Source organism: Lissotriton vulgaris, chromosome 8 (assembly GCF_964263255.1).
Source record: "Lissotriton vulgaris chromosome 8, aLisVul1.2, whole genome shotgun sequence".
In the NCBI taxonomy this organism is placed as follows: Eukaryota; Metazoa; Chordata; class Amphibia; order Caudata; family Salamandridae; genus Lissotriton; species Lissotriton vulgaris.
The window spans coordinates 1,419,404,343-1,419,548,521 of NC_141696.1; the positions used below are offsets into that span (position 1 = coordinate 1,419,404,343).

General features: G+C 45.7%; 1 protein-coding gene across 1 annotated transcript; it reads right to left on the reverse strand.

The window, feature by feature from the left end:
• Positions 1 to 8,507: 8,507 nt before the first annotated feature.
• RIPK4 (receptor interacting serine/threonine kinase 4) lies at positions 8,508 to 80,708 on the reverse strand. The gene is made up of 8 exons (XM_086935440.1): positions 80,365 to 80,708; positions 35,769 to 36,066; positions 29,196 to 29,344; positions 24,872 to 24,921; positions 22,709 to 22,867; positions 14,960 to 15,066; positions 12,403 to 12,664; positions 8,508 to 11,624 (listed from the first exon to the last, which is right to left on the reverse strand). The coding sequence occupies exons 1-8, from the start codon at positions 80,544 to 80,546 to the stop codon at positions 10,573 to 10,575; spliced, it is 2,259 nt and encodes a 752-aa protein (XP_086791566.1). The 5' UTR covers positions 80,547 to 80,708; the 3' UTR covers positions 8,508 to 10,572.
• Positions 80,709 to 144,179: the final 63,471 nt, after the last annotated feature.

Below are 144,179 nucleotides of genomic sequence, written 5' to 3' on the forward strand. Positions count from 1 at the left end.
ACTTCCAAAGCAATCACCCACGCAATCTAAAAGAAAATTTGCCATTTGAGCAATACCTGCGGATCAAAAGAAATTGCCATTTTAAGGATGAATATATTTTTCATGCTAACAATCTAACAGATAATCTAATAGCTCGAGGCTATCCAAAAAAATTACTACGGAGAACTATGAAGAGAGTATGGTGGATCCCCCGTGACACCCTTCTAGAGAAGAAAGATAAACCTATCCTCAACAGAATGGTTTGTGTGTCAACCTTTTGTCCCAATTCCAATCTATTTAAAAAGACCATCTTACAGAATTGGCATCTAGTGGAAAACATCGAAGAATCTTTGAAAGAGAAACCACTGTTTGCTTTTAAAAAAGATCAAAGTGTGTCGAATCATCTAGTACGAGCAGCAATAACAAAGAAACAAACAACAGTGGGCACACTGTTTGGACTGCCACCTGTCCAAGGCCATCATAAATGTGGCTCTTGCATCTGTTGCGCCAGTACAGAGGAAGGAACTCTCTTCAAGCATAAACAAACATTTTGGAAACATGAAAAATTTTCCAACTGTAAATCCCGGTATGTCATATATGGCATAAAATGCCCCTGTGACAAATTATATATCGGCAAAACGAGCCAAGAAATAAGATGCAGAATCTCTCAACACAAATCGCGGATTAAGAAGAATGTTACGACTGCTCCGCTAGTGAACCATTGGCGAAACAACAATCATACCTTAGATGAGCTGAAATGGTCAGTGATTGCAAAAATTGAAAAGGACCCGAGAGGAGGAGATATAGAAGAAAAATTGTCACGGAATGAGGCCATGCTAATAGTTAAATTTAATACAGCAGTGGATGGCCTCAACGAAATTTCTGAAATCTACCGACTCTAAATATGCCATTCTGCAAAGTTTATATACCATGATTTCCTTTTAAATGTAAAAGTCCCGACAGCTTTGGAAGACGTAGCTATCTACACTCTACTCATCCCAACTAATGCTTTCACACAAGCGGGACACACCACTTTGAATGCGAAGAAACTACGAGTCCCAGAATCCCTAGAACCAGGAAGTTAGATAGACGCTGAGTCGGGTGAACAGCAGCACTGCACGGACGGCATTCAGTCCTGTGGAAAACTACACGGAGGCCAGATGGCGTGGAACCCCCTGTCTTTGAAACATCGATCGAACTGAAAAGGTTTGCCGAGTTCATAACTGTGCGCCCCCAATTACAAGAGGCACCTCGTGAGCCGATAGGAGACCTAATGTTCTATCCGCTTCAAAATTTCAGGCGGAATGATACACCCCTGATCGCGAGTCTACACTAAACGTTGGACCGCCGCCACGCTGCAATTCAAGTAAGATTCCCCGAGCCTCCCCTCCCATTTAGAGAACCCCTGACAAGCAATGTAGGCTCTTACTGGTTCTTTCATTTCCACAGATTCACACTCCCTTTGACATACAAGCGGCTTTAAGAAATATCTGTAAGTACCCTGGTTTGTGTTGTTGTACTTAGTTTGCAATACGATTGGACCGTGTTACTTAGTCGAGTCTGTTTTTATTACAGAGTCCGTTCCAGAAAAATCGAGCACCTTTGAGGTAGGATTAGGTTCCCTGCCATTTCTGTCGTGTTTCATGGTGGGCCCCCTAGCACATTGATTTATGTCTGTTCTTTTCCATTCACAGGCACACGGTCCTGATGAGATTTCCCCGTACCTAGGGGTTATCGAAACGCGTAGACCCCCTCCAATTAGCATTAGGAATGTGTTGCTGAAACGTATAACAGTGCATTAACACTGAATTCATTCTTTCCAATGCTTGGCTTTTTGTAAAAGAAATGTATATATTTGCTGTGAATTATTGTACAAATGTATATAGATATTGACCTTTGTTTGTTGTCTGCATGAATGTAGTAATACGAGTGGTTGTGATCGAGAGAATTGTTAATGTTTGTCTAATGTGTAGTGAAATAAGCAATGTTTTTCAAATAATGCTAAGTTTATTTCATTTGTCTGTTTTTCACAAAATTGATTAAAACGATTGGATTTATTCCGGACAAATAAGTGTCCTGAGAGTTACTGTTTAATTCAGTAGGTCGAGTGGTCTGTCGAAACCCCCACACAAGTAGTTGGCAATAGTGGTGCTAGTTTTGGTTTTTCACGGACCATAATAGAAATGGGTGTGGTCTCGTCATGACCACACGAGCACTGTGCTTCACGACGAGCTCAGCTCGTCATGAGCACCAAAGAGGTTAACATGCCTTGTTGGGTCTTTCTTCATAGTGCAGCTTTCGTTGACCTTATGTGGTCAACAAAAAAAGTGCTTTAACACCTTGGCTGCGGCGCGAATTCCGCTGCGGTGCTGGACATTCCAATTGTGGGCATGGCTCCCGGCCGTCGTGCACGCAAACACCCACCATGACTCATGACAACCGGGGCCGCCATGAGCACGGCAGGGGTTAAGAAGCACTTCTGAGAGAGGGGCTTTGGCTCCTCTCAAATGTGGATATTCTTGAGTACCTATTTTGATTTGACAGAAGTTGTGTGCCTGGAAGAAGATAGATCACAGAAATAGAGAAGTCACAGGCACATGACTAAGTGAAATTTACGCACATACAAATACTCTTGTTGCACCTGGAGAAAGAAAATTAGCGAGAAAATTGGCGACAAGCTATTATTGGACGCTATAAGCCTGATCTATTAATTATGACAAAGGCAGTATATGCCTAACTTGCTTATTGTGAAAAGTATATGTTTAAGTCAATAAGCCTTTAGAAGTGATTTTTAATACTGTGCTAGTGATTAAAGGCATGTATTTCGTTATAAAGTGTGTTGTGTATTGGCAGAGTGTGCTGCGGTTTTGCTGTTGGTTACACCCTCTGACAAATATTATGGGCAGAATATTTGCATTTTGAGAACCCATGTTGTGCCATTTAGGAGGATTGAATACTGTTTTACCAACTTTAATTTTACGTACATTTATTACTTTATACCCGAGGGCTGACTTGTGGGAACGCTAATGCAGAATTCAGTAGACCAAGTCCGCATCAGTGCACCACCCCCAGCGTAGCTCCACCTCAGCAGCAATTCAGCACTAATGCAGCAGCACTTCAGCAACAGCGCAGTATCATTTCAACACAGCATCCTCTCAGCATCACCTCCGCACCAGTGCACCACCACCTCAGTCTGTCCTTTAAATGTGGCATCTGTCGATTCTCCCCTAGTGTCAGTACGCAGCATGTGCTGTAATTTAGGGACTATTTCCCAACTTACACTCTCCTGTTCTTTATGTCCCCACATAACAAAACAAAAAAGCTATAACAAACAAACATTAGAACAGGCAGGAGGAAGTTGACAGCATTGCAAGCACTAAAAAAATTAGAAGACATTTTTAATCTGGTTGTTCAGTTCTACAACATGTCTTCTTCGTTATATACAAGGTTACAACAATGCTTAGAACACTTTATTATAACTTTTCAACATGCTACACAGCAGCCATGATAATCTAGAACACAGCTTAAAGATATTGACAAAGTGAATAGCTCTGGCTAAACACGTATAAGGTCCTAAAGGCGAGATCTATTGGCTATGCCAATGCTTCTTTCGGCCTGCTACAGCATACGCCAAATGACATGGGTCAGCCCACATCAGCCATTAGCTGACTTCACTGTGAGTGACAGCATTCTGCTCTTTCACAAGGATCGCATGATCGCCAGGGACTACGATGCCAATGTGTCCTTTTTTAGACTCATTTTTTTTTTTTTTTTACCTTTGGCCAATATTTTTTTTTATAATGCAGAGGGTCCAGAAGCTCCCTCAACAATAAATTTTTACAAAAACATGACAAAACAAAACAAGAATTGACAAAGCTAAAAGGATGGTAGCCAACACCAGATTTGTGTTTTTTTCCACTCTTCCTGTTTTTACATCCTAATTAGTATGCAACAGGCGATAGTCTGTAACAAAAAGGAGCAGTCACAGTAGTGAGGGAGTGGCGGGAATTTCAGCTGAATGCGTGCAACAATAAGGTGAAGAGCTTGCCAAGTGCAAGACACATGATCTGTCTTCTTGACAATGATTCAACTGTGGCAAGGCTGCGGTTTAGAAAACATTTTAATAAATTTGGCAGGAGTCCCCGAGCACTGATGTGAGATAACCGCATCCAGATAGATATTAAATTCTTATTTTTCATCTGTTTCTGACCTCGTTGAGAGTTGTGCCCCTGAAGCAAAAGAGCTGACCTCATGCTTCAGCAAAGGCATTGTGTGACATTGTGCAGCTGGAACTATACAACAACTGCATTTGTGCTTTAAAATGTACCTACCTCAACCTTCTTATACAAGAGTAAACCTGGGCGTAGTAGTATGCTACGTTCGCATAGCGTGCGTAGTTTGTGCTACTACGAGAACTGCAAGTAGCACAGTTGGCCACCGCGAGCGAGCACAATCAACATCCCCGCGAGACTTTGTCCTCGTTCGCAATCAGCAACATCAAGTTGCCGATGGAGAGCGTGGAAAATAAACCTCCCGGCGAGATTCTCAAAGCGGGGATGTCAGGTTTCTGATTGCGAGTGGTTGCGTAGGCTCGCGACCGCTCGCGATGAGAAACTACCAGTCCGCGTTGGGAAAGTTGCCGCTCGAGTACAAATCTACTTGAAAACAACCCCTTGTACTGTGCAATATGCCGTATGCAATGATTGCATAATGCGGACAAGCATCCGGCACTGTGCAATCCGTGTGAACAGCATTTTCCCTACCGCACTACACAGTTCGCATAGCGTGCGTAGTGCGCAACGCGCAGCGCAACTACGCAAACTATGCCCAGGGTTATACAAGAGGTTGGTTCCTCTGCACGCTGTACACTTTCAACTGCATTTATGTCTCAATGCGAATCTTACAACAAACTACTTCAAGGTTTTTCTGCCTTCGTATACCTTCCATCCCTCATTTTAACGCGCGTTGCCCTACACCTCGGCTCTCCACTGTGTTTGCCTATAGTTTGAAACACACTCCAGGGACTATGCCCAGCAACCCTGTCATAAATGTCAGTAAACAAGAAGAGTGCTCTCTCACTTTTCACGCCTTAACCATAGACCTTCTTTCTTACTGGCCTACCCACAGTACCATTTCTATTAGCTTCCCTGAAGCTCCAAGGTCACCGAACAACCCTCCTCCCAATAACCACTTCTCACACATTCCCCCCCACTTTGCATTACCCAAACATGGTACCAATGTAAACTTGCTGCAGGCTCCCAAAGTTCTTCACTCTCTCTTTGGCATGACAGATCAGTATGTAATAAGAGATGAATGTGCTTAACTGACTTGTATAAAAACAAAAAAAATAATAATGGAGCCCACATCTGGTGCTGTGGATTGCTGGGATGTCAAATACCAAGGAGGCTAAGGGGGTCATTACAACGTCAGGCAGAATAACTTCCACCCGACACAGACTTGGTTATGGGACTGACCGACAACTAATAGATCAGTTGCATTCCTATATTTCACTATAGGAGCATGCATTGCGGATATAAAACTAAGTAATGCATGCTCCCATAGTGAAATGGGTGGTGTGGTTCATCCCTGCACCCTTTGGCAGGCACCTCAAGATGCCTGCCACAAGCAGCAGGGATCAACAGGGGCACCATAGGTGGCCCCTTGGCCTCCAACCGGATGCCGTGCACCCAAGGGGGCCCTGCTGTGGGGTCCCAAACACGCCTTCCAACAGTTTCCATGTCGGACAGACTGGCATGGAAACCATGATGGAAACAGGCATCGTAATTTCAAGGGCAAAAAGGCCCGCTCGAGATTACTACCAGTCTTCTGACTGGCCGACAGGCTCTCCAAGCCCATTGGAAGCCATCCGGAATCAGCGGTCTGTTTCCTTTCAGACTGCCTCCATCATAATGAGGTGGTCAAAAAGGAACCAGAGCAGCCAATTACGATGCAGCCGTAAAGGCTCCGACGATAGGTCTAAGCTTATACGAGCCACATCAGTCGGAGCCTTTACGAGCCACATCGTAATCGGCCCCTTAGTCTTGGTTTCACCTCAAACTCTGACACCACTCTAAATTTCCTCTGTCTTTATGTCGCACTTAAGGATTCTGTTCCATCCCCGCTTTCTCCCATTATTATTGTCTTCACTTTTCTTTTTTCTCCCTTTTCAGTCTTTTTTTCTCTGATGCTAAAAAGTAATTCCCAGTCCCCAAAAATGTGTGCCACTACCTTCTGCAACCATCGATACAAACTAAGCACGGTTTAGGTAAGTTCAATGGTTTGCTTTTTTAAGAGATTTACTACAATATGTCACTCCCAGTGGTCGGGTCAGACTAAAACCGAAAATAGTCCCAGGCACCGAAATGGCTCCATTAGTAAATCAGATAGCTAAAAAACGGCCCAAAATTTTCAGATTAGGGCAGTAGTGTTCTTTTTTTTTTTTTTAAGTGTTAAAGGATAAAGTTTATTTTTTTTCAAAAAGTAGCAAGCCTATAATATAGCAAGGCAGTACACATAGCAGAGAAAACAGCACAATCATTAGTATGATATATTAAATATCGGAAAAGGCTAAAAGCAGAGAGGAAATTAAGATAGAGAGTAGGAAATAAAGAAAAATGAAAAGGCAGATATAAACAGGGAGAAAATGGCACTTTAGTGAATCCTGAAACAAACCCTTGATGCACAGGGGTAATAAAAGCCTAAAGTTGGGCCACAAAATGCTAACCAACATATTAATAAAACAATGCAAATAATGTTTGACACAGTCAAATGTAAATGGAAATGTACAGGAATTTATATAGCGCAAATCACCGAGCGGTTTCTAAGCGCTTGCTTAGGGAACCCGTCCTGGTATTCCCCTGCGAGATAACCCCGGCAGGGTATCCGCAAGGTGAAAGCCAGGCATCCCGCCGCGAGGGGCCATTGTGGATTAAGCAAGCTATTGCCCAGAGTCGCAGAGTGTGAACCTGTGAATCGAGTAGACACCGGAGCGAGAATTGTCGAGTCCATGGACTTTTTAGGACTCAAGACCCCGCCGAGCCGGGAATTGAACCCTGGTCCCGGGCTGACCTCTGCTTCCAGGTCTGCCTTCTCTAACCAGTGAGCCACACTTCTCCACCAAGGAGAAGGAGAGTCAAGGAGAGTTAGGAACATTTTCAACTAATGGTTAGTGGAAATTGACAGCTAAAGCGGAGAAATCCAGAGAAAATGTTACTAGTAAACAAATGAGGTCTAGATTGATAGCAGGAGCAAGTGATTTAACATATGCTCTATTAAGTCTATGGTATAACAGATGCCACACCACCAGCAATTAAATGGAATTCTCAACCGAGTTTCCAATTTTTAGTTATTTGTTGAAAGGCAACTGCAAGTAATAAATCTAAGATATCAACATTTAACAAACCTTAATTCTAGTCATTCAAAAGACTTCCTAAATTAAAAAGTATAAAAGTAAATGCTACATGAGAATTAAATATTGCATTTATATGCTTCCAAACTTGCAGCCAACACGGATATATGCATGGACATGGAAATAAAAAGATTTTTAGGGCAAGGTAAATTGGATGGATTAAATTCATGTAAAGGAGTTGGTTTAACCAGAAGTCAATTGTAAATGGAAAACAACGTTTGGGCTGCATTAGCTGCCTGGGAAGATTTACGCATCTTACGCCAGATTTAATTCAATAAAGGAACTGAAATAGAAGTATTCAAGTCTTGTTCGCTTGTGTAATTTTACCTCTGTCTTTCCAAGAGTGTCAGAAGCATGAATGGTACTATAAATGCAGGATGCCATAGGGACAGACAAGTAAATTTGCTACTTGGGGTAGTAGTATTGGGCGAGTTGTTAAGATTGCAGTATGTAGTGGTATTTGAAAAAACCTGAAATAAATTAATCTAATGATTTACTATAAGGGAATGGGAGATCAAAAAGTGACTGAGGAAGGGAGAAGGAAAGAAAGGAGTTATTGTGGATAAGTTGATGCACATTGATCAAGATGATGGACGTGCATGGCCAAAGCAGTAAGTGACCAACACAGGCAGCAGGAGCTGTGAAAGGAGGGAGAAGTATGTGCATACCAGTTTTTCATCTCATCAGCAGTCTATGCCTCTCTCGCCCCCTCCACCCTTCAAACACCTATATCCTAGGGAGAGGCATTGGAGGGAGTGTGGGGGGCTGTACATGCCTGCCCTATAAACTTGACAGCAGTGAGTGTTTATAGTCTTCTGCCGCTATATGGTCTACAATGCACGGGTCAATATTACACTTTTCTAAAGCAATTTAAACCAATGAGGAAACACCATTGTTGGACTAACACAAGGTTTCCGGGAAGAAGAACCCTGCCTCAAGTGCCACACTAAAAATCAAATTTATAAATCAGGACTTCACAGCAGAAGGAGACAAAGAAAAGGGTTTTTAATAGTTGGGTTTGCGTGCTTAGTTGATACTCAATGAATTGCGAGTTGCAATAGAGGAGTTGCTAATCGCTTCCAATTCTGGTCTTGAAAATGTTAAATAAATGACACTCTAATCAAGGTGTGCACCTTTTATTAAAGGATTCATGCAATACATTACATATCAAGAGAACATGATATAGTTTATGGCAGAAAATCATTACAAGTGAACTTGAACTGGTGCATTAAAACATACACAGTAAAAGCAATAATTCACAGCATTATCTGTAATAAAATACATAAATAGATATGTACATATAAATACAGAAGTAAGTATTCATGCAACTTGCACAAGTACACAGATGTACGGTATACATGCAACTAGCGGAGATATTATATACACAGTATATTTGTATTAATCTTGTATCACAATTCAGCTTATTTTATGTCATTGCGCACTTTGACGTGAACGCAGTTGAAATATAATATTATATACTTTTGATATTGGATATAGAAGGAACCTTGCTGCTCATCGCCCAGCATTACTTATTCCATGTGGTCTTCAATGGGGACCAAGAGCAGGAGTGTCAGCAACCTGGGGGAATATATATTTATATATAGAAAAGATATACTGCATTACTCACCATAGTCCTTGGTGAAAAACAGTAGGGTGCTGCCAGAATACCACCTGCGAATAGATCCCATTCTTTTCTACTTTCGATTAAATGAACTGATTTAAGGACAGCTCAGATTTTTCTTTGAAAAAGGCCAGTCTAATTTTTTTTATAGTAAAAGTTTCCCAATACAAATGGACTTCATCAATGCCCAAAAGCGACACTGTCAAAGTATCAAGGTATACTTGACAAATATAAATATTGAGAATGATACTTAACGTATAAATGTTATTTATGTTTTTTTTTAAAGTCGCTGTGGCAATATTTATTCGTGGCACAGCACATATTACATTGAGAAACTGCTCATTCGAATTAAGTGAACATGCACATCTCTGTCACAAGTTTTAGAAGAATACTATTTGGTGGCTTTTTATTCATATCTACCTTTGTGAAAGAAAAATATGTAGTTATATTTTCTTGACTTGGTTCAGGTTTGTCAGCTAGCCACAAAGTGCATCAAAGGCATGAATACAAAGGACAACTTCATTATCCCCTTGTGAAGGCAAAAAGCCCAATGCATCCACTGCGAAAAAGGGTCTTGACAGCATAGGTATGGCCAACGGCAAATCTGGATTAAAAATGTACTGTGAACGAATGGGTGTATGTGGTTCGGTTCACAGTGTTCAAACTAAAAACAAAGCAAGGACTGATTGAGAGGACGTCCTGCATCAGCTCAAGTTTTTTATTCAGTGGTTTTATGGTTGATTCATAAAGCTGAATAAGTCCTAGAATGTCCAAAAACAGATCAGGTCACTGCTGGTGTGCAGGAGAACTAGGGGAGAATCTTCAGGTTCAAGCTATCAGTACAAAACTTGCCACTCAAAACCTCCAACAAAGATACAAGCTTGATCTCCTAGCCCACAACAGATTTTGTTTGAGAAATCCTTCCTGGATAAGCTTCCTGGTTTGGGACATTACCCTATTGGCTAGAATAGGAGTTCTGCATAAGAAAGTCTGCTCTGTGTCAAAGGGCACCGGTGGCAAAGCCAATAACACTTTCCACTTTGTCCAAGAGCGATAAAAATAGGCACTCTGGGATAAGTTAGTACACATTTCACTTTCCTTCTGTGGAGTCAACCATGGTTACATTAAAAAGTAATGTGAGTTTATAAATGTAGACATTGTTTAATAACTACAGAAGGGGACTGAATGCGCAATGTCCATTGGAAATGTTGCATAGACTGACATTATCTTACATGATTCTCTCGGATACCCAGACATATGTTGCATTACATCCAATTTACCACGGAACGTTATCTGACCTGCTCAGGTAACATCTATAATGAAAGAGAAAATAATGAACAAAGTTTCTTTTGAAATTCCAGTGTCTCTCATGTGAAGATGTTTACCAACGAGCAAAAGGCATCTCCTTCTACCGACAAGTGGATTCAACCACAATCCTTCCATAAAAAGTCCATGTAATGTCCTTCATGGGAACATCAGAAGTATTGAGTAACTGGAAATAGAGTGAGAGGCTGTATCATAATGCGGAGACGTCCCTGCTCCACATTCTAGTACAAAACGAGGCTTAAAGTACACTGCTTTTGAGTGAGGACAAAGAACCTGTACTACTGCAAAGCGGCAGCTGATATTGGGATTCAGCCTCGGACTCAGAAAGATGAACACTTTCTGAGCTCCCAAGATCATCTTCAGAGAAGACCCTCTCGGAGGGCAAGCACGTATTAGTCATCTCTTCAAGCAGTAGCTTAACAGTGGCTTTGTGTCCATTTAGAGTGGCCAGTAGTAAAGAAGTGTGCCCTTCTGCTGTAGTCGCTTCAATATCGGCACCATGGTGAAGGAGAAGTCTGGCCGTGCTGGTGTGACCCGTTTCAGCAGCCACATGAAGAGGAGTCTTGAAATGAGAGCTCCGCAAGTTCACATCGGACTGGTGTTGAACCAGTATGCGGGCAACTCGGTAGTGTCCTCTTTGTGCTGCCAAATGAAGAGGGGATTTCCCATTCACAGTCTGCACATCCAGGCTTAATTGGCTTACAATGTGCTGTTTCGCAAGGAGTTTTACGATGGGTAGGTGACCCTGCCAGGCCGCATAATGCAGAGGTACCCAACCATCTTTTGCTTTTACGGAAATGTCAACGCCCCTTCTTAAGAGAACACGCACTACATTCTCCTGCCCATGCTGGCATGCGACATGCATGGGTGTCCGTCCATCAAAGTCCACTTCATCCACAGACGCATTTTTCTCAAGTAGCAATCGGGTACTGGATTCGTCTCCATTTTGAGCTGCAAAGTGGAGAGCGGTCCACTGATCTTCATCCTTGACATTCACATTAATCTTCCTTCCCAAAAGGATCTCTACGATGCTTTTGAACTTCTTCTCCACAGCCACGTGGAGAGGCGTTGATCCTCTCCGGTTTGTCAGGTTAGGGTTTGCATTGTACAAGAGAAGCCACTTGACACATTCTTCTTGGCCAGCCTCCACAGCCAAGTGCAAAAGGCCTGAGCTACCGTCAAGGACCAGATCGACATCCTGAGGCTGAAGAATTTTCATCAGTTTGCCGGTATCCCCAGCCAGAATGGCCTCCGAGAGTTTTTTCTTTTGGAGCTCAGTTGCACCAGTATCTGAAAGAGATTAAAAAGGCATTAAGATCAGCGTTGTTCAATGGAGGAGCTGAAAATGCAATACTCAGCCATACTAGATCAAAATATTGGTATTTCAATGCTTAAAACTGGAAGGGGTTTCTTGGCCTGAAACCAATATAAACACTTAAGTCAAAACTATTACCAACTCAAACAGCATAGTACGCAAATTCCTTACAAACAAGAAGCATGAAGATACTAAGTGGTTGAAAGGAGCCAGACAATATACAATTTACCAAGAAGCATCTTCTGTCCATACAGCAATACTATGCTTATGGAGAATAGGTGGCAACTCTATTCAAGCAGGACACTTGTATGTGTGAGGAGACACATGAGCAATGGCTAAAATGATGTAGGTCCAGAAAAAGGCTTCTCTTGGACATTAGCAGGGACGCAGGATGGTATTAGTGCTCCAGGCACTTCCACTTAAAAAGTCAGTCACACACGTTCGAACAACTCATCTCTGTAACTTAATTCACATGAATAAGACATACCCAAGCATATTATATTACAGCCATCACTAGAACTTTTGAGTTCCTACTGTCTCAATGCACACCGTAACATTTGCGTTTGCTTGCTAACCACAGCATGATCTCCTTATGGAGTAAAAGTAAATTCAGTTTGGATCACTTTACGACTACGTATGGCTGTAAATATTTTGGCGTCTTACCAATAAACAGCAAGCATCACTACAAAAATGAACTATATTTTTTCCATTTTATCATGCATCGCTTTATTAAAGATAATCGCCACAGCTTACCAAGGCCATACGGGTCCTTCTCAAAAGACAGAGATAGTGAACCTCTGGAGGAGAAGGCAGAATCCACAGATGAGATCCCAGAAAGCCTTTTGTCGCTGGATCCAATATTGGAGTGAGACACCGAGTGACTGAGTCCTTCTGGACCCTCCATGGTCTGTGAAATTCCTGAATCTAGCCGAGACAACAATTCAGAGAGGCTGTAGTCCTTGTCAAAAGGCGGTGTGGACTGTCGTCTCAGCTGGGGGGACATCATCGGCATTTCCTACAAAGGAAGAACACGGACCTATGAATTACCTTGATTCATGAAGTTTTTTGTCATTTCATAAAGTCACCCTTGAAATGGCCAACCAAATTATAGCACATGACACAAGAACATCCATCTTCCCAGTGCATCAGTGTAGTCGATGTCGCAGTAAAACTGGGAGCAGGAGATGGGGCAAAAATCACCACCTCAGTGAGGACGGTTAAGAAACAGCCTCCAATTTCAGGGTCTGAAGTGCAACAAAAGGCGATATCCAAAATTTTAAATAAACCTCGAAAGGAATTTTTGTTTGGGGGTCTATTTTTAACTCAAACATGCAAAGCACCTATTATTATTTGCGTGTATCCAGTAGTTGAAAAACGAATCCAAGGATTCAAACATTGTTGCAAGTGTATGATATTTCAGGCCTAAGTTTCGAAAAAACTATTTTTCCTGATTCAGAATTCACTATTTTCCCTCTGTCTACTTGCAAGTCCACTTAGCTAGCTAGTTTGCATGTATGTGCATTTGTGCTAGGGCCCAGCAGGGAGGATCATGACAGGAAAAAGTCCCTTCCCGAGAAACAAGGAGGTAAAAAAAAATTGAAGACTGTGGCCAGCCAGAGGTATGATGAATACGGTAGGGTATGACCCGAGTAAGGGTCACAAGATCTGTGGATTGTTCAGTTCTGCTGGTGCCCTTACCACGATTTGAGATGCGGAGACAGAAGCTAGTCCATCTGTGGTTATGGAGCTGTGATGACCCATGTTTTGCTGCTGGAGGCACAAGATTGCTTAATCCCTGAACTTTTAAGGTTGAAAGAAGATCTGAAAAGTTTGCAGATCATAAAACTGGTGTAGTTTGTCTATGCTTAAGTAACACATGATGGATGGAATGCTAAACAATGCAAACATTCACCCCCAGTCACAAAGCTCTGGGTTTAATCCATCGTTCTTTTGCTCACCACGCCCAGCCTTCTATCAATCAATTGTTCTTTTTGCGTTTGACAATGTTTGAACAAAGCAGTTACATGGAGTTCGCGATGCTCAGAGAAGAACAATCCTGGAACTGATGTACAAATTCGGCCCATTCCTTTCCAGAACAACTATCAGCAGCTTGGCTCTGTTCAAATCATCAAAAACTATTTAAATATTGCATGACACCCTTGGCTGGTATCTTAAACTCCTACAAGACAAAATATCACATGCTTGCTGATTGTGCACTGTGGCAAAAGTTTGGAAATGAACCTTGCAGCCGACCTCCCTACCTCTCTCAGATTCAGAGTTGTATGCAAATTAATTGACTATGCCTAAAAGCTGAAAAAACATAAAATTGTGCTTCTGGGCCCTCTCAATCCAGACCGCTCATCAGAGGAGCAGTGTAACGCCCACAAACCAATTCCCAGTGGGAAAAGCATGCAATTTGGGTGCGATAGTAAAATGGCATCTTTCATTTAGTCCCATAAAATACATTATCTGAAACTGCAGCATGTAGGACTGTGGAGAGGGATCCTACCACTGCACTCTCTCTCACAGGACATCACTTGAATCCTCACCATGGTTAGATCACATCTGGATTATTAAAAGAGCAGGTACACTGGTGACCTCAGCACCTCTCTCTCAAAACTCTACAGGGTTTAAAACGAGGCAGCTCGCCTGTGGTTTAGCCTGAAATTAAACAGAGGCATCTCAATGGTTTGTAAATCCCTTCCTTGGCCACCAGTAAAAGAAAGGTTGTGTCCTTTGAAATACATGCCTCATGGTTGAGGATTACCTTGAGACATCTCCTCTCCAAAAGGGACTTGGCCCTGCAGGTGAAAAATTGTTTGAAAGGCAAATCTAGGTGTTCATCGATTGAGATTATAGTAGTTATATATAAAGTATCAATTCTTATATTAGTTGCCTTTCAAAACCTCAAGATTCTTATATCATTCAAACTACTTGTGATTCTTATATCATTTCAGTCAACAGATTTGGCAGATGGAAAAAGTTCAAAAACCTCACCTTTCCTACTTTTTTTTTTAATTTTGTTGTTGAATGGGATTTGGAGATGAAATTTTTCTCTCTGCCCCTAAAACTCCCAGAAAAAGAGGGGGGGACGGGCGAGCTTGCTTGGTATTTTATTTCAGAATGGTTATTATTTGCAATCGAGCACTGTATCTAGCGACCAGAATTACTGATCAACTCACACGTTTGCCATTCACACCAATTGTGGACTCCCAGCAACATATCTATGAAAAGATAATCATCAGGGGGATGTGAAGAGTCAGCAGCAGTTACCTCCGATTTTATAATTTCATTAAACGGGATAAGTTACCTCTGAATTGGAGTCCTGGTAATTCTGAACGCCGAGGTCCTGCTGCATGGTTTCTCTGTGCTCCTCTTCCAGTCTTCCACACAGATCCTCAGTCTCAGACGTGATTTCTACACAAACGAAAAAGGAATTGGTTTGAGTGACTAAGAAATTCTCACCCTTCTCTAAGAACACACTCATCGGCAGAGTTACTCATTGCAAACCACTGGAGCCAACAGATTGAAATAAGATACTGTTTTACTATTATTTCAGATACATTAATTCGGAGTTAGATTAATTTCTGATTATCATAACTTCAGATTAATCGGACAGGCTTTTTTTGTCTGTAGGTCTACTTTATTTAAAAATAAAAAAAGGCTTGAGAAGTCCCTTAAAATAAAATGTTTAAAGTAAATATGCATACATTGAGGAGAACTACTTTGAACTCCTTATGACCGAAGGGAATTGCAGTAGTAGGTTTATTGTATAGTTAATAAAATCATTACATAAAAACACCAAAAGTACTGATAAATCATTCCATTAGAACTTACAAACATTCTAATAGTGATAATGTAAAACAGGATTACTACATTTATAATCCGTACACAAAAGAGGGAAAGCCTCACAACTGATTAACTGCTATCATTTTAAGAGGTCAAATTAATTGGTCTCAATATATATCAAAGTGGAAAGGGATCTGCACCCAGGTGAATCGGTGCAACCCTTGCATCACATGGATATGTTAGTAGGATCCTCACCCATCTTCACCTAGTGGAATTTGGTGGACTCCATGCGGTTTGTAAGCGGAGCTCTTACTAAAACCTAAGTGTAGGTTAATGAAGCCTTCTGGGTTCCTAATTCTGGTTTATTGATAAGGTCCTTCAGCTGGGATAAAAGCAGTGTGATGTTCTATGAGTGCAATGACCCCTAACATCTATAGCTCAGTAAGGTCGACATGTTTCAGCCTGTTACCAGTGCCACTCAGGGTCAGCAGGCTTTCTTCAGGACCAACTAAATCTGATGATTTTCTACAGATTGTGTTGCATACCAACTCCTAATGCTGGCTTACACAATACGCTAAACATGAAGAATGCAGTCATACAGACCACATAGGACCTTTGCCTTCTAATGCAGTGGCGTAGCGAAAGCGGAGGGGGCTGCAAGGTACACAGAGGGGCCCGCTCCGTAGTTAATCCGGAGCTCTCAGGCCCGAGTACTGTGCTGAGGGGCCCCCTGTGTTACGCCCCTGCTCTAATGGCCTGACATGAATATTCAGGCTCCATAAGGTAGTGGGAGTGGGACGATCCCAGGTGTCACACTTACACCAGGGGACATCGTCCTCTCTTGCATCTATTCCGCTCCCCGGACTCCTCCAACGATTACTACATTTAGACAATTCAAAAGTAATCATTTGCCCAATTTCCCCTTTCTGCGAGTCTCTATTGATGTCAAATGGAATCTGCCCAGTTTTATAGTTACTGTCAAAGTCCGTGTGGCCAGAAGATTCCACGATGTTGTGCTGTATGTGCTGGGACCATAAATTGTTTAACATTTATTTAGTCCTCATAGTAGAACTAAAGGGGTTTGAGAGTAAAGCATAAAACATCCAATTTTACTTAAAGTGCATTGTCTATCAGTCCCTGATACAATGATTTCTTTATTTATTCTCCACGAGCGTGCAGTAAAAGTGCAGGTGCGGTTAAATGTTGTGATTTTACTTTAAAGTGCGTTTTTGATCTTTGTTTTGACATTATGCTCCGTCCAATACATGCTGGCACCCACTTCGTCCTAGTTTTTGAAAGTTCCTTAAAGTGCGTTATAAGTTTAAAATGATCCCGTGTTACTGAAGTAAAAGACCCTTAACCAAAATGTCTCCTTTTTTTCTTTTTTTTAATATTTTTATTTATCATTGCAAGAGAAACATACATAAGGAAAGAAAAAAAAAGACATAAGACATTCATAAAGCATTAGTACCTTATATAGTAATTATTAGTACAGAGGGACACTTAAAAAGCAATCCATTTTACCAATATTCAAAAATAACTAAATAATGAATGTAGCCAGCAGAACACAAACGATAATTTTTAACTTGAAAGGTCTCCAGATTTTCTCTCTTTTCATCAAAGATTGAGGTCCCCTTAATTTTGCTAATGAAAGCTCCATCAGTTGTATCTCCTTGCTTAAAGCCCACCATTCCGAGATGTGCGGGGGATTAGGAGATATCCATGTCCTAGCTATGACCAATCATGCACAAGCCATTAAGATGGTAATGAGGTCTTTAAATGTATTACTTATGTCCTGCAAGTCTAGTAAAATCAGCGGTGCAGTAGGTTTTGGGCAAGTTATTTGTTTATGGGAAAGAATGTCTTCTATTTTTTTCCAAAATTCGGCCAGGGAGGGGCATGAGAAAAACATGTGCACAAACCAAAATGTCTCCAAGCTGATTCTTCACCAGACTCGGATATTTTGCTCCCCGACAGGCTGGAGGTATTGAGGCTCCACTCAGCCAGGAAACGACAGCATGCCTGCAGGTACGAACACGCAATTGTCAAAAAACAGTGGTTTGAGTAGCTTCCTTCTTTGTCCCGTAACTGCTGGACAGGTGCAAAAAGTGTGGGCGATTGTCTCGGATTTATAACCGCATAAACCACAACTTGATTGTGACTAACAGCTCTTCCATGTCAGTAGGAGGCCTTTTGTGTCAGATCGCCCGAAGCGAAACAGCATAAACAAGAGTTTCAGAGCCGGAGAAGAATGGGCTATCAAGGAACTTCGGGCTTCAAACTCTGATATGTGTTGACAAGTGTCCAAGCGTGTCGTCTCTATGCAAAGGAGTTCTCTGCAGTGGAGACAAGGACTTTGCGGAGGCATTGCTTATTCCAAAGAAGACTGCTCTTTCCATGGGACTTGTCCAAGATGCTTTAAAGTCAGGAGCTTCTATTGCAACCCTTGGTAGGGTCTCCAAGGTTTTTCTTTTTTACCATCTGCGCCTCTATTTCCAACCAGCACAGATTACTCAGGGAGCCACTCGCTGAAGCACGGAATGGCCAGCAGAAAGAGGGGCTGCCGTCACTCACAGCAGGGGCGGCTCTAGGCTCATGGTGGCCCTGGCAGGGAGTGTAGGTAGGGGGCCCCGGAAGAGGGGGTCCGGGCAGGGCGGAGTGCGGAGGCCAGTGAAGAAGGGGGGGGGGGGTCAGGGTGTTTTGAAGAGGAACAGAGCAGGAGGCCGCCAAATCCCTGCCAGGGGCCAGCACGCAAATATGTATCCATCCTCAGAGGATTATTATATTAAGGATATATATTGGCGTGGTGGCCCCTGGGGTTTGGTGGCCCTGTGCAGGTGCACAGCTTGCACATGCCTAAGGCCGCCCCTGCTCACAGTGATGTTAGCCAACGGCTGAAGTGGGCGGACCGGTTTCCCCTAGTTTGATGCTGCAATGGGCTTAAGAAAAACGTTCATGACAATATTAAAATAATGGAGGTAGAGGGCTGGCTGAAATAGGTACACTTCACATATAACTTTAGTGAAATTGAAAAGGTCTTATCTGACGCTAGACCTACAAACATTTTTTAAAACATACACGGACATATGAGTTGGAAATGGTTGTGTGGGTTTGTCACTGCATGCAAAGAGCTCGCGCAATACAACAATAGAAACCACTGGTGTCAATTGGGGTAAAAAAAACAAGTTGCTGTGTTTCGCCAAGGAGAAGGGCGGGAGGCCGAATGCAGGTGGAAGACTGCGGCATTAAAGTTAACTCACAGTCAGCTCTTTTGTCGGTGATTTAGTGACGTGGGAGGGGCGAGTTCTGCAAAGGTACAGGGCTGCTAAAAATGCGCGTGCATCGCCACACGCCCAACCAAATGTGCCGAGCTCGCTTAACGCGTTATTCCCCCTTTGTCAACTCATGTTAGAAGAGACTTGGTGAAAAGATGAGCTGCCCGAATGTAAACAATGCCTGCGGCCTCTTCTGCAGACCTCTCCCGGGACGATCAGCGCTTTAGAAGCCAAGTAGATGTCACCTTTTACAAATTTTTAAAAACTGCACGCTTTATTAAAGCGCTCTAGTTACCTTCTCAAACCAGTTCTGTATTTATGCAATTGCGCTGGGCAAGCTGGGACTTGTTGGTCCTTCCGACTGAGGAGTAAAGCAAAAGGTAAAGTTCCATAATTCAGACTGCTCCGGTCACAAAGCTGAAGGCAGCGGCGGGCCTGGGCTACCACGGGTGGGCACATTGCAGGTGATAGCACATGGTATCGCCCCCACATCCCCCCCAGCCATTATTACGAGTACAGGTGCTATTTATCCCATCTGATATCTATACCACTGACATGTTATTTATCGGGTGCAATAAGTAGCACCTATTATGAGTTTCTGGGGAATAACTTTGGAAGGAGGTGTTTAACGCACCAAAATCATGATACACGCATGATGCACCAAATAGCATTTGGTTTTCCACTGTTACATTTTGGCTAGTTTGGCCTGCCAATATGAAACGAAGGTTGAGGTATTTAACAATAGTTATCAAATGTATTAAATACAACCAAAGCCGTACTCAGGACCCTTCCCAAACAGGGGTTTGCGGAAAAACAATGACCTACTCGAAATCAGGCCCTTTGTGTTCTACGAGTAAACGCCCCACAGCCTGCTACTCTTTCTCAGTCACTTAATGATGAAAGGCTGGATCGGCCCTGTTGTCAGGCTAAAAGATGAATGGCAAGCCCTTAATCCATGGGCCATCCCACTGGCTTTTAAACAAAAGTGCGGATTCAGCAGTTGACTTGTGGGAGCTACATGCATCCATCACATCTAAACCCCTGCAGTAAGAAACGTGGATACTACACAAAACCACTATTAGCCCGTGCCTCAGAGTGAAAACTATGGCATCACCGGCAGACAGGGACATATCTTGCAAGTATAGAAGTAATCAGTGCTATTGCATTTAAAATTATTATTATTATTATTTTTAAATAATTTCTGTATTGCTCCTCCCAATTGAAACTATTTAAGAAAGGCACATGTCCTGTGTCTATAGTACGAATGATGGACCAATGACCACTGCTTTACAGAGCGCAGTGTACACAGAGTTCTTGAATTTTGCTAGAAAAGGAAGGCTTGGCTCGTTCACCTAATTCTCTGCCCGTGCGACTAGTCCATGCTGAGCCAGGGTCCCCCTGGGGAGTCATACGCTTTATAATTATACATAACATTTACGAACTCAAACCATTCACAGCTTTATAAACTTTTAAAAACGCAATGAGACTACAATTTGAGAAGTTTGTCTCCTTCAAATAAAGATGCTCCGATTTAGCACTGCGGTGCGACAGCTAAAACGACAGGTGTATGGATCAGCGTGGCAGCCAGTGCTTAATTTGAGCCGGGGGGTGCCCAAAGCCATTCATTTTTGGGGATTGGCACTTATTTTAACTCATCGGACATTTCCCACAAGAAAGAGGGAAACAAGCACACAAAGAGGAAGAAGGATAAAGAAAAAGAGGAAAAACCTTCACAAAAGGGAGAAGGTGGGTTCAAACCGAAGCAGCCTCGGTATTCGGCGCGCCGACATTTAATAGCATCGGCCAGAGGCTTCTGGGCAGAGTTTCGAGCTCTCATTCTTTCTCAAATTAAGCACAATTGGCAGCATTCCTGTTTGGAGCATGCAGCATGTGGATGTCTACAAGACTCCCCTGTCTCTCTTCCTGCCAATATCAGGTGTCCTTGAGCCAACATAGACATAGAAATGCTAAAGCGACGATACAGCTCGACTAGCCACCTCTTCTTCCCTTCCTTTCCCTTTTCTCCCCCTTCGCTTTTCTCTCTTGCCTGTCCTTTCTTCTCCTATCATTGATCGCTTGCGTTAGTCTCATGTTATCCATGAAGGCGCATTACCCTCACTTCAGGAATACATATGTAAAACTTTGCCTTTGGATACCTTATGCTTGCCCCGTTTTAAGCTTTCTGTATTCCTTGTGTAAATCAATAAAGTATTTTGAAATATAAAAAAAAAAAAAAAACTCCCTTGCCTCCCACTGTTCCCTTCCAAGCATTACCCTTCCCCCCTCGGGCATCAAAGCAGACTCATGTCATCCGGTCTCCTTACAAACATCACTCTTCTCCACCCACCCCGACTAGAGCTGTATCCACTGTGCTGAATGTCACCGGAGGTCTTCCGTCTGTCAATTGCAATTATCGCCCATCCACCTGATGTCTCTGGGCAGTGCTACAGTGTGGCTCCTCCAAGCCCTCAGTCCAAGGGCTATTTGCTCCCGCCACCACAACCCACATCTCATATCTGCTCTGCGGGGACAGATGCAGGACCCAGTCATCCAAGCATCTTTCCTGCCACAGATGTTGTACCTACGAGATGTCCTAGGCAGGATGTTCAGCCTGCAAGGACCGTGGGCCAGCTTGACTTTACTTCGGATGAAGTTGGGAAACATTCCTCAACTTCGCAAACCCAAATTAAGAGCAGCCGCTCAGATGAGGCATCACCCAGGATCTGCATAGTGGCATCAAAACTTCCATATTTGCTTTTTTATAGCACCCATCAGACCCCTGATCTCACTATGTGGCCACCAAGAAGACAGCCGGCATTACCATCTTGAACCCAATAATTAAATTAATGTCGGCTCCTTTGCCCGGCATTTTGTCCAACTCTACAGAATCAAGAGGCTCCCCGAATCAAGTGCCAGCCTGCTACAGCTAAACAAAAAAAATGACAGCTGCGATATATGGTGTGCGAACAGATGCATACTCAAGACCAGCACAGTCACTCATTTACATATAGAAATCGGGATGCTCGAAGTGCCCTCGGTGACTGCTGAAGAACTCTCCCAGACAAACGACTAGTAGAGAAAAAAAAAACAGGTCGCAGAATTTTCACAATCATACAATAATGGTATTATTAACCTTGGCATCAGACTCTAACGCTTGTCATAAGGCAGGTGACGGTCAATGACTTGTTTTTTTTACTCGCTCTGCCATCAGTATATGAATTTTGACTTTGGAATGTAAAAACACAACAGCCAGTTTGATTCCCCAAAATGCAATGCATACTTGCAGGTTTTGGAAGGGTGGGAATGTCTTTTAGAACAGAGTAAGCTATCTATGAACATATTTGCACATCTTTGTGCAAGGAGGCAGGGCACAAAGCTTGTATGAGTTGCACAACTGTACTTATTGCTTTAAGGAGTATAGCCGGTCTACACCACTAGTTACTGTCCCTTACACACCATGGAGGACCCTAGCCTACAGCTGAGCACTGGGTCAATTGAAAGCCAATACCTATTGTTATTGGCCACAGAGCCAGTCAATAATGCTAGATCATGCAAACATCCCTACTAAAAAACACAAACTTAAAGCACTGATCACTGCCTCCCCTTCTGCCTAAGAAATTAAGCCGTTGCTTGTTCCTCGAAGCTTGTTGGCGAGTAGGTACTTATATTTTATAATCAAACATTTGGAAAGGCTGTAAAAATAAAAATATAAAACAGAAAAGGACAGCCTTTGCATGTTGATTAGTCCTTTTCTATATGGTAAAAATAACCTGGCTTCCCAGCGATTTACATCATTCCATTTAAATAAAATGCAAGGAATTTATTGGCAAATACCACCCGGATTCCTAAGTATTTCGAAACATAAGTGCACCTCAGAGCAGTACATGCATGCCTCATTCGGTCAGCCCTTTGCAGATTTTGAAATACATATTTCTCCAGGACAAGTAGGTTCAAGTGGTTCTTTGAGGGAGCGAACTCCAAGCAGGAGGACGTACCCTGAAATGTTGGCCGGTTCCGGGGTTCGCCCTGCCAGCAGCTCTCCATCAGCCTGATCAGCCGACTGCAGGCCTCGGGCCGGGACTTGGAAACTGGTGGGATCTCTGGCCGCAGCCCCGCTACCACCTTTGTCATGATGTGGTAAATATTGCCCTCCTCTGCAAAGGAAGAAAAGACATTGAAGCACACCAGATATCAAGACAATGCCAACTTGAAGTGCCATCAAGTGCCTAGAAGGTTCTCAATTTGAGCAGAAAAGTGCTTGTGAAAAAGGGATAACATTTTGAAAATATCTTCAGTTCGACGATCACCACCCGATTCCCCACCCAAAGAAGCATTGGCTTAAACAGAGGACAAAATACACATGCAAGTTCTATCAAAGACCAATCAATGGAAAAGCACTTCTCTATCCCTGGTACATACACAGCACTTACCTACGCTCTGGTTCCAGCATGCCGGGGCACGTCAAGTATACCCAGACGTGGGTCCCGAGCACGCTGCACCTTAGTACTCCAGCTACACTTTACTGATAAGGATCAATGAGGGTCAAATTGCTCCGGTGTTACTTGCATTTCCGTGCATAGGGGACATCATCTAACTGTTCGGGTTGGACTGTCCCGTATGGGTACGGGCCAGGATTGATTTGCATATGATTGACCCCCCTCGCCACCTTCAGATAAGCTAAAAAAAAAATAATGGAATGCGGACCACCATAATTGGCAGTGGCAGAGTTTCCATTGGTACTTTCCATCATAGCCCTGCGGTCCAGGGTCTTGAAGTCAGTTGCAGTAACAGAAAGAAAACCGGGCTCTAAAGAATGCGTATGTTTCTGTAGATTGTACTCTAATAGCGTGTCCTTCCTCTAACCGCTTAGCAACCAATCTGTCGCTAATGAAGGAAAATTTAGGATGACCATTAAGCTTGAACGAGACAGCTGCGTCCATTCAAGTTTGGATCAGGGATAAAGTGTGCATCAAGGTTGGATGATTGAAAAACGTGCTCAAGTGGTTTTAAAGGACTCACAGTACCAGCAACCCCTTTTCCACGATTAGTTCTTTCAAGTCTTGTGGACATTTGAGACCAGATAGAATGTGATGAACTCTGAAGCAATGCTGTGGTTCAACATCCACAAGGCCTAGTTTGGGGTAATTTCGGAGCTACATTCATCCCCGCTTTGTTATCAAAGCACTGCAAGTACCTGCAACTCATGGGCTTTGAAATTAAGCAGGTGCCCCTGTCCACAAGGGTCCATCTAAATTGTTGTGCATCTACGGATTAATGAGTAAAGAGAAGCTTGCGTAGTGCTAGAGAAGAGGCTCAAAGAAGGATTAAAGGTTTCCCAGTGTACATCCATAGTTGTGACCATTGTACTTAACTAAACATATTCAGTCAGTCAAAATACTTTATTTCGATAAATGAATATCATAAAAAGACAATAGTACTATACAAAATTTACCTATACTATAATACATAAATTATACAAGGTAAAATCAGAATTAATTATACACAGTAAAAAATGTCAATTTTTTTAAAATTCCCTTTAAAAATTCATTAAACATATGTTTTTTAGAGGGTTTAAGGCTGTTTAAGTTGCTTTTAAGTATTCACCATGGTGATAGGCAGGTGACGGGCGAGCATAAGCTGTGTGACTAGGCCTCAAGGCTTCTCGTTCTACATTCAACAACTTGTAGATCAAAAAACACTGACAGGAGAGCTCTCCAGCTTATGGATTGGCACAGAAGTAGCTCATCCAATGCTCATTGTATGTTTTCATTCAGATACTGCAGCCAGAATTTATATCAGAATGAACGGAAATGCAGGTACCACAATGCAAAAAAAAAACAGATACTACACAATGGGATCAATTTGGATTATTCTCTGCAATGAACACGAGAATGACGAGGTAAATTTACAGATCACAAGCCAAATAATGGTGAATTAGCAACACCAAATACAATGTGCCAAAATGGGGAATAACCAAGAACAGTGCACTTTGCTTCCATTTGTACTAATGTGTATTGTGTTGCGTACATTCTTAGATAAAGTCGATAATAGCTTGTTGAACCATCCTCTACTGCCGCCCATGCCAAATAGCCCCAACTTAGAACAAACTAATATTGCCCAACATAGGTGCAAAAGAAAATTAAACAAGCTTTGCATACCTGCAAATGGCTTCTTCTGTGTTAGAATGCCCCAGATGACAATGGAGAAACTGAAAGAAAACAAAAACTTATTATTGAAAATTCTTAGAAAAATATATTTTGCCACAAGCCATTTAATGTTTTGTAGTGTCTTGCCGACCTAAAAGTGTCGGCCTACTCACTGTCACACCGCAAAATCCACGAACTTATAAATCACAATATGAAGAAGGCAAACTGAAAAACGTACTTATAAGTTTTTAAAGGAGGTGTATACTGGAACCCTATTTGATCCTCTTGATATGGGCACAATGGGCAAACAACCGTTAATATTAAATGCAGAGCATATAGTGTGAAAAATCACTGGAGGAGGGTGGGGGGAGGGGAGTAATGTTGAGCACAACTAAACCAAAAATTCGAACTAGTTTTGAACCACTCTGCCAAAACTGACATCGCTCTATTACATGGAGCTGCCTCACTGCGGGTTTTTTTTCAGTCGGTAAAAAAAAGTGATTAAGCAGAAATGTCAAAATAAAGTGTTTTTGGTCCGAGAAAATGGCTCCGTTTCGATAAAGGGCCTCTAATACTTAAGGTATCAATACACGTGAATGAAAGGAATGTTAAAGCCTCCTCCCCATCGTTTCACATCTTTGCTCATAAAACAAACTAGGGAGGGGAGAGAGGGAAAAGAGGGCGAGAGAGGGAAAAGAGGGCGAGAGAGGAATAAAGGGCGAGAGGGGAATAAAGGGCGAGAGAGGGAAAAGAGGGCGAGAGAGGGAAAAGAGGGCGAGAGAGGGAAAAGAGGGCGAGAAGGAAAAGAGGGCGAGAAGGAAAAGAGGGCGAGAAGGAAAAGAGGGCGAGAAGGAAAAGAGGGCGAGAAGGAAAAGAGGGCGAGAAGGAAAAGAGGGCGAGAAGGAAAAGAGGGCGAGAAGGAAAAGAGGGCGAGAAGGCAAAGAAGGCGAGAAGGCAAAGAAGGCGAGAAGGCAAAGAGGGCGAGAAGGAAAAGAGGGCGAGAAGGAAAAGAGGGCGAGAAGGAAAAGAGGGCGAGAAGGAAAAGAGGAAGAGAGGAAGAGAGGAAGAGAGGAAAAGAGTAACAGAGAGACGGAAAGAGAGAGGTAAAGAGGGAGAGAGAGCGAGAGACTCTAAAATGTATCAACGGGACTGATGTTTTGGGATTGGGAAACCTTGAACTTGTAAGCCTATGTCCTACAATATGCCTATTATTACTAGAATTGTTTCAATCATAAAGTGACAAGCATCTGTGTGTGTGAAAGCGAAGCCTTTGTTTCCCAGAAGTTTAGGTGAATTTGTCACAGTGGTGAGCACACCCTGTTCCCTGTAGGAAAGGAGGACTGTGAAAATCCACATTTATCTCACAACATGAACACACATGTTCCACTTGGATAAATTGCTCCCTCTAAGTAACCACACAGGTGGGGGTGCAAGAGGCAATTTCTGAGGCTTCCTGCGTACTATGGGACAATGGCAGGAAATGTCCAAAATTGCAAAAAAATGTAAGACTTTGTGTGGTCCTTTTGGGAGCTCATTTTACCTGCACTAACAAGTTACTGTCTGCAGCGGAGATTCACATACACACTAAATATAAATAAACCACGCTTTGTTGTTAAATGGTATAGGCGACTTCCAATCGATGCAAGATTTCAGAGTTAATTATGTCCAATTAAAGTGTTAAAATGTGCCAAATGCACAAAGTGTCAAAAGTGCTGATTTTCCTCATTTTGTCATAATCCACCAGTCCAGCAACGTATCACCTGCACCCATGTATTTTGGTAAGGCCCAACATCAGTGCCGGACAGGCCTTTTTTTTCCCCCACTGGGCATTTTCCCGGTGGGCTGCAGCCTTGAAGGCCTGTTTGGCAAGCCCGGGGCTCGCACTGGTGCCTCTGCAACTTTCCCAGCTCCGCAGGGTTAACTGGATCAGACAGAGAGGCTTAAAGATAGAGAGAACGAGGGAAGGTAGAGAGAAAGCGATCACAGATTGTTAAGAGACTACTGTGATACCTCATTTCCCTGTTTGTATTAATCCACTGTGCCATAAGAGCGTGGCAGGATAACCTCCAGATGTTTTAGCAAAATCTTTTCATATTCAGATACCGGCTTGGAACTTTCAGATTCTGTAATATGTGATGAGCATGTTTGATAAAAAGACATTATAAAAAATAAAAAAGAGAGAGAGAATGGACGGAGAGGGAGCGAGAGCGAGAGCTTGCCTAGACGAAGGTAGCGGCTTGTTTGAGTGTTTTTTAGCCAGCGATGCTTCCGGTTCCCTGTTCGGCTCTTACACTCCCACAGGAAGGCCCGAGTTTGCACCCCTGGGAGTCACCAACAGTGGAAAATCTGTCCAACTGGCAGATTCTCCACTGTAGCAACGCCAATGTTTACTCTTAAAAACATTTAGCTGAAGATTCTGTGAATCACAACCGGTCGGGGCGAGCGACACTTTATTGTGCAGCTAAATTTTACTTCGTTGAGCAAAACCTTTTAAGACAGCCACGTGAGGGTAGGATTCTGTGTTACAATATATGCCCCAAAGCACCTTTGTCAACAAGGAATATATTTTATAAAACTGCATTCGAAATACCAAAATATCTCCAGAAATCAAGTGATTCTGGGCCAAAAAAATGGCATATGCATTCACCGGCGGAGAAGGGAGGACTGGAATCGGTCCAGCACGCTACCTCCCAAATATCATAAAAACACCTCCTGGAGGGCAGCTCCGAGAAAGGTGCCAAGTATCTATTGTGATAAGGGGGCCAGATAGGGGTCAAACACAGCATCCATGTTTAGGAGCAAGAGTCCTCACCTGACTCGTATGCTGAAGAGCTCCCTCAGGCCTCCAGACCCAGAGATTTTTGGGCCTGTATGTTGGCTAAGAGCAGAGACTGAGTCAATGTATGAAATAAAGAGGACAGAGATACATTGTGGGCGGCCCGGGTGGGTGGTAGGATCACCATAATGTGCATTGTATGGAGCTGGGATGGGTTGCCATGCTGGAGTTTCAGTTGTATGATTCCTTCTTATGTTGGTGTGTGTCAACGTGCCAACTAAAATTGTATTGTGTACTGAAGTATAATCAATAAAAAAAATAAAAAAATGTAAAAAGTCCTCATCCACCAATTGGTGGCATGCTTCAACAGTGGGCTCTTGCTCCTCGTTGGGCGCATGCCCGACTGGCCCCTCTGAAGAGGAGTGGGGGGTAGGTGATTCTTTGCCAGAGGTCTAGCTTCAAAAGTGTGCTAGAATGTCCAGATTTATGGACTAAAAAATGGAGGCAGAGTAGATTGGACGAAAAGGTGGGGGCATCCCCAACTCTGGCCCTTCCTCACATCAGATAACTGGGACCTTTTTTTGGAACTGCACACAGGGAGATGTATTTCAAAGAAAATGTCATGCCCATCAATTAAAAAAAACTACATTTATTGATGTGATGTATTAGTAAGAATACAGCAACATTCACTGCAAGCAGATATCAATAACTTCTTGGGCATGAAATAGAGGCACATCAAGGGGCTTTCATGAGATGCAGCCAAGGTTGGGCAAAAGTAAAGAGATGGCCATTTGCTACTTCATGGCTTGGCAGTTCGGGCTGGACTGTTCCCATGAGGCACAGGGTCAGACTGATTTGCATATAGCCATGTCTGAACTGCGGTGGCAGAGTGGGCTAAAGAACGGTGATGGATTAAACCCAGATCTTTTGACTGGGTGTGAGTGATTGATTGATTCAGATGCTCCGTCCATCACCACCCCCTTTTGTACCGCTTTTGGCCGCCATAAGTGTGTCAGGGTATACTCAGACGTGAGTCCCTTGCTCACTTTGCCACTAGATTCAAGCAAGCCGGGCTGAAGACGGCTGGAATGCCAGAAACCGGTCCTCTGAAGCTTGTTTCCGGTCCAGGGAAGACATGGCTTGGCAGTTCGGGCTGGACTGTTCCCATGAGGCCCAGGGTCAGACTGATTTGCATATAGCCATGTCTGAACTGGGGTGGCAGAGTGGGCTAAAGAACGGTGATGGATTAAACCCAGATCTTTTGACTGGGTGTGAGTGTTTGATTGATTCAGATGCTCCGTCCATCACCACCCCCTTTTGTACCGCATTTGCTACTTCCTGGCACAAGTTATTCAAGGGGTGAGGTATGGGATGTTTGGTAAGCTGAAAAGTGTGTGACTCATTGGAGCTACCGTATTACTTATTTCTGAGCCAGCACACCAGGCACATGTATATTTGAGAAAGCAAGAGGGTACCACTGGTACGTAGGAAGCCCTCATACGCCACAAATCATCTTCAAGGGATGCAGAATTAACAGAAGACTAGAAGCTTGGTTCAGACCTGTAGACATCATGCTTGGTGTCAAAGTTCCTGTTCTTCTCCTTCATCCGCTCCGGGGGCAAATAGGCAATGGTGCCACAGAGTCCATCCATGCTGATGTCATGAGAGTTCGATAGGCCATTCCACTTGGCCAATCCAAAGTCTGAAATCTGCAGGGAGGAAATAAAAACGTCCGGAGTGAAAAGGCATAGTGTTCCAACTGGTATTGCGCAATAATCATATAAAAAAATAAGTAATAAATACAAACAAAAAGCATTATAATATGAGCCAGTTTGATTCCCAGGCGATCAAATCGCTTGCACATGAATTATTAACATTAATGGTTTGTCTGTAGGACTGAACGATTCTCCATCCCTGAGCTCTGTACAGCCGCACTCAACAGTCCAGTATTAAGAGTGACATAAGTAATACCAATCTGCCAACATCTGTAAGCCCAACAATCATCAAGGCTGAAGGTGAAGTACAATTCCACACCCGTTGCTCAGATCCATACGGGACGCCAGTAACTGCTAATCCGCCCAGAGGGCCTGATTCATAAAGCTATTTGTACTTTTAAGTTTAGCTAACATGTGCTAACCGCTTTTTCCGTAAATGTGAAATCGCCTTTACCATTAACAAAAAATGGTTTTACAATCTTAAAGTTTACACACACAAAGATTTTATAAATTGGTAAATCTACTCCCAGGAGCAAAGAGGAAACGTCGCAAAGTGGGAATGTTCAGAAAATGCTTGAGCACACCAACAAACAAACTTGCTTTAGTTAGTGGCAAACTTTTCCAGATCCTTTCCAGAAAGGGAGAAATACCTGTACTGGGGCGAAAAAAAGCGCAATTGCACTTCTGCAAGGCCATTTATATTTTCGCGTGGTAGGACCGCTCCTAATTTCATTGGTACACTCTGTGAAACTCTCTTTGAGCCACACTGATGGAAAAGGACGCAGACTACTTGCCAACTCAAATATTCTCATCTATGAACTATTCATCTCCGAGAGGTGATCTAGAAAGAAACAAAATAAATGTGTCGGCAGCTGTGCCATACTTCCCGGGTCAATGCATGACAACCTACAAACAGTACAGGAGTTCTTTTTTAATTCTGGGACTGTGTCTTTTATATTCCATTATAAAACAAAAAACGAAATGTCCCAGAATTCAAAGGAAAAAACCCTGGCCTAGGGTAGTTCATTTGCATGGACGTGGGAAACCTGGCATCTATGGGTAAGCAAGGAATTGAACCAACTCAAAAAGTCTTTTCATACGACGTATTCTACAGAAGAAGGAAACATTACTGGTTTATACTAGAGACAGAAGAGAAGGAAGGGCATGAATTGCCCCTGCACCAAGGGCAGCATACTACGGCAAAGGTGACGCGCGTTGTTCTTTCATTCCAGAAGAGGTACTGCTAGGCCTCCGGCATGTAAACAAGCCCGGCCCAAGATGGCTCCCGACCCATCTGTTATTGAGGCCGCGTGTTTGAACAAGATGTTCACGGCAATGGATGGGCCTCCAGCAGTCTTTACAAGCTAGCCAGGGTTGACGTTCAGTTCAAGACGCAACAGGTAGCCTTAAATGTGGCCAAGGTACAAGAATAAGCCCTTAATAGCAACTCTTTCAGAAGCAGGTAAATATTGCAAAAGATGTGGTTTTTACAAGTCTTCTGAAGCACAATCTGTATCAAAGCCTGTGTTGACACACCCCCTCTTACCCTCAGGCAGCACACCGGCCTCGCTGAAAACCGAGGCGCACAATTTACAATTTGCTCGTATACACTAGGTAGATACAAACACTTTGAAGATGTTCTTCTTTTATCTTTTCCGGTCCTGAAATTATGGCCTAGCATGCACTATGGCTGGTTGTTAAACGTGCTCCTGACTCACGGCGTTTTTGCGCATCTACTATTCTGCTATGAGGTTGGCACAGGATATATCGAGCACTCCTAAATATATCATGGTCATCGATCAGGGAGAACAGTAACAGAAACGACAAACATTTCAAAAAGCGACTGCGAAATAAGCATCATTCATATTAATAAAATGGAGAGCAAAATGTAAAAACTACAGTAATCGAAACACCAAAAAAAGGGAGCACCCGCTTAGTGCCCCGTAAGGTTTTTTTTTTTTGCAGGGAATAGAAAAGATAACATCTGGGAGGAAAAACAAGAAATCTACTTAAACGACTGGAAATCTAGATTTATGTTTCTCAATTTAATTCTAAAATTGTTGAATATCATCTTGCACCCAATGCATTTCGTTTTATTTGAACATCACTGAATGAATGGAAAACAAGTCAAATGAAATGCAGTGGGCTCTCGCTTGTTCAAATGTCTCCTCATACCCTCTGTCCGAATTTGTGTGCCCTTACACCAAATCTTTCTTCCGCTCACCCAAATAGCCCTGATGCCAGGCCACCTGCGCCCACTGGGCGTCAGACCCCTCTTTGGTATGTGTGCCCCTGAGAGAGCCCAAATGCTTGCACTTTAGTCACTGGTGATAGGAGAGAGCAAGAAAACGGAACACAAAATGGCGTTCATGTTAAGATTTACAATGCAGGCGCACATGCTCAGCAATACAGCCAAAGCGGCCATCATATAGCATTACAGCCCATTTCTGAGAGCTAAAGAGCTTTGTATTAATTTATTTGCACGATTAATAAAAATCATTGCAATCAACTACTAAAGAGAAGTAAAAAAAAAAAAGATAACCAGCTCATTAGTTACATCATGAACTGAGAAAATAGAAAGAAAGAAGTTACAAGAGTTTAAGAACGTCCTAGTGGGCTAAAAAGGACTGTCTAAAAATATCAGAAGTAAAGAGATACAGTGGCGTGCTTCCGCTTAAGAGGATATATGACAGAGGGGTGTTTGCTATGAAGTGTAATCAGTATGCATCCTAAAAATGTCCATTTGTTTAGTTGCAATGGTCAAAGTGCATTTTCTTTGACGTACTTAATGTACGGCGAGGGGCTAAAGTGCAGTACATTTGGCGTAGGTCAAGTTTTGATCCAGTAATACTGGGGAGAGAGGCCAATCATGGGAGTGGGTTGTGTGCACGCTCCGATCTGAATCCAGATCTATACCACTTGTTTAAGTCCTTGAACCCAAGAACCTATAACGAGGGAGATGGCCGTAAACCGAGGCAGAAGGGCTGCAAGGCAATTAGAACATTTAACCCACTGAGGCTGTAATGTTGTAAATTGAAAAGGGAAAAGCAGAAAGACCAGCATTGCGGTGTTGGAGCAGAAGGCCTGTAGCAGCCGCTATTGGCCCGAGCTACTCCACTGTCTCCTCAAGGCACTCTCAGCCTTCTACTGTTCCAAAATCAAGCAGTACCTCAGCAGGTGCTAAACCCTTGCTAGCCTACATGGATAACCGGTGCTACGGCCCTTCTTTTGTGACACCAGTCAGTCCACCTTCCTTTTTGAGGATTTAGCTGGCTTTTGTGCCAGAGGGGAGTCTAGCAAACTTCCCACAAATCTGTGGGACATTTTCCTTAATAAGTAGTTTGTTCAGTGTCATGCTTGGCCAGATTTCCTGTTGTTGCTAAGGTTGCCCGTGTAGCTGGCTGTGCAGATGTGTGTGCCCAGGTCTCCTTTTTATATGGGTTCAAACCAGGGCACAGGAACAAGCAGACAGCCCTGATTGCATTTCACCAGCAGTGCTAATTTCCTAAGCCTTGAAGGTGCCATGAAGGGACACCCACCTTTTCCCTGAACCATTCCTAACAAAAGTGTCTGTCTTTTATGACAACTTCATACATGTTGTAAAAACATTCCTCATCTGTGCCACAATGTTGTACAACAAAAGCTCAAAACTAACAGATCATCTGAACACAAGGCCAGGCGCTTTGTCGAGACATGAATGGACTACTGTAGGACAATAAGGCGCCTTGTTCGACGATTCCTTCAAATACAAGGTTGCTCTTAGAGCAGTTTGCAGCAGGCACATGGTTAATTATTGACTAGAATAATTATACGCAGGTTGCATAAAACAGACATACCTTACCGCTGACTAATTTGTCTGGGAAGTTGTGCAAGGGCGGCCTGGTTATCATTTGCAATCTTGTGATCCCAGGATAAATGTGGCTTATTGGCTAACCAAGGCTATGACATGGAAGCATTGTTGTGACTCTTACTAAATAGAGCCAGCCAAAATGACAGCAAATCCCTGAATACACACTGATCTTTCAAGGCCAAGTAGGTTTGGGAGACATACACTTTGGTTAAGATTGTTTACCATCAAGAGAATCACCACATGTCAGGGATTACTGTGAGGTTATAGGATTATAAAAGCGGTGTTAGCAAATAGTTTGGCTAGTGGGTTACAGTTTGGGTGTTTTGGGTACTAGGTGAGATGAGAGATGCATTAAATCCCTGCTTGCGATTGAGGACATGGCTAGAACGCAATAAGTGATGGGGCGATGAACCAGGCAGTGCCACCGAAACAAGCAGAGATTGTTTTAGTCAAAAAGAACTTGTGCAGCCTGTTATTTAACAGGCCAGCTGCTTATGGTGGATTACACCTGCCTTCCAATTCCTTTTTAAACCACATCTTGTCTGTCCCATTATATCCTAATGGTTGTTTGCCATTTAAAAATAAACAAAAATGAAGAAAGCACAAAGCTTCAACTCCAAGATGTAAATGGGTCCCACAGAGGCAATATATGCAAAAACTAAAAATACAGTGATTACAAATAAAGGAATCGCATGAAGGGAATACAACGCAAATCAGTTAAAAAACAATTATGAAGAGGAAATAAATAATAAAACAAACTCACATAACACATGCTGTGAAAAGTAGAAATAAAGAAAAACAGCCGCCACAATACAAGGTAAGAAAAAGTCCCCCAAACAACCAGTCAGTTCATGAAAGAAGCTCCATGCTGATTTCACTCTTATGACAATGAGATGCTCTGATGGCTGGACTCAAGGTCCCAGCTAACAAGCAATACCAGCAAGAGGACGGGTATGCCAGTGGTATGAGTGTTTCGCTGATCATCCTAAAGCTAAAAGTCAGGAAAGAAGACATATGTGGGGAAATACCGTTCCACATCCAAACTCCTGATCAACAGAGGAATTAATCCGGGATTGCAAGAATCTAAATGTCCTTGGTGCTGGTCACCAAGCATCGATCAGAACGCTGTAAGTTGAATTGCTTAGTTTTAAAATCAATATGCAAGTGCCCAGGGAGCCAGTGCGAATAAAAAACATGAGAAAAGTGTTTTTTAATTTCTGAGATCCCTAGATCACATGGGCCACCCATTGAAAACCATCTTCAACAGGGTAAGTAAAGGGGTGGATAGTCTAGAAACAATAGCAGTACAACCCTTCAGGCTAGGCAGACCCTCTGCTCCGACTCTGGACAGGACATCTGAAGCTGCAAGAGGCGCTTTGAGTTTTTTTCAGCAGAAATAACCGGACGATGCACATAGGCACCGTTTAGTGACATGAGGCTGGAAGTTGAGAGTAACCTGAAATAACACTTTCAGGCTTCGCCAACAGGCATGCAATGGAGTGATAATACACAAGGCAACCAGGAGTGCAGAGCAGACAGACGAGAAGCATGGTTGAGGTAGAGAAGGAAGCCATTGATTTAATGACAACCAAATTATGAGGAAGGGGGTACTTTATAATATAGTCCTGGATAGCAACCAGAGGGGTTGCTGCGTTGAAGGGGAGAGGATGTCCATCTTCACACCCATGTCAGACAGGGTTGGGTGTTGGCATAATAATGGATATATAAAACCACGCCACAGCAGCTCCTTACCGATGCTTCGATCACACGGGAGTGAACATAAACGCCAGGGCTGCTACAAATCGCATTGAAAAGGGACTAGATCTACAGGTACCTATCAGGACGCGAACCACACACAAGTGTAAATACCACTCCAGAGCCACGACACTCGAAAAAATGGGATCCACCGACTGAACAGGAATGCTGTATGGTCGAGCACGCCAAAGGGCAGTGGAAGGTAAGCACAACCAGCACCCTCCTTATTCAGACCCATGTGATAAGTCTCCAACAAACTCAAGGGTAGAAGTCTCCGTGCCACCCCAAGGATGAAACCTGGATTCATCAGTGCACTGCAAATGGTGGTGGTGTTGAAGCTACTCAACGTTCAATTCGTTTCTATGGGAAAAGCCAGGAATAAACACTAAGACAGACAGGTCCCTTGAATCCAGGGTATTTTATTTTTATTTTTAAAAGAGAAACGAGGACAAGATTTAAACTATTAAACAAGATGCCAAGGCAAAATGAGATGCATGCATAGAAATATAAGCAGAAAAGTGTGAATCTGTTTAAATACTGAGGTGGAGAGAGGCAGGTTTTGCAATGGGTAGATTGTTATGAAAACTAGAGACAAAGTGCAACGATTTTGTAATGAAGGAGCTACACCAGAATAATAGGGGAAAGTAAAATGAGTTGGCTTGGGTATCACGAATCCAGACAGGCCCTCCAGTCCCATGTAATGCAGCATCAATGATATACACACTCTCATATCCATCTCTACTTCCGACCTTATCCTCCCCTTAAAATCACTACCCACGGTTATCTGCACTCTACAGCCTACGGCGGTCATACCTTGACGTGATAGTGCTCGTCCAGCAGGATGTTGGCAGGCTTGAGGTCCAGGTGGAGCAGAGGTGGGGACATGCAGTGCAGGAAGTTCATGCCCACCGCAGTTTCGTGAATGATCCGGAAGCGCAGGTTCCAAGGCAGCGGCAGTGGCTCGGAGGCCAAGAGTTTTTCCAGGGATCCAGTCTCCATATACTCCATAACCAGGCCCACAGGATCCTGAGAGATCCCATACACCGGGAGGATGTACCGAAACTTGGCCACCTCCATCTTCCTGGCTTCTTCCAGCAGCTCCATTTGCTCCCTTGGAAAAAAAGAAAAGCAAAACGTAATTAAACAACAACAGAAGAAGGATAGACCACATCTGTATGGGTCTCCCTTATCGTCACTCCATAAACAGTTCTGGTTCGAAATACTTTTAAATAATCAGGCATGACAGAATACACAAACTGCTTCACACAGTAGCATAATCCTAGCTGCAGGTTTGTTGTGGGTCAGATGCAATCCATCCGTACCTGGAAGGACAAAGCAAATACTTAACATACCAGGAAAGCTCCCTAGGTGATCTCATAAGTATTTGTCTTGCTCAGGGTGACATCATTTTGGAAAGCCACACACTGCTTCTATTTGGGCTAATTGCCTTCAGCCCTTCAACTAAAAGCAGCTTGCCATCTCTGCATGCACATTAACTTTAGCAAAGACGACAATTCAGCCACAGGAGTACTTTTCACTGAGGAGTATCGCTTAGAATAACAGGCATGCCCGGTCAGGGATTGGTCACCTGGCGGAAGCAGAACAAAACAATGTCTTTGGAGAAAGGAGGACGCTGGGCTGTAGGAGGTCCATGCAGCCTGGACTAAGCACAGGAGACACAGGCAAGGCGTGCTGGGGAAAATCCTTTTCGATCCAACGACGACAGACCTAGACTAAGCCGGGAAATCCCAACCTAACACAAGCGGAATATTTTTTTATGGGTTTAAACCGCAATTGTCGCTATTCACGCTCAAGTAAAGTTTGCAAGTGTTTTTCATCATTCTTTTTTCAAAATGTTCCAAGACAGTGAAGTCAATTTAAGTAGGTTCTGCAGCTCTAATGTTAATGACTGCAGAACCCTATCAACAGGCAGAGTAAAAACGAGCTAACGCTGATGAAATACCCAACAAGGTTTTAAAAAAATTACTGATTTACAGCAAACGGGAAAGCAGTTTGTCCTGCAACTTCTGTTCATTGACCCTGTAGATATGACTGCACAACCCCAGCCCCAAATTCACTACATTGATGGACAATTGCAAAGAAGGTGCTGCATTTATGCTCATCACTGCTGAGAACTCTACTTAGGTTAAGAGTTGAACTTAGTGATACAGTAATAACTAAGATCACCATTCTAGTTGAAGATACCTCAATGTAGTGATATGTTGAGGAGTAGCAAACTTTGCAATTGTCCAGTTGCACAGCACAGGCATTGTGTTTCCCATCAGTTCTACTTAGGACGGCACATACATACGGCTACTATGGAATCAATGCGCTCCTACGCTACCATCTGCTGCCTTTTTCAATCCAGGGCTCAACACTAGCAATGGATAATGTATATCGCACACAAAGCAAACTGTATAGAAGCGGCCTTTGATTTTCAATCAGACCTGGGGAAACATCACAAGTCTACCACATCACTAGACTTACCATACAAAACCTCACTGCAAGCACACATTTTTTTTCCAGACTTGCACTTTTGTTTTGGAATTGTTGTTTCCAGATGTGATAACCCAATTGGCTCAGCTGCACGAAACCAAGACATTTTCCAAAATAAACTAATGTGGCAAGAGGAAGCCACAAACCAGAAACAAAGGAGTTGATCCACAAACCACCAAATTTGAAACCTGTGTGCATTGATTTACAAGGACAAAAATCGTATTTCAGACTGGCACAACCAACAGCGGTGAGAATTTTCCCTCCTTAAATAAATTAACTCAACGTGTGGAAATGTACGTGTTATCAGATCTTACGGTACCAGGTCTGCAGGCGTTCCTTGACTAGAACACCGTCTATAGTTGAGTTAACACCCACAAACTCACACGTTTGTGGGTATTTACCAAACATGCTAATGTGGTTTGCTAGGAGTGAATGAATTTTCAGAGTGATAATGTGGTGCGAATCACCCCAAAGTTGATGGAGATCTTGTGGAACAGAGCAAATGATAGCTCTAATGTTCAACAGCCATTCACAGAGAGGAGGCTAGATACAGCAGTCTGGAAGTATCCCAAGGATTATCTTTGAAGCCCCAGACTCCAGGAAAATAAATATGGAAAAACAGCAACCCTGAAGCATTTTGTTCCAGAGATAATGACGTTTACCACAATTTTAAAACACAATCAACACCAAGACCGTGTCTTGATGTGCCCCCTGAAGGCACAGTGGAGTTAAAATGCGACGACACAATGAGAGGAAAATGTTTAGAACAAAGAAAACAAGCTGCCCCTGGGGACATATAGGATTATTCTTCCAATAACTCCCATGTTATATGAACACCTCCCTGAAGTTTTCCACAGGATGGGAATTACTTTTCGAAAATCTTTTTTCCATTCGCTGCCTAAGAGAAAGGGGCTGGTGTAAATAAACACAAAGAACTTAATCAAAATAAAAATAAATAAAAGGTGGTTTATATTCATCACCTATAGCTATTTGTGATATTTTTGTGTGCGATATACTCTTGCAATTCTTTAATGCTCACTGGCCCATTGGGATGGTCATGATAGCCTTTTTTTTGGGTGTACACAAAATATTTGTCTGCAAAGTCCTTTTAATTAATGGGCATGTGCGCATGTGACGACGTGTCAGAATCATTATGCATTTGTGCGCACAAAATTATATGGCACCACTTCAGTTTCTGAAATGAAACTAAACAGTAAAAAAAAAAAAAAAAAAACATTAAAAAAGCACAAAAGCTTTTTTTTTAAGGCAGTTGGGCTGATAGAAGTTTACTGCCTAATCTTCGCCAAAAAAAAACCTTTTTAAAAATGATTATATATTTTTTTAAAGACTATGGGCATTCGTGGGGGGATTGCGGACAACTGGGAGTGAAAAGGGAATTGCAGAGCAGAAGGCAGAGCAACATGGGAGTGGCAAGTGCTTAAGCAAAAAAGAAAGAAAATAAAAGTTGTTTCCTAGTGGTGGCTAGTGGAAGGAAGAAGCTAGACGTTCAGTGGAGAAGTGTGGCTCAAATGGTTAGAGCGGCAAACCTTGATGTAGAGCTCTGGCCCGGGACCAGGGTTCGATTCCTGCCTCAGCGGGTCTCGGGCTCATAAATTCCTCTGACCTGATATTCTCGCCTCAGTGCCTATTCTAATTATGGGCCCCACGCTGCAACTCTGGGCAATAGCTTGCTTAATCTCCACAACGGCCCCCAACAGCGCTGGGGATTCCTGGTTTCACCATGGGGGTGTCCAGGAGTGGACACCTCACAAGGAAAGCCAGGAAGGGTTCCTCAGCTGTATGAGTACAAGCGCCGGGAGACCCTTCTTGGGTAGCTGTGCGCTATACAAGTACAAACACATTTACATAGAGATGGTAAAGAGGCTGGGCTCCAGAGGAGGGACAAACAAGAGATGGGCAAGCTGGGACAAGGGCGGCTATTGACTAAGAAGCAAGCAGACGACAACAAAGCCAAAAAATAGTGATCAATGAGTGGGTTGTAAAACCCTGTAAGTTCTTGGTGAGCTCACAATATGCCTTTTGCTACTAAGCAGCCTGTGCTGTCTGGTAGACTTGATCTAAAAATAAAGCAACAGGCCTTCCCAATCTATACAACTAGGATCTGAACTGACAGCTCTGTATCCATCGGAAACCCCCAACCCTGCTCCAATTTAGGAAAGATCGAAATACGCAATTTTTCAAAGAATGCTACATAATGAATCAGGATGTACTAGTTAATATCAGTCCACTGTCACTCTTCACAACCAGATGCCCCTTCATCCACACACTGCCTTTGCTTTGGTCCATGTACAGTGCCTCGCAGCCTCTCGGCTAAGCTCATGCTATATAAATAGTACCACATACATACATTCATACTTTGAAGACTCATTCCTGTGTGCAGCAATTCAAACAGGTTGTGTATGTGGAAATGGTTGTGCATCCAAGTACTCTTATGGGGCACAGGAGCTCTTTCAAATTTCAGATGTCAGAATTTTCCAACAATGTAAGAGGAACATTTCCTACTTTTACTCCTAAGTTTTGTTAAGCGCGTGCCCAAAGAGCGGGCTAAAGCCCCAAGGCTGGCAGAGTGACTGGGCTGCCCAGCCTGATGACCCTCCAAAGATGGCACCGTGGCTATGTGGTTCTGTTGCACGCGGAGCCACCATGGCATACCATTCGTTGCCCATCTCGGTATCTGTAGGAGAGAGGCCTCTTTGTTTGGCTGAAGGACACTGGCACGAAATCAGCCAGAGGTATCTTTGCGACACGTAGCCATATGATAACCATACTCAGCAAATTTCTCGCTGTGGGATATACATTAAGAGTGCAAATGCAGTCGTTTGTTTTCAGATTTAATAGAGCGCTCGCTACCTGCCTCCTCTATTACTTCAGAGCGCTATACGAAACACCACATGGGAGTTTTTAGTTGAGTTTTGGAAGGGAGGGTCTGATATTCCTCAGTAACTACCCCCGAAGGCGACGGGCTTGCCCTTCGGTACACACCGCGTAAATAAGAGCCAGGATTAGAACTCAAATATGAGCACTGGAGATGTAAGCGGCGGCTGAAACTCACAGTGAGGTACGTGCCCCCTGCCCGCCTCCACCCCAAGGACTGTCTTGCGTGTCCGAATGACCACTTCAACCCGGGCACAAGTAGAGGGTACTCGCAGGTACACAGAATCCACCCACTCTTTTCACAGGGTGGATGCCGCCCCCCCGGCCAAGAAATTGGGCCCCACAGAAATATGCTGAACTTGTACCGGTGTAAAACAGAACACGTGGTCTGCTTTCCATTCCAAGCAGCAACGTGCAGGCAGTGAGGGAGCTTTTATTTCACCTCCAGCTGGCTGAAGTCAAGGGGCCATCAGGCCTTCTTTTGTTTGAATATTCTGACAGGAGGATGCCAGGATCTTCACACTTAAATGTAAATGCCACAGAGGGAAACAAAGGCACACAGCTGGTTATCTCTTCACAGGTACTTGACAGGCAGTTTTCGCCTTTGTTCAGTTCCTGTATATAATAGACGCATACACTGTAAGAGTGTCAGATGTGTTGGTCTGTCCCAGTATTTACACAAATAATTTCAAAAGCACTAATTTATTTCATTTATACTGCTATGCAACTCAATGCAGGGTGTCAGAGCTCTTTACATAACATACACATTATACACAGACAATAAATCATGTACATGTGTAAATCTATGTACAAGATGAGTAACATGAGACAGGGTTACCAGTTGCAGGAATCACAAGAGCACATCTCACTGTGCTACATTAGAAGGGCTACAATTTATGAATTGCGGGTAAAAGGGTCTCTGTGTTAAAAGCAGTACCCCACTTTACTATCTACATAAAATACAAATCTGTCCTCTACATGTTACATGATGTGCTTTGCAGGAGACACATTTAAATTCTCTACTATTTTGATTCAAATCTTGGTCTTCACAAAACACAGATTTCTCCAGCAAGTGCAATAACCACCATATATATCTCACCATTATTACTATTCCCTGAGATTTACTGGGCACCTTCATAGCAGGTGCATTAACCCAATCAAATATTTTAAAATGTAGACTTTGCAACCAATTTAGCATAGCAACTTTACTACCATGCTTCTCCTTGTTGCCAATTTCTTTGTGGCAGGGTTTAAAAATACATGTATTCGTTGAAGCTCAGATTTTGCGTCGGGATTGCGCCGCTTTTTTGGCACAACCCCAACGCCAAATTTCATTTGTTAAATTTCAATGCGCTTAAATGTACTCATGATATACTCGATAACCATGTGTGTGAGGTCTTAATACCTGGTCACTTCCAGTAATGTCACTTCCAGCGACGTCACTTCCTGTGATGTCACGTGCCGTGATATCATGTGCTGTGATCATGATTTCACTTGCATACTGCCTAACCGGGTTAGACCCCCCCACTTCTTTTTTTAGGACTTGTGCCCAGACCTCAACTCTACCTGCGGTGACAGGAATCCCCTTCATTTAAGGCGCCGACGCCCGCCCCTTGTTCGAGTCGTTCTTTCAGACAATGAAGCGGTGTCCTTTGAAAGCCCTGCTTGAGTGCGGCTCCCGCCTCTCTTCCCAGCGGACATTTACCGCAATGGCGTCCCTGGGACAATTAGACTTGCTCATTTGTTTGTCAAACAGAGTGCTTCGGTGAATAAAGGATGCTACCAGGTGAATCTGGTCAGAGGTGGGCAGCTCTACTCGGAGCCGCGTAAACCTGTAATACCTGAGTGGGACTTTCAAACACAAACCTGGAAGCAAAATCATGGCCCAGTTCTAGTGTTGGCAAGGGGAAAAAAATGCTCCTGTATCTCAAACCTGGAGCCAAGGTTGGGCAGCATAAAACGGGTGGAGTCACGAGGGGCAGTGCTACGAAAGCAGAGTCTGACAGAATATATATCTCTCTGCTGGAAAGACCTTGGCAACAAGGACGAATGTGCCAGATAACATTTTCTGCTTTACTTAATTAGCTCATTTAAAACTGAGCGGGGCACGTGCTGTAGGGATTTTGTGTGCCAAGCAATCTTCAGGGGAGCAGAATAATGGTAAGATAACTCTGGAGGTTAATGCACTTGCTAGGAGATATCTCGGTTTTGCCTAATCTGTTTTGAAAGTAGCATAGAGGGCCAACGTGCCCGCTACGAAGCTCAACATGTAACATGAAGGTCATTAATTTCTGTTGCATGTAGATACTGCAGAGTTACTGCTTTTGTCCCAGAGATCCTTTTGTTAGTTGTGGTTTTAAAGTTTCAATCCTTCTAATGTAGCATAGTGAGACGAGCTGCATGCAAACTGCAAGGCATAGGTTTTAAACTCTATTGTAAAGCGCTCAGATATCCTCGTGTTTGTTTGTGCTGTATAAGACTCTATAAATAAAAAGTAATACTGCTTCTTCTCAGTCTTGAGTTGCTCTATTCTCACCCAAAGGCCCTTATGATCAGCCTTAAGGTCCTATAAGAAAAGACAGCCCCTAGCCACAGCTTAGGGTTTAAATCCGGACAGTGTTGCTCAGACCAATCACTGTTAATATACAATGATTACCACTATGGATGATGTGACTCCTAGACCTTGTAACCCTCATCGTCTCGGTTAACCTGCTCTGTACATGGATTTTCACATTTGCATGATTCATGGGTTCTGTAGTAAGAGTGAGCGATTTATAGCTCTCCGACACCTTACACGGGGAGGCGTATGCTACACGGGGAGGAGTATGCTATAGAAAAATAAAATTGAAAGTATTACTCAAGTCAGCGTAACTCCTACCGATACACATCAGTGCATGCGCATCTCTTACATACAGAGGCTGAACAAAGTCAAATATTTGCCTCCAATTCATAGACTCTCATATCCACTTCGATGCTCATGACGGAACGGTTCAGTCACGAGCGTCGGTTGGGCTGTGCTGGTGGCGGAACCGTTCAGTCACGACCACGCCAGTTTTAGAATCTTCAGCACAGCGCGAAAATTCACGCTGAAGCGGTTAAGCACTTATGAAGTGATAACAAGCTGGCTGCCTTTATTTTCCAAGAACAAAAAATGGAGGGAGAGGGAGGTTAAACCAGACCAGGTCGGCCTCCAGTCAGTATACGCAATACAGGAACCCAATGTGAAGGGTTCAGAGACCTGGTTGGTGTTTTCTGGTTACTGCTTACTAAGTCAGTGTGTACCAAAAGTGTGAGAAAGAAAAATTTCTTTCTAGAGTCCCCTCACTCACCGGGGTTGCCCCACGGTGACATGCTTCATCATTGGGGCCATCCCAGTTCTCTACGAAAATGGGCGTGCTGCGACAAGGCGACTACGCTGGAGCACTTGTTTTGTGAGATGATGTCATCTCACAAAACAAGTGCTCCAGCGTAGTCGCACTTGTTTTGTGAGATGATGTCATCTCACAAAACAAGTGCTCCAGCGTAGTCGCCTTGTCGCAGCACGCCCCTTTTCGTAGAGAACTGGGATGGCCCCAATGATGAAGCATGTCACCGTGGGGCAACCCCGGTGAGTGAGGGGACTCTAGAAAGAAATTTTTCTCTCTCACACTTTTGGTACACACTGACTTAGTAAGCAGTAACCAGAAAACACCAACCAGGTCTCTGAACCCTTCACATTGGGTTCCTGTATTGCGTATGCCTTTATTTTCCTCCACTGCATTAGCATCTAGGTGCTGGGCTTGAGACAGCTCCGAGGCAAAATGAGACTCCAACAAAAGGATGGACGATGGCCCTTGAAGCACGGTCTCTGCTTTGGACCAAGTTGGAAGGAAAAATAAAGAAGCATCCCGCACCGCCTGAAGGTTGCTGCCAGGGGCGGCCTTAGGCATGTGTAAGCTGTGCACCTGCACAGGGCCACCAAACCCCAGGGGCCACCACACCAATTTATATCCTTAATATAATAATCCTCTGAGGATGGATACATATTTACGTGGCTGCCCCTAGCAGGGATTTGGCAGCCTCCGGCCCTTTTCCACTTCCAAACACCCTGACCCATCCCCACTTCACAGGCCTCCGGGCTCCGCCCCACCCGGACCCCCTCTTCCGGGGCCCCATACCTACGCTCCCTGCCCAGGGCCGCCATGAGCCTAGAGCCGCCCCTGTTGCTGCTCTGAATGTAGAGTAGACAACCTGGATGCTACTGAATGTGACAAATTACACGGGGACAAATTCAGCATATTTTGTGTGTTATCAATTTATTTTTCCTCTTTTGCACTGCTGAAAAGCAGTGGGGTGACGCTCTTCCGCCTGAATAGAGGAGCCCGGCTGTATCTACGTCCCATCGATGTACACAATCACACAGTTTGACGCCGGGCGCAGGAGGGAATTTAAATAAAAGAGAATTGGAGCGCCCGAGCTGAGCCCCAAGCATGCCCTCTCTGTGCACAAAAGGAAGGATGTGGCGTTACAGCCAGACTTGCCGACATTGGACCAGAGGAACCAAGTTAGAATTTCGGCGTCGCTCAACTTCTTGTGATTCTGGGCAAACCACTTCATCTCGCCGTGCCTTAAAAAAGAAATATGGGACTTGTGTAAAATATCTGGCGCTCGTGTAAAGCGCTCAAATACCTCAGGGTGAAGTGCGTGCTATGTAAAACTGCAAAAATTTAAAGAAAAAATACCAGTTATGCCACATCCTCCCTTACCGCGACCGCTGAGCCATGCCTACAGCAATCAATGGTCTTGACTGGTTTTCCCCCTTTGTCCACAAACGATTTGCAGATATTTGGCAGATTTCTTAAAATTCTTCCTGCAGAAATAGGTAGACTATTTGGAATACCTTTACATTTGTGAATCCGGCTATAAATGCTGTACTCTTTAATTAACGGTCTCAAAGGGGGGAAGATCCCTGCAAGGACAGCGGGAGAGGGAGGTGTGAGGTGGTAGAAAATCCGGGAAGCTTGCAGTCTGAAAGGAGTAAAGGCAGCCTCAATACTCATATGGAAAGTTAGCGCCTTCAAGGCCTTTCAAAAACAGGTTGTTCAGGTAAAGCTAGACGCCCTGAGGACCTGCCCGGAAGTGCAGGGTGACAGAGGTTCTCATTCTGAACACCCTCCATGAGGCGGAAGGGATTTCCCCCAGAGTCAGCACAATTAGAACATGGCTGCCCTGGGAGTCGAAAAAAGCTTGTACAAGACAGGTGACCTCCATGAGCTTTGTAATCTGAAATGTTTGCAAAGGTTTTTTACGCACCTCCATTCAATTTAGGAGTGAGTGTGTGTGAAAAATCTGAGGAAAAATTAAATGTTCTTAAATCCTGTTTTGAAGAGGGTGCAAGAGAAAGGTAAAGGGGCCTTACCTTGAGGGGAATAACGAAAACGCTTCTGCATTCAGGCTTTAGCGTCACATTTCGTAGTGCGGAAATGCACGTGTTAGGTAATGCTTACTGTGTACAAAACGTATGGGAATACTCATGGAAAGTCGCTACAGTTGGTAATGCAAAGCAAAACTCCTAGACATCCAAAAAAGCTGGAAGCTTGCTGCCAATGTAGCCAGCAATTGGAAAGAAACGTTCTGCTTTCGAAAGTCGTTCCGGGCCAAACGTCCTCCTCTGAAATCCAGACCCCTGTGAGACTTCCTAGAGCTTCACCGTTATCCCTACACCTGTTTTAGTTGGTTCGAGGGTGGGTTATAGTTGTACAGATGGCATTCTATGTGATGTCAAAGAAAAAAAAGACAGCAGTTGAGAACTGTGCTTTGCCAGGATTCGATCAAGGATACATCTGAACCGATTGACTTCAAAAGCCTGAGTACCGAGACTTTGAGACTGTGGATAAGAAATACCTGCCCTCCTGTATAAGATAAACAAGCCTTTGCAATGCAATAGGTCAGCATTTGTAAGAGTTTAACCTATTGGCATTGGAAATGACAATGCCTTTCTTTTATCTGGGTTGAAAATGAACACATAAATACCTAAAAAGCATGGTAATTTACAAAGTGCGCATTGTCCATTGCCGGACCAAGATTGTGGAACAGCCTTCCTCTCTCTTTGAGACTCTGTCAGGAGTATCTCCTATTTAGGAAACAGTTAAAAACCTTTTTATTTCCTAATTAATTACTACCATCTGCCTACCTATTGTTACAAGCTGAAAGGTTTCTCAAAGGCGCGGAGATACTCCTCCGGGAGATGATCCTAGCGCGATACAAACCCGCTAATAATAATGTTGCATGAAAGCATGCCGTGCCTGCGGTAGGAGAAACTAGTTAACAGAATTCGTGCTAACAGACTAAAACAAGCACTTGCAATGCAATAGGTCTCGCATTAGGAAAGTTTGAGCTATTGGTATTGTAATTGACAAATTTTTTATTTATGTTTTGTTTTTGAAAATAGCAAAATTAATAGTTTTGTCATTTACAATACCAATAGTTATAACTTTTGCAAATGTGACACCTATAGCATTTGTAATGCAATATGTGTTGTATTTATGTGACTTACCTGTATTAGTATTACAAATAACAATGTCTTTTACTTTTTTTAAAATAATTAATACTTAAATAAAAGTTATTGCAATTTATAATGGCAATAGCTTAAACGTTTGTAAATAACTTTTGTGAAGATTATGTTCAGTGTATTTTATTATGTCAAAAATCCAAGAACAGAAGTGAAATATTACCATCTTTTTGTTACATTTGTAATAAAGCTTGAAACATTGAGAGAACATATTTGAACCAGTTTTTGTTGAATGATTGCACAGATTAATGCTTTGGTGGCGCTGAGTGATGTTGTGATGTCGAACGAGTGATGCTGTGGCGTTCAGTGATGCTGTGGTAGCGCATAGTGATGCTGTAGTGTGCTGAGTGATGCTGTATGCTATGTTTTGTTTTGTTTTGCTATCCTATGTTTTGTTTTGCTATCCTATGTTTTGTTTTGCTATCCTATGTTTTGTTATGCTATGCTATGTTTTGTTATGCTGTGTGAGGGTGAGAGGGTTGTGAGGGGTGAGAGGGGTGAGAGGGGTGAGAGGGGTGAGAGGGGTGAGAGGGGTGAGAGGGGTGAGAGGGGTGAGAGGGGTGAGAGGGGTGAGAGGGGTGAGAGGGGTGAGAGGGGTGAGAGGGGTGAGAGGGGTGAGAGGGGTGAGAGGGGTGAGAGGGGTGAGAGGGGTGAGAGGGGTGAGGGGGGTGAGGGGGGTGAGGGGGGTGAGGGGGGTGAGGGGGTGAGGGGGTGTGAGGGTGAGGGGGTGTGATGGTGAGGGGGTGTGATGGTGAGGGGGTGTGATGGTGAGGGGGTGTGATGGTGAGGGGTGTGAGGGTGAGGGGTGTGAGGGTGAGGGGTGTGAGGGTGAGGGGTGTGATGGTGAGGGGTGTGATGGTGAGGGGTGTGATGGTGAGGGGTGTGATGGTGAGGGGTGTGATGGTGTGAGGGTGAGGGTGGGTGAGGGAGGGTGTGTGAACATAGGTGAGGGCGAGGGGGGTGAGGGGGGTGAGGGTGAGGGTGGGTGAGGGTGAGTTAGGGTGTGTGAGTGAGGGTGACAGGGTTGAGGGCAACAGGGGTGAGGGTGAGGGGATGTGAGGGTGAGGGTGAGAGGTTGTGAGGGTGAAAGGGTGTGAACGTGAGAGGGTGAGAGTGTGTGAGGGTGAGGGTGTGTGAGTGTGAGGGGCTGTGTGAGGGTGAGGTGTGCGAGGGCGAGAGGGTGTGTTAGAGCGAGGGTGAGAGCGAGGGTATGTGTGAGGGTGAGGGTATGTGTGAGGGTGAGGGTGTGTGTGTGGGTGTGTGTGAGGGTGAGGGGGTGTGTGAGGGGATGGGTGAGGGGGTGTGAGGGTGAGGGTGTGGGGTTGTGAGGGTGAGGGGGTGTGAGGGTGAGGGGGTGTGAGGGTGAGGGGGTGTGAGGGTGAGGGGGTGTGAGGGTGAGGGGGTGTGAGGGTGAGGGGGTGTGAGGGTGAGGGGGTGTGATGGTGAGGGGGTGTGATGGTGAGGGGGTGTGATGGTGAGGGGGTGTGATGGTGAGGGGGTGTGATGGTGAGGGGTGTGATGGTGAGGGGTGTGATGGTGAGGGGTGTGATGGTGAGGGTGGGTGAGGGAGGGTGTGTGAACATAGGTGAGGGCGAGGGGGGTGAGGGGTGTGAGGGTGAGGGTGGGTGAGGGTGGGTGAGGGTGAGTTAGGGTGTGTGAGTGAGGGTGACAGGGTTGAGGGCAACAGGGGTGAGGGTGAGGGAGGGTGAGGGTGAGAGGTTGTGAGGGTGAGAGGGTGTGAACGTGAGAGGGTGAGAGTGTGTGAGGGTGAGGGTGTGTGAGGTTGAGGGGCTGTGTGAGGGTGAGGTGTGCGAGGGCGAGAGGGTGTGTTAGAGCGAGGGTGAGAGCGAGGGTATGTGTGAGGGTGAGGGTGTGTGTGGGTGAGGGTGTGTGTGTGGGTGTGTGTGAGGGTGAGGGGGTGTGTGAGGGGATGGGTGAGGGGGTGTGAGGGTGAGGGTGTGGGGTTGTGAGGGTGAGGGTGTGAGGTTGAGGCTGTGTGAGGTTGAGGGGGTGTGAGGGGGACAGGGTGAGGGTGTGAGGGAGTGAGAGGGTGTGTGAGGGGGTAAGGGGGTGTCCTTCATAAGACATAGAAACAAAGAGGTCTGCAGTGAAGCAAGGGAGCCTTCAGTATACACAGCCTTGTATTTGTAAGTCGAAAAAGTATATACCATGGCTCAGAGGCACTAATGAGAAGCTCGTGGGAGAGAAGGGAGATAGAATAAGGAGGAAACAAGGGGAAATAAGGAGTGATGGAGGGAAGGAATAAGGGCTGTGACTGGCTGGAGAAAGAGCAAGGTACATGGGAAAAAGCGCCAGGGAAGGAGGAATGAGGGGCTTTTGCAGGTCTGGTAGCGAAAACCACAGAGGGGAAGAGACGACGGCATTAGGGAGGGAATAGAGGGGGCATAAGAAAAACTAGTTTCTTATGCATCCTTCTATGTCTGGGAATGTGTGTGATCTTGCCAAAAGCACTATGGGATTCAAAGGGGCTACTTGCAAGCTTGCTCTGACCTCCCTCTCTTTCTCTTAACAATCAGCAGTTGGCTTTCAGTGTCAGGAAAGAGTCGGGCATTAAGACTCCTCAGGTTGTGACGGAGACAAAGGGCACCAGAGAAAAAGCAAGGCTCTACACGTTGAAGAGGCTTGTGACACTGTCCATCAACTTATGCATTGGGAGGGTGGCTGCTCAAGCTCTGAGTGCAATGATCAGCGACACCTGTCACAGAAGGAGCGACTGTCTTAATCACACACTGGACATCTCAAGGAAGGCAATCTGTCAGACTCGATTAGATGGCGGCCTGGAACAAGGCAAATATATCAGCTGACAACGGGTCAGGCATTCTGCTCAAAGGTGCGTTAGCCAGGCACCTTAAGCTTCTTCAAGAAACCTGCCAAGGGCAGTGATGTTAACCTACATATGGGAGGTTGCCAGCATGTGGACTGGACGCTTCGCTGCTCACTCACAGAAATGGTACTCAGTACCGTATATACTTAACTTCTCTCTCAAAGAATGAAACCCAAAGACATCTGACGGATAGGGTCTAATTACAGTCGTATTAGGAATCCTTCACTCTCATTCCAAGTGCCCCCATTTTTTAAAAGTACATTTAATATCGCACTCTGGCTAGTAGTTACACACTAAGTTCATTTATGCTTCTAAGAGACAACTTGGGGTTTAGTCTCGGGCTTAATCTTTAGGCAACATAGAGTTGAACTATGTAATGCCAAGGAGACTGACAAGCTTCACTTGTTTCTTTACAGCGAGAAAGGCGACATGTGGACGAATTTGGATATTGGCCAGAAAATTATCATTTTTCTTAGTGGGAGATAAACCACTCTGGCTTTTTCGCCTCAATGAATACTAGGACTGCTATGGTCATGAAACCCACATCTCAGTGTCGTTATATCTACTAAAATACCTTTCACATTACATCAGCAATGGCGCCCTCTACCGACAGTTGCTATAATGAATACTCCAGGCACCCCGGCGGATACGCTCACTTAAAGGACGGGGAAACTCCTTCCGCATCATTCTTTCAGTCAGCCAGCCAGTCAGCACTAATATGGAAACGTGGCATATAACTCCGGCAACTCTAATCGGGGTAATGTTCTTCTGAACTGGAAGAGCCATTTCAAGGGAATGTAGGATATTAAAACGTTTCACAGGCGCCAATAAAATTAATTCTTATAAAAGGACAATTGGGGTGTTTATCGCTCGTAAAATAAAATAAAGAAAAGTCTTACGAAATAGCAAACACCAATATCTTCCGATAAACATTTTGCTCACACTGGTGCGATAAAAATAAAGAACAAGTTCATATTATACGGTGCCGCCAAACTGCCCGCGGCGACCCGGAAGCTCTTGGCCGGCCGGCCAATCCGGTCGCGGCCGACCGGAAGTCCCGCCTCCCGAGGTCCGCGAGCTGCCGGCGCATGGAGCGCCGTGCCGGTCCGAGGTAGCCCGGGTCCCCAGGAGGGGGCCGGGGAGAAGGAGGAGTGTGGTGCCTGTTGCGGGGCTCCTCGGACCTGAGGGAGCCCCGATTGAGAAGAGGAGACGAGACGCGCCATGAGGAGCGGAGCGCGAGAGGAGCCCCGCCGGAAGAGCGCAGTCGGTGAGTGGGGCCCAGGGCTGATGTGAAATGCGTGCGTGCCTGTGTGTATGCCTGGGTGGGGGTGGGGGTGGGGGAGGGGGGGGGGGGGGGGGGAGTGTGTGCGCGCGCGCGTGTGTGCGTGAGGGAATGTGTGTGCGCATGCGTGACTATGTGTGATTGAGAGAGAATGCGAGGTAGGGGATAGTGTGCCTGTATGTGTGCCTGTATGTGTGCCGTATGCCTGCGTGTGCATGCGCGCGCCTGTGTGTGCGTGCGTGCATGCATGCATGCAGAGGGGTGGGGGCTGCCTGTGTCTGTGTGTAAGCAAGGGCTTTGCACCGCGCATGCGCAGCTACCAGACGCTCGCTCCCGAGGTGAAATCTGACCTCGTCAAAGCGCGCGTCTGGTAGCTGTCCATATTCCTAAATACGGGCCACAAAAGGTCTGAAGCAGACACTCTCAATGCTCACGCATTGAGAGTAGGTCTGCTCGACCTAAAAAGACGTGTAACAAACTAAGAAAAAGGGCCAATCCTCATGTAAGGTTAAAAATAAGGCTCCCCGTTTTTACTGATTTTTACAGATAAATACAGACAAAAACATGTATTTGATTGTCTTTTTTTAAATGTCGATAAAAAACGGAAATTTGGTTACTTTTTTAGTAATTCTAAATACTGTCTGCCATGACTACCAGCCCAATAGCTGTGTGGATTAATAGGCAAGGGGCTAAAAAAGAAAGGAATTTTAGTAAAAAGGCTTTAACAGCTGTAGAAATGCACATGTTTGATACTGAAATGTGCACATTTTCTTAAAAGTGCATTAATTTATCTTCTGCAGGTGTTTACAGCATTGAAACCTAGTAGGCATTCAAGCACGAGTGCATATTTACCGAATAAATAAATGTGGAAATATACTAATTTCATCTTCATTTTTCCACAAAACCCAAAATAAATATGGATAAATACAGACGGAAATGTCAAAAAAATAAATACCGTAAAACCGGGAGCCCTAGTTACAAATAAAGACAAGGCGTTACCAAGGAGGGACTAACAAGCCTAATAACGAATCTGAAGCCAGCATTTAGGAAAGACAATGACAAGCTAATGACATATGGGCAGAGAGTGGGCAGGCCTTCAAGTCCATACTCTAATACAGCATGCAGAGCAGCGCATGCACTGGCCAGGCTCGGCCTAAAAAAGAGGGAGAACTTCCTGGGTCTACCTGCCCCCACCGACTCTGCCATATTCGAATCGCATACAGTACACATCATTCAAGCCAGTTACACAAGACATGTCCCTTCTTCTGTAATCCCACAGTGCTACCATTAGTTAAGGTATTCTGGGTTTTAACAAGGACTACTTCCATGATTTCCTGATCAGCATCACCAAATCTAAATAGATAGATAAAAAAATAAAAGCAATAGTCAATACCTGTGATTACTGCAGACCTCAGCTGTCCGGGGTGCCGCACTGATACCCATATTTGAACAATTTACCTTCAGTACTTTAAAGTCAGCAACTCATTTTAAGGCTTTGACTATAGTTAAAAAAAAAACAACAACAAAACAATACAACTAAGCCTCTAACTAAATAAGGAGGTTGTTCAGACTTGAGAATACTAAACGCAATCTCCTATCGGGTGGCAAATGTCGAGATCATCCTAGGAACACAAAGCTGATGGTATATCAACTGCACTCTAGGTAGACAACCTGTGCACCTCTTCTACCCAGAGACCAACAACCCTTGGATCTAGAAAAGAATGTAAACTCCTTCTTCTGATTAATTGTATGCCTGGGTAAACGATCTACGCGCTCAGACGTCCACTTAGCAAAGGCCATACGCTTAATATTTGTATGGCATAAGCCATGTACAGATCAGGGACATGCACATTGCAAAGGTAAGACCTATTGTACTACAGCACAGACAAGTCAACTGAAAAATGTATGTTTCAAATAAAGAGTTTCTCTATATTCTGCAGCACCCATTATTCACACGCGAGTTTAAATGGTCTCTCCCCATAGCAAACGGGCGAATCGCCAACAGATTTCAGATGTGCAATAGTCCCTATGCACTACAGGGTAGGTGGAAGGACACAACCAAACAACTAATAGAAAAGCAGAGGGACCAAAATAATGTGACTGACAATGTCTCAAGCTAATGGCGAAATGTTATGGAGCCAATGGCTGCAGAAGGTGGACTAAGAAAGCCCAGTAGAGCACCACAAATATACTCGTCTTTTAAGGGTAGTGAGAAAACCGAGGGAAAATGGCAAGAGAAGAAGATTAAGATGGTTCGGATGGGAGGGACCCGAGGGGGAATAAAGAGAAGCAATGTGACTGGGAGATAGCAAGGCTGGGAAAGGTGAGGGACAGGTGGACAGCCACACACCAGGTGTGAAAGGGCAGGATTAGTTCAAAACAGGCAGAGAGCAGAGTGCTAAAAACAGTAGGAAGACGGGGAAGGGCAGAGGTTAGTAAGAGAAACAGATATGGGGAAAACGGAAGAGATGCAAAAATAGAAATGGAGATAGTGGAGGAGATAAAGGGAGACATCAGAACATGCATCAAAAGTTAACAGATAAGGATGAAAGGGTTACGGAGGCGGAGAATATAAGGCAAAGTATAAAAGAGACCAGGAGAATAAAAAAGGTAAAATATTATAAACTTAAATATGCAGTTAAGTGGCAGAAAAAAACAGGAATGTCAGTCAAGGATAAGTAACTGCTAACAGGTGAAGAAAGACAGGCGAGGGAGAGAGCAACATTGAGTAATCCGGAGACAGGCGAAAAAGTCGTAAACAGGCAAATGGAAAACTGGGAATGAGAACATTTAGATGGTGGCTGAAGTGGAAAAACAGTAAGTGTTTGTTCTTAGCAGAAAACACAATAGAGAGCTCAATTTTTGCGGGCGTTTCCAGGTGCTCGGCAATTTTTATTTATTTACTTAAGCCCCAGCACTCGTCTATGAGAGGACACCATACGGTGGTGCCCTCTGGCTATTTTTTTTGTTTTTTAAATGCAAGATGTCTAAAATGTCACTTGTTTAAATGTGATAGTTATCCTGTAATGCTGGCACAGCCATTTTGCAGTAGACTAAGGATCTGGTGGTAGTCCCAGTATGGGGTAGAGAGAGTGAAGGTGACAGAGGCAGCGACTGACAGGACAGGTACAGAAGGGAGCGGGCAGCTAAGAGGAGGGTGAGAGGGAAAAGAGGAGACACAAGAGAGAAGGGTGGGCGCCTACCCAACAGACTTGATACTTCAGAATACAGTCCAGCCATGTCTGACGTCTTGAGGAGGGGGGGGGAGGGGGGGGGGGTGAACAGCATAAAAATATAGAACGGGAAGCTGATGAAGGAAGGGCTTTAGATTCGGCAGCCCTTGTGTCTAGTTGAGAAAAGTGATTAATTTGGACTGAACTGGAAATTCACAAACAAATCAGTATTGGAACTTATCTGAAGTTGAAGTCAATGAGATAATTCCCTTCATATATATCCATAAAAATACATTATGTACTTGCTGAAATGAAGTTATTCCTTTCTACAGTTTTAGACCCTCAGATTGTATGATTGCTTATCAATCTTTTGCATGACATACACAGGCCCCAATGACGATCACTACTGGTTCCTATTAATCTAATCACAAAGAAACTGGAGTAAACGTTTGGAATGGGTTCCTGAGAGAACAAGACTACTTACAACAACTAATGGATTCTGAAGTAACGTTCTAGTCAACGTAAAGTGCTTCTACGCCTCGGCTGGGGCGGTAAATACTATATATCATAACAGTACATTATTTTTCATGAAGGGCCCAAATGTAGTTCACCTCAAGCCCAAAAATACATTGGATGATCGACACCTGCAGCCCACCCATAGTCAAATACGGAGTATCAATGCTGAAGCTGGTTTGAGACCCTCAACACAAATAATACCAAGAGGAAAGACAACTGCATCATCTCGGATGCTCAGGAGACACATTCATTGACGCCAAATGCTAACTGTATTCACAATACTAGGATGCACAGACTAATTTTTCATAAAACAAATATGGTTGCCTGTATTTTTCTTTCATATGGATTTATTCCTGAAAAAGAACCACTAGTTCTGTGAGAACGTGTGTCTGAGTGAGCATAAGCAGCTTCTAAGAACTGGCCTGGAGAGCAGTGGGACTGTGTGCACAATTTTTGTGTCATGGGGGATGCCGGACCATTTGATGGCCTATGACCAACTAGAGGTGAACTGCAAGACAGTAGGTGTCTATAGTAATATGAAGTGCAACAAGTTTAAACCCTACAGAAGAAAGATTTCATATAATAAACATATGGGCAATAACATTATGAGCCTATGCTTTATGTCAATCAGCATTTCCCCAACAGTTAACCTATGCAAGACTCGAAAAAAACATAAAAATGTTACCAGACCTGCAGGCCTAGTAACTTAAATAATATACTCAATCTAACTGTAATGCTCTTGACTCATACACTGGTTTTAAATTATATGATCCTGGGCAAATATTTTAATTCACTGAGTTGCAATGGTCTTCATTGTCACATATGAGAGCACCTTCGAATATGAGAGTTTAGAATGTCTGCTGTACAAAAAAACTCTTCTGTTTGATTTAATAGACTAAACATTTGCTCAATGTATTGTACAAAACTAGCCTCATAAGATACACATGACCCCTGATTTACCCTTTAGTTCATGAACCTCATTAACATCAAAGGGCGGGGGGGATGTTTCTCAAATCGCGTTTAAAAACTATCACTTTTAATAAATTTTTAACTAAAGCATGAAGTGGCACCACACTCATTTGCAATCAGCACATTTTCCATTGATATAGCCACAATATTTCCCACTGAAATGCAGATTTACTGATAAAACTGCAGTGTCCAAACAAGATTGGGAAATTTACTTTCTTCAAATATATAGTCATTTGCACATCACCAAATAAAGTGCTCAGAGTTGTTTTGCTCCTATTTAAATCTTTGTTTGCAGCACACTTCTGAATTGCCCCCCAAAAATGTGCTTTCCTAATTCCCGATATATTTTGAAATATTTGTACTCTATTTAAATGTGGTGTGTTAGAAAACAAATTGACATTCTACAGCCTTTTGCTTCACGATGATTTTCAGACAGTGCACTTCTCTTTCTTTTACTACAGTTAAAGCATTTTGTTAACACCATTTTCTGGGATAAGATGAACAGCAATTAGTAAAAAGACAAACTGACATTTCCTCTGTTCTTGAGCAGATATAAAATGTGTCAAGATAAAAAGAAGATTTAAATGCATCTTTATTGCTCATTCGCTTCTTGAATGAACAGTGCACCTGTTCCTTTCCAGCTCAACTCAGAACAGACCAGTAGGTCCTAAAAATTGCTGGAACTGATCAAATCTGACTCACCATAGCAAGTGGGTGAGTAGATCTGATCCCTGCTATGCAATGGTACATGCCTCAAAAGGACCATCTAATGGGTCTCAAAGCGATTTTTAAATCCTGAATACATTAGTGTCTTGGCAAGTAATCACCTTGCTGATCTCCACAAGGTATCACATGCAACTGGTATATGAAAAAGATGCTATGCCTTCTCCACGAATTAGCGACAGAGCTTTTGTGCAAAGTCAAGCCACTGGCCACACAGCCATAAAGAAACAGGCCTTCAATTAACCTCAAAGGCCAGTCTCTCCCAGCTGATGCAGCAAACTGACGTCTGTAGGTGTAGAAAACAGGGATGAATTATTGGATTGAGTAATTTGAAGTACAGGTATACTACATCTGTGTGCAGCACAGGTGCAAGGTTATAAGAGGATACCTTTTGGAGCTGTATCCTGAACTTATAGGACATCCCGTCTCCTGGATGCTTGCCAAGGAAGGTGAGGTAATTAGACAGACTCTCCCTTTGGGAAATGGTTGCACGAGTGTTGGGAGGCACGAGGGTGAACACAGGGTGTGTGGCCCTTTATTAGACACCACGCCTTTTATTGTGCAGAACGGCTATCAAAATAACCAGCACAAGCAGAGTTAACTCTTCTCTAATACAACAGGAAGCAAACCAGACAGCATCAGAATAAGCATTGGCAAAGCAAATACACTTTGCCTTGTTGACTTTGCCAAAGATTCTTGACGATGCTCTGTAGAATTAGCAAAACATAAATAAAAAGAAAACGGAAAAAGAGACTGTTACTCACTAAGTTTTTAGGTCTCACCTACCTTACAGTTGTTTGCTAGTTGTAGCCAAAAGCCTCTTGCGGGCCACACCAAAAACGTTTGGTGAACTTAAAACTCTCCACTGCAACCATTGGATGACGGTCAATCATTTTCTTAATTCTTTTTCAATGGCTTGCCTTACTCTTCTTGTTTTTGTCCCTCCCCTTGAGCACATTCTTTTGACTACTTCCTTGTATCCGTCCACTGCTCACATTTAGGTGACTGCTTTTTCTTTAGCACTGCATGAGAGTGCAGGTGTTTTTTAGCCCTCTCCCTCATGTGCTGGTTCTCTCTCTAAATGCACACTCCTTGTTACTGCCGCTTTCTTTATGGCCTCGCTCTCCGATGCCGCTATTCCATTCAATTCCCACCCACCTCCCCACACTTTGGTTGCATCTTTGTCTCTTAAGGCTAAAGTGTGCCCAATGTTTCACCCAGCCCACCCCCCATTGCTTCTTTGCACCCCTTGCAGTCTAATAAAAATAATACTCATAAAAGATTTAGGTGGGCCCAAGCAACTCTTTCCTACTGAGTCAATCTGCTTTTGCACTAGTGAAAATACGGGTTCTTATTTACCACTACAAGAGGCGCTCGCAATCTTGGCTCTAAACAAAATGTAAATGGACCACTGTATCATTCATTAGAAGCACATGAGTTGTGATGCACATGTGCACAATTGTAATCGCATACATTTTCTGTGTTTTTTGTGTAGGCTGTAACAGGTCAGCAAAAAAAATGCATTGGCATACCAACAGATCTTAAATGTGAGACGATTACCTTTGCCAATGGTTGTTAGTATGGTCCACAAGAGGTTCTCGCCTACAGACAGCTAAAAGCGGTCTGCTGGAGAGATGTAGAAAGGGGTGTTCGAGCTATGAAATCAAAATACTTAAGTCCCATCCGTGGACTTAGCAGTGATGGCACTGCTTGGCTTTAAGAGCCATAACACAAGCAAACATGAAAATCATGCAGCAAACGCCATGTAAAAATATGACCATGACTCTTCAAAATAATAAAACATGTATATTGTTATCTTGCAGGAGCATTTCACTTCAGTACAGTAGATAGTAGTACTGCATTGAGTGGCATTTATTAGAAGTGATAGTTTGCAAACATGAACCTAGTAACATTCATGCAACTACGCTGCTGCCCGCCGACAAAACAATTAGTTAGCTTACAGGCAAGGCCATTGTCATGTCTACCTTATCTGTGGCCTACATTGTTATTATAAATGGACACTCAAAGTCTAGAAAAAACATATACAGGGGTCTTTGAAGTGCTGTCAAATGTGACGAAGTGGGGAAGCCGGGATTGATCCCAGGTTTCCTGGATCCACTGTATGCACCGAAGCCACTAGGTTGATGTCTTTTGCCCTCCCATTTGATTGGGGTGGTGGGAAGAAACTACATGAAGACTCGTTATTGGCTCGGGATCCAAGAGGACCGCGAATTGAGCCAGAGGCAGGCACCTGGCTCAAGCCCTCGGTGGATCGCCCACCTCTAGATCTCAGACTCCATGAAGGCAGCCGCTGGCACAAACTGTAAACAGGACTCCAAGTGCTAGAAGTTCTTTCTGTGGTTCCCTCAAGATTCCTGTCCTCCTGCCTTAGACACAAATAGATTCTTCTGATCTACCACCAAAATGGCTCCTAAGTGGATCGGAGAATCGTAGCTGCCTAAGATTTCAGGTATCCCCTGATGGAGTGGAGAGGAAGCCTCTTCTAAAGCCTTTACAACAGTTGGGGTAATCACTGACATTACAGTACTGCTCACACATTGGGACTGTCCCTCCAACTTTGAAGATAAAATGTGAGCAGCCAAAAGGTCTGAACAAACCAGCAGTGACCCCTGTGTGCCTGACCTTCCGCACAGATGGAGGAAGGCAACCAATAACCATAAAGGCCATCTGGTGGGTACTTCAACAAGTCATCCATGGGTCTAGCCAGATCATGGTGTTTGCAAGTGTCCCCAGAACTACTGTATCCTTTGAAGTCATGTACAGGCCAGAGAAAAGTGGTCAACCGATGCATGAACAGTACAGGCCCATGGTCTCCAGAGAACTGCTCGACGTGGGCATTTTGTGGAGTCCGCATGCAGAACTGCTGCACCATACTTCAACTACAAACCACACAGTTGACCGAGTAACAGCATTCACTTTATTTTGTCAGCTTGACAAAGCTCTTTTTCACCTAACATTACACTTGAGATAACTTTAATGTTTCATAAAAGAAAAGATATTTCCTAACAGATAAGCTACAGTGGACGTTAATGACAATGTTAGGCAGACAAAATAAGAATCGCCCATATTGGTTTAAGATATGCTGTTCTTTTGGGTGCAGTTAATTGCCTTCATGAGACACAAACATGAAGTTTAAATCAAGCATTGGCAAAGTCAATAGTTCTTGGTTTTGCGAGATCTGTCAATTTTTTTAGCCATGTTGTACAGACATGTGGCTGCTATGCAGCATGGCTAGAGGTAAAAAAAAAAGCAATAGGACTGTCAACACTGCCCGTTTGATAGCGCTTTTTATTTTCAACCATGCTGCTGTACAACATGGCCAAAAATAACACATTTAATAAAGTCAAATGGCTATCATGTACGCGAAAGCCCTTTGGCTTTATTAATGCTTTTTGTGGCAGGAGGGGTGTAGGTGGGACAGTGCAAGTAACAACAGGTAGTAAGGGGGAGGGTGGGACACAGTAAGCGACAAAGGGCCAAGTGACGACACAAAAAGGGAGCAAGAAGCATGGGAAAGCAATGCCAGGAAAGGGGGAAGCAATAACGTCAAGACAACCAATGATCCCCAAAGTGGGACAAGCAAAACCAATGGGAAGAAGAAAAAACAATGTAGCTCACTCCCAGCACGAGCAGTGGAAGGACACCAATAAAGACATTGATCATTACTTGGTCCATGCTCCATTGAAGAGAAAAATATATGAAAAGTGAAAGTGAAACCAGTTTGTGCTGACCAATGCGAAGCAAGGAAATGAGTGACAATGGTAAGTAATGGCCGGCTCTTGGCTCCCTTTAAAGATGAAGTTTACAAGAGAACTCACAAGTGGCCATGCCTGCACTGTCTTAGGCGAGACCCTAAAATCGAGCACGAGAACATGAGACCCATATTGTGTAAAGACTGTAGAATCCCCCAGAAGGCCATTAGTATCGGCATCCAAGCACATCTGGCTAAAAAAAATGACCAACCTCAGACAGGCAGTGCCACACTACATGGCAGGATATGAGCAGACTGGAGACGAAGAGGTGCATGACAGAAAATATTAGAAAAACGAACTTCTCAAGCTACGCCCCTAGTCTATGGCAAGCACTAACCCACATGGATATAAACATTGCACCAACTGCCTTGCAAGTCAGAAAGAAAACACAATGCTTCAAGGAGCTTTCATCCCAACACACTGCAAATTCTGTGGCAGATGACTGTTATTCTAATAGTCATGCCCTTGTTCAGTGCTGTATGAAACACTATGTATTAAAAAAAAACATTTTGTAATGTAACCAGAACATTTAGATTTGTATGAAGATCAATTACCACGAATATCATTAACTGAAAACTGTTCCGTTACGGTAAGAAAATTCTTTTAAAATGTGCACTGCCATTGGTGATCAAAATACACGGATATTCTTTCATATTTTTAAATCTGGAAATTGTGACTTGGCTGCGTTACTCTAACTCATTACCAAAGAAGAAACATTAAAAATATATATATCACAGCAGCTCAGAATTTGCAATGGTGCATTTGAAAATGCATGTTGGCCAACAAATCCAAATGTACAGCAATTCAAAGGCTGCACATTTGCAATGGTTGCCTAACTGACAACAGTTGCACAATTGTGGGCTACCTGAATAATAATAATACAATATTAAACATTCCAAAAAGAAAAATGCAGCGAAAAAATACAGTAAAAACAGTTTGGCATTTGTAGTGGCCGTACAACTGCAATGGTCACATTTTGCAGTGCATGCGTTTACAAAATCATGCACACTGTAAAGTTTCCAGTGCGCAAACTTTTGGCTACCTAGCTAAAAATCTCGCCACCATATGAATTCTACCCAGAATCAGTATTTTGCAAATGGAATCCAGAACTAGTAGAGGATGAGGATACCATTGAGGTCATTCAAAGGTTCACCCTCAAGGAACAGTTTGTAAAAATAATAGTACTTGCTTGTCAACTGTTCAAACATAAGCAAGTTAAACTGCCAATCATAGGGGCGGCAGGCGGCAGCACCAGCTGGATGGGGCCACGGTGGCGCCGGTCGCTTCCTCCACCCATATCCCACACACAATCAGATTCTGTGTCTCGGATTCAACAGTGTCTCCCCTGGAGGTATATGCCTCTCAGAGAGAAACTGGTTTTTCAACACAAAAGTAAATTTTACTGTATTTGACGATATTATCTGGAAAAAATGCCTCTGCTTGAGGCCAGAGCTGGAAAGCTCCCAGAAGGGCCTACTGCACAGACAATACCTTCACTGTCTCTCCTATACACAACTGACGTGACATGCCCAAGCGTGTTATTACTAACACCGCTATATCATACTTCAAAAGCAGATAAATGACACTAAATTTACAAGCATGTTTCGACAACGAGGTACTACCATGGTTGATTGGTCTTTGCGTAGCTTGCGGCAAGCAAGAGCTATATGGGTAATCCCAGTTGGATTTGAAGATATTTTCTTTTTATAAATAAAAGTAGAGTTGTAATCTGGAATCTAGATCTTCCTCATTTTGTACCTTGGAACCGTAAGGACAGAGTTGTAATCCAAACTTCCTCAGGTAACTAAACTATGGGATACTGATGCAAATGATGCCCCTCCTGCCGTGGTTCCACCTGTTAAACTAAGCCTTAACAGATTTACCGCAGGAAGGCGGCAGACGCTTGTTTTGTGTTTTTGAAGAAGGTTTGAGCTGAGATTACCCCAGTTTACAGTTCTTTGAATATTCAAAAGCTGAAGCAGTACACATTATATAAAGCATGGAAGTGTCTGACAACTAAAAGCACGTCCAAAATGCCACCTTCAGACTGGTCCCCGGCATTCCCCACTGCAGCCAGATCACACAACACCTCCGACAACTCCACTGGCTCCCAGTCAACAAGAGTCACCTTCAAGTTCCTCACTCATGCCTACAAAGCCCTACACAACGAAGGACCAGCGTACCTGAACCAACACCTCACAATCCATGTACCCACCAGACAACTCCGATCCGCTCACTTCACCCTTGCTCCATTCCCAGGATCCACAAGACCGGAACTGGAGGAAGATCATTGTCCTACCTTGCTGCCAAGACCTGGACTCCCTGCTCCTGCACCTCAGACCATCAGCGTCACTGACCCAATTCAGGAAGGACCTCAAGACCTGGCTCTTTGAATGATCCTGCACCAAGTTTGACCAGCAGCCCCCCTCCCCCAGCGCCTTGAGACACACACACACACACACACACACACACACACACACACACACACACACACACACACGAGTGAGTAGCCACACTTTACAAGTCCCCGATTGATTCAAGCCCTGGCAAAGACAAAAAATAGCCTGGACTTCGACAGAACGCAATTATTTTATCAACTATTTTTTCAAACATACACAATATGGATAATCGTAAAAATACATAAAAATAAAGGAGAAGCCTAGCAGCCCTGACATGGAAGTTACTCTCTTTTCAGGCAGCCTTGTGCACAGAGCAGCCTACTAAATGACAGCCTTTTGCTTGGTTGAATTTATGTACGCCGAAACTATATTCAAGACAAAAATGTGTATATTTTCATAACTCATAAGCTGATTTTGGGGGAAAAAAATATTTTGTAAATATATTTCAAGCCGATTTTCGTGATAAATGATGCAGAGAGACTTATGACGATTACTTTCATGCCAGTGGCATTGCAGCGTTGGCTATTATAGATTGTCCACGTAGAGGCATTTTAAATTGACAATGCCTATTTCACATTACACTGAAACCTGGTCTGATGCACTGAGGGGATCACTGCTAGTAATCTGGCATACACTGGCACTAATGTAAAATTGTCTTATGCGGTCACTAGTACAATATTAGTAGCTCGCAGTGATTTTCATTGAACATAAGTTGCTCTTATTACAGAAAATGTTGGACACCAATGATCTATACCAATGCACAAGTAACGACTGCCAGGGAACCTACACCAGTGTACTGCTCCCGACTGCAAAGCCATCGCCTGGTCTTCAAAGGCTCTCCGAAGCAAGCTTGGGAAGAGCAGCAACCATGCCTCAAGAAACCAAGCCTTAGGACTGGAAAGAAATATTTAAAGAACCACAATTCCAACACACCATCTGCACTAGAGAGAACCCAGAGTGCTTTCACAAATGGGAAATTAACAAGAACAGGTTGTGCATGTTAAGGAGCACGCTTTCCAATGCAACGAGACCGGAAATATGGGCTGAAAATAGCTCTTCAAAGCCAGCAATATAAATCAGAGGTCCTCTGAGGCAAGCAGGAAGGGTGTGGAAGCACACGACAAAATTGAAGAAGAGGGCACGTGCCAGGCACTTGTCCACCTTGGGCCGAGCCCTCTACCTTTTGGAAGGACTGCCTGGGAAAGTTTACCAGTGTACCCATTTGAACTCCAATGATTTGTCATAGTTAAGCTGTCCACAGCCCTACTCCCCCGCTTCCTTTAACTTTTGGTCGTTCTGTAATTGCAGCTCAGGAGACAGCAAAAGTGAGCTGGGCATCTAGATGGGACAGACCAGTAGAAATGTAAGAAGTTGCAATGGTTATATTAGTCCAGAGCAGGGAAGGCTTCAACTAGGATGGAGGATTTGAATGAGTTCCATGAGTATCTTTTGTCGTCGGATGACCACAAAACTTTAGGGCAATAAAAAAAATTGTACTGGCTGATGCATAGGTGACTCGCTCCTCGCCTCAGGCAGAGAGGTCGCTCCCAGTGTCTCCTGCAGGCATCTGGTACTAATCGCGCTGCACTGTTTAACTTTAAAACTGCTCAGCCTTTAAAAAACGCTCTCTCATTGACTGCTAATCGCGCTGCACTGCTTAACTTTAAAAGTGCTTAGCCTTTAAAAAACGCTCTCTCATTGACTGCTGGGTTTACTATATCGTAGCGCTGCTGTGTTTATCTGCCATTTCCTTGTGTGCTTCATTTCCTAGCGCCGCTCCGCTTGAACTGGTCAAACTGCGCATTCAGATTTTATTTTTTGCCACATAGCGCCAACTGTGTAGCTTACTCTGCTCTCTGCCTCGCTAGCGCTTGATTGGGTAATTGACCTCTGCTGTTGTAGCCCTGTTAGCGCTCCGCTCTGCTCCCCCCTCCGCCTCCATTTTGTTTGTTGTTGTCCTCGTGTGCCCGCCCCGCCTCCCAGCTGAGACGCCCTCGCCCCTCCCCCTCCACTATCCATTTATGACAGCTCCTCCCGCGCGCAGCGTCTACGCGCAGCGTCCGCGCCCAATCCGCGCCGAAGGTGCGCCAAAGGTAAGCCCGTCTATGCCCGTCCGCGCCTGGACCGCGCCAAGCGCCAGACCCCCTGCCCCTCGCGCTGCCCAGCCCCCCCGCGTTACCTACGATGCTGCCACCCTCCTAGCCCTCAACCCCGGTCGCGCCCCCAACTGCGTCCAAGCCGCTCCTGGACACACCCATGGACCGTTCTCCTGCCTCTCCTGCAAATTTAGCGGCACCGACAACTTCCCCGCTACGACCACAGCACTGACTCCCGACCCCAACCACCTAGAATGCATCCTCCTCAACACCCGCTCGGTCCACAGGCACGCCATTGACCTTTGGAACCTACTAGACACCACCTCTCCTGACGTCGCCTTCCTAACGGAAACATGGATGAACGCTTCCTCCGCCCCTGACATCGCCATCGCTATCCCTGATGACTACAAGATCACACGCAAGGACCGCACCGACCATACAGGAGGTGGAATCGCTATCGTCCATAAGAAAACTATCCGCATCTCAACCACCTCTGATGCCAACCTCGCCAACTCCGAACACCTACACTTCCAGATCCACATCGACCCCAAGACCACACTCAGAGGCACCCTCCTCTACAGACCACCAGGACCCCGCGCAAAATTCAGTGAAGACATCACGGACTTCATCACCCCACATGCACTCCCCTCCAAAGAATACATCCTTCTGGGAGACCTCAACTTTCACCTTGAAAAGATCAACGACCGCAACACCGCCACCCTCTCGGACAACCTCGCCAACCTCGGACTTAAACAACTGGTCTCTTCCCCCACCCACATCGCAGGTCACACTCTCGACCCCATCTTCACCTCCAGCAACCATGTCTCCTTCAGCCACACCACGGATCTCCTCTGGACCGACCACAGCTGCGTTCACTTCACCTACAACAAGCCGAAACCCATCATCCACCTCCAACCAACTCTACAAAGAAACTGGAACAAAATCACCACAGAACAGATCTCCACATCGCTCCTTCAAACCTCCCCAGCCCTCTCTTCTAACGCCAACGAAGCCGCATCCAACCTCACCCTTTGGTTATCCAACACCGCCGACAAATTAGCACCACTGAAAAAACGTCAACACAAACTTGGCATCAAGAAGGCCTCATGGTTCAACGACGACCTCAAGAAGTCCAAGAAACTGTGCCGCTCCCTTGAAAAGGCCTGGAAAAAAGACCCATCCACCAACAACAAGGACGCCTTCAAAAGCGCCATCCGTACTCACCACCAACTGATCCGAAAAGCCAAGAAAACAGCATTCCAAGATCGACTTGACAACAACGCCCACAACAGCAAGGAACTTTTCAACATCGTCAAGGAATTCTCCAACCCCTCGGCCAACTCCAACGACATCACCCCCTCCCAAACCCTCTGCGATTCCCTAGCCTCATTTTTTCACAACAAGATTGCTGACATCCACAACAGCTTTGACAACCAACCCAGAAGCCAACCCACCCTACCATCAGCTGACCATCTTCCCCCCGTTAACACCCTTAACGCCTGGAACCCAATCTCCACTGAGGACACCATCCGCCTGATGAATTCCATCCACTCTGGATCCCCCACAGACCCATGCCCTCACCACATCTTCAACAAAGCAGACTCCGTCATAGCTCCGCACCTCCGAGACGTCATCAACTGCTCCTTCAACTCCGCTACCTTCCCAGAAGACTGGAAACACGCTGAACTCACCGCCCTTCTGAAAAAACCAACAGCAGACCCCACCGAACTCAAAAACTACCGCCCCATCTCGCTTCTTCCATTCCCTGCCAAAGTCATCGAGAAAGCTGTCAACAACCAGCTCGCCGCCTTCCTCGAAACCAACAAATCACTCGACCCCTCACAATCTGGCTTCAGAGCCAAACACAGCACAGAGACCGCCCTCATCGCAGCAACAGACGACATTCGATCCCTACTGGACAATGGAGACACAGTCGCCCTCATCCTCCTCGACCTCTCTGCAGCCTTCGACACAGTCTGCCACAGCACCCTTCTACAACGCCTCAGAAACATCGGAATCCAAGGAAAGGCACTGGACTGGATCACCTCGTTCCTCACCGGAAGAACCCAGAGAGTCCGCCTCCCACCATTCAAGTCCGAGGCCTCTGAAATCATCAGCGGCGTACCACAAGGATCCTCACTCAGTCCCACCCTCTTCAACGTATACATGAGCCCCCTCGCGACCATCGCCCGCCAACACAACCTCAACATCATCTCTTACGCGGATGACACTCAACTGATCCTATCCCTCACCAAGGACCCCAGCACCGCCAAAACTAACCTACACGAGGGAATGAAAGAAGTCGCCGAATGGATGAAACAAAGCCGTCTGAAACTGAACTCAGACAAAACAGAAGTCCTCATCTTAGGTAAATCCCCCTCTGCATGGGACGACTCTTGGTGGCCGGAAGCCCTCGGAAAAGCACCCATCCCGACAGACCACGCACGGAACCTAGGCATCATCCTGGATTCTTCACTCTCAATGAACAGACAGGTCAACGCCGTATCCTCTTCCTGCTTCAACATTCTTCGCATGCTCAGAAAAACATTTCGCTGGATCCCCTCCGAAACAAGGAAAACAGTCACCCACGCTCTGGTCACGAGCCGACTGGACTACGGAAACACCCTCTACGCAGGCACTACCGCTAAACTCCAGAAGAAACTACAACGAATCCAAAACGCCTCAGCCAGGCTCATATTAGACATCCCACGCAACGAACACATCTCTGGTCACCTTAAAGACCTCCACTGGCTACCCGTCAATAAGAGGATTACTTTCCGTCTGCTTACCCACGCACACAAATCACTCTACGACATCGGACCAGAGTGCCTCAACTCTCGACTGTCCTTTTACAACCCCTCCCGCCAACTTCGCTCTTCCAGCCAAGCCTTCGCCACTGTACCTCGCATCAACAAGACCACCATGGGAGGCAGATCCTTCTCATACCTGGCTGCCAAAACATGGAACTCACTCCCCGCTTACCTTCGCCTCACCCAGAATCACCTAGCGTTCAGAAAGCAGCTTAAAACGTGGATATTTGACAAATAATCCTCCTCCCCTCCTAAGCGCCTTGAAACCCTCTGGGTATGTAGCGCGCTATATAAATGTTATGACTTGACTTGACTATAGGTTAGTCTTTGTGCACCGGGTACAATCTGAAAAACCACTATACAGAGGGTTACTTTAAAACCAGAGGAAACATTTGTGTATAGGCCCAGCCATAGCACCATAATCTTCAGATTCCTACCCAGTTACCTATCCACCGGTAATGCATGCGGCTATGCACCCAACAGTTTTCATCGCTTTCCAATGTGAGTCTGCCTGCAATTCTGAACGGGTGCCTAAGGTTTGTGCCCAACACCAGCCTCTGTGCCCTTTGCAGTTGTCACTCCAAGGTACAAGCTACACTAGCCTTCAGAAAAATCACTAAATACCATTGACAAATATGCACCACAGCTCTCACAGCACAAGCCTGAAATCAAAAAGAATGCCATGGCTCATAGATGTGGTTTGCAACACTCGCAAATGCTGCACTTTCCCAAGTCACTCCATATTTTGAAGGAAATTGATGTACGCTCAAGAAGATTTTTCAATCCAAGTCTCCCCTGTGGCTGTTCTCAAATGTCTGTGGATTCAAATGTATTTGAACTCGGCACTCGTACCAAGACCCAGAGTGGTTCCCATCGCCATATGTTGATTTCTGAACTCTTGACTAAGCTGTGACTGCATCAGGGGCAGGGCAGCAAACAGATGTGCCTTTGGAAGGGAGTACCCAGGCAATCCAGCAACACCACCCAACTTCCTCCCACAGGTCCCTGGGCGGCGGGCATAAATCAGGGCACGTTTCCAGAGACATGCCTAAACACAACCGTAAATGGATCCAGGAAAGCCGGTATTGAATCAGAATGTCAATAACCCAAAGAAATGACAAGCACAGCCCTACAAAAACGCCTAGTTCTCCACTACCATCGTTCATTTCTACTGAGCAACAAGACTCACATGACCAATTTCAATAAAATATCAACCAAATATAACATTCAGATGACACGCAATACCCATCTTAGGTCTGTTGGTGCTGGCTTTGCTTATCATACAAAGACAGATCGGATATGTATTGGTAGAGCAATAGTGGAGATATAATCCTAATTCTCACTATGGGCACATTTAAAAGGGACAGGTCTGTATTGCACGGTGTTTGTGATTGATCGTCACAACTATGGATACATCCTCGGCCAGGTAAGCTACTTCACAGCACAAGTTGTAAGCACTTGCCCTACACATTAGCAAGTTTCTCTTTATTAGCAGTCAATGGGGTGGAAATCCAAGAAACAAGGAAATGAAGGGGTTCCAACTAACCAGTCAAATGCAACAAGTTTTCATCACTAGATATACAAGATCTATGTCCAGCTTAAGCCAGTGGCTCTCACTCCAACTTCCGGAGATTGATACATGCTAGGGATTTAAACCACATGCTCACATCATCACTGGTAACTCACCACATTCTAATCACCTAAGACGCAGGCTCTAACAGACGCTGAAGGGTCCTCAGAGAGAGTAATGAATACTTTCAGACAAACTAAAATACTCTACCAGACACAGGAGCGGATCCATTCTCGATACTCAATCAGGGATGGATGGGTAAATGCTAATGGTTGATACCGGTACGGTGGAAAATCATGTCCGTGCAATACAATGAGATGAATTGGTTTCCCAACAGGCCTCTTCAGCTCCTATTAGGATCTAAGATCAAGTCTCCCACATTAATCTATTGAGACCGGTCATTAGAATAACTGCTGCGTTGTCCTTTTTTGGTGTGGTTTCGGAACTCTGGTGTAGAAGACTCATTGGTGCAGAAACTCAATTTCGTCATTAGAAGCATTAAACTAATGCCGTCACTTCTGACAGCTGATGTGGTTTAATGAGCATTTGAGAGGATTGCCGCACTCTGGACCTCTTACTGGTTCACTCTACCAATGATGGTCTGTTCACACATGCAGTACTGGTGAGCCATCTAATCACAAAAACAGCATTACTTTTTTATTCTTGTTCAATAGGATATATACCATACAGCATGGATATTATAACAGTATGGAGAATTCAGTATGCCCAATACAACAACATGGACTAACCAACAACATGAAGAACTCAACAACACGGCCGAATAATTTACTAACTATGCAAAAGTAAAGATAACCCAACAAGTTGGCCCATCTAGTCTGGAATGTACAAGGGTATGGACCATCAAACAACATACATCAGCAGACCAGGACAATAGAACACCACAGACCATTCAGTTTGGACAATACAACAACATGAACCATAAAACAACAGACCATCCAGTATGACAAATAAAAATATATGGACATCTAACATGCAACCCTAGTATGGACAACACATTTTTTTTATATACCAGTCTTGAAGAGGCAACAGCCAACATCTGAAGCTAGAATTATTTGGGAAGCGATCAACTGCTCACTTCTGTTTCTGCAGCTCACTTATCTGACGGAAAAAGCGAAATCCTCACACGAAGTACAACCAGAAAAAACAGACTCAAATGTTGCAGAAAGCACCGGACTCCTCAAGCTGTCAAAGGGTCATGAAGAAGTACTCTCAAATTCTTGGAGAAGAGGAATATTTGCAGAGTGTATATTACCGATCTCTTAGAAACCGGTTTTGGGCCAGCAACAGCTGAGACAAGGCAGGACATTTCCTAGAAGTTTAAACGTCAAACAAAAGCGGTCGACATTGATTGACATGGAAAACAAGTACAGAAACCCAGTCATGTCATTATCTAGCGAAAATGACAGACTCAGCAAAAAAAAAAAAAGTGTTTATGACACACTGACTTGGGTAGTTCAAGCTGGGATAAACAAGCATTGGTAAATGCATTAGGCTTCCCCCGTGTGATTAACAATGAGCTATTTTTTGTTGCAAGTTGTAGCATGCTAAGTAGTTGTACAATGTAAGTTACAGAGAGTCTGATAAAGTGTTATGACTTGTTTATGTACACAAATGCAATATATTATGCTGTTACTAGTGCTATAGCACAGGTAGGTAAAAGCAAATTATGAAAAATAAAATGGAAGAGGGAAATAGAATTCACTGATGTAAAAGGAATATTATGGGTTTAGAAGAGTTCTGACAACTGTTGGGCCCGGTGCCAATGCACCTGCTGCACCATTCAAACCAGGCCCCTGGTTTCTGCAAGCTAATTGCATTTGTTACTGCCTGTTTAGTAGCAAAATTTAGCAATTATCAGCATTTAGTGCAGTGCCTAGAAGAGCTTTTAGCCTCAGTGCCAGTGCTCACAGGCCACCATTCAAATCAAGCCCCTTTTAACTGCAAGATAACTGCTATTGTGTCTGCCTGTATAGTAGTAAAATAGAACTCATCTAGACCCCTAGTATTGCTATGACAACTTGTGGGCCAAGGGCTACTGCACCTGCTGCAACATTTAAATCACAACCCTGTTGTCTGAAAGGTAACTGCACTTGTGACTGCCTGTTTAGTAGTGAAATATATAGCATTTTAGGTGTTTAGTGGGGTCCCTAGAGCTTTTGGCCCCAGTGCCACTGCACCTGCTGTACCATTCAAATCAAGTCCCTTTTGACTGCAAGGTAACTGCACTTGTGGCTGGTTGCATTCCAGCATGCAATCTGCCTTCTCAGTGGGAAGAGATCTGATCTTGAAAATGAACGGGGATTACACAGAGTGAACAGCTTTAGGAGTATCAAATGTGTGAAGTTAACAAAAGTTCCAAAAAAATGCAAATGAACACAGTAATTCGGCCATGGGAATTGATAAGAGCCCCTTTTTAAGATACAGTAAATATAAGAGATTTCACAGGTGAAACCTAAAAAAGGAGGGCAGCATGACCTCAAATAAACTATGGCATCGGCATCTCTAGCGGTTAGTCGTTACGAATGACTAACTGAGTCAGTCTGTACAAGCTTAGGGGGCACGCTTTTCTCCTGCTTCCCAGTTTATACTGCACTTTCTCTACACAGAGAAACTGAGCAATAACCCCCAGGATTGTGTATATCACGTCAGAGTGCCATTATACAAAGCTACCACTAATAGAAGCCACTACATGGAGGTATGCCTGTAAAGACCACCTGACTTAAACAGCCAGGGCACTGCATCATACAGTAGCATTAAGATGATGCTTGACCCTAGTTCTCAATCATAGCCTAGAGCCGCCCATGACTCTTAACCCTCACTTTATGCCCATCCCTATAGTTACACCAATCCTAACAAAGTGCAACTTTAAATCTATACCTTGAAACTTAATCGAACTCTAGTTCCAATTGTTTCCTTTACCCAAATACTAAGCTTAGCCCTGAAGCTAACCCTATACCCAAACTGAGCTTTGCCCTTCTCCCAACTCTAATCGCAGACTAACACTGCTCCTCAGCCTAACCCTTAGCCAGCACATTCACAAACCCATTAAAACCATCACCTAAACTGATGCAGTCAGGGCACATAGTTTCAATAGTCTCCCCTACTTAACGGGCCTCCAATTGTACAGAGCACATAGTCAAAGGAGTTCTCTGCAGATCAGGAGCGTTGCCAAAGATGCAAAAAAATTTACCATACCCAACACTGGGAGGGAACCATCTATTGTATAGTGCTTATACAGCGTGGACACATTAAGTGTGGAATCACATTACGGGAAATCGTAGAACTGCGTACAGTAGAACACCAAGACATTATTACACCACAAAGAGTACAACTGTGCAGGTCGCATGTCCAGAAATCAAGGCCCAAGCCTAGGGACGCACTCTTGGGGGATCTTGACAATGCGAAGACTTGAGAATAAAGAAGCCAGTCTAAGCAGGGTACAGCACAAACAAAAGGTCTTGCTTAGAGCTCAGTATTAACCGCAGCGGGGACAGTCGCAGTGATGCTTAGAGCTCAGTATTAACCGCAGCGGGGACAGTCGCAGTGATGCTCGTATGTCGTCGGGGACATTTGCTTAAGTGTTTGGCGGTGTTCTAGGACTGTACTAAGTGCACTGTGCCAAACTCTTTCCAACACAATAACATAAGCTGACTCACTGACCCAGAGTACCGCAGATGAGACTAATCCCTGGATCAAGCACTCTTGTACCATCTAACTTTACTAATCAGATGACTAAATCAGGCCAAAGTTTTGGCGTGTGGCTGGGCAGCGAGTGTAGCTATCCAATAACTGACGTGCCCGAATATTAAAATAGTCAGTGAAAAAAATGAAATATACAGCTGTTTTGGGATCAGCCATCAGGGAGACTGCTTGCTTTTCTGTATGTTCTGGAACTTTGGAAGCGCGCTTCGACAGAATGAGAGCAAATGTCAGACAACTGAAGAAAAGATTAAAAATGTGCGAGCACACACTCAGTCACCTTCATCGTAATCTGGGGGCTTTTAATTAACTTCATCAGAAGCACAATGTCACGATTAAGCCCCTCTCATGCGCTGCCCCTGTAGGAACCCCTCTTCTCTGTTGTCCCCCGTGTTAATCATACAGCAAAACAAATAACCACCCACCAAGGCACTCACGCGCACTCTGAAGAATATTCTTATAGCACAATCTACACAAAAGAAAAAACACCACCCTATCACTTTAACCAATGGAGAGTGTGGGATCATTTCCTGTATGATGATCCCTTACTTGAATTCCCCTAATTAAATAATATTATTTCACCTTTTGAAACCATTTCTACGATTCTTCACAGAATATCATCTACCAATTTCAAAATGTATGCCTTGCTAACAATTTTTTTCTTTAGTTCTTTACAGGAAATTGATCCAGCATAAAAGTGTAATATGTAAATGACAAATTAATCAAATTATTGATAGATAAGCAGGTGCAAAGAGGATTCAACAACAAAATTCGAGTGAGAAAAGTGGAGCCAAATGTATAAATAAAAGGCAGGTGTGTTAAGGAGAGCCATTTAAAGACAGTGAAAAATTATCATGAAAAAGGCAACAAGCAAACAGGCGCTTGGAGAGGATTCCTGGTGGATTAGCATGAGGCAAGGAGGATTTACAGAATCAATGCATTTAAAACAAATACAATTGAAACTGAAGAAACCACTGAAACCAACAAAATATCCTTAGATACTAAGAAGCGTAACAGAAGGCCAAAGAAAGATACCAGTAGAAGAGTTAAAAACACATTTTAGTGGTATAACAGCAACATTAGATAGATTGGCAGAAAGACGCAAACTATAATCTATGCATAAGTCTACCAGAGTTTAAATAATAAATTTTATGACAAATTATGTAGTGAATTTTTCTAATTTTATTGAATAAGTGCAAGCAACGAGACCAGGTAGCTTAAATTAGTTCAACAAAGGTGAAAGGGGAGCAGAAAACAAGGAATGTGAGCGACTAGATTTGACCGGTGGGATTGATTTGCCTAAGGAGAAGACATAATAGACAATGAAGGAAAAATAATTTTATTTTATAATGGGCAGCTGTCTGGTTTGCTAAATACACCTTGGGGACATTTGGAAAACCTCCCTGGGAATACATTCCTCATGTTCCTTACCATTGGCTTTGTAGCTCACATTTTCAGGCTTTCTATTTGCCTGCTTTATTTATTTTAGGTTGTCCAGGGCGAGTTCATCCCTGCCAAGGAGGAAAACCTTATTGCGCCTACTTCCCTTGTATTCTTCCACCAGTGTTCCTTAAACAGGCCTTCAAGTCTTGTTATTATCGTGTCACATTTGATGTGCAATCAAAGAAAGGTCAAATGTCAGGCTCCCTCTTGAGAGGAAACTTGGTGTTTCCTTTCCTTTCAAAACAGTAGAGGAAGTGAAGAGGTATTGACAGAATCACCCTCCAATCTGATATACGTAAACAAAAAGATTCTATCAATGTGTAGTGGTTTAATTTTTATTTTATTTATATTTTTATGGGTGGTGACAATCTAGTAAATAGACTCTCTCTTTGGGTTGCAAAGATGAGAGCACAATGTGCTTTTTAAAATACCCCTCACACACTAAAAAAAATCAAAAAAAATCCAGTAGTGTCATGCTTCATCATTGGGGTCTTCCCGTCCCTCTACGGGGCGGGGCGTGCTACGACCTGACCGACTACGCGGGAGCACTAGTATGGTGACAGGACTATGTGACAGTGCAATGTGGGTGATGTCAGTGAAGTGTAGGGACCTAACGATGTGTGGGAATAAAAAAATTAAAAATCCTCTGGCTAGTAGAAAAAAACAATTTATTCACTTCCCTAGCTGGGGATGTTAAGAAGGGGGTTTTGAGGTGGAGCAATTCGCTACAACCAGGTTGTAGCGAATTGCTCCACCTCAAAACCCCCTTCTTAACATCCCCAGCTAGGGAAGTGAATAAATTGTTTTTTTCTACTAGCCAGAGGATTTTTAATTTTTTTATTCCCACACATCGTTAGGTCCCTACACTTCACTGACATCACCCACATTGCACTGTCACATAGTCCTGTCACCATACTAGTGCTCCCGCGTAGTCGGTCAGGTCGTAGCACGCCCCGCCCCGTAGAGGGACGGGAAGACCCCAATGATGAAGCATGACACTACTGGATTTTTTTAGTGTGTGAGGGGTATTTTAAAAAGCACATTGTGCTCTCATCTTTGCAACCCAAAGAGAGAGTCTATTTACTAGATTGTCACCACCCATAAAAATATAAATAAAATAAAAATTAAACCACTACACATTGATAGAATATTTTTGTTTACGTATGTTTCCTTTCCTTTCCCTGACTTCAAAGTGAGAGAATGTATGTGACAATCTTGCTGGATACTGGTGGGGATAGTAAAGTTTTTTTCCTAGCACACAACAGCATGTAAATGAACTGTACAAGTATGTCAGAATAGGTCATAAACAGGAACACAAATGAAGCACTTGTTTTATTCTGAAATTTGTTCTAAAAAAATCTTATATGATCGAAACAAATCATCACACTAGGCAAGGCCATTTCCACACATCATTTGTATACTGTATGGTTTTATTAATAAAACTAAGTCTGTGCAAATGGAATGTCATTTAAAAAAAAACACTCTGGAATGATAGTGTGCTACAGCCCCATGCATACTCCACTCCATGCCAATACACTTTATTCTACCCCAATACACTGAGCCACTCTAATCTTCTCTTCACCACTCCATGAGACTGCACTCTACTCTAAAAACTGCACTGTCACTGCACTCTATACCATTTTACTCTGCACTACTGCACTCTACGTCACTAAACTATGCAACACTACATCACTCAATGTCGCAATACACTGCGTCACTATGCCACTGCACTCTACGCCACTCCAATACACGACACTCTACACTTTGTTATTCTACCTTAGGGCACTCCATGCCACTAACTTTTAGCCATGCTGACAGCAGCCAAGCAGGAGTACCACATGGCTAAAACACATTTGCAGAGGAAATAGCACTTGAATAGGCTTTGCCAATGCTTGTTTATTCTCTCCACATTCTATTTTTGTTATCACGAGCCCGGCTGAGAGCTAAAGCGGTCTCTATCCAGGCTTAAAAAAAAAATCTGTGGCTCTTTCATTGAACTTCCTGAAGTTCATCATCGTGCATATGGGTAAATAAAGCGGGCTGACGCCATAACAAAATTTTTTGCAAACAGTGCATGGATTTTAGGAGCTTCTGGCAAAACCGTATTTTGCAGCAAATGCGCAGTGCATCCACTAAACAAAACTGCTATGTCCAGGGCCTTTTATTATAAGCTGGCATCGCCTAGCAGAGGTGCCCAAAGGCTGCTGCCTTCCTTTGCCTTATGGGAGTTTGGGCCCTCTAGACGGGGCAGCCTATCATTCTTCAACTACGATTGACTTTTATGTGCCTACGGTTCAATAGGTACAAGTGCGAAATAATAGACAGCATAATCGTAAAAAAATTATTTCGTGAAATAGAACCAAACTGACGAAATAAGGAACGATATACATTTCAAAGCAGATTTCATTTATATGCTCGAAGAACCTGCTTCACAATAGGCTGGAGGGAATAAGTCTGAATTCTGTTCTGATACTGCAGAATTATCCATCAATTTAAAACAAATCTGTTTCTAATGAGATTCTAAAAATGATAGATATAGATATACACATACAGTCTCCTGGAAGACTACTGAGAGTCAAACTTTTCTCGAACTTTTCAAATGTGTTAAATATAAACATGCCACATTTCCACAAAAGGAAAGTCTGCATAAGGACGAAAATAAATCACGAAAGTCAATTTACAAATGTCTTTTTCTTTTAAGGTTTTTTCCACAGGAAGACGATTTTCACAGCGGTGAAACCCCTTACCACTTGTATGCTCCTTAGATCTGGGGATATACTGCCCAAAGTCCCACTAAGGAAACAGAGTTTCTTCCTTGGAGTCCACTTAAAAGCAATTCCAAAGCTGAAAACTGCCTAAAAATAAAATTGGAGTTATAAATAACTGTTGTTCACTACCTCGTGCAGGCAGGGCTACCGTAGAATGACCACAGCCCAACCCCAACACAAGGCCTGCAGCTCCTGGATCACAGCAGGCACTGCAAGGCCTGCAGCCTCAGGAGCACAAGGGACACTGCAAGGCCTGCAGCCTCGGGAGCACAAGGGACACTGCAAGGCCTGCAGCCTCGGGAGCACAAGGGACACTGCAAGGCCTGCAGCCTCGGGAGCACAAGGGACACTGCAAGGCCTGCAGCCTCGGGAGCACAAGGGACACTGCAAGGCCTGCAGCCTCGGGAGCACAAGGGACACTGCAAGGCCTGCAGCCTCGGGAGCACAAGGGACACTGCAAGGCCTGCAGCCTCGGGAGCACAAGGGTCACTGCAAGGCCTGCAGCCTCAGGAGCACAAGGGTCACTGCAAGGCCTGCAGCCTCGGGAGCACAAGGGTCACTGCAAGGCCTGCAGCCTCAGGAGCACAAGGGTCACTGCAAGGCCTGCAACCTCAGGAGCACAAGGGACACTGCAAGGCCTGCAGCCTCAGGAGCACAGCAGACACTGCAAGGCCTGAAGCCTCAGGAGCACAGCAGACACTGCAAGGCCTGCAGCCTCAGGAGCACAGCAGACACTGCAAGGCCTGCAGCCTCAGGAGCACAAGGGTCACTGCAAGGCCTGCAGCCTCAGGAGCACAAGGGTCACTGCAAGGCCTGCAGCCTCAGGAGCACAGCAGACACTGCAAGGCCTGCAGCCTCAGGAGCACAAGGGACACTGCAAGGCCTGCAGCCTCAGGAGCACAAGGGACACTGCAAGGCCTGCAGCCTCAGGAGCACAAGGGACACTGCAAGGCCTGCAGCCTCAGGAGCACAAGGGACACTGCAAGGCCTGCAGCCTCGGGAGCACAGCAGACACTGCAAGGCCTGCAGCCTCAGGAGCACAGCAGACACTGCAAGGCCAGCAGCCTCAGGAGCACAGCAGACACTGCAAGGCCTGCAGCCTCAGGAGCACAGCAGGCACTGCAAGGCCTGCAGCCTCAGGAGCACAGCAGACACTGCAAGGCCTGCAGCCTCAGGAGCACAGCAGACACTGCAAGGCCTGCAGCCTCAGGAGCACAAGGGACACTGCAAGGCCTGCAGCCTCGGGAGCACAGCAGACACTGCAAGGCCTGCAGCCTCGGGAGCACAGCAGACACTGCAAGGCCTGCAGCCTCGGGAGCACAGCAGACACTGCAAGGCCTGCAGCCTCAGGAGCACAGCAGACACTGCAAGGCCAGCAGCCTCAGGAGCACAGCAGACACTGCAAGGCCTGCAGCCTCAGTAGCACAGCAGACACTGCAAGGCCTGCAGCCTCAGGAGCACAGCAGACACTGCAAGGCCTGCAGCCTCGGGAGCACAGCAGACACTGCAAGGCCTGCAGCCTCAGGAGCACAGCAGACACTGCAAGGCCTGCAGCCTCAGGAGCACAAGGGACACTGCAAGGCCTGCAGCCTCAGGAGCACAGCAGGCACTGCAAGACCTGCAGCCTCAGGAGCACAAGGGTCACTGCAAGGCACGCAGGAGGCACTCGCCAGCAACGACTTGCAAGTGGCCGGATTAGGCATGCAGGCTCCAGCTTGCAACTGGTAAAACAGGGCGGGGGTCAGACAGTTGCAGCTACTTGTTTGCATAAGCCATGCACAAGCTGTCTTGCAAACGACTGGAAAAGCCATGCTGGCTCTGGCCTGCAAACCCTGAACTCTGCAAACAGACAGCAGCGGTAGAAACGTCCTATACAAATGGGAAGTAACTCAAGACAACGAAAAACCGTAGAATCCGGATAGGAAACAACAAAGCAACCCCATGCAGGAACGTCTGTCACTGCTCCAATGCAGAGCAGCAGCATCGGAAATAAGCGCGGTACTTTTATAGCGCAACACAACCCTAGACATAGAGCAAAGGAACACTGTGTATAATATATATCACATCTGTATAGGGTGCATATAGAAGGGGGGGTTGGTGGACTGTGTTTGTGACACCATGCCGCCACAGTGCAGGGCCTGAATAAAGTGTTACTGCTGCAGCTCAAACGGGCAGCCATCCCCGAGGAACAATTATAAAAAGTAACTGTATGGGCTATGCAAATTGTTCATTTGCCTTTGTGTTCATTCTCACTGAGCTATCCAAGTGTCACAATAACAGATTCTACCATCGCCAAGTGCATGATAACAGGTTATCGATCTCGGGAACCCGAGACAGAGTCACGATTCGAACCTGTCGCCCACAGAAACATTTCTGCATTACATTCCTTTGTAAGAGTGCACACCTGATATCATTCTTTCGCTGCGCGCCAACAGCACACGAGGTTAAAAATGACAATGTAGCAGCATGACAACTATGACAAGGCATGACGCAACCTTTTGCACGGGGGGGGGGGGGGTTATCAACCCTTTAGGTGCCCCCCCTATTGAGCCAGTGCAGATGGGGAGGAGTGAGGCTTGGGGGGTGCATTGTCACATTCTGCACGGGGAGGGGCAGCAGTGCGGAACCACAGTAGATGCATTCAGCCATGGATGGCAAGCACGCGACTAGCCTGGGCGCAGACAGCGGGTTACAAATGCACACCTCAAACAAGTTACACGATGCGCACTACAGATTCAGAGCAACACAGTGCAAAGAAAACCTTGTTGCACTAACAGCAAGGGCTAAATGCGACAATCTCATTTGCCCAAGAATATGCCATTCGTGTACTGGATTAATATACAAAGCCAGAAGAGTAAAAAAGCATTTAAAGAAACAACGATCCCGTGAGAAAATGCAGGAAAACTGACTGCGAGGATTGCAAGTATACTGTGCGTTTGACCGGGTGCGGATCTTACAGAACTACAAACTCGTTATCCTTGTAACCACGCGGTACTTTTGCCATATTGCAATGGCCAGGGGAAACATCAAACTCCGTGATTGAATATTTGGGCAGAGAAAACAATTCAGGGACTAAATGCAGATAAATAAAATGTTAATATGGAAAAGTTAAAGAACATAAAAGGAAATATTAATAAATAATACAAAAAAAAAGCACAAAGTGGCAGCTCAGGTGTGCAGCAACACTAGCAACGGGGGTTTCCAGCCGTCCCTGGGGATTGCCAGGAACACAACAAACACCACAGCCGCTTCCTAACCTCAGGGGTGCGCGCTCCTCCAGCTGACAGCGCAGACTGCACGCACATACACACGCCTTCTTAAAAACACTGAGTGCAACGGGGGTAAGAAGCACGTAACCCATGGTGGGGGCTTTATGCTTACTTCTCGTCCACATGAATGCTGGGCGGACACTTGATGGCCAGGTCGGTCTTCCAATGGACGTGCCGAACTTTATACACCTGCCCGAAGCCGCCCGAGCCGATCTTTTCCCAGTTGGAGAACTCGGCGCAGTCGAAGGTCTTGAGCAGCCCCATCTCCCAGGAGGACGCGCCCTCTCCCGCCATGGTGCCTGCTCCAGTGCCCGGCCGCTGGGCGCCCGCCTGCCTGCTCCTTGCGCCTCTGTTGTCTTCCCCGCAGCCCTGCCCTGCCCAGGTGACTGGGGTGTGTTCATTAACCAGCCGCTGACGTCACTTCCTGCCCTGCCATTGCAAACGCACCTTTGCACCTGAGAGAGTCCGTGGGAGGCACAACAAGTTCAAACTTCTCTCCGCCTGCCAGGTACTGCCGGGAACCCGAGGCTCGCGACTGCCACCTGTAGTTCAAAAGCGAGCAACTACAGTAGATGATTCACCCTCATCATGACATACTATACATTGCAAAAAAAACATTTCGGACTAGCCATTCATCAGCGTAAATTCAGGGTGAACCTTTAACTTTGCTGGTAGGTTTCCATCATAACTTTAACATGTGCTGTTTCCAGGCAAACTTAAGCCCTTTGAATAAGTGAATGGATGTATAGATTTTTATTGCGTGATTGCTTAAAATTATTGCAATTCCTTCTCAATACGCATACTTATGCACAAACCGGCGATTTTGATGTAAATCTTTTATGTATGATTTTGATGTAATTTTGATTAGAAATCGCTATTTCAGAATCGCAAATTGGGATGCATGTAGAAAATCGCAGTTTTTTTGCGAATCCTTAGTATTCCTTAATTGCGATTCGCAATTAAGGAATAATTTCCCATTCATTTCTATGGGCCAGGAGGCCCATAGGAATGAATGTTAAGTTATTCTCAATTTGCGATTCGCAATTTGAGAATCGCAAATTGAGAATAATTTCAAGGGTGCAGGGGTTTCCAAAGGACACCCTGTTGTACCCGTGAAATAAGCATGGGTGCACATGTGGCGCACATACATGCCCTAAAGGCATGTATGTGCGTCACATTGCACTTTGAAAAATGTGTATTTTTCAAGGAATTTGCAAATTACCACCAACTTGAAGTTGGTGGTAATTTGCGATTCTTTAAGGACAATTTGCATTTTTTTGGGGCTTCATACATTGCATTTAAGGAATCGCAAAATTTGCGATTCCTTAAATGCAATTGCAAAATAAGGAATTGCAAATTTTGCGATTCCTTGTTTTGCAGCAGCTTTTCTTTGATATATTCCATTTAGCAAATTTGCATTCGCAAACGCCGAAATTCTGTGAATTTCCGCGTTTGCGAATGCGAATTTGCTTGATACATATGACCCCAAATGTTTTACTTTAATGAACAAGTTACTTACCTTCGGTAAGGCTATTTCTCTTAGAGACTTCATCTAACCACAGACTCCTCACCTTAGAATATTTCCCAGGCATCAAACTGGATTCAGAAAATCTCAAGCAGTACTTCTGCACGTCACTAGGTGGCATCGCATGATCGGTTCCGCGTCAGCCTCTTCTGAGTCAGAAATGACTTGTGAGGTGCCTATAGAGGTGCCACCCCAGCACGGTAACAACAGTTGCTTTTGAGACTATTCCAGCACTGAAAATACGGAATCATATTAGAAAGAGTTTGACCAGGTGCTGAATCAAACAGGATGTTAGGGGGAAGAACAGTGCTTAATTTGAGCCAATGATTTCTGGTGCTCGGCAACTGCACTTAATTGTCAGCTCCAGTTCTAGTGACAGTCCACCAAATGGTGGCACTGTCTGTCAAAGTTTGAGATAAGCACAACGGTGTTTAATAAGTTAATATACTTTAAAAATGAATGACACCATTCGCTCACATCATTATTATAGCTTTCAGTGACCTGGACTAGTATGAATTGTCACACTTGTAGGCAGCGACGGCTCGTGGAGGGGGTTACGGTGGGGCAGGAGGGTGGGGAGGGGGAGGGGCAGGGTGGAGGTTGCTAAAAACCGGCATATGGATAATTGCAGGTAAGTAAACAATTTAATTAATAAAACGAATTTCGTAGCTCGCACTGCATTGCATTTTGCGATGCGAGGCGCACTACGAAATTCGTTTTATTAATTAAATTGTTTACTTACCTGCAATTATCCATATGCCGGTTTTTAGCAACCTCCACCCTGCCCCTCCCCCTCCCCACCCTCCTGCCCCACCGTAACTCCCTCCACGAGCCGTCGCTGCTTGTAGGAGTGTAATGGGTAGTACTTGTGTTGGTTCTGTCATTGGCAGCGATGGCAGGGGCAATGGGTGGTGCAGTATCATCCAAGGAAGGCCCTGGCACTTATGTTTTTTACAAATTAAACACTGGGAAATAGTCATGTCGCAGATCTCGGAGGTTGTTGACGAATCTGAGGTTAGAGTCTCTACCACAAAAAACATTAACAAAGGTAAGTAACTTGTTCTGACAGAGACTTCTAGCCTCAGATTCCTCACCTTAGAATAGGCAACCAAAAAATACCTCCTCAGAGGTGGGTCTGCGAACGTCTCAGACAAGGAAGTTCTGGAAGACTGATTGGGCAAAATACCCATTCCGATGGACCCGACCATCCCAGCAGTAGTGCTTCATGAACGTGTGACGGGACGCTCACATAGCAGCTTGAAGATGCTCATGCTCAGAAGTTTAGGATACCAGACTCTTCTTACCCAGTCTGGAACTACTAGAATGACTTGAGCCAGGTTGGTCCTGATCGTCTTGAGAACCTAGGACAAGAGAGGTATCGGCAGAAAGGTGTACAGGAGTCCCCAGTTCCATTATAATAGGAACACGTTTCCCAGGAAGAGCTGCTTTGGAAACTCCAACATGCAGAAGAGCTGATGAGTTGCACGTTCTTGGCGGTGGTGAAAAGATTGAGCCTCCGGGTCTAGATGCCATTTGTGGTCCACAAGGCATCGGCGGCTGGGTTCGTCCGCCCTGGCATTCAGAGATCTCACCTGGTGCTGTATGACTAGGAAGATGTTCTGTCACACCTGCCAGGTCCAGAGAAGAAAGGCCTCTTGGAGCAAAGTCGACAACCCAATTTCGCCCAGTTTGGTGCAATACCACATGGCAGTAGTGTTGTCTGTGAATACCTGAACCAGCCTTCCCTTGATGGATGGGAGGAAGGCTTTCAATGCCAAGCCAATCACCCACAGCCCCAGAAGATTGATGTGGAGCTGGGACTCTGCTGGAGACTACAGCCCTCTAATCTCTACCTCTCCCAGGTGCCCACCCCAAACCAGGACCCAAGTCAGTCTCACTGTCAGGTCTGGGTGGAGAAGGGAGAGGGGTCTGCTGCTGGTCCAATCGTAGTTTGGTAGCCACCACTGCTGATCTTTTGCAGTCTCCTTCGAAATCTGGACCAGGTTGGAGGGATTTCCCCAACGCTTTGCCAACTGCGACTTCAGGTCCCACTGCAGAGCCTGCATGGACCATCAGGATGCAGAAAGCCATCATATCCAGCAGTCTGAGAATACGTCTTGCCAAAATCCAGTATAGTGTTTGAAACATAAGCATCACAGCACAAATGTCATGAGCTCTCAACTCCGGAGGGTAGGTGTGAAACTGCACCATGTCCAGAATAACTCTGATGAAAGGGAGAGTCTGAGAAGGAGTCGGTCTGAGTTTGGCATGTTGATAGTGAATCCCAGCAAATGCAGGAGGTATCATAGTCTGGAGGTGGACGACGACTGCCTGGGGTGAGTCTGCCTTCAGCAAACAGTCGTCAAGGTAGGGGAAGAATGGGACCACTGATCTCCCAAGGTAAGCTGCAACGACTGCTATCACTTTTGTTAATACTCAGGGGGCACTGTTGAGGCAGAAAGGGATCACAGTGAACAGTAAATCTCGTGGCGTTACGGGAACCGCAGGTAACTCGTGGGCTTGCAGGACGGGGATGGGGAAAATAGCATCCTGCAAATCTACAGCTACCAACCAGTCTTTATGGCAAACAAGACTGAGCCAATGTGCCCATCTTGAATTTCTTTTTCTTCAGGAAGGCATTGAGGGGAACAGTTCCAGAATGAGGCAAAGCCCTCTGTTCTTTTTCAGCACAAGAAAGTAGCAGGAATAGCAACTGACCACAGATGGCACCCTCTCAATGGCTCATTTGGCCAACCGAGCCTGCACTTCCTGATGGAGCAAGAAGAGATGGTCATTGTCAGCCAATCTGGGGATGGTAGCATACGGAAGTGCATGACCCCGCTGTTTGTAGCATCCACTTGTCAGAAGTATATAGGTCCATTAGGACAGGTGGTGCCCGATTCTGCCATCAATGAGATTTCTGCGCTGGGTGGAGGGCTCAATAAAGCTGCATGGAGGCTGCAGAAGCTGGAGGGGCAGGCACAGGGGACTGGACAGCATGCTGGGTCTGACTCCCATGTCCTTTGTGGGATCCGCGACACTGGCCTTGAAAGGGCTGGGAAGTCTGCTATTGGTATTGCTGGCACCCATAAGGGCCACAGCTTTCACCTCGGAAGGGACAAAAGGACTGTTGCTGTGGTCAGGAAGCACAGAGATTGGCCCAGTTGATCAAGGATGTTTGGACATCCCCTGAAAACCCAGTGGACCGCAACCAGGCATGTCAGTGAAGTGCCATCATAAAGTTATTGTCGAACCTGCAAACAGACATAGGACGCCACCCGAGTGATCGCACAAAAAACAACTTGGTTACGCTGTTCAATTAATTGTTTCCCAAAATTTGGCCAACTGATGTGGCCCTACTAATCTACATTTAAGATTCCTTTTCTGTTGACACTGAGCTCCACATCCATTGCCGTTCACTGCCATCTCAATACAGCTCTTTTTCGGAAGTTCCAGGGAGTTTTTTCAGCATTGAAATATTCTGTCCTGATGATGGTCTACATGACGACTGCCCTCTAGACCGAAACGTCGACACTTCCATCATCTCCGGAAACGTTGCATTGGCACAAACTCACGACCATTCTCTATTAATTAATTTTAGTTGTTTGCTATATCCACTAGGAGTTGATGTTTTTAGTTGTGAACTGTAGAGAAACTATTGCTTATCTCTGTTCATTACTATTGCTTGAATTCATTTTTTTGTATTTGTCTCCCCAACTTTATGTTCCTTTAGTAAATATAAATTCTCTGAATATATTTCCTTTCTCTGTGTGTTCTCTTTGTACCTTCCACCGATTTACTTCGATTATGTACTGAGATTGATATCCTGTGGATACATTTGAGTGTGTTACATATGTACAAGTCACAATTTAGACCGACTGTTTTCTTAAATATGTCCCTTGTAGCATACTCTGACCTAAACTATACAGTGCCCAAGCCTACAAGGGTTGATTGGGTTTTCCCCTGCCTATAACATTATAAAGGCCATGGCACTGCCTAGAGAGTCTGTGGTGGTCAGTCCACACCTGATGACAAACTTGGCTGCACCCGGACCGTCCAGAAGTGCTTGGCTCAGTTCTCTTGAGGGAGCACGGGCAGCAGTTGTGCAACTGAGTACCACAGGGCTTGGGAATATCCACCCGAAAGGCATGTGTTGTTCACTGACCGCAAGGTCAAGCTGGTGGAGGAGGAGAGTATTTTCTCACAGGCTTCCATACTCTTGGATTCCCTATCCAGTTGTATGGAAGGGAATGCACTTGGGTTGACCTTGGCTGTTGAGGCCTGCACAGCCTGGCTTTCAGGGGAAGGATGCAGGGAGAGGAAGGCTGGGGTGGGACAATAGTGATGGGCAGTTATGCAGTGCCCAGGAGCCTCTGTGCAAGGCTTTTCACAGGTCCCAGTAAGGACGTTTGTGAGGGCCTCATTAAAGGGGAGCTCAGCAGAGCTTGCCCCCAGGTGAAGTACCTCCATCAAGAAATTGGTTGTGACCTCAACGGCTAGCAATGGCACGTCAAGGACCTTCTCTATCCTACACATCACTGTTGCAAAAGATGCACCTTACTTCAAAACAGTCTAAAGTATACAAAAAGTGATAGATGGAATGCATGAATTTATCTCAGCCACTGGTTCCTAATCGGGCCACATCCCAGTCCATCGTTATTATGCCGATCATGCCACCTCAGTTTTGACCCAGCTATTGCAAATCAGTCTTGACCCCACTCCAATAAGAACAGTCCAGCTCAAACTGCCAAGCCAGGTCCTCCCTGAGCCGAAGCACAAGCAACGCAGGACCAGTTTCACCCTTGTTATGGGCTCATCACCCAGATAAAGCTTAGTTCCAGTGACACAGTGTGCACAGGACCCCCATCTGGGCATACCCATCCCATTTATGGCAACATACGAAAGTGCACAAAAAGCAATGGATAGGATGCTTGAATTAATCTCAGCCACTGGTCATTACTCGGGGCTGCATCCCAGCCCATTGTTATTTTTCGCACCATGCCACCTCAGTTGGAACCCAGCTATATGCAAATCAGTCTTGACCCTGCTCCCGTGGCAACAGTCGAGCCCGAACTGCCAAGCCAGGTCCTCCCTGAACTGGAACACAAGCAACCCAGGACCAATTTTGCCCTTTTTATGGACTCATCAGCTGGGTATAGTTGGTTCCAGTGACATCGTGCTCGGGACTCATGTCTGGATTGGGTTGGGGCCCTTACTGATTACCAGTGGCTGAAATTCATTCAAGCTTTCCATCCATCACTTTTTGCATGCTTTCCTCCATAACAGGGCCCAGAGGAGAAAGCATATTAGAGTCAAGGGAAGTATCCAGACCACTGGCAACTCCCAGCTCCTCATATCAGTTGTCAGCTTGGCCGGGGTCCTCCTCAAATGGTCCATAGTCCTCTTCATCATCTTCATCCCCCACTTCAGTATCTAAAGGCAGCAAGTCCAAAGGTAGATAAAGCTTGGACGGTTCTGGATTCTACGTTGTGTGGTGCCAGTGGTGTGGGAGTTGGAGGGGGTGTTGGGGTAGGCATCAGGAGGACCAGGTCTGGAGTGGGTGGAAGAACCCATGGCGACATCAGACCAGATACAAAGGCCCCGGCTGGCGTCAGAGGTGAGCCAATCAGCATTGTGTCATACATTTCTTTTAATTGGGCAGGATCACTCAGTCGAACTCGGGGAAGAGGGGCCCTCCACAGGTGGAGTGTGGGAGCGGGGCCTCAAAACACATTGTTTGGATGGAAAATTCGAAGAACGCTTCAACTTCTTTTTCTTGTTTTTCTTAGATTTACCCAACTTTGAGGAGGGCGTTTTGGAGTGGAATGATGGCAGTCTGTGGGACCAACTCTGGGAGCCATCCAAGAACTCCCTTGAGAGTGGGACCAAGAACGATGAAAAGCTTTCTTGTGCGATACCAAAGGGGATGATGGACGGAGCGTTTGAGCCAATCAAACACTCATCCCTAGTCAACTGATCAGGGTTTAATTCATCATCATTCTTTAGCTCACTCCACCACCCCCGTTCAGACATGGCCATATGCAAATCAGTCTGACCCTGTGCCTTATGGAAACAGTCCAGCCCGAACTGCCAAGCCATGTTTTCCCTGGACCGGAAACAAGCATCCTGGGACCGGTTTCTGGCTATTCAGCCGCCATCAGCCAGGCTAGCTTGAATCCAGTGGCAAAGTGAGCAAGAGATCCACGTCTGGGCATACCCTGCCAACTTAGGGCAAACTAAGAGATACCATAGGGGATGATGGACGGAGAGTTTTAGCCAATCAAACACTCACCCCCAGTCAACTGATCTGGGTTTAATCCATCATCATTCTTTAGCTCACTCCACCACCCCAGTTCAGACATTCTTTAGATCACTCCACCTCCCCAGTTCATCTTTCTTGTGCAGCACCACCAGGAGCTTAATGACCCCCTTGCAGATTGCCTTGGGGAGCATCAATTTGCAGTCAACGCAGGCAATGGGTCAAGGCCAAACCCCAGGCACAAGAGACAGAGCAAATCGGGATCAGACACAGACATCTGTCTATGACATTCCCTGCAAGAGTTAAATCCTGTAAGTTTGTTAGAGGAAATAACCGTCACACAGTGGGAGTTAATTGCTCAAAAAAGAGTCAAGAAAAAGTAAAAAAATAAATAAAAAAAGATGGTCAAAAACTGGCCGATGTAGAGGCACCTATATATAGGCACCACACACCTCACTTCTGATGCTGAACCAATCGACTCCACCTACCAGCATTCAGAAGTACTGCTCAAGATTTTACGGATCAAGTCTGACACCTGGGGAATATTCTATGGCAAGGAATCTGCGGTTATTAGTTTCTATCAGAAATTAGACATTAACATATGCACATGCAAATGAATTTACTGTGTGTATCTCACATTTGAGTTAACCTATAGCTAAAGCAGGACTCATTTTAAAATGGCCGTTTGGTTGCCATTTCTTCCTTGTGTATATTTCATTATTTCAGAAGAAGCTGAAACAGCAATTTCAAGCAATGAATCTAATCTGCCCTCATGTAAAAAGTTTATTTTACTCAATTCTTGCTGATTGTGTTAATGAGCTGTTGCGATGCCCCAGCAAAGAACAGCCTTGGAGAATGTATCTCGTTATGAGGTTCCGTGACGATTTGAACCCGTGTTTTCAACATTGTCGTAAATACATAATTTTGGTATCAGCGAACCGCAAATGGTCCATTTAGTATATCCTGGTGTTTTCGCTATGCTACGAGCAAGAGTACTCCTGTTACGAACACATTTCTGATCTACCCATGGCATCCATCTTAGATTATGGCAGCCATTTTGTGTTTCTTGCCCTCACATAGACAATGGACACGCAATGACCTCTGATTACTTCATTTCGATTAAGGACACGTAGGCTTGGCCGGCAATTCACCTTGCCAGTGACACGTACACCTTAGGACAGAATACACCATGGCTGCATGACTCGACAGAAGCTGCCTCCTCTGCCTGAGGCCAGTCCTGCTATACTGGTTCTCGTGTTCACTGGCCTGATCATGATTAGGCGGCCGAAGCTGGTAGCCTTGCCCATTTACGACCCACAAACATCTCTTATCCTGCTTTTCTATCTCCTGCACCTGGCTCTGCTCCTTTCCTTCTGGCCCTTTATTAGGGGGAGGTAACGAAATTTACGATGAGGCGGTCCGGCTCTTGAATGAAAAGTTGACATGGGATTATGATGGAACAGTGGGAACCCCTCGTTCGTAATGTTTTGACATCAGATATTGTTGACGATTCCTGTGCAACTCCAAATATTTATTGTTTAGGACACAAAGGTTTGGGAATGTACTAACATGTAAAGAATTTGCCTGAAGCCCAATTTTTAGTATATAAGGAGCAACCCTCTTTGTACAAATCGAACAGGCTCCTAGATACTGCCCGTGTGTAGTTTCTGTGACTTCTGTGTCCCTGCAGTAATAAACCTTTGGTCTTTGACGCCACCATCGAGAAGCCCGTGTTTCTGTTTATTTGTGCACCGAGACAGGTAGAACTCCGGGGTCTTCGGGTGTTATCCCTGACACCTCTGGACGGAACCAAAAAGTCCAGAACTCCAATTGGCGCCCAACGTGGGACGACGTCATTCGGTACCGGTCCAAAAGCCTGAAGAATTCGAGAAGCTTCGTGTGAAGATTCCTGAGGGAGGCGCCCCACTTCATCGATCCCGGCATATCGCAAAAGTGGCCCGACGTTCTCTTCCACGAGGGTTCCCGTTCGGACGGCTGCAGTGGTCCGTTGCCTTGACCGTCGCCCTGTCTTGGACCCGAGGTGCAGTCCTTAGTACGGCGAGACGTAGACGGGTTTCTCCTTGGTGACGTCTTCAGTGCCTCAGTTAAGTATTAAGTGGTTGCTAGTTGGCTACTTCGTAGGGGTTACTCCTGTTTGGATAATCCTTTTTAGTTCTTGGTTTGGTTTGGTTTCGTAAGATTATCACTGGTTATTACGATAATCTATTGGTTTAGTTTGGGTATCGATACATTTGTTCGCTTTTGGTAGGCCTAAGTTCTTGGTTCGAGTGCACATTTCTGTTTGTGTTTTTGTCTGTCCTGTGTTCCGGATTATAAAATGGTAAGTCGGAAAAATTGTATGTTGTCGTGTTTTGGTTGCAACGGTGATTCCCGGTTGGAGGACTCATGTCTGGTTCCTCCGATTGGAACTCCTCTTTATGATCTATATTGTAAGTTTGGTGTGGGTCCGATATCTTATAATGAGGTATGGATCCGATATACCGAGAAAGACGGTGTCCTCAGTTGGCCACTGCATGGTAGTTTTGAACCTGAGGTCCTTGATAATTTGGAAGTGAAGTTGTTTAAGAAGAAAGCCCGGCCGGCAATGTTTGATTCTTTCCGTTATTGGCGAAAAGAATCTAAACAGAGAGAAATTAAAAAGCTGAAGAAAGAACAGAAAGAGCAAGAGTTGACTTTAGAACAGGCTGCTAAGCAGCTGCAACTTAATGAGTCTGAAAAAGCAATAGAGGTGGCTACTAGAGAGCATAATTTAGCGATGGACAAGTGCTACCCTGCCTTGCCATCGAATACAGCTAAGGTAGTGGAGGACCCTGAAAATGATCCTTTGTTGTCTTACTTGTTAAGGTCACCCCCACCGTATGCACAGGGTGCTACGGCTCCACCTGTACCGAATATTCAATTGCCGGTTGCTGGACAACCTGGTATTCCTGCTCCTGCCCCTCTGAATCAAGCTCCTGTACCTCCTGTGGGCAATGTTAATGTTCCTTCGGCACCCCCTCTTCCAGGGTTGCCGGCTTCTTTACCTATACCTGCACCACTTATACCTGCTGTTTCACAAGCTACTTTGCCTGATACTCCTACTGTTCCTGTTCTATCTGTTCCAACTGCTACTGTATTTTCTGCTTCTGCTAGTATTATGACTCCACTTACTGTTCATCGGAGAATCACTGATTCCGTCTCCAATATTCTGTCTCCCTTCTATAAAACTTTAATTAAGACTCCGGCCTCTGACTCTGTTCAGAGACGTAGTCAGCTTCCCAGTACTGAAGAACGGGGAATATTAGATTCCACCGCTCTTAGATGGATTTCAAAAAGTAGAAGATATAGTACTAGAGATGTATTAGATACATTTATGCAATGGAAAGAACCGACACAACGATATGTGTTCGATGAGATGTGCTCTCTTTTGCGTGACGAATTAGAAGAAGACGATTCTGAATCAAATCTAGAAGAATTAATTAATGTTCAGAAAGAGTTTGCTGCGGGTATGATAGTTGGTGAGGATATAAAGGAAGCAATGGAACTAATTTTAAGCTATAGGAATGATCCATCCCTTCGTTCACCGAGAGAGTTAGAGAAACATAGTACGAAGCAGAATCGCCAATATCCAATGAGGGAGGTTCCTCCAATTTGGCGCGAAGCCGTTCAAGCTGATGCGAACCGTGGTATTGCAGCCGCTCCGGCGCAATTCCAGAGAGTGTGGATACACATTCCATGGAAGCGAGCTGAAGTATTAGCAGTGAAACAGGCCTTGCCTGATCCGCGTAAGAATCCTGCCGGATACTATAAAGAGTTAGCACAGACAGTTGAGGCTTGTGTAATGAATTTAGCGGACATTGACATGTTATTTGGGAATGTAGTTCCGCAACCAATTTGGGCTAAAATTCGTAAAGAGAATCATCCAGTTGCCCTAGGTGGTGATTGGGCAGCTATAATTGCAGCGGATGGTCAACAAATAGGTGGTTCTAAACCTGAACCTCTAATTGCTAATCTTCCAGGTAGAATAATTGAATTAATGAAGACTCTGATGCCAGCATTGCGTGTTAATTGGGACAAGTTGTCCGCATGCAGACAGAAGAAAGACGAGAGTGTCTCCGACTTTTTCACAAGGTTCGAAGAAACTTTTGTAGATCACAGTGGTCAGGATATGAGCACAGAAGGAGGACAGAGACTATTTGTCGATAAATTTGTACACAATCTGTTGCCAGAGCTCAGTAATAAATTGAAAGATTCCGAGAGTGCGTGGGCTGTCTCTACAACTGCGCAAATACTTGCAACTGCACAGTATTATGAAAATAGGAATAAAGAGGAGAAAGAGAAGTCAGATAAGAAAACGAAAGATTTAAAAACTAAAGTTCTTTTGCAGCAGGCATATCCGCCTCGTATGAATCAGACTAATACACAGCAAGGATCATATCAACGGACAGATTATAATTCACTGAGGCCGCAATATCAGTGGAACCAGTGTGCGCACTGTAAGAAAGAAGGTCATTATAAGAATGACTGTCCAGTCTTAGCACAAAATAATGCTGCAGCAGCTCAGAGAGGTCGTGGTGGTTCTCTGCAAAATTCTAGAGGTCGAGGACGAGGTGCTCCACAAACGAATGATCGTCCTTCTAATCATTTTGATCAGCGGAATGGACAGTCTGCCCAACAAAATAGATCTCAACAGTATCATGTTGAAGACTATTGTGAGGTTGATGAGGGATTTCAGCAAACTGAGTACTAGGACAGCCATGGACAGAGAGAGGGAGTAGTATCAGTTCCAGTGGATCAGAGTGGGCCTTATGTCGCAGTAGCAACATCAGGTGTAGTCGAACCGTTTCTGTTGGATACTGGTGCCGCAAAAAGTTCTATCATTCATGCGAAACTCCCTGGCGCACCTTTGTCCGGCTTAACAAATGTTTCAGTAGGTTTTTCAGGCGCCCCTGTTTACAACCCTGTATCTGGTCCTTTGCCTATCTCTGTTGGGCCGTGTCAATTGAAAGCACCCTTGATTTTGACGACAGGTTGTAATGAAAATCTGCTTGGTTTAGACTTGTTAAAACGCCTGTATGCGACATTGTACTGTTCTCCATCAGGAGTACAGCTTACATTGGGTAAAAGAATCACCTCTCCGATGTACTTGTCAATGGATGCGCTCCCACCAGAGCTGCGTTCTCTCCCTGATACTCTTTGGGCGACTGGTCCTAACGATGTAGGCCTTTTGGAAATTCCACCATATGTAGTCACTTTGAAAGCAAATGTCAAATTTCCACGAATTCCTCAATACAAGATTTCTAGTGAAGGTGAACGTGCACTTTTATTGATTGTGCAAGATTTGATTAAGAAAGACGTGGTTGAAGAAACTAGAGGAAACGTCTGTAACAGTCCTGTATTGCCAATTTTAAAACGCACTGATCCGTCAAAGCCTCCAGTGTATAGATTTGTTATCGATCTCAGAGAGGTTAATAAAATTGTGGTTCCGCAGTTTCCTGTGGTTCCAGACATTACTGCATTGTTAACGTTGATTCCTGCTACAGCCACATGGTTTTCAGTCATCGACTTGAAGAATGCCTTTTTCAGCATTCCGATAGCCGAGGAAAGCAGAGATATTTTCGGCTTCTCTCTAGGAGGTCGAAGCTTCAGGTTTAAACGTGCTCCACAAGGCTATTGTGAGAGTCCATCCATTTACAGTCAGGCATTAAAAAGTCAGTTAGATTCCTTTGTACTTCCTCCTGGTTCTGCCTTAGTACAGTATGTAGATGATCTTCTAGTGGCTGCCGATGACAAGGAAACTTGCAAAGCAGCTACAATTTCCTTATTGCATCATTTGTCTAGTTTGAACCATAAGGTGTCACCTTCGAAAATGCAATACTGCTGCCAAGAAGTGACCTACCTAGGTCATCTCTTGTCAAAGGAGGGAAGGAAGTTGACCCCAGAGAGAATAAAAGCAATTACGCAGATGAGTGTTCCCCGCACACAGAGAGAAGTACGTGCCTTTTTAGGTATTACCTCATACTGCAGGCAGTGGATCCCAAATTTTTCTCTTTTGGCAAAACCATTGGTAGCTTTGACTGGGAAAAATGTTCCGACTCCGGTGCCGTGGTCTGCTGAATGTCAGGAAAGTTTTTCTGAATTACGAAATGCACTATGTTCAGCTCCTGTGTTGGGTACACCTGACTACAGTAAACCATTCACGCTCTATGTTCACGAGAGAGAAGGTTGCGCGTTGAGTGTTCTGACACAGAGATTTGGTGATAAACAACGCCCGTGCGCGTATTTTTCATCAACATTAGATCCGGTAGCTAGAGCGTTGCCTAGTTGTTTGAGAGCTACAGCGGCAGCTGCAGCTTCCATTCGACAATCTGCTGGTTTGGTGATGAATAACATGCTAGTGGTCATGGTTCCTCATGCTGTGGATACACTCATGAACCGAACCAAGATGCAGCATCTTACCAGTGCTAGATTATCAGGCTATGAGCTGACACTGTTAGCGAGTCATATTCAGATCAAAAGATGCAATGTATTGAATCCAGCAACATTGTTGCCGACTAATCAGGAGTCGAGCGATTCTGAACCCCACGATTGTTGTTTCAGAACCGAGGAAGAAACTAAAGGACGAATTGATCTAAAAGACACTCCGTTGTCAGATCCAGATGGCACGTTGTATGTTGATGGGTCGTGCTTTAAACTGGAGAATGGTGATGTGACTGCTGCTTACGCAGTAACGACTTTGAGTACGATTGTGGAGACTGCGAGAGTGAGTCAGAATTCTGCCCAAGCTGCAGAATTGATCGCTCTAACGAGAGCGTGTGTTTTAGCAAAGGGAAAGAGAGTGAATGTGTTCACAGATAGTCAGTACGCGTTTGGCGTGGCCCATAGTTTTGGCCGTTTGTGGAAAGAAAGAGGTTTCATTACGTCCCATGGGACTAAGATCCAACATGGTCAGCTAGTTAACGACTTGTTGGAATCTTTAACCTTGCCGACTGAAGTTGCGATTGTGAAGTGCAGTGCTCATAAAGCAATCACGGATGATGTTGGTCGTGGGAATGCTTTTGCTGACGAGACCGCTAAACAGACAGCTAGGAATATGATGAGTAGAATGTATGTTGCTATGTCTGCGAGATGGGTTTCTGAGTCTGGAATGTGTGAGGACACAGTGGAAAGTGTGAAAGAAATTCAGAAAGAGGCGACTGAGGAGGAAAAGCTTGCATGGAAAGAGAGTACGGGTAAATTGGACTCGAGTGGATGTTGGATTGATCTGTCGGAACAACAGCGTTGGATGTTGCCTGATGCGTATGTGCTTGCAGTAGTAACGATGGCGCATGGAGCAGCGCACATCAGTTCTAAAGGGATTTGCAAGATGTTGGCTCCAGTCTGGAAGAATGATGGGATTAGTAAGTGTGCAGAGAGAGTGGTGAGAAATTGTATGGTATGCCCGATGCATAATCCTGGCAAGGAAGTCCCCACACCTGCTGGTCACTTCGCTCCTCCTTCCTGCCCCTTTGAAGTGATTCAGTTAGACTTCATTCACATGGATCGTTGCAACAACCTAAAATACGTCCTAGTGGTAGTTTGTGCTTTTTCCAGATGGGTCGAAGCATATCCACTGAAGGACAACACTGCTTTGTCTACTGCCAAAATTCTTCTCAAAGAATACTTCCCTAGGTACGGTATGCCACGGATTGTATGGTCAGATAACGGAAGTGAGTTTGTAGGGAAAGTTATGCAGAGTGTATGTGCCGGTTTAGGGATCAAGCAGAAATTTCACAGTGCAAACCATCCACAGTCTGCTGGTTTAGTTGAGGGTTACAATGGCACCCTCAAACTGAAACTTGCTAAGATACAAGCATCCACGGGTTTGCCCTGGCCAGATGCACTGCCTTTGGCTCTGTTATCCACAAGAGCGACTGTACATTCTCGGGTAGGGCTTAGCCCTTATGAGATTGTATTCGGTCGTCCTGCCAATATTTGGGGGGTGCCTAGGCCAAAAGAGTTCAGACAGCTGGAATATCCAATGTTGATTGATTACCTTTACGACTTGACTGCTAAATTGAGTCTTATTCACCAACAGGTTTTCGATGCATTGCCAAAGCCACCGGAGAGTCCAGGACACCAGCTGAAACCTGGCGACCAGGTTGTCGTGCGCAATTTTGCAAGGACGAAGAATCTTCAACCCAGATTCGTCGGCCCCTACCAAGTGCTGCTAGCAACGAGAACTGCTATTCGTGTGGCTGGTCGCAAGAATTGGATCCACACGACACACGTCAAACGTGTGCCCTTGCCACTTCCTTACGATAACTGGGTGAAGAAGGGAATTGGTGCCTCTGAGTTTGAACGAACACCCAGGTTTATCCCTTTCAGCGATGCCGAACTAATCACTGATACATCGAACTCTGGCTCTTCTCCTGAAACTGCTCCTTTGAACTCTGAACATTTGTCTTTCACATCAGAAGAACATTTGCCAACTGCGAACCTGAACATTGCAACACCTGCTGATAATACACTGTTTCCAGATCAAACAGCTCCTGCAAAACTGAGATACAATTTACGATCTCGCAATATGGACAAATAAAGCAGGAAACTGCCAATTTCACACATTTGAATTTTTTGACACTTTTGCCTCCAGCCAGGAAGTTTGCTATTGTCTTGTTGTTTTAAAAATTGCCTTGCCGTCTGGGCAGCCGTAGGGTCGTGGCTGTGTGCCTAGTTGAATCTGCAGGGGTCAGACACAAGGTCGATCTTTCTGTTAGTTCTGGGAACTCCCAGAGCTGATAGAGGCATTTTCATCTACGTACACATCATCAGTGGTCGCGAGCGGATTGTAGAAGATGGAGCTTCCTGAGCTGCAACGAGAAAATGTAATTTATGTTTGCAGAAATAGACTTTACAGAATTCTTCACAGCAAATGTTTTCTAATGCAATGTGCCATTACATTTTTGATTGTTTTGATAACGTTGGTGGGTGGAATCGTCTTTGGTGTGAATTTAATTTTTATGCCAGTAACAACAGTACCTCCTCTTGATCCTGCTACTTCTACTATTTCTTCTATGCATTCTTTTCACTCATTTCCTGAACATAAGCAAGCTCGACGCTCAGAATTCATTAATAACACATTTGTACAGCTCTTGCATCAACACCAACTGGTAGTTAACACAACAGACTGCTGGGTGTGTGGCTTGATACCCCACACTATGGATAAAGGCATTCCATATCTAGTTTTGCCTTTCAGCTACAATGGATCATTTCAGGCCTTTCAGACCATTTTTGCCTATGCCCTTGAGACCTATCCTCCGCGTCCACCACGTTCCACTAAATACAACTCTGTCAACAAAGCTTTAGTCCAGGGAATTATTGACATGATTAGAGACGTCAATAATACTCCATCTTACCCTAGAGATGAATTACGGGTGTATTTGAGTTGGAACTCTACAGAGTATCGCCTTAGCTTGGGAGAAAGCAAGCGTAAAAGCTCAACTCCAGTCTGGGTCGTACCTCACCGGGGTCAAGTCTGTTTGCAAGGAAATGGGAGGAATCCGAGAGCTCAGCTAGGGAGGAGTGAGTGCGTCGAGACCTACGTGTTTCCGTCTAACTCTTCCCCTGCCTTTCTTACTGCTAGGGGTACCTACTTCATCTGTCAAGACAGAGCGTATACATGGTTGCCTGCTGACTTTTCAGGATCATGTTATATTGCTCGATTGTTGCCTCCAACATACACTGCTTCTTCTGATTATCACAAAACCAGAGTAGCAAGAGGTGTCTTCAGCAAGGAAGATACCGCTGGTCAGGAAGCTGGAGACTTCTTCAAAGGTTTCCTTCCGTTCTGGGGGCCTATGGCCAATAGTAGAAACATACGTCAGCTAACACGGGTAGTTGAATCTACTATTACCGAAACTGCTGGTGCCCTTAGCAACTTGACGGCTGAGCTTCAGGCGGATCGTCTCATGACGTTGCAGAACCGTATGGTTCTAGACGTAATACTTGCAGATCGAGGTGGGGTATGCAGAATGATCCAATCGAGCTGCTGTGTCTTTATTCCCAATAATGCTCCAACTGTCTATGAGGCGATCTCTAAGCTACACAAGATTTCCGACTCTATACATGTAGACAAGGGAAACTGGTCCTTCATGGAGTGGTTTTGGACTCTGATATCAGCGTGGGGATGGAAGGTTCTGATGGTCATTGGTGTCATCTTAGTATTCCTATTCTCATGTTGCCTGATTATCCAGTGTGGTCCCGCTTTGTGTAGTCTTTGTGCTGCAACCTGTCTCAGAAAACCACCTGCGCTTGGAGAAGAGGCGCGAGAAAGGATGATGATACAGCAACATGTCACTGACCTGATGAGCATAGAATTAGACTCTGACATAGACTAAGTAATTGCCTATGTAAGGGCAAAAGGAGGGTCTGAGGTTCCGTGACGATTTGAACCCGTGTTTTCAACATTGTCGTAAATACATAATTTTGGTATCAGCGAACCGCAAATGGTCCATTTAGTATATCCTGGTGTTTTCGCTATGCTACGAGCAAGAGTACTCCTGTTACGAACACATTTCTGATCTACCCATGGCATCCATCTTAGATTATGGCAGCCATTTTGTGTTTCTTGCCCTCACATAGACAATGGACACGCAATGACCTCTGATTACTTCATTTCGATTAAGGACACGTAGGCTTGGCCGGCAATTCACCTTGCCAGTGACACGTACACCTTAGGACAGAATACACCATGGCTGTATGACTCGACAGAAGCTGCCTCCTCTGCCTGAGGCCAGTCCTGCTATACTGGTTCTCATGTTCACTGGCCTGATCATGATTAGGCGGCCGAAGCTGGTAGCCTTGCCCATTTACGACCCACAAACATCTCTTATCCTGCTTTTCTATCTCCTGCACCTGGCTCTGCTCCTTTCCTTCTGGCCCTTTATTAGGGGGAGGTAACGAAATTTACGATGAGGCGGTCCGGCTCTTGAATGAAAAGTTGACATGGGATTATGATGGAACAGTGGGAACCCCTCGTTCGTAATGTTTTGACATCAGATATTGTTGACGATTCCTGTGCAACTCCAAATATTTATTGTTTAGGACACAAAGGTTTGGGAATGTACTAACATGTAAAGAATTTGCCTGAAGCCCAATTTTTAGTATATAAGGAGCAACCCTCTTTGTACAAATCGAACAGGCTCCTAGATACTGCCCGTGGGTAGCTTCTGTGACTTCTGTGTCCCTGCAGTAATAAACCTTTGGTCTTTGACGCCACCATCGAGAAGCCCGTGTTTCTGTTTATTTGTGCACCGAGACAGGTAGAACTCCGGGGTCTTCGGGTGTTATCCCTGACACCTCTGGACGGAACCAAAAAGTCCAGAACTCCAGTTATGTTGCAGTTAACTGTTAAGTCTGAAGGATCTCTAGTGTGATTTCATTGTGCTTTAGTTTGAGAAACGAATGAGTTTGTACTTTAGCTTGATTGGTTCCCCTCATGTGAGTCTTGTGTAGGTGTAAAGAAATGTTAGGAAAACGTGTAATTAAAGTTAATGCAACGTGTTATAAATGGGGGTTATTAGAAATTGGGGTCTCTAGTTGGCAGTGGCTGGCCACAGTTCAAGTAGGGACCCTTCTTCCTAAGTCATAGTAAGGGGGCTACACCCTTTTATAACCCTGCTCAACCCTGTGGTAACGGAGCACGAGCAGTAGGCTTATCTCAGAGGCAGTGTGTAAAGCATTTATGATCATACACAGTAACACAGTGAAGGACACTACAAAGGGACACCACACAAAAATAAGTATCTTTATATATAAACTTAACAGAAGACCAATAACGGTAAAAAGCCACAATACTGAAAAATAGGGGTACTCTTGCAAAGCTGGAAAAAGAGTTCAAAGTGTTCAAATAGGGGTTCAGTTCAAAGCAGTGGTCTCTGCGACCCTTTTACTTAAAAAATACCTGGATTTCGTGGTAAAACCAACAAAATGTCGCAAAGGAGCTGTAGAGATGACTTTCCCCATGCTAGGCCGGCGATACGTTGAATCCTTTCCACGAGGGAGGATGATGCACTTATCCTGTTGTGTGTGCGATCTTGTTGCGATGAAAGAAAATGGCACCCGCGAAGGAGCGACGATCCGGGTGCGATACGAGGAAAATGGCAGACGCACGGCATCCACGCTGCGATGATCTCAATGCGATGATCCGGGGTCAGCGAGCCTCAAAAAACCCGCAAACGTGCGAATGCGATGATCTCTGGGGTTAGCGGGCACTTTGAGGCCCGCAAGTGTGCGATGCGATGATCTTTGGTTTGCGAGCGCACGGCGGCAGCAGCAAGTGGATTTTTCTTACGCTCTTCAGCTGCGGCGGCTATTTTCAGCTCTCTCTTCTCTGTAGTAAAACTAGAGGCGCTGGAACTCACAGGGGCCTCACCTTCAGATAGAAATCCTCGCTAGCCCTTGGGTGATTGCTTAGCAAAACCAAAGTCCCTCAAAAGTCCCTTTCCCTCTTCTTCAAAGTCCAAGGGGAATTACTGCAGGTCAATCCAAGAAACAACACACAAGCACAAGGACAGTCCTCTCCTGCAGATTCCTTGAGTAACACGGACAGAGGTTCCTCTTGACATCCAGGAGCAATCTCAAAATCAGGGGGTTGGGCACAGATATTTATACCCCAAAAGTCTTTGTTCTCAGAAGTCTCTATTCACTGAACCCAGCCAGAACCAGTTCTGCTCAGGCCTAGATGCACTTTGTTTGCCAGGCTGCATCCTTCCTTTCAGAAAGAGGGGTCTGCTATCAGATGCACAGTAGGAGGTGGAGCCAGCATTCACCTTGCCAGGCACAGCCCTATTCAGGAGAAGGACCTACCCCTCCCCAGTACTCAATGCAGATTTCTCTATTCAACCTAGGTCTGACTCAGCCTGCCTTGCCTCTCTAAACCCAAACAGCCAAAACACATAACAGCAGAGCACACTGGAGGCTTAGGCAAGAAAATACCTACTTTCTAAAAGTGGTATTTTCAAACACATAATATTAAAACCAATGTCACTAAAAGATGTATTTTATTATTCTGAGCTCAGGCATACATTTCTACCATGTCCCTGAGTCAGATAGGACTATAAGATGTAATAGCCAGTCTGCCCATTTTAGCCTATGGAGAACAGGTAGCCTTGCAGCAGTGAAAAACAAAATGGAGGGTGATTCACTAACAGGACATGCTACACATATCAAGCCATGTCCTACCTCATACACACAATGCACCTACCATAGGGGTGACTGACATGATGCTAAGGGAAGGGTCAGGGGCTGGGATGTGTGGGCACTTCACAGCCAAGATGGCAGATCCGGACTGCATGCCGACACTGCGGTGGCAGGTCTGAGATACACTTTACAAGCTACTTCTGTGGGTGGCGCAAACCAGCGCTGTAGGCCCACCAGCTGCATTTGGGTTACCAGCCCTGGGCACACATAGGCCACACTACTAGGGACTAACAGGTGAACCAAATAAGCCAATCTGGGATATACCAATTCACAGTCATACTTACACAGGGAGCATTTGCGCTGTGGCACTAAATGGCAGTGGCACAGCGCCCAGAGCATCTAATACCAGCAAAACAGAGGAGACAACAGCGAAAAATGGGAAGGAGACCCACGCCAATGGTGCAAGGTCTAACACGTGCCCCCCCAGCTGAAATGTGGCGAGAACTACCCATCTCCTTGGGGGTTCTCTTCACTAAGGCGGAAAAATCGGGACAGACCATCAGCATTGGCATGTTCTGTGCCAGGGCGGTGTTCCACCGTGAAATCCATACCCTGTAGGGAAATGGACCACCTCAACAACTTGGGATTCTCACCCCTCATCTACATCAGCCATCTAACAGGCCTGTGGTCTGTCTGAACCCGGAAGTGAGTCCCAAATAGGTATGGCCTCAGCTTCTTCAGTGCCCAGACCACAGCAAATGCCTCACGCTCAATTGCACTCCACCTCTATTCCCGGGGAAGTAACCTCCTACTGATGAAGGCTACAGGTTGGTCTAGTCCCTCCTCATTAATCTGTGACAGAACAGCCCCCACCCCATGCTTTGAAGCGTCTGTCTGGACAAGAAATTCCTTAGCAAAATTGGGTGCTTGAAGGACGGGTGCTGTACACATGGCAGTCATGAGGGCATCAAAAGCTTTCTGACAGGTGTCAGTCCAATTCACAATCTTTGGCTGCTTCTTGGAAGTCAGCTCAGTCAAGGGGGCAACAATGTTGCCATACCCCTTGACAAACCTCCTGTAATAACCTGTGAGACCTAAGAAGGCTCTCACCTGGGTCTGGGTTCTGGGGGGCTCCCATGCCAGGATGGTTTCAATCTTAGGCTGTAGGGGTGCCACCTGGCCACTCGCCACCAGGGTGTCCCAAATACACCACAGGACCCTGTCCAATCTGGCACTTACTGGCCTTGATTGTGAGGCCTGCTCTGAGCAGCGCCATCAACACTTCCCAGAGGTGGCGCAAGTGGTCCTCCCAGGTGGAACTAAACACTGCAATGTCATCCAGGTAGGCGGCACTGAAATCCTCCAGCCCAGCCAACACATGGTCGACCAACCTCTGAAAGGTGGCAGGGGCATTCTTCATTCCAAAGGGCATCACACGGAACTGGTAGTGCCCATCTGGTGTGGAGAATGCTGACCTCTCCTTGGCCCCACCAGTTAAGGCGATCTGCCAGTTCTCAGACATTAGATCAAATGTTCTGAGGTACCGGGCAGCCCCCAACCGATCTATAAGCTCATCAGCTCTGAGGATGGGGTGTGCATCAGTCTTCGTGACCGAACACAGAATCTGAATTCAGGGGTGGCACCAGGCGCGGCTGTCACAAAGTCAATGGTATTTGGAAATAGAACCACTAACCTCGGAAAGCTATCAGCAGGAACAATGGTACGCAGAAATTCCCCCTTCTTCCCCAGGAAGCATGTACCCATAGAGTGACGTTAACACTACTATGTATACAAGCACCACGGGGAAAAGGAAGTGGACAAAATAATAAACGACTGCCAATGAGTACTTCTCCTGAGAATAGAGTCTGATATCATCTAATTCGGACCCTTGCGGAGGCACTAGGAGTCGTCTACCATAGGGTAACTGCAGGTGTAGGATGAAAAACAAACCATTTATATGATATTCATAATAGTAACAGAAAACCCCCTGATAATAAAAGTCTTGCAACACTCATTATAGATAAAGGCAGTATTCGGAAGAAGAAGGGTCTCTTTTACTGGCAGAGATACTTAGATTCATAAAGTAACTTAGATACAATGGTTTGTGTTGAACTCCCAATAACCTGCTTGGGAACTGCACACGTGTTATTAAGCACTCCTGCGCTTTAATAAAGAACAGCTTCCAAATCTCGTAAAGCAAAATCATCAATGGCAATAAAGCAGAAGCAAAATCATCAATGGCAAAATACGTGGAAGCAAAACCATCAATGGCAATAAAGTAGAAGCAAAATCATCAATGGCAAAACACGTGGAAGCAAAATCATCAATGGCAAATCCACTAGGGCAAAGCTGGCTGTACTTCAATTCCTGCAAAGAAGCTCAGACTTATTCAATCATGCATAAATGAGGGTAAATTACCAGATAGAATAAACAAAGAGATTCTATAAACGGGGGTAGTGATTATTTTTAGATTTTTTATTTCCTGTGTCTAGTGAGATACTAGGCTCTCTTAGATTTTTAAAGATGAGAGCACTATGTGCTTTTTTGAATACCCCTCACACACTAAAAAGTCCTTTAGTGTCATGCTTCATCATGGGGGTCTTCCCGTCCCTCTACGGGGAGGGGCGTGCTGCGACCTACGAGCTACGCGGGAGCACTTAGTTTTTGTGACAGAAGGCTATGTGTCAGTGCAGGAGGTGTCAGTGAAGTGTAGGGACCTAATACGTGGGTGTGAAGAAGAATAAAAAAAGGTTAAAAATTCCCTGGCTAGTAGAAAAAATATATTTTATTCGCTTCTCTGGCTGGGAACGTTAAGAAGGGGGTTTTGAGGTAGAGCAATAGATTGCTACCAGGTCGACATGTTTCATAAGCAGTCCCCTACAGCTTACTCATCAGGACCATCTAATGGTCCCTACTACACAATTCTCGGTTCTAAAATAGTAAGCCTAAAGTCCTACAAACAAGCAGCAAAAATAGGCTGCCTATTTGAGCTTCAGGGCATGAGCTGGCCCTAGTGAAGCGTGGTAGAATTACCAGTATTGTCAAAAATGTTGACCTATTGCGGTCTCTGTAAAGGAAGTGGGCATAAAAGGAGAGAGAAGGAAAACAAAAGATAAATAGGTCGTTTCACATTGGTCTCGTATAGCACAAACATTACGAAGCGCCACAATCATTATGGGCGACGTTTACCGCGTTGAATACCCTTCGACTGCAAACTCATGAGGCTTGGAACATTTGTTGGAATAGTATGTATAACATCTTACTACGGCCTCAACCTGTTTCTTTTAATATATTGTTTTTAACCTTAGGGCTCCCAACCTCTCTCCCAGAACGGGCTGTTTGTTTGTATGTATCGAGTCACTGTTGTGTTTTTTGAAGATATAACGTTACCCTAAACCAGTAGGGTGATTTAAGATACGTTTGGTCCATCAACCATTCCAACGAGTCATTTTCTACTCGTCCCCTTGTTCATGAAGCGCATTATATATGCTTCACTAGCGAAACATCGCCCATTATGATTGTGGCGCTTCGTAATGTTTGTGCTATACGAGACCAATGTGAAACGACATATTTATCTTTTGTTTTCCTTCTCTCTCCTTTTATGCCCACTTCCTTTACAGAGACCGCAATAGGTCAACATTTTTGACAATACTGGTAATTCTACCACGCTTCACTAGGGCCAGCTCATGCCCTGAAGCTCAAATAGGCAGCCTATTTTTGCTGCTTGTTTGTAGGACTTTAGGCTTACTATTTTAGAACCGAGCATTGTGTAGTAGGGACCATTAGATGGTCATGATGAGTAAGCAGTAGGGGACTGCTTATGAAACATGTCGACCTGGTAGCAAGCTATTGCTCTACCTCAAAACCCCCTTCTTAACGTTCCCAGCCAGAGAAGTGAATAAAATATATTTTTTCTACTAGCCAGGGAATTTTTAACCTTTTTTTATTCTTCTTCACACCCACGTATTAGGTCCCTACACTTCACTGACACCTCCTGCACTGACACATAGCCTTCTGTCACAAAAACTAAGTGCTCCCGCGTAGCTCGTAGGTCGCAGCACGCCCGCCCCGTAGAGGGACGGGAAGGCCACCATGATGAAGCATGACACTAAAGGACTTTTTAGTGTGTGAGGGGTATTCACAAAGCACATAGTGCTCTCATCTTTCCAAAATCTAAGAGAGAGCCTAGTATCTCACTAGACACAGGAAATAAAAAATCAAAAAATAATCACTACCCCCGTTGATAAAATCTCTTTGTTTATTCAATTTTGCCAGGAGGGTGATTCTATCAGTACCTCTACGCTTCCTCTATTGTTTTAAATTACCAGATACCCTACGATGAGTTCCACCCTGACTTTCAGTGGCAGAGAACTGCAAACGCGCTCCTGCGCGGTTCTCGACGTCACCAAAATTCAGGTCATTACAAGGCAGGGCTGGGGAAACCGGAACTGGTATAGTTAGATTAACGGAGGCCACCTAACCCCTATAGGCAACTGCGAATGACCGCCGCTGGGAGAGAAACAGTAAATGATACAGAGGCAGACTACGCGGCTCACACGTCTCTCCGGAAAAGAAACAAAAGTACATGGAAGATGATATCAATACTCGGTGGAGGCTTTCTGTAGCGGGAATCCTCTGCGCACAAGGACGCAGCAATGCAAGGGAAGGCTTGGCAAGGTTCAGGATTGGCAAGCCCCGTACAGCTGACATGGAAGGGCTTTGTAGGAAATGCCGATCCTGGCACTTCCGGGTTCGAGACCTCGAGGCTTCTAGGTAGTGTAGTTTTTTATGCTTCTTTTGGCTTTTGCTCGCCGCAAAAGCCTTGCAATTGCTACAGCAGCAGCGTTTGGTACCAAGACCACGGGGCTGGACCATGGGCTGCTAGAGGACTCAATCACCCCTAGGGCAAACAGTTTAGAGACCTCCTCCTTAATGTAGGCCCTGACCCGGTCAGTCACTCGGTAAGCCTTGTGCTTGACAGGAGGACTGTCTCCGGTGTCCACATCATGGACGCACCACTCAGTGACACCCGGCACCAGGGAAAATAAATCAGAAAATTGCCCTAACAGCTGGTGACAATCTCTCTGCTGCTCAGGGGTTAGGGTGGTGGAGAGGACCACACCCTCCACTGACCCATCCTTCTCTCCTGCACACAGGAGGTCAGGAAGAGTCTCACTCTCCTCCTTCATTCCAGCATCTGTGGCAAGAAGCATGCCCACTTCAGACCTCGCAAAGTGGGGCTTCAGGCGGCTCACATGCAGGACCCGCAAGGGGTTCCTGGGAGACAAAGTCCACCAAGTAGGTAACTGGACTTTTGCGCTCCACCACCTCAAGGGGACCGGTCCACTTATTTTGGAGCGCACCAGGCTCCACTGGGGCCAGTACCCAAACCTTCTGACCAGGTTGAAACTCAACCAGAGTGGTGTTCTGGCCATTCCAGCGTTTCATTTCCTCCTGGCTGGCTTACAGATTTGCCACAGCAATTTTTCTGAAACGCCGAGTCTGGTTCCTGAAGGCCAAGATGTAATTGACTACGTCTTGGGGAGGTTTCCTGGGAGATTGCTCCCAGCCTTCCTTGACCAGACTCAGAGGCCCTCTTAACAGATGGCCATAGAGCAGTTCAAAGGGACTGAACTCTAAGGACTTCGGTGGCACCTCACGGCAGTCAAACAACAAGCATGGCAAGAGGACGTCCCACTTACGCCTCAGGTGCTCCTCTAGGCCCATATTCATGCCCTTCAAGATCCGGTTGAACCTTTCAACCAGACCATTTCCTTAGGGGTAGTAAGGAGTGGTGAACTTATAAGTTACCCCACACTCCCTCCACAGAGACTTCATGTACTGGGAGATAAAATTGGTCCCCCTGTCAGACACGACCTCTCTGGGGAACCCCACTCGGGAGAAAATCCCCATCAGTGCACTACCCAGCACGGGGGCCATCACCGTCCTGAGTGGGATGGCTTTAGGGTACCGGATGGCATGGTCCACCAGGATGTTGCCCATAGCTGTCCTGGGATTCAGAGGCCCCACAATGTCAATGCCCACTCGCTCGAATGGAGTACTAACAACTGGAAAGGGCTGGAGTGGGGCCTTGATCTCCCCCCCTCTTCCCACTTGCCTGGCAAGTCTCACATGTCCTGCAATGAGTGTATGAACTCATGCGCATCTGGGGCCAATAAAAGTGGGTGACCAGCCTTTCAAAGGTCTTGGTGTGTCCCAGATGTCCTGCCAATGGAATGTCATGAGCCATCCCCAGTAGGAAGGCTCTGAAGCATGCGGGCACCACCAGCACACGGGCTGACCCCAGCTCAGCAGCCTTAGGCTCGCTACACAGGAGACCGTTCTCCCAATAAATCAGAAGTAACCAGACTGGTCACCTGCTGCCTGGGCTGCAGTCTGTTGCCGCATACCCTCAAGAGAAGGGCAGACTCTTTGCTGCTCACAAAACTCCTCCCTGGTGGGCCCTCCTTCCTGCTGCCAATGGGTTAGTGGGTTAGCTCAGGTAGTTCCCCAGGTTGGCACTCTGCTCCCCGGTGGGCTCCAGGGCATCCCCCTCGGGGTCTGCTACCTCCTGGGCCATGGGAACCAAGGGGGCTGGCTTCCTGTGCCCCCTACCCCTTCTCTCTAAGGCAGGGATCTGGCCCATACTCTCAGGTCCCAGATCCTTCTCAACACCCTCCTTGGCTGCCATTGACCTAGTGGTAGCACACGCCCACTCAGGCAGACCCAACATTTGTAAGTGAGCTCTCCTCTCCACTGTAGCCCACGGGGAGTTCTCTAAATCATTGCCCAACAGACAGTCTACAGGCATAGCGGGCCTCACAGCTACCTGAAGAGTTCCTGAGACCCCCCCCCCCACATTCAAAGGGAACCTGAGCCACCTCACATTGGCTCTCTGAGTTGTCTGCTGACACTACAGGGTAGAATGCATGAGGGACAACCTGCTCTTTGGACACCAACCAGGAGCTGACAGCAGTTACACTGGCTCCTGTGTCCCTTAGAGCCTCCACTCTATGGTCATTGATGGTTACCCACTGCCTGTACTTCTTATTGTTTTCAGGCAGTGCAGGTTTAGGGACCATCTCAAAGGCTCCTAGGGAAACAAGGGTCAATTCTACGGGGTCCCACCCTTCTGGGGCACCCATCCCTCCCTCTCCCAGGGCTACACTAGCAAGCTGGTGGGGTGGTACACGGGTTGGTGCAGGGTGGTCCCTCAGGGGACAATGGGGTTCAAAATAACGGTGGCCCCTTGGGCCACACTTATAAAAAGAAAGGGACCCCCTCTGAACAGGCCTACCTGTCGGGGGCACTGACCTCTGCTCTTGGGGAGGCTGGGATACCACTGCTTGGTTCCCTTGGGAATTACTTTGGGGCCCTCTTGGAAACTCCCTTGGTTTACCCCTGTTGCCCCCACTTCTCTGCTGGGGACCCTGCCCACCTTTGGCGAAGTCTCCCATTGGACACTTGCGAACCTGGCTGCTCACCCAGCGGTCCGCCTCCTCAGCAAGCTTCCTAGGGTTAGTTAGCTTGCAATCAATCAGGTGCTGGCGTAGCTCAGGAAAACAGTTACTAGATAAATGCTCCCATGCAATCAAATCATACAGTTGCTTAAAAGTTTCTACTTTGCTACCTTTTACCCAGCGCTCCATTGCTCTGCAAAAAATAAAAGACACATATTCAACCCACGTGGTACCCTCTAACTTCTTGCAGGTCCTCAACCTCTGCCTATACATCTCAGGGGTTAAACCATAGCGGGTCATCAAAGCTTCCTTCATGTGGGCATAAACCATTCTACTTTCCTGGGGCAGATCCAACTAGGTATCCCTCCCCTCACTAACAAAGCTCCCCCACAACCCAGCTACCCAATTCTTCTCAGGGACCCGGTGTGACTCCATGGCTAATTCATATGCAGCAAACCACTGTCCAATATCTTCACTTTTGTGGAAATCCTTAATAACTTCTTTGGGTACACTCTATTCTCAGTATGCAATGCAGGTATGCTGCCACCAGAGCGGGAGATCTCTACACGCTTAGCCTTAATCTCCAACTCCCTCAATACTCTCTCATTTTCATTATCTCAAACTCTAACTTCTTGTTCTCTAGGTCCCTCTGACCCTCCATCTTGAGCTTAGCCATCTCCATATAATGCCATCTATCTCTCTCCCTGTCCTCCAACTCTTCTGGAGACAGGCCCCTTGCGGACACACTAGTGCTCGGGCTGGAAAGCGCTTTACCACCTACCAAATCTACTACTTCCACCTGCTGTTCTCCTGTATTCTCTTCCTCCTCCCCAGGCTCCCCCACATTCCTAGGGGCATCCCTGGCTTCTAGACAGGCCTTCAGTGCCTTGTAAAACTCCTCCCTCTTAGTGAGGCCTGTGATAGGGACTGTGAACTTTTTGCAAAAGAACTTGAGCTGCTTGGCATTGTAGGTATCTATTCTGTCTTCTTCCCAGGAGAGATCCTCCGAGGCATTGGATCTGGGCTTGCCCATTGTAGAAATAACTAGCGATATCAATCAAAAATAGAATCAAAAAATCTAAAAAATGTATGTGGTTGCGTTATGGTCTGTACTCACTAGTAGTGTACACTATAATTACTGTATGCGATCACAAATGCAAGTCCAGATCCTCACCATTGACCACCAATGTTAGAAATGGGGGTCTCTAATTGGCAGTGGCTGGTCACAGTCCAAGTAGGGACCCTTCTTCCTAAGTCAGAGTAAGGGGGCTACACCCTTTGATAACCCCTGCTCAACCCTGTGGGAACGTAGCACGAGCAGCTAGGCTTATCTCAGAGGCAGTGTGTAAAGCATTTATGATCATCCACAGTAACACAGTGAAGGACACTACAAAGGGACACCACACAAGTAGTTGATGCGCTGGGCTGCAGGTGCGTGTGGGACAAAGCGCCAGCTTTCTTCACGCTAGGCCAGCGATGTGTTGAATCCTTGCCACAAGGAAGGATGATGCGCTGATCCTGTTGCGTGTGTGATCTTGTTGCGATGAAAGAAAATGGCGCCCACGAGGGAGCGACAATCCTGGTGCGATGGGAGGAAAATGGCGCGCTGCGATGATCTCGATGCGATAATCCGGGGTCAGTGAGCCTTCGAAAAGTCCACAAACGTGCGATGCGATGATCTCTGGGGTTAGCGGGCACTTTGGGGCCCGCAGGTGTGCGATGAGATGATCTTTGGTTTGCGAGCGCTCGGCGGAAGCAGGGCATGGATTTTTCTTATGCTCTTCAGCTGCGGCAGCTCACAAATGGCGTTAGCGACGATTTTCAGCTCTCTCTTCTGAGAACTAGTAGAACTAGAGGCCCTGGAACTCACATGGGCCTCACCTGCAGATAGAAATCCTCGCTGGGAGGAATCAGGAGGCTGGTGGAGGAGTCAGATGTGCCTGTGACTCCAGCAGGAGGCTAGTTTTTTCTTCTAGCCCTTGGGTGATTGCTTAGCAAAATCAAAGTCTCTCAAAAGTCCTTTTCCCTCTTCTTCCAAGTCCAAGGGGAATTACTGCAGGTCAATCCAAGAAACACCACACAAGCACAAGGACAGTCCTCTCCTGCAGATTCCTTTAGTAACACAGACAGAGGTTCCTCTTGACATCCAGGAGCAATCCCAAAATCAGGGGTTTGGACACAGATATTTATACTCTAGTCACAGAACCCAGCCAGAACCAGTTCTGCTCAGGCCTGGTGCACTTTGTTTACCAGGCTGCATCCTTCCTTTCAGAAAGAGAGGGTCTGCCATCAGACGCACAGTAGGAGGTCAATCAATCAATCAATCAATCAATCAGGTGTATTTGTAAAGCGCGCTACTCACCCGTTAGGGTCTCAAGGCACTGGGAGGGGAGGGATCCGCTACTGCTCGAATAGCCAGGTCTTGAGTTGTTTCCTGAAGGAGAGATGGTCCTGGGTCAGTCGTAAGTGGATGGGGAGGGAGTTCCATGTCTTGGCCGCCAGGTAGGAGAAGGATCTTCCTCCGGCGGTGACTCTGCGAATGCGTGGGACGGTGGCGAGGGCGAGGCTGGTCGAGCGGAGCTGGCGGGTGGGTGTGTAGAATGTGAGGCGGTTGTTGAGGTACTTGGGGCCCAAGTCGTGGAGAGCCTTGTGTGCGTGGGTGAGGAGTCTGAACGTGATTCTCTTGTTGATAGGGAGCCAGTGCAGGTCTCTCAGGTGGGCAGAGATGTGGTTGTGGCGGGGGATGTCCAGGATGAGTCGTGTGGAGGCGTTCTGTATGCGCTGGAGTCTTTTCTGTAGTTTGGCTGTGGTTCCCGCGTAGAGGGTGTTCCTGTAGTCCAGTCGGCTGGTGACGAGGGCCTGGGTGACCGTCTTCCTGGTTTCGGTGGGGATCCATCGGAAGATCTTTCGGAGCATGCGCAGGGTGTTGAAGCAGGATGATGAGACGGTGTTGACTTGTTTGGTCATCATGAGGGAGGAGTCCAGGGTGAAACCCAGGTTACGTGCGTGGTCCGTTGGCTTGGGGGCGGTACCCAGGGCAGGGGGCCACCAGGAGTCGTCCCATGTGGAGGGGGATGATCCCAGGATGAGGACTTCCGTCTTGTCTGAGTTCAGTTTCAGGCGGCTGGACTTCATCCATTCTGCGACGTTTTTCATTCCTTCCTGGAGGCTGGCTCTGGCGGTGGCGGGGTCGTTGGTGAGGGAGAGGATCAGCTGGGTGTCATTAGCTTAGGAGATGATGTTGAGGTTGTGTTGGCGTGCGATGGCTGCGAGGGGGCTCATGTTGACATTGAAGAGGGTGGGGCTGAGCGAGGATCCTTGAGGTACGCCGCAGATGACTTCGGTGGCCGCGGATCGGAACGGGGGAGGCGGACTCTCTGGGTTCTTCCGGTGAGTAACGAGATGATCCACTCCAGTGCCTTCCCTTGGATTCCGGTGTTGCAAAGTGTGCAGTGGCATACTGTGTCGAACTGTGTCGAACGCTGCTGAGAGATCCAGGAGGATGAGGGCAGCTGTTTCCCCGTTGTCAAGCAGGGATCTGTCGTCGTCGGTGGCTGCGATGAGGGCGGTCTTGGTGCTGTGGTTAGCTCGGAAACCGGACTGTGAGGGGTCGAGGGATCCGTTTGTCTCGAGGAAGGCGGCGAGTTGTTTGTTGACGGTCTTCTCAATGACTTTGGCAGGAAAAGGGAGGAGCGAAATGGGGTGGAAGTTCTTGAGGTCCGTGGGGTCCGCGGTGGGTTTCTTCAGGAGGGCGCTGAGCTCAGCATGTTTCCAGTTCTCCGGGAGGGTGGTGGTGGCGAAGGAGATGTTGATGATGTCCCGGAGTTGGGGTGCGATGATGGAGTCGGCCTTGTTGAAGATGTGGTGCGGGCAGGGGTCGGTTGGGGATCCGGAGTGGATGGTGTTCATCGTGCGGGTGGTGTCTTCGGTGCTGACTGGTGTCCAGTTGCAGAGGGTGGTGGTGGGGGGCGCTGGTTCGGTGGTTGGGTATGTGGTCTGTGCGGCGAAGCTGTGGTGTATGTCGGGGATTTTGCGGTGGAAGAACGAGGCGAGTGAGTCGCAGAGGTCTTGCGAGGGTGTGATGTCGTTTTTGCAGGCGCTGGGGTTCGAGAGCTCTTTGACGATGCTGAAGAGTTCCTTGCAGTTGTGGGTGTTGTTGTCCAGTCGTTCTTTGAATGTTGCCCTTTTGGTGGTGTGGATCAGCTGGTGGTGTATGCAGGTGGCATTCTTGAGGGCTGTCATGTTGTCTGTGGTCTGGTTGTGGCGCCAGGCTTCCTCGAGGTTGCAGCAGTTTTTCTTGGAGGTTTTGAGTTCGTTGGGTGAACCACAAGGCTTTCTTGTTGCAGGGTCTGCTGGGAGGGTTCTTCAGTGGTGCGAGGTTATCGGCGTAGTTGGTGAGCCACTGTGTGAAGTTGCGGGCTGCTTCGTTGGGGTCCATTGTGTTGGTGGGAGGGTTCTGGCTGAGGGAGGCGGTGAGCTGGTCGGCGGTGATTCTGCTCCAGCTCCTGCTGGGAACCTGTTGCGGGTGGTGGTGGGTCGTGTTTCTCCTGAAGTTGAAGTGGACGCAGCTGTGATCAGTCCAGTGTAGTCCGGTGGAGTGGCTGAAGGAGATGTGCTTGCTGGAGGAGAAGACGGGGTCAAGCGTGTGGCCGGCGTAGTGGGTGGGGGTGTTCACCAGTTGCTTGAGTCCGAGGTTGGCGAGGTTGTCCAGCAGGGCGGCGGTGTTGCTGTCATTGTTGTTCTCCAGGTGGAAGTTGAGGTCCCCTAGGAGGATGTAGTCTGAGGAGGTGAGGGAAGTGCGGGCTGTTGAAGTCTGCGATGGCTTCGCTGAATTGTGTGCATGGTCCCGGGGGTCTGTAGATGAGGGTGTCTCTGAGGGTGGTCTTGGGGTCGATGTGTATCTGGAAGTGAAGGTGCTCGGCGGCGGTGAGGGCGTCTTCGGAGTTGGTTGTGATGCGGATGGTGGACGATGGCGATGCATCCTCCGGTTTGGTTGATGCGGTCCCTCCGGGTGATCTTGTAGCCTTCCGGGATGGCTATGGTGATGTTGGGGGCTGAGGAGGCGTTCATCCAGGTTTCTGTGAGGAAGGCGACGTCTGGTGATGTTGTGTCGAGGAGGTTCCAGAGTTCGACGGCGTGTCTGTGGACGGAGCGGGTGTTGAGCAGGATGCACTTGAGGTTGAGCCAACATTCACCTTGCCAGGCACAGTCCTATTCAGGACAAGGAGCTACCCCTCCCCAGTACTCAATGCAGATTTCTCTATTCAACCCAGGTCTGACTCAGCCTGCCTTGCCCCTCTAAACCCAGACAGCCAATACACATAACAGCAGAGCACACTGGAGGCTTAGGCAAGAAAATACCTACTTTCTAAAAGTGGGATTTTCAAACACAGAATATTAAAACCAATTTCACTAAAAGATGTATTTTATTATTCTGAGCTCAGTCATACTAAACTCGAATTTCTACCATGTTCCCTGAGTCAGATAGGACTATAAGATGTAATAGCCAGTCTGCCCATTCTAGCCTATGGAGAACAGGTAGCCTTGCAGCAGTGAAAAACAAAATGGAGGGTGATTCACTACCAGGAAATGCTACACATATCAAGCCATGTCCTACCTTACACCCACAATGCACCTACCATAGGGGTGACTGACATGAAGCTAAGGGAAGGTTCAGGGGCTGGGAAGTGTGGGCACTTCACAGCCAAGATGACAGTTCTGGACTGCATGCAGGCACTGCGGTGGCAGGTCTGAAATACAGTTTACAAGCTACTTCTGTGGGTGGCGCAAACCAGCGCTGCAGGCCCGCCAGCAGCATTTGGGTTACCAGCCCTGGGCACACATAGGCCACACTACTAGGGACTAACAGGTGAACCAAATAAGCCAATCAGGGATATACCAGGGATATACCAATACACAGTCATACTTACACAGGGAGCATTTGCGCTGTGGCACTGAATGGCAGTGGAACAGCGCCTAGAGCATCTAATACCAGCAAAAAAGTTGAGACAACTGCGAAAAAAGGGAGGGAGACCCACGCCAATGGTGCCAGTTCTACCCACTCAGTAGATTAACACGAGCAGACAGGCTTATCCCAAAGGCAATGTGTAAAGTATTTGCACCAACACTCACAGTAACACAGTGATAACACCACAAATGGACACCACACCAGTTTAGAAAAATAAAGTATCTTTATCTAAACTTCACACAACCAAAACAACAAAAATCCAACATAGTTAAAAATATGCCTTTCAAAAGGTTTCAAGAACTTGTAGCATAGAAATCTATGGATGCGTGACTTTTCACCAAAGTATCTGGAGTTGGTCAAAGTTCACCAAGCCAAAGAGCTGCAGCGTCAGAAAACAAAGAGATGCAACACTCCCGAGACCCTGAGGAGGTGATGTGACAGTCCCGTTGCACGCAGAGGAAGGATTGTGTCGATTCCGGTCTGTATGGGGATTGATGCGTCGATTCATCGTGCTGGATCCGGTGCGACGGTGATGTGATGAGGAGGTGTGTCGCACAGGTACAATGCGTGGATCTTTGGAAAGCGGCGGCGATCAATGCGGCGGCGGTGTGACGGTTTTCGCAGTGGCGATGCATGGAAATTCTTTTTGCGCCGTGAAGATGGTTGGAAAAACAGCTGCAAGAAGAGCGATGCATCGGTTTCAGTAGTTCTTTGAGTTTCTTTTCTCTTCCAGCTCCCAAACAGCAGCAACAACCTCCAGAGGCCCAAAACTGGCACAGACGCCTCAAGGCAGGTCAGAACGCACAACAGCAGAGTTCAGGGGAGCTGGGGGTGAAGTCTTCGTGTCCCTGAGACTTCTGAACAGGAATCCAGATCACTTCAGGCCCTTGGAGATCTCCTTTAAGCAGGGGACACAGCACAAAGAAATTCCTTCTCATTTCCTTGGCAGAAAAAACGACTGCAGGCCAACTCCAGACACACAGCAAAGGCAGTACTTCTTCTCAGTCTTTTCAGTTCTTCTCCTCGCCAAAGGTTCCTCTTGAATTCCAGGAATTATCTAGGGTCTGGGGTTTTAGGTCTGATACTTATACCCCAAAATGTCTTTGTTGCTCTGAGCCCAGTTCAAAACCAGTTCTGGGGGGCACTCTGCAAGTGCACAACAACATCCACTGTCAGTGTGAGCCTTGACTCTAGACAAATCTCAGAGGGGCGGAGCTAGCATTGTGGAAGGCAGGCACAGCCCTTTTCAGGTCCGGGTGCTAGTTCTCCGACCACTCCAAATGTAGATAAGGCCTATTAAGCCTAGTGCTGACTCATCCAGACTACTGGAGCAACTGCACCACCACAGCCCCTGTCACTCCAAAGCCAGACAGTCAATCCACAAATAGGCAAAGCACACAGGATGGTTGAACAAGAAAATAGCCACATTATAACAGTGGTATTTTCAAACACACAATTCAAAAACCATCTTTACTAAAATATGTGTAATTAAATCCTGAGTTCAGTGATACCAAACTCTATTTTTCGATCTTATCCCTATGGGAAGATATGCTTGTAAAGTGTTACAAATCATTCCCAATTTTGTCCTATGGGGAAAGATAGCCTTTCAATAATGAAAAACCACATTGGGGGTATTTCACTATCAGGACATGATACACACACCAGTACATGTACTACCTTTCACATACACTGCACCAGTGCTTAATTTGTAAAAAATTAAGTCCAGGTGCTAAACATTTTATAGGAGGCCACGCCCAATTACCCTGACTCCACCCACTTCCTCCACTGGCTCCACCCACTTACTCCAGTGGTGAGATATGAAAGGAGGGTGGGTGGTAGGAGAGGAAGCAGAACGGTAGTGGATGCTTTGTTTGTTTGCTTGATGGAGTTAATAATTTAGGGGCTCTTAAGGGCAGTGGCATAGGCTGTTGAGAGTATTAGTGAGGCAGGGATTGTTTTTATTGTATTTCTGAAAGCTAGCTACATCTCTCCTAATAAATCAGCTTTTTTCTCTCCAATTGTTGTCCTGTTTCTTACTTTAACATCTTGCTGTCAGAGTCGGTATGTGCTTGTGCATTATGTGGATAGTATGGCTACGGCAATATTTTTATTTTATTTTAACTTCACTATTTTCCACAACAATCTGCACTAACAGTATGACATTTTAAAGCAGAGTGCCGAGCACGATTGCTCAGCGTTCTCTGTGATGAGAATCTGTGCTCTCTTGAATGAGAGTTGGTGCCCAAAACTCTGCTCTGAAGCTATTTAAAGTTGACGCGCAGAATATGAAGGTTGCTCATTCTTAATTCCACGTTATGCATTTTATTTCACTAACAGACACTCTCTGCCCTTTTCACTTACTCTTGCAGGGTTCTGCTTTCTCCCTTCACGACAGGTTTTCCGACTTTCTCTTCCTCCATCTTCCTGCTCTGTGTGTTTTTCCCTCTCATCTCTGTAAACGTGTAACACAGACAAATGTGTGCTGGTGGTCCTCACTGGCAACCACAGACTCAAATTAAGCGCTACACACGCATATGTTCTCTGATGCACAAATGCTGACTCGAGCACGTGCTAGCTCGAAAGCAATCAGTGCAGCACAGAAGTGTCATATTTAATTTCATTTATACAGCAGTGAGCAAACCTAACTTGAACCCCTTCCATGCTCATGACGAGCTCAGCTCGTCATGCAGTACACTGGTCGTGTGCTTATGACGAGCTGAGCTCGTCATGAACAATGGAAATCTGAAAAGAGCAGCACCAAGCGGGATTTGCTGCAGCAGTCAAGGTGTTAAACAACGACTATGAGAATGATAAACTGTAACTGCTACTGTTTATTTAAAAACAGGCGCTCTGACTGCTCTGTTCTGGTGCAGACTCACTATTGCACAGCAATGCAACCTAAAAACGTAGCGTACACACTACTACTAGTATCATGGTACAGAGTTAAATTAATTACTTACTGTGACAGCTTTTTTAGTTTTCATTGACCTATGAGGGAGGCCTGCTGCTCGACACGCTGATTTCTTCTGTCGTCGGCTGATTAGTGCTGCGGCTGCGCAGTATGCTGGGTGAGCCATGGGCAAAAACACTGCTCATTGGTCCTCTCCGGGTACACAGTTGACGATTCGCCAAGCAGGAGCGAATTTGCAATTCTTACATCATCTCAGGGCCCAGGCAGTTTCTGGCAGTACTGTGTGGCTCACAATAAGGTGGGCAGCTGGGTCGCTGCAAGTAACGGCATCCAATTTAAATATTTTACACGTACGTAGTCACATGACATGAGGGTCTTCACTGGGGAGACTGGGACCCATGTCAAAACTTAGTAAGCAGCTCGCAGCGGTGTGTCTTTTCTTGAATTCTACTGTGGTGCTGCTACTGAAAGCTATATTTTAATTACCGCGAGTATACGAGACGACCTTTTCCTAGCAAATGTCTGGAGTGCACATTTAAACAAATGCCTGCGCCGTCCCTGTAATTGGAATAATTCACGTTCCAATACGCAGACGCAGTGCAGCCTGTGAACGCCCGCCGATAATTCTTATCTGCGGCAAGCACCGGCATCCAATTTTTTTTTTATTTCAAATCGTTTTCATTGAGAATGTAGGAAAAAGAAAGAAAAGACAATACAATAAAGCTTCAATTACATAGATTGATTCAAACATGCTGTTAAGTGACACCTACACGAAACTAAAGGAAAAATAAAGACAAGTAGATCAGGTACATTACATCCAAGCTATCAGAAAGCATGGTATTCACAGTGCGATCAGATGCAGAACTATACAATCAAAGGATCATACATGAGTAAAATACATTTGTAAGTCTTACATCACGGGGGGTCATAGTAAAAAGACGATACATCTAGAGATTTCCATAATTTCTTGCTGGAAGGCTTCCATGTAGCCGATTGCAGCGCTGGATTGTCTGCTCCTCTCAAAAAGGAGAGGCACTCCTGCCAGATTTTAAAATTGACCTCCGTAGAGCTTTTCCATTTGCAAAGGATGACCTTGCATGCCAGTGTTAACATTAGATCTAGAAGTTGGCAGTCATGAATGTCTGGTAACTGAGTGTCTAGTGCACCTAGTATAACATAAATAAAGTCCTTTACGGGGTCAATTTTAAAAATGTGGTGAATATAAGCAAAGATTTCCCCCCAGAATGTCTGCAATATAGGGCAGTAAAAAAGCACATGGGCAAGATCCCCGATCGCCGTCTGGCAATTCCAGCAAGTGGGTGTGTCTCTCAGGTGACATTTAAACAGCCTATGTGGAGTCCAGAACGTTCTGTTCAGCAACATGTATTTTGTCTGGCAAAGAATTGGGGATACCGTATTGGACAAGGCGGTTTTATGCATCACATCCCAGTCTATTGCTATTCCCATTGAGTTATGTTCCGATTCCCATTTGCCTTCCGCCAATCTGTGGGACTTCTTGGGCAGAGGGAGGAGTAGCCTATAGACTTTAGACACGAAGTGGCCAGCATGAGTCAGATGTGATAGGCGTGTCACAAGCCAAGGTGAGTCAGTGGTAAGGTTACGTTTAGAGATGATGGATTTCAATTTCAGGAACTGGTAAAAATCTATGGGGGGCAGGTTATAAGTCATCTGCAATTTCGAGAAAGGAATTGGCTGTGCACCATCATAGAGGTCCTTAACCATGTTAATGCCCTTTTCAGCCCACAGGTCCCAAAAAAGGGGTTTGCCGTCTAGCTTGAACATGGGGTTTTTCCACAGTGGCACAACGGTCGTTTTTTTGATAGTAGAGTTAGTTTTATGGGATTGGTCTAGCCTTAGCAAGGCTCGTCTAGTATTCAACAATATGTATTTGGAATGAGGTAAGTGTGCTAAGTCCATAGTAAGGAGGGTTGGTAGGGGTGCATGTGCGATGATAGATTTTTCAATGGTTAACCACACTGGGACATAGGATGGAGAGTCTACCAGCCAGAGAGCTCCCTGTTTGCAGAGGAAAGCCATCTGGTAGTTCCTGAACGAGGGAAGGCCCAGGCCGCCCTTCTCTTTTGCTAGCTGCAACTATTTCAATGATATCCTGGCTTTTTTCCCTTGCCACAGAAACCCACCAAACAGCTTATCCACTTTTTTGATAAAATTGTCCGTAAAAGTCATAGGAAGCATGCTAGCTAAATAATTCACTAGTGGAGTGCACATCATTTTAAGAGTTTCTGCCCTGCCCCACCAGGAGAGAAACTTGGGTGATCAGCCGTCTAACAATGTGGAGATCTTTTTTAAGGTTAGTTCCTCATTCATTTTTAAGATTGATATTAAATCTTTCCCAAAATCAAGACCCAAATATTTAAAATATTGTGGTTGCCAGATGAGGCCAGAGGTTCCAAGGATGTCCTTATTTACGACGTTTTTCAGGAGTTTGACCTCCGTTTTATCCTTGTTTAGTTTGTAGCCTGAGACCCTGGAGTATTCATCGATAGTATTTATTAGCGCAGGAATAGCCTCATCCGCTCTTTCCGACATAATGAGTACATCGTCCGCATATGCGGTTAGTTTTACGGTGCAGTCGTTGAATGTGATACCAGCAATGGCATCATTATGCCTTATATGATATAGGAACGGCTCAATTGCTAGCACAAACAAGGATGGGGAGAGAGGACAACCCTGTCTTGTTCCCTGTTTCAGACATAAAGATGAGGAAAAAGAGCCACCTGCTCTAACCCTTGCAGTAGGACAGGCGTAGAGGGACATTACAAGTTTCGTGAATGTTACGCCTAAGTTGAATTTATGCAACACTGCTTCGAGAAAGGCCCAATCGACTTTGTCAAAAGCCTTTTCGGCATCTAACGTTATTGCTGCGGTGGGTGTATCTAGAAGTTTTGCTTTCTCCAGCACATGTGCCAGTACTCTGGTATTATCACTGGATAGTCTATTTTTTAGAAATCCTGCCTGAGACGGGTGGATTAAGTTGGGAAGAACTCGCTGTAGACGGGCCGAAAGGATCATAGCTAGGATCTTACAGTCGAGATTAATTAAGGAAATGGGTCTATAATTTTTTGGGAGGGATGGGTCCTTACCATCTTTGGGGAGTACCGCTATAATTGCCTCTGCCAAGGTACCCTTCACTTCACCTGTGTCACTAATTTCTCGGAACAGGTGGAGAAGAGGGTCCACTAGAGATGAGGCAAAACTTTTGTAGAATTTAGCAGTGAAGCCATCAGGACCAGGCGCTTTACCACATTTTAAGCCTTTGATCGCTTTCTTTATTTCATTCGTCGTGATCGGGTCATTAAGACTCCGTTGTTCTTCCGATGAGAGCTTTGGGAAGTCACATTCGTTCGTATAGTCCTGAATCCTCCCCTCTTCTACAGATGTATTTTTGGCGTATAGAAGTCCTTAAATACTTCCGCTATTTCATTTGGTTCTGAGTGGCCTACCCCTGCTGTGTCCTTAATGACATTGATTGAGCTTTTCTGAACCTTGAATTTTAGGTAAGCGGCCTGGCTTTTGCCCGCTTTATTGGAATCGCAAAGTTTAAATCTTCGTCTTCTGTCTAGCCATACACCTGCCCTTTCACTCACCAGTTTATTGTATTCATATTTCTTATTAGTCATTGTATTGAGTGTCTCGTTATCCCTATCTGTCTGGTGTTTATTTTCTAACTCCGATATCTCACGTTCTAGTGTTTCCAGTTTAGTGTTATGGTCTTTATTCATTGCTGAGCGAATTTTGATGCATATCCCTCTGAGCGTACTTTTCAAGGCTTCCCAACGTACAAGATCTGAGGTATCCTCTCTCTCATTCAACTCTAGATACAAACAAATGGCGGATTGGATAGCAATCCGGTGTTGGTCTTTATTTAAAATTTCGTCATTTAATCTCAACGATGTTTGTCGTGGGGAGTGTTTAATGTTGGTGATGGAGAGGGAGATACATGAATGATCCGACATGACTCTCGGTTCAATAGATGTATCCTCTATCCTCGGGACCCCATTCTGTGTAATAAAGATGTAATCAATACGCGAGTAAGAGTCGTGTGGGGAGGAGTAGAACGTGTAGTCCCTATCTGTGGGATTTTGTATTCTCCATGTGTCGACCAGATGAAAACGATGGCACAAATTAAGGAATGCTTTGTGTGATTTGTTTGGCTTGAAAGTGCACCGTGAGTCTTTATCTAGGGTTGGATCTAATGGAAGATTGAAATCCCCAGCCAGTAAGTGTACGGCCGAGTCTGGAATAGTCTCGACTTGCTTCGCTAGGCCATCCCAAAAACTTGGGTCACTAGTATTAGGAGAATAGATGTTGGTGACGTAGAATTCTGTGTTATCTCTGCTCAGTTTGGCCGTAACCCATCTACCTTTTTCATCTGCCGATGAGGATAATAATTCCACTTTGGATTTTTTCGCTATCAGTATCAATACTCCATTCTTCTTACCCACCGCCTCTGAACCTACCACCTCAGAATAGAATTTATTCCTTAACGTATAGAATTGTTTCATATCTAGTTTGGTTTCCTGTAATAATACAATATCGCCTTTTTGCCTGTGCAAATAATCCAATATCTTTTGTCTTTTTATGGGTTGATTTAATCCTTTCACATTCAGGGACAGGATTTTTAATTTATCTACGGTGGCCACCCCAAGCGGAGTGTCAAGTGTAGAATGTATCATTTCAAACAGTTATAGACATTATAAGATCAATATGATTCTTAGGAAAGTTTGTTCCATGCAATCCAGCATAATCGTTACTTGATACAAGTCCCCTCAGCTTGCTGAGTGTGGCTCCCGACCAACTAGGACATCGAGCAATCGTGAAAGCTTGTAAGGATGACATGCAAACGTCCCATCTTGTCAATACAAAAAATAAGCAAGAAAATGAAAATGGAAATGAAAACCAAAGCATACAACATACACCCCCCACTGTCCCCCCACTCCTCCCTCCCCACCCTCAAGTAGTAAGCATGGTGACTTGAGGAAAATCGCAGTGTTCCCTCCCGTCAATGTTAATATAGAAGAAACATTGGAACAATTTCTTGAAACATTAAACCTGATGCTAAGTCTGCTAGACCCATGAACGATGTAACTCAAATTCGGATCCGCAGCTCCGTCAATTCTAAACAAGAACTTATATACTTAACAGCAAATGGGTCGGCTTTGTGTTTGTAGATCTAGAGGAAGCAGCTGTGAGCTGACTCTCATTACCAGCCCTTCTGAGCCGGAGCATCCTAAAGTCTAAGAGGAGATCTGTGAGAAGAAGTGACTTATTATAACCCGTTGTACCTATCACCAAAATTCTTAACATCCTGCATAAAAGCGTCGTTACCATTAAAGGTCTTAACCTGTCGCCTAGCTTCGACCGCCCCACCCTCATTATTTGGGGTAGTTAAAGGCAACTTACGATGGCATACAGTGTTTAGCATCACAATAGGTCAGAGCAATAAGGCAATATAATAGGTCAGAGCACTGAGGCAATACACTAGTAGGGCGCTTACTGAGGCAAACATTCCAAGCAATAAATGACACAGAAGAGACAAGAGTACAGTGGATTGCATGGATTGTGACCAAGAGTGACACGCTAGAACAATGTTCGTATAGGTAGAGGAAGTTCTGAAAGGTATCACAAGGTGACCATCCAATTGGCAGTAGAACCCTTGTCTTAACCAGATAACAGCACCCCTGGCCGCGCAACCACCAGAGCTACAGGCCCTTTGTCATGGTGGACCAAAACAACCAGTAGGGTTATATATAGTTAGGTTATTCAAAGGATATTCATTTGTAGCCAGAAGCCGAGGCCGGCATATTGTCAGGATTGTTGGTGTCCATGTCACATTCTTCCAAATCATCTAACATACGTTTGAGTTTCATGGGGTCTGAAAAGATGTGAGGGGACCCACGAACGATCACTCTGTACTTTGCTGGGCCCACAAAACCAAATTGATAACCCCTTGATTTCAGGTGTGGACGTAGGGCCAGGAACGCTTTCCTCACATCTACCGTATCTTTGCTATAGTCCTGTGAGATGTAGATCTTTGCGTCCTTCCATAAAATATGGTTGTGTTTCCGGACAAAGGCGAGGATTTGTTCCACGTGCTGATATCATAGTGGCTTACAGACGATGGGTCTGGGGCCTTTTTGCGTTTTGGTGATCCTCCCCGGTACTCTGTGTGCCCTGTCAAATTCTAGGGGATGGACGAAGGTCAAATTGGTGGCTTGAGCGAACCATGATTCCAGGAATTGGACACAGGAACCCTGTGAATCCTCTGATCCCTCTGGTATACCGAAAATGCATAGGTTCCCCCTCCTGTTCCTGTCCTCCAATTCGGCCAGCTTCCTTGTTGTTTGGTCCGAGGTTATGTTCAAGTGTTTTAGAGCCGCACATGTTTTAACTTCAATGTCCTCAAGTCGGCTAATCCTTGACTCCGTCTCTGCAAGACGCACGTTAGTATCCCTTATATCCTGCCGAATTGCTACTACTTCTTCTTTGGTTGTCTTGGCCAGGTCTTTAACCTCATCCAGCCTGCTTAGGATCATGTCTATTGCGTCGGTGACTTTCTTGGTTTTGATAGGTGATCCTGGGTTTGAATGGTTGGACTTAATCCTTTTCAGGGTATTTTGCTCCTTGGTGTCCATTATGCCTGCTCCGGAAAGTAGCCGATGCCTCGTGGGAGACGTGGCTACAAGCACGTAAGACTGGTATGTGTTGACTCCGTTAGATTATGTGAGAATCACGGTATGGGCAGCCAAGCTGCGGGACCTTAGAGGATCTGGTTCAGATGGAGGCTTATCAGGTATGCACAGTGGCCGATGGTTGTGATTGGGCGCGGGCAGCAGCAATGCACTTCCTCTTATTGTGATAGCTTCAAGGATATTGAGAACCTCTCACAGCATTTGTGAGCGCATTGCCATAGATCTTACAGCAGAACACACAGCATATAAGAGTTCATCATCATTGATGTCGATTGTGGGTTGAACAGGTTAATTAGAACTGCAACGCTATTTTTTTGGGACAAAGTCAATGAGAACCGACTCTTTTGAGCGCTGTATGGTACTTAGCGACTGAGATTGCTTTGAAAATCCACATTCTCCACTCTCCAGTCACCCCGCTTCTTTGTCACACACAGAAAACAGCTTTATGTTGAGGGCGCTGCACATATTCAGGCTGAATGTCAAGACCGCTATTAGTATAGATCTAAACACAGTGGACCCAGTCTGTGACTGTAAGGCAGCGAGGAAGAGCCTGTGGACCTGACCTTGAACGCACGCTGAGCCGCTGTGAACGATCGTTCATGTCCGCCAGGACACATGGCTTCATAGAGACAAACACTGCGCTTAGGAGACTCGTGTGCGCCACTCGCTGACAAGACCCTCATCAAATGAACAATCCACTGTGCCAAAGCAGTGCGATGATTGTTGATATGTTGTTGTGTAAGTTTCCCATTACTGTTCATTCAAGAATAAATGCGGAGTCAGATCGCGTCAGGCAGTTGCAAAAAATGACGGCCACCATCTTGGTAAAGGTTCTGAGCGCCAGATGCAATGTCCATGACGAGTAGCTGTAAAGCTAGATTGTACTCACGCGCCCATAGTACAGATTAGGGATCCGCTGTTGCTCCAGGTCGGGCTCGAGCCCTTCAAGCCCTCAGTGCATGGATAGGTTAATCGGCCTCGCTCGATGATCGCGGAGGCACCGCACACTCGCTTTCCCGCCGACGTCGCGGCTGGAGCGTTCTGGGTTTCTTCAAAGTTTGTAGACCCTCGGGAACCTCCACTCCTAGAAAACAGCTCACGCACTCCCCTCATCTTCCGATTCACGGAACTGCTACCGCATCCAAGATTGGGCTGGTTATATAAAGGTTCCAATCCCTTATATGAAGCCGTGTTACGGGAGGAGAAACGCCCTAGACCGCTATCTTCCTCGGCGTCCAAACCACGCCCCTCACCGGCATCCAATTTAAATATTTTACTCGCACGCAGTCACATGAGGCTCTTCACCGGGGAGACTGGGACCCATTTCAAAACTTAGTAAGCAGCGCGACCAATTCTATTATATATACTTCGTACAGAGTGTAGACCCAGCCCTCAAAAATAAGTACTGGTGCTCAGCACCGGCACAAACTAAGCACTGCACTGCACCCTGCCCAGGGGATTACTTTGGGCCTACCATAGGGGTCCCCTATATGTAAGAAAATGGAAGGTAAGGGCCTGGCAAGTGGGTGCACTTGCCAAGTCGACATGGCAGTTAACAAACTGCGCACAGGCTCTGTGGTGGCCGGCCTGAGACAACTTTTCAGGTCTACTCATGTGGGTGGCACAATCAGTGCTGCAGGCCCAATAGCAGCATTTAATTTACCAGCCCTGGCACACTCAGTGCACTTTACAAGGTACCTACTCGTAAAACTAATATGCCAATCAGGGATAACCAATCACAAAAACAATTTACACAGGCACTTTGACACTGATCAGCAGTGACAAAGTTCCCAAAGCACTTTAGCCAGCAAAAGCAAAATCCAGCACAGCATCAAAAACACAGGAGGTAGAGGCAAAAAGTCAGGGAAAACCATGCCAAGAATGCCAGGTCTAATACAATGCAGACACAGATTCAGATGCCTGTTCCTCTTCCTAGCAGAAGCTTCTTTGCCTGTAGATTCCCCTTTGCATTGCTTGCAAGCATATGTTTACTGTTGCCTTACCATGGCTTTCTGGTAGAATCCTTTTGTCCTTTTATGGAAGAACTGATTTTTGCTCGAATTTCCTTTTGAGTCAACCTTATAATAGTTTGTCTTTACTCATATTACTTGAATACACTGGCTAATGCATTCATATATAGGCTGTCAAATGAAAATTAATAATGATGATTTGAGTTTGTAACTTTGCAACTCTTTTAATCTCTTCGATGCGTCGTCACGGTGGGCGTGTGCGTCGGACGGCCAGGGGCTGTCAGATCTGTGCTCGCATCAAGCTCCGTGGCGGAATTTGCGCAGTGTCGAAGAGGTTAATAAACCTTTATGGTTTGAACTTAAACACTCTGTCATTCTAGTGGGCCAAATATGCTCCACGTTATTGAAATGTATTGTATTTTGATGTCAGCCTCAATCGAAAATAAAGATTCATCGAAAGGTTTGGTTTGAACCTAATTTTTGCACCAGAATTTGCACGCAGCAAAGAGCCATATCAATCTGGTAGAGGAGGATGGTTTACAAAGAGGCTTACGAGGTCCAAATTTGACCCAACCCAGTCTACATTCTTGAGCTTCCATTGCCCAGTTTGGAGTACTGACGGTATTCCAGCATTCCTGAAACGATTGCAGTATCGTAGGAGAGTGAATAGGATAAGGGTTATGCGATTTGGTGTAATCGAGTACAGGTGTCAAAATTGGGTCCAAGAGGCCTCCAAGTTGAAGTTGAGAATAGAAGTACTTTTACATGTCTACTGCTTGCAGGGTTGTACTGGTCTAAAGTGCTATCAGCCTGTGCCCTTTGGGGTGGTCTGACAGGTCACTGTTTGGGCCAATCGTTTTGCTGTTTGTGTGTTTATGGTCTGCTCAGCTGGTTTTTACTGCTGATTTCACTAAGTTTAAAACAAATATTGCCGACAGCATCTCACATCAATACAATCATCCATATCTTTCTAAACACTTCTAAAGCATATCATTACAAGTTCAAAGCCACCCCAATTTGCAAACATGGGCTACTTTTTTTAGCTATATAAATCACTAATGGGGGCCTCTTATTGTGACGCCTGGGCCTATTGTCTGCCCCATTCTAACCCTAACAGTTGCTTTCATAGTTAATGCACTTGCTGCAAAGAGTTGAAGTTTGGTTATCGGATTTGTCATAATCCAAGATACAGAGTTATATATTAATGTTTTGACTTGTCTATTAAGGTTGAGGTGTTAGACTGTTAAGCGCTATGAGCCGCACCAAGATACAGACTTATCTATCATATCATTGTACTAACTGAGATTTGTGTTCAGTTAATCCTTTTGAGCAGGAAAAGATTGTGCTAGTCAGAGGGATTTTTGCTGGCCGAGAATTCACTTTGTGTGTTTCATAGTGGCAGGAGGAAAATATTCTCCTAGAGTGACTGCTGACTTTGGATTTTTCTTTAGTGGAACAGACATGAGTTATTGTTTTATTTTTAATATTTTGCTTATCTTGAAGCGGATTGGTGTGGAGTGAGAGCCACAGAGTTACATCATAAGGTATTGCGCTGTGTTTTGTCGGTTTAGTTTGTGCCACATTGGGATTGGAGTAGGGTCAAGACTTATTTGTATATGGTTGGGTCCAAACTGAGGTAGCATGGTGTGCAAAATAATGATGGCCTGGGATGTGGCCCGAGTGATTACCAGTGGCTGAGATAAATGTAAGCAATCTATCCATCGCTCATCATATACTTCATGGTTGTGTCCCATGGCAAGACATTTCCAGTGTCACACTCACACAGGGAGAGACACTATGGTTCGGCTCATCAAGACTGGCTGGCAGATGCATCAAGCAAAATACCTCCCGGTAAATTAGCGAATCGGTAAAACAGGCCAATACGAACGCTAAATCTGACAACGCAATGCATCAACCCCATTTCCTACTAAAATAAAGTATCGCTAAATAATCCCCTCGGAAAATTATCGAATTGTAAATTAGCCAATTGGTAATACCGAGAAAGAAATCAGCGTCCGGAAATACCGAATCGTTATTAAAGAATCGCAACGAAATGCATCAAAACTCGCAAATACCGAAAATGCCCAAAATCGCTATTTTGCATGAGCAAAATAAGGGGAATCACAAACTGGAGGTAAAGTTATTGGAAAGGAAAAAAAAAATTAAAACACAGGTGCAGACGATCAGAAACCCTTTAAATATGCCTCTGGAGACCCTTTATGTCTACCAAAATGGCTACCCCCTGCGTGCTTGCTAGGAGGAGGAGAATCAACGCTCTTGCACAGCGCAGGAGGATGATCCAGGACAGGGTCTTCAGGGTGCACATCACATTGCTGGGCCAGACAGAGGAACTGATCTACAACAAGTACAGATTGAACCAGGCTATGATCATGTGCCTCATTGCTGAGCTGGAACCACTACTGCAGTACCAGACCCGTCGGACCAACGTCATCCCAGCCCATGTCCAGGTGCTATGCAGTCTGCACCTGCTGGCGTCTGGAAGCTTCCTGGGGGTAATAGTAGAAGCTGGAGGTGTGTCGCAAAGCGCACTATCCCGCTTCTTCCACAAATTCCTAGATGCCATGCTGACATTCATACATCGCCACATCACCTTCCCCACAACCCCACAGCAGTTAAACCGCACCAAACGGGACTTCTACCAGGTGGTACAATTCCCCCATGTGATAGGATGGGTTGACTGCACGCATGTCCCCATCTGTCCTCCCTCAGCCAACGAATAAATCTTCCGCAACCGGAAGTCAAATCATTCAATTAACGTGCAGGTCGTGTGCAATGCCAAGCACATCATAACGGACATTGTAGCCCAATTCCCCAGAAGCACACACGACGCATACATATCCGTCACAGTGGCATCCACAGCCGTCTGATCAACGGTGAATTTGGAGAGGGACACCTACTAAGTACATACCAATGCCTCATCAGTAACTCCATCCTCACATGTATAATTGCATTCATGCTGCTAACCCTTTGCTCCCCACCCTGCAGGTGACAGCGCCTATGCCTTGCGAGGGTATCTCCTCACTCCCTACCTCAACCCAGCAACACTTCAAGAGCAGCGCTACAACACAGCACACATCAGCACCAGGAATGTGGTGGAGCGAACCTTTGGCATCCTCAAGAGTCGCTTCTGGATACTACACAAGACAGGAGGTGCCTTGCTGTATGACCCTGTAACCTGCTGCAGAATCATAGCTATCTGTGCAATGCTGCACAACATTGCCACAAGAAGGAGGATACCAATAGAGGTGGACGGAGAGGACGACTTACGTGCACTGCAAGCCCCCCTGCCCCCAACCCCAACCGGCACACGTGCCTAACACAGCAGAAGGCCAAAGGAGGCAGACATACATCACACAGCATCACTTCTGAGACAGATAAGAATGAGCCATCACAACATGATCTTGTTTGCAAATTTTTAATGCTCATGAGCAGCTGTCAGGTGCAGATAAATGAGACGCCAACATGACGCAAAATAAAAAGAAATATTGGGATACATGTCCGTTGTCATCACGGGTGTATCATGTGGCAGTATAGTTGGCCCATAGTAACGTCACCATGGCCAGGGAGCCAATGGAACATGGCTATTTGTGCTTGCCACGTACCTCCTGTCTCGTGACTCCTCCACATCGCTGCGATGTGTGTCAGTGGCAGTGGCGCTGCGCGCACTGCGCCTCCTCTCGCTGTCCTCCGGCACAGAGATGCTGCTCACGCTTGAAGCAGCCTCACTCCCCTCCTCCCCTCCCAAACTGCTGGCACTGAAAGTCCCAGACTGCCGATGCTCCACTGCAATGGTCACTCTAAGGACTTAGCCACATCTCCACAATAATGCCCCAAGTCGACCTGCAGGGACACAGAACTGCGTGAAAGCACAGCTGTGCTGTTGCACAGCTTAATGATGACCCTAATGGAGGCATTAGAACGGAGCATGTTCTGCCGATGCCTCCGGCGCTCGCGAGGAATTAGAACGGAGCATGTTCTGCCAATGCCTCCGGCGCTCGCTCTGTTGGCCTGCAATGACAGCACGTGTGAGTTCCTGCAGACACTGTTTAATGTCTCTGTTGCCCTCAGCAATGGCTGTGGTCATCTCACGCACAGCTTCAGTCATGTTGCCAATTTTTAGAAACAATCGCAATGGACCGCACACCGCTAACCCCTCCTCCGGATGGCCACTAGGGACTCTGGTACATGGAGTTCTTGAGTGGTTCACTGCAGTGGGTGCAAGTAGGTACTTGTTGAACTGATGATCTCTAGACCCGATACATGTCCCGGGTATTTGGATATCGCCCGAGACATGGCTCGGGTTTCGGGATAACTTCCCTCATCAGTAGAGGAAATAGTTTGGGGTGGAAGAGAAGGCCGCCAAGCAACCGTCAAAGGCCTCGATGCCCGAATCGGCACGCAGGTGCGTCGTCCAGGTGCTCGTCAGCTCAAAGCTCAAGGGAGCCAATTTGTAGAAACAATCGCAATGGACCGCACACCGCTAGCCCCTCCTACGGATCGCCCCTAGGGACTCTGGTACATGGAGTTCTTGAGTGGTTCACCCCAGTGGGTGCAAGTAGGTACTTGTTGAACTGATGATCTCTAGGCCCGATACATGTTCCGGGTTTTTGGATATCGCCCGAGACATGGCTCGGGTTTCGGGATAACTTCCCTCATTAGTAGAGAAAATAGTTTGGGGTGGAAGAGAAGGCCGCCAAGCAACCGCCAAAGGCCTCGATGCCCGAACCGGCACGCAGGTGCGTCGTCCAGGAGCTCGTCAGCTCAAAGGAGCCAATTTGTAGAAACAATCGCAATGGACCGCACACCGCTAGCCCCTCCTCCGGATCGCCCCTAGGGACTCTGGTACATGGAGTTCTTGAGTGGTTCACCCCAGTGAGTGCAAGTAGGTACTTGTTGAACTGATGATCTCTAGACCCGATACATGTCCCGGGTTTTTGGATATCGCCCGAGACATGGCTCGGGTTTCGGGATAACTTCCCTCATCAGTAGAGAAAATAGTTTGGGGTGGAAGAGAAGGCCGCCAAGCAACCGTCAAAGGCCTCGATGCCCAAACCGGCACGCAGGTGCGTCGTCCAGGAGCTGGTCAGCTCAAAGCTTAAGGGAGCCAATTTGTAGAAACAATCGCAATGGACCGCACACCGCTAGCCCCTCCTCCGGATCGCCCCTAGGGACTCTGGTACATGGAGTTCTTGAGTGGTTCACCCCAGTGGGTGCAAGTAGGTACTTGTTGAACTGATGATCTCTAGACCCGATACATGTTTCGGGTTTTTGGATATTGCCCGAGACATGGCTACTACTTACTACTCGGATACAAGCATGTGAATCTATGAAAGATGTAATACTGGAGAAGGAATTAGTTACTTACCTGTACACTATAGTTCTCCAGTATTATGTTTCATAGATTCACATGCGCCCGCCCACCTCCCCGTTTTTTCAGGCAGAATCTGTTATCTCGGTATTAAACATGTCTCTCACTCGGGGACGGAAATCTGAGGCAGGAAGATTCTGCTGGGGAGTGTGAGGGCAGGGCAGCAATGCTGATTGGCTGACTTTTGGACCAAACAATGAGAAGGTCTGGTTACCAAATACTACAGTCCCTATTGGCTTTTCTATGCAGTTTTCTTCTCTATGATACTGCTTGGTCATTCTGTTACCGTGAGACTCCCACCATGACGACGGGGAAGATACAAGCATGTGAATCTATGAAATATGTAATACTGGAGAAATAGAGAGATTGGCGTTTCAATAAAAAAGGTTTTATTGAACAGTCTTCTTACTCATGCAAGAGAGGTGAACTGCTACAATCGTTAGACAGAATGCGAAGTATAATGCCTACAGCGTGAACAGTAATATACAATAATACTGTAATAGCATGGTCTGTTGCTATGACATACATAGAAATACATACATAAATAACAGGGTAAAATACTCAACTGGTGCTTCTAAAATATGAATACCCCAATGTACATAACCTATGTCTAGAACCAGGGAAGAAGTAGGTGCTGTCTTTAGTTATAGATTAGTTCTGCCAAGAATTGCCAAATGTTTCTCTAGGTTCTAATCAGCTCCATACTTTAGAATGAGAGAGGTTGGTATCTCTTTCCCTGGACTCGATCTCTAAACACCCTGCAAGGGGAGTCAGAAACAATGGAGCTGGATTCTCGGCAGGAAGGTGACAGCTTCTAGTCAGTGCGTCAGCTGGAGAGTTGGCTTCCTTCGGCACTTGCTGTAGCGAGCTGTGTCGTGCAAGCAGGTAGTCAAACTGCACCGAACCACACCATGCTTTGCCATAGCAAGTGAAGGTATATTTATACCTTGAAGGTGTTTAGGAATGCCAGTATTGACGTAAAAGTTGGGCATATGAACGACATGAATGAACCCCTAAGGAATAGATGTTCATATATAATAAATGAGTTCTTGGAGAAATCAATATCCAGGCAAGGGAAAATCCCTTCAGCTTAAGAGTCTGGTTTTCCTAGAAATTGTTGTGACGTAGATGAACGGATGGAAGTAGCCATACCTGTATTTGGGTAGCATGGGCTATGTCTAAATAAGGACTGGATTTCTATGCCTATATAAGGGCAATGTGAAATATACCTATATAAGGGCATGAATTGGGAAAAATGCATACGGAATCTAAATTGAAACACAACAGAACAGTTTCTTCACCCCAAGCGTGTGCACTAGCGCCTGCTCAGAAGAGGAATCTTCTGGTGAAGAGGAGCGTCAATGAGACCTACCCCTAGAGAAAGAATAGTGTCTTGTTTCAAGTCCTTCCGTCTGTGCTTCTTGTGTTGTTTCTAATTGCTCTTGGAGGACTTGAGAAGAACAATGAGGGCGACTACAACTTTGAACATGATTGACCTTGTGGCTAGTGCTCATCGGCAACATGCCATAAACAGCTTTGCCTCCCACTGCTTAATTGCCTTGCCTTTGAGTGCAAGAGGACGCATTGTCCACATAACTTTGGTAGAAGCACCACAGACAAACTTCATAGGGCAAGACAGTAGCCGAAAGATTTGGGAGGGCTATGTAGCTCCAGTGACATCACATCTATGCAGTAACCAATTTCGATGTAGAGCAGACACCATCTACCAGCAGAAGAGCTGATGCAAAATTTCTGGATCCAGTCTGGCACCTGGGGTTATTGAAAAGGTGGGGAACCTGCACGTAGAAGTATCCATACGAGCGTGTAAACTCTGGCCTCTGAATGAAAATTTCTCCATGCATCTAGGAAATCCAATTTTGCCAGCCTTATAATGACTCTTGGGAACATCTTTCCTGATTGTATACCCTTAGTGGATCTGTCCAAATCATCCGATGTGATCCGAGTGAAACCGTTCCCTATCCCCATGGTACCCTAGGGTAGTCTTTCCCTGTTTTAGTAGGACAACCAAAACCTTTGTTATATGAGATTATTTAACATTGCCTTTCAGGAAGCAATATCACCCAGCTTTATACCTGTGTTATTCTTCACATTGAAAAGGAAATATATTCCTTTTCAGTAAGGCAATACCTCTGGTTTTCGTACGTCCTGCGCAGAAGTATTGCTCCAGAGGCTTACATTTCTTCAAGCTCACCTGATATGTAGCAAGCAGATACAGGCCTCCTCCATAATTTATTGAGCAGGTTTAGAAGCATTGAGGTCTTGCATGTTATTATAGTTCTCTATATTATTGGTACATTTCAACTAACTCTTTTCCATCAAACTCCATCTTTATCTCAGTTCTGAGTTGACCACAACGGAGGCCATCCACTTATTATACCAGTTCCACTTCCCCACTCTCCTTAAGTTTCCACTCCACTGCACAACAGAAAGGTTCTGTATGATGTCCCTACTAGGATCACCTCTGATCTAGATTGATATTACCAATAAATGGCACCAATCTCCCCCCTTTGAACTGGGCCAGTTGACTTACTTTACTTATTTGAGTAACATCACTTAGTACAGTGTTCTCTTCTGATTGTGTTGTTTCACAAACCTGCCTACATTTTCACTTACCTCTATCTTTTCTAAAAAAGCATAGCTACACAGAAAAGTCTCCTCAGAGTCATCTTCCGACAGCTCGTTGGTTGACCCAGAATGCTATGAGCTCCACCTGTTTCTGTCTCCTTTACGTACATTGTTGCTGCCATGGCCTTAGTACTTCTGGGGATATTTCAGCTTGCTGTGTACCTGGTCGATCATTTAATTCAATATTTGATATTCTTCCCTTTCCTCTGCTGTCAACATTTGGTGATACTTACCTTCCACTTCGAAGTTCTGACTCAAAGGAAACTTATCTGTACCTAATTTTGTTTTCTGTAGGTCAGTTCACTATTTCTTTCAGCACTGTTCTCTTCATTAAAGTGATCTGTGAAAGATCTTTCAGAAGGATGCTTGTTATCGCTTAGATTCTGCAAGCGCTACACTAACCCTCAGATGCAACACATTCATCCTTTGTCATTGTACTGCAACCTAAGTCAGAGGATTTGTCTTCCAAGGGCATTCTGAAGCAAGCCTATGTTCACAACATCACTATGCAGTAGTAAAAAGAATGTCCCACATTTTGGGATGACTGGTACTGTGCCAGTTCCTACACTCAATCCGCCTTCGGAAACATGTCCCTGTCTAGGCTTTCAAATATTGCTGCCATGACTCCTTGAATGCTCTGTGCCACCAGGTCCACCTTCATTGAGTTATTTTTCCACTCCTTGCATTCTCTAGTAATTTATTTCCCAAGACATACCTTAGACTTTTTTCAGTTGAAGGGCACTCAAGTCTGTGGCTCACCAATCTTCCCAACTTAGGTCTCTGTGGGTATGACTAACAAAGCAATGGCCTCCTTGGTGTCTTTTCTTATGCCTCTGGTTGTGCCGCCTCAATCACATCCACCAGCTTCACTTTGTAGCAGGGATCCACCTGGCCCATGGTTCTTCAGCAGTTCCTATACGTGGTATGTACTTTGCAACAGGTATGAAGTTCGCTCCCCAAGACTAAGTGATTCTCGCTCTCCTACTTCCCCCTCTCCAGCATTGAGAGATGCCCACCCAGTCTTGGTTGAAGTTTACCCTCCATTCCACTGGCCAACATTCCCAAACAGATCCCATATTACTGCTCTGAACTCTTGTCCCAAAGACAGTTCAGCCAGGGTCGGGCAGGTGGTAAACACTATTTATTGCTTCAGGCATCTCTACAGCTGCTTGCCAAACCACTGAAACCAGAAGTTATTGCCACTGAACCAGGGAATCTTATTCCTCTATGGAACGGTCTGCACATTCCTCCATTACTTCAGATGACCTGCTTTTATTAGCTGCATTTGTAGACACCCTGATGATCTTACCTTTCACTTGAGAAGTCCCCATTCAAGAGCACTGAGCTCAGTCCCGCTTTAACGCACAAGTTACTTACCTTCGGTAACGATATATCTGTAAGAAACAGTAGTTCGTATTAGATTCTTTACCTTAGAATATCCCCAGGCGTCAGACTGGATCCGGAAACCTTTGCGTAGCAGTACCCCTGCGTGTCGGTAGGCGTCGTCTGCGGCTCCGCGTCTGTCGTCGGCGCCGGGATGACGTCGCCGGAGTACTTAGACGCCGCCTTACTTGGAGGAACAGTAAGGTTTTGAGGAGGGATCTAAGGCAGGGGTAGGAAGTAGTGAGTCTCAGCTCCAAGGGAAGTGCATTCCAGCGGGAGGGGGCAAGGAAAGAAAATCTAAGGCCACCATGTCTTTTGCGCTTAAAGGTGGGAATTGTCAGTATAGCCAGATGAGAAGAACGAAGGTTGCGCGCAGGGAGATAGTGGTGAAGAAGGGAGGAAATGATAGCAGGGCCAAGGCCAGCCAGGGCTTTAAAAATAATGCAGCCTAGCTTAAATTCGCTGCGTTTAGCCACTGGAAGCCAATGAAGGGTTTTAAGCAGGGGGCGAACATGAATGTGTCTGGGCTGATGGAAAATTAGTCTCGCGGCCTGATTCTGTACCAACTGTAGGCGATTAAGTTGGTACGCAGGGATGCCGACAGAGTGAGTTGGCATAATCAATCCTAGAGACTACTAGGGCCAGAAGAGCCAGGGTCAGGGCCTCCGTGGTTAGAAAATCGGGAGATCTTATGGATTTTACAGAGGTGGAAAAAACAGGAGGATACCACGGCACTAATCTGGGGCTTCATGGAGAGGTCATTACTGATAATGACTCCTAGGCTTTTTGCTGAGTTAACAGGACGAGGAGGGGAGCCAAGGCAGGAGGGCCAGAAATTGGAATTCCAGGGATTGGAGAAGTGTGGCTCAATGGTTAGAGGCGGCAGACCCGGAAGCTGAGATCGGCCCGGGACAGGGTTCGATTCCCAACGCGGCAGGGTCTTGGGTCAAAATGTCCGCGGGCCTGATAATTCTCGCCTCGGCGCCTACTCTAACCTTGGGCTCCACTCTGCATCTCTGGGCAATAGCTTGCTTAATCTTCACAACGGCCCCTTCAACGCCGGGGATGCCTGGCCTCACCTTGGGGGTGCCCAGAAGGGGCCATCTCACAGGGAAAGCCAGGACGGGTTCCCCAGCGGTATACAGCGCCGGGACGCCCACGGTGTGGGCAGCTGTGCGCTTTACAAGTATACAATATTTTACACCTCCGACCAAGACCAGCTCGGTCTTGTCGGGGTTAAGCTTTAAGTGATTGTCCTCCATCCAGTTGCTGATGAGACACAGGGTGGACTGAAAATTATAAATAGATTGATCGGAGGAGTCAATGTCAAAGATTAGCTGAATGTCATCAGCGTAGTTGAATGCGATGACATTGCTACCCCGTAGGGCCGGAATGAGGGGAATCAAATATAGGTTAAAAAGAAGGGGAGACCGGGAAGAACCCTGGAGGACGCCACATGTCAACTCAACTTTGTCCGCTGAAAAATTAGAAAGGCGGACAGCCTGATGACGGTTGCTCAAGAAGGAGCGGATCCACCCAAGGGCCGGCCGCCGATGCCAGCGTCCTCGACACGGCCGACCAAGATATCATGGTCGGCCGTGTCGAAGGCAGCCGACAAATCCAGGAGCACCAAGGCCTGGCTGATCCCGAGGTCCGCTCCTCCATCACTGAGAGAATGACTGACTCGGTTGAATGTGCTGGCCTAAAGCCAGCCTGTTGCGGGTCGAGGAACTGGGAGCGTTCGATAAACGAGCTCATAAAGTTAGTGACATGGGCATCCAGCACTTTACTGAGGTAAGGGAACAAGGAAATAGGGCGAAAATTACTCATTAAGGAGGGGTCTGCGTTAGGCTTCTTCAGGATGGGTACCACCTCAGCTATCTTGAAGGAGTTAGGGACCAAACCAAGCCGGAGGGAATTATTGAGCAGAGGCAAAGGGGGTTTGGGGCAAGCAGTAAAGGCCTCCCGTAAAATATGGGGGGGGGCAGCAGTCTGTAGGAGAGCCAGAGCCCACCTTCTTTAACAAAGCGGAAAATTGCTCCTCAGAGATTAGGGGTATCTGATCCACTGTGTGCAGATTTCTAGGGGCCAAAGTAGTAGCAGATAGGGGTGTCGGGTCTGGGGTACGGAGAGGAATACTATTTGTAATTTTGGCAATTTCTTCCACAAAGAAGGAGTTAAGGGAATTACAAAGGGCTTGGGAGGGGAGAGGCTTAATGGTTACTCTATCGGGGTGTGAGAGCTCTTCCACTATAGAAAAAATATCTTTTGCCTTAGTGGCCGAATCAGTGATCTTTTTAGAGAAGTATAAAGTTTTAGCCTGGAGGATGGCTTGTTTATAGTCTTTAAGCTGGGCCGTAAACAAAATTTTTTTCTCGGGGCGTAATTACCCCTCCAGCTACGGTCGGCCTGCCTGTGTGTAAGTTTTTTAATTTTTAACTACTCTGAAAACCATCTCTGGGCATCATGGGGGCGTTTTAGCTTGAGATGTCTAAATGGCGCAACAATGTTGCTGGCTGATTCAAGCCAGTGCCTCATACTGATAGCCTGAGTATCTAGGGAGTCATGTTCGGCGGGGGAGGAGGCGGTGAGTAGGGAACAGAATTCACTAAGATCAGCCCTGTTCCAGTTCCTGGTTAAAAGGTTCCCCGCTGGTGTAAGGCTAGTGTGGGGAATAAAGGCCATGGAAAACGTAATAATAAAATGGTCTGACCACGGACAAGGGGAAAAAGGGGTTGGGAAATATCTAGATTGGACGTCCAGACCTGGTCTAGGACTTGACCTTTAACATGCGTTGCCGATTTAATATGCTGGATACAGTTCATGGCCGCTAGGAGATCAGTAAAAGCAATAGAACAAGTGCTCTCCCTAGCATCAGAGGGCCAGAAGTTAAAATCGCCAATAATCAATACTTTGGAATTGTTGACCACTAGTTGGGAGAGCATATCGCCAAACAGTGACGGGAAACCAGGCATGTGTTGGGGGGACGGTAAACAAGAACACAGATAAGAGGAGACAGGGAGGATTCAAGTCTTAAAATGAGGCAGTCAACAGATGGTATGCGAGCTGCCTCTAGGGATGAGAACCTAATTGGGAGTTTGACAATGGCTGCGACCCCGCCACCGGGCTTACCAGGAGGTCTGTTAGTCTGGAGAATATAGTAGCCCGGGGGCATCGCCACCAAAATGTCGGGAGTTGACTCCTCATTGAGCCAGGTTTCCGTTACTAGGAGTATGTCAGGTTTCTCAGAGTCCAATAATTGGAAAATCTCTAACTGGTGTTTCACCAGCGAGCGGGTGTTAAATAGCTGACTGTCAGCAAAGAGTTGGTTGTTCTTCTGGTTGGGAAGGGTGGAGAGTCATAGGGACCAAGCGGGGTGGGAGGGGACGGGGCGACTGCCAGGGGAAATGTGAGTTCTTGAAAATCGGTCCTGGGACAATAAATTCCCAGTGAACCAAGTCGGGTTTGAGTGGAGGGGCTAAGAGGCCAGTGGTTATGGAGACGTTTCAGAGCCGGGGCCGGATAAGAAATAAAATGGGCAGAGTTCCCTGCCCCTGAACGAGCGCGGACGGGCGCAGAAGGGCTTGCCTTTGGCGCGCACCCGGCGTGCCCACTGCGCGCTTGTGGGGACATGTGCAATATGTAGCCTAGCCCCGCTTCCAGCTAGACCGCAGCCTACGGTACTGCAGGGCTCAGGGACTGACCTAAGATGGCGCCCTGCCCTCCACACAATCGGCAATGCAGCCGCGATGGACCAGGGCAGGGGGAGCACACCAGACAGCAAGTAAGTACAGGAATAAGAATTAATGAGAAGCAGCGATTTAAAAATGTCCAGAAGGTAAGTAACTTGTGGATCTGAAAGAAACAGGTTAGTATTAGATTCCTTACCTTAGAATAGATACCCCAGCAATACCAACCCCGGTGGTGGGTCTGCAAACCAATAATCACACCAGAAAGTCCTGGAGGTTGGAACGGCCAAAGAAGCCATCCCTCCGGACTTGGCTGTCCAGGCAGTAGTGTCTTGCGAACGTGTGCAGCGAGGCCCACGTAGCTGCCTGACATATGTCCTGCAAGGGGACTCCCCGGCCCAGGGCAGTGGTAGCCGCCGTAGCCCGAGTGGAATGGGCTCTCAGCCCAACAGGAGGCTCCTTTTTAGCCAAGGAGTGGCACGCCTTGATGCACAAGACGACCCATCGAGAGATGGTCCGTTTGTGCACCGCCCAGCCCTTCATAGCGCCCACGTAACCAACAAAGAGTTGGTCATTCACCCGGAACTGGCGTGTGTGATCCAAATAGAAAGAGTATATAGGAAAAAACAGTGTCCCACTGGTTATCAATGTTAAAGACAATTTAAATTTAGCATACAGTACGTATTACAGAGAAGGAATACCAGGGAGTCTCAGTACATTGGTGAAACGGTTATTAATCACCGATTATGTTTAAACAAGAAAAGCACAGTTGAAATGCAGCACTGTACATGAAAAACAATCATGAAGCAACCCAAAAAGGCACTTGGTGACAAGGTGATGACGAAGTGAGAGTGACGACGCAAGTGAAAGTGAAAGACAGCGAGGTCGGCGCAAAGTGATAAAAAACAATCAAATATAGGCTTTTACATTGAATATATAAAATAGACAAGTTCAATTTGGCAGAGTGAAGAGCCTATTAATAATGCGCCATGAAATCGGGCTGTGGTTGTCGACGGCGTTTTGATCCTCTATAATTCGGGATCCTCTTCAGGACAGGGTTGGCGTTGAATTAGGGTGCTGCATGGGGAAATAATTAATTAATTTTAGGAGATCGGGCATGACGGGGTGGTAGCTTAAACAAGGTTGTGGCTTAAAAGGAACACGAATGTGAGCCGGGTGAAAGGGAATTTCACATTTGACTAGACTTAAGGGGGTTCTAGCCGTGTGGGCGGTGGTAGGTCGCATGCAGTTATAATGCGTGAGTAGGGCAGGTTGGACTAGGGTGGGGGTCATTCGGAGAGGGGGGTAATTGTTCGCAAACCTGAGAATTAGGATCGCTGACAGATTGTAGGTCAGTCGTCCAAGATTGGTGGGTCCACGTACTCGGGGGCGAGTCAACAAATCACTGGCGGGAGGTCCAGGTCTCCTCTGAATCGGTCGCATGGGCGCCTAGAAGGGTGGTTCGAAGAAAAGGGTTAAGGCGGGTATTCACGGACAGTTCTGGCGAAGTCCGTTATATCCGCAATGGCGGTGGCTGGGTGGAGCAATGGCGAATTACCTGGATAGATCTGGGCGGAGGGGTCAATAGTCCACAAGTGGTAAGCAGGGGTGCTCAGGGGCAAGTCTGAAGATTACTGCCGGGGGGTCCAAGTCTCCTCTGGTCAAGCTGGTGGCGTGCCTAGAGGGGATGGAGCAATAGGTTAGGGCGGGTGCTACCGGGCAGAACTGTTGAGGTCCGATAATTCCGCAATGGCGGTGGATTGGGGGGAGGCGGCGGTGGGCGCTATTTAGTTACCTGGGTTAGTCTGGCATCCAAGGCGATTGAATCCTGGGCGGTGAGAGCTCGCGCACAGTAGCGGGTTCACTGTTGTGGTCAGACGGAACCAGGAAGTAACGGTGGAAGGGGGGCGGGGCCACAGGGTGTGGGGGCGGGAAGGGGAGGGGAGCAGTAGTGGAACAGTGCCCATTGGTTAAACCTATTGGTAAAGGGAGGGATCAGGGTGGAGTAGTCGAATGAATAAAACAGTTTGTACATATCAAAACCATAAACGAGTTACATTCTAGTTATAGTTCACAACAAAATTGTACAGAGATGCACAGGGATTGATGTGTAGTCTAACCAAAACGCAAGATTCAAAATACATATTGTGCGCAGGATCATTGATAATTCATGGTTTATAACATTACGTTCAATGCGTAAGAATGCATGAGCCCTTAACCATAGTTCTAGCATAGGTGAACGGTAGAGGTGTTACTGGGACCGCAAGGGTTAGGATGTTAGTTTCAGTGTGGGGAGAATAGGTACAGAGTAAGGTTGATTGGTCTGCATGGAGAATCAAGTGACCACCGTGCTACTCCATTCATCAAGAGTGTTCAGGCCCCTATTTACGGAGTCTGCGAGTGAGATCCATTTGCATTCAGCTCGGTTTAGGAGTAAGTTTATGTTGCCACCTCTGGTAGGGAGTCTGAGATGTTCAATTACCTGCCATCGTCTATCAATGTCCCGGTGGCCTTTCTCAATGAAGTGTGTAACAAGAGGGGCTGAAAGAACTTGGCAGTTAATTCGGCTTTTATGTTGAATGATACGCTGCTTCACCATTTGGGTGGTCTGACCAATGTAGAGTAGGTCGCAGGGACAGCGAATAGCATAAATTACGTTGGTGGTTTTGCAATTAGTATGGCATGTGAGTTCATGTCTTTTCTCGTTGTATATAAACTCTCTTGTGTTGCTGGTGAGTTCACACACACTACATCCTTGGCATTTGAAATGTCCGCGGATTGGAGCTAAACCCCAGGCAGATGTGATGCTGTTTTGGTTTTTGGTTGTTTCTGGCCATGTAATGGCATGAACCAAATGATTCGCAATGTTGTTTCCTCGTTGATATGAGAAAAGAGGTGGGTCCCGGAATTGTTCTTCGGATCTGAGCACAGTCCAGTTCTTTTTAATAATGGAACTTATTTTGTTGCTGTCAGGTCCAAAGGTAGAGACGAAGGGAATTCTTGTCATTGGTTTCCTGGTCTTGGGTGTTAGTAAGTTTTCACGATGGTAATACCAGGCACGTTTTTTAGCTCTGGTAACCAGTCTGCGGGGATATCCTCTATGTATGAGTTTATTCATCAGGATGTCTGCTTCGCGGAAGTAGTCTTTTCTCCATTTACAGTTACGCCTGATGCGTAAAAATTGGCCGAATGGCAGACCATCTTTGAGACCTCTGGGGTGATAACTTGAGTAGTGTAGCAAGGTGTTCCGTTCTGTGGGTTTCCGGTAAAGGATGGTGCCCAACGTACCTTCCTCGGCATGTATAATCACATCCAGGAAAGGTAGATCGTTTACTTTATATTCACTGGTGAAGTTCAGATGTTCTTGACTGTTGTTGAGCCACTCAATGAAGGGTGTTAAATCATCAGGGGAGCCATGCCAGAGGAGGAGGATGTCGTCAATATAGCGACGCCAGAGCCCCACATGTTGAAGGTGAGGATTAGTTGGGTTGAGGATTAATGATTTCTCCAGGTTGTGTACATAAAGAATCGCAAAATTCGGCGCAAAACAAGCGCCCATGGAGACTCCTTTGATTTGTAAATAGTGTGTCTCACGATATAGAAAATAATTGTTTTGCAAGGCGATTCGTAGTAAGTCCATGATAAATTCCGTTGGGATTTTGGTGGGTTGTGGTCTAGTTAACAGTAGGTCATGGATGACCTGGAGGCCTTCTCTGTGGGGGATGTTAGTATATAGAGATTCTATGTCCAGACTAACCATGAGTTGAGAGGTAGTATCAAAGTCCTTATCCTCTATGGTAGTGATGAGATCCATGGTATCTCGTATGTAGGTGTCAGTTAGAGGGACAAATTCCTTTATGATGGCGTCAATAAATTTGCCCAGGGGTTCGAGAATTGAGCCGCAGCCGGAGACAATTGGTCGACCTGGAGGATTGGTTGTGTCCTTGTGGATTTTAGGCAAGACGTAAAGAACTGGCGTCCTGGGGTGAGAGTTATTTAAGAAAGCATGTTCTTTTTTGGTTATAATGCCAAGTTCTCTTGCTGAAGTTGTTGTTCTGAGTATTTTAGATTTTATGTCTTGTAGGGGGTCTTTGGTGAGAGGGCGGTAGTGTTCCAAATTGCCCAGTTGGCGTTTAATTTCAGTGTCATATTGGTCGGTATCCATAATCACGATTCCTCCGCCTTTGTCTGCAGGCTTGATAATAATTTGATTGCTGTTTTTTAGTGATTGGAGGGCGTTCTTTTCGGTCAAGGGTAAGTTGTAAGGAGTGAATCTTGGGGTGGTTTTGAGATCCAGAACTTCCTGCATAACCAGTTTTTCAAAGGTCAAGATTTCGGGTGACATTTGACTGGTAGGTGGATTAAAGGTTGAGGGAGGTCGGAATATGGATTGAGTCTGATAATTTGATTCTGTCTTGTCCGCGAAAAAATGTTTTAGTCGTATTCTTCTGAAGAATTTAAGCAGGTCAGATTGAAGATCCAGAAAATAAGTACGTTCCGTAGGAACAAAGGACAAGCCCCTCGACAGTAAGTTTGTTTCATCAGATGTCATGGCGTGCTTGGATAAGTTGAATATAGGGATGGTAAGATCAATGTCCTTGATTGCACTGCCACTATTTATTGTGGTTGACCCCATTGGTAGAACCTGTTCCGGGTCTGTCGTTCCCCTGGGAGTTGTGGTTGGTACTGTCGGTTTCTTGTTTGGCGGTTTTGAGGAGGGGGTATGCTAAATTTAAATTGTCTTTAACATTGATACCCAGTGGGACACTGTTTTTTCCTATATAACTTACGTACCCAGTCCCATTTAAGTTTAT

What these genes read in the sequence shown, in the direction of transcription:
- RIPK4 (XM_086935440.1), bottom strand. Translation starts at nt 80,546, where the DNA reads ATGGCGGGAGAGGGCGCGTCCTCCTGGGAGATGGGGCTGCTCAAGACC. An exon ending in AGCATTCATGTGGACGAGAA is followed by an intron (nt 36,067 to 80,364) that starts GTAAGCATAAAG and finishes TTTTTTTCCAAG; the next exon opens with GGAGCAAATGGAGCTGCTGG. An exon ending in ACCAAGCATGATGTCTACAG is followed by an intron (nt 24,922 to 29,195) that starts GTCTGAACCAAG and finishes GTTTTCTTTCAG; the next exon opens with TTTCTCCATTGTCATCTGGG.